The sequence below is a fragment of the Pistacia vera genome, unplaced genomic scaffold, assembly GCF_008641045.1.
Source record: "Pistacia vera cultivar Batoury unplaced genomic scaffold, PisVer_v2 Contig5, whole genome shotgun sequence".
Lineage (NCBI taxonomy): Eukaryota > Viridiplantae > Streptophyta > Magnoliopsida > Sapindales > Anacardiaceae > Pistacia > Pistacia vera.
Window position 1 is genome coordinate 251,895 of NW_022196334.1, and position 143,152 is coordinate 395,046.

The 143,152-nt window shown below is 35.7% G+C and overlaps 3 protein-coding genes and 2 pseudogenes across 5 annotated transcripts; all 5 read right to left on the minus strand.

Annotated features, from left to right (window-relative positions):
• Positions 1-13,389: 13,389 nt before the first annotated feature.
• On the minus strand, positions 13,390-113,757 carry LOC116105466 (probable RNA-dependent RNA polymerase 1). Of its 3 annotated transcripts, none has more exons than XM_031391885.1 (5): positions 113,727-113,757; positions 17,072-17,588; positions 14,955-16,807; positions 14,561-14,747; positions 13,390-14,418 (listed from the first exon to the last, which is right to left on the minus strand). In XM_031391885.1, the coding sequence occupies exons 2-5, from the start codon at positions 17,567-17,569 to the stop codon at positions 13,612-13,614; spliced, it is 3,345 nt and encodes a 1,114-aa protein (XP_031247745.1). In that variant the 5' UTR covers positions 17,570-17,588; positions 113,727-113,757; the 3' UTR covers positions 13,390-13,611. The 3 variants fall into 3 exon arrangements, with proteins under 3 accessions (XP_031247745.1, XP_031247746.1, XP_031247744.1); XM_031391886.1 differs by lacking the exon at positions 113,727-113,757 and adding an exon at positions 18,294-18,354 and having other exon boundaries at positions 14,561-14,711; positions 17,072-17,598; XM_031391884.1 differs by lacking the exon at positions 113,727-113,757 and adding an exon at positions 18,294-18,354 and having other exon boundaries at positions 17,072-17,598.
• On the minus strand, positions 82,486-83,016 carry LOC116105453 (secreted RxLR effector protein 161-like). The gene has a single exon (XM_031391875.1). The coding sequence runs from the start codon at positions 83,014-83,016 to the stop codon at positions 82,486-82,488; it is 531 nt and encodes a 176-aa protein (XP_031247735.1).
• LOC116105454 lies at positions 96,706-100,071 on the minus strand (annotated as a pseudogene).
• On the minus strand, positions 106,816-113,024 carry LOC116105455 (annotated as a pseudogene).
• A 20,310-nt stretch (positions 113,758-134,067) lies between the features above and the next one.
• Positions 134,068-139,392, minus strand: LOC116105456 (probable RNA-dependent RNA polymerase 1). Its single transcript, XM_031391877.1, is given in 6 exon segments — positions 134,068-134,874; positions 135,020-135,170; positions 135,414-137,278; positions 138,900-139,042; positions 139,045-139,179; positions 139,182-139,392. Coding segments are annotated over 6 exon segments (3,312 nt in total).
• Positions 139,393-143,152: the final 3,760 nt, after the last annotated feature.

Here is a 143,152-nt window from a genome sequence, read left to right on the forward strand (position 1 = left end):
TTTTAACATTTGCCCCAATAGTTAAGGGTCCGTATGATTAATTATTTTAACAGTTTTTATAATAGTCTTTTGGAAAAAGTTGAGTTAAATAGTATTCTGAGAAGTTTTTTGTACATTTTTTAATAGCATTTTCTGAAAATATTTATTTTTTTTAACCCCCTCGATTTGTTAATTTAACTAAACACCCCAATAATAAAAGTTTATAAATTGACAAAAACACCCCCACCCACCCACATTTGCTAGATTTTGACCGCCATCGCCAGAAGGTGGCCGGAATCTACCGTAATGGCTCACTATCGACTGGATTTATCAGGTAGTACGCCGATTTGGCAGAACAATGTCAGATCTGCGGCCACAAATCTGGTTGTCAACAATAGCTAAGATATGGTCGTCATCAATACCCAGATGTGCCCAAATCTTTAGCCATAGATCTGACCTTTTCCAAAGCTAGAAAAGGCCAAATCGGCACAGTTTCAGCCAGATCTAGCCTGTGGCAAGCCATTACGGCAGATTCCAACCACCTGTCGATAGTGGTGATTGGAATCTAACAAATGTGGGTGGGTGGGGGTGTTTTTGTCAATTTATAAACTTTTATTGTTAGAGGCATTTAGTTAAATTAACAAACTTAGAGGGTTAAAAATTATCTAAATATTTTGAGTTGAATAAAATATGATTGGATTTTGAGAATATTAAAACAACTACATTTTTTGGTTTTTAGGATAGAATAATGGAATAGGATAGTGGGAAAGTAGTGAAAAAAGGGAGCCTAAAACATTATCCATGTTGAGGTTTTAATCAACTGTGTGTCTATGTCTAAATCAAGTGTTTTAAAATACTTAATTTACCCCACATGGATTTGACAAACTAGCAATGTGATCGAGTTGAGCCGAGCTGAGTATGTAACTAATCGAGCTGAGCCGAGACGAGTATATAGCTAATCGAGCTCGGCTCGACTACTACAGTAGCGAGCTCGACCTCAACTGAGCTTGAGATTTTATGTGTACTCATACCTTATTGGCCTGCCCGTTTTGCCAAGTCTAGCAAAGAGAAACATTTTCTCCACCCTAAGGTTTTAATAAAATGTCTAGAAAGTGTTTTAAAATACTTAATTTACCCCACATGAATTTGACAAACATTTACATAATCAGTTATTGAGATTTTTCTGTTTTAGAACCAAAACACCCCTCATTTTGATATTGTCCCAGTTTTAAAAGCCTAGATTCTGCCCCCATAATGTACATTTATCCTTATCAGCCGTTAAAATTACGGGAGTATATCCCAATACTGCACAACTTGTACTAGTGGACCTAAACCCCAGAGGAGGTAAATACAATTAATTCCTAATGAGCAAGATAATGTTAGTTCTTGCATAACTGCACATAGTCTTAACAGGAAGCTGTTGACACAAGCAATAATACATCACTTCGCCTCCAACTAGCTAGGGCTCTCCCAAGTTAACAAGATTATTTTAACAATGTTTCCACCAAATGGAAGGATTTAATACAGATAATAAGCACAATATTACGCAAAAATATCGTGCGGCTTGCTAACGCTTGTATGTTTATACTACAAAACTAGTAAATTTTCTTACATTTTCACTGCATCAAAAACATCCGCATCTATCGAGTAGATATAATAAATAGCTCGTAATGATTTCATCTCACCACTCGAAGCAATCTATTAGATGAAACTTCAGAACTAGAAGGTTGACTATTGTAACAACTCGGCAATCTGAACAGCATGAAGTGCAGCTCCTTTTGCGAATTTGATCACCGCAGACAAAGATATCCAACCTGTTTCAAATTTCTCCATCAGTATGATAGTTTGCAACTAAAAGTTGAATGTAACTTCAATAAAGAAAGCTATGGCCCTAGACTATTACCCGAGATTCCCATCTTGAGAAACATCACGACGAATCCTGCCAACTGCGATATCATCTTTGTTTGATACCTCCAATGGCGTAGGAAAGTGATTGGATGCCCGTTCATCAATAAGAACTACTCCTGGTGCATTCTTTAGAATTTCCTTAGCTGTGTCCTGGAAATACAACTTAAATAAGTCAAGAATGTTTACTGGTTAAAATAGAAGATTAGGAATTTTACCTTTAATTTAAAAAGATTTTCTATTTTTAATTGAGACACACATAATGAACCTAGTAAGGAACTGCTTGCAAATCAGAATAGCCTGATTTAGAGGTAATCTGGGATGATAAACAAAATTTATCACCCAAAATCATGAGGTTCAGGTCACGTTTAATTGGGACTAACTTTGGGCATAAATGGAGAACTAAAGACTTCTTTGCATGCAACAAATTGTTAATGTTTAGGTTTTACAGAAGGATAGAAGTTCATAATTTTTTGCCATCAGAATATTTAGCAAAAGAAAACCAATAAGAGAAAAAATGAGCCATTACTTAAAAATCAAATATTGAATTCATGTTCTACTCAGAAGGAAAATCAAATTGATGCTGATGTGTCTGCATTTCTCATCAGTAGTGATTTCGGAAAGATAAGCTTGCAATTAAATCAAAACAAGAAATTTGCCATAAAAGTGGGTACAGATAAAATTATATACCATGAAATTAAAAATCTACATTCCTCACTAATCCAAGCAAAAATGTTACATCCATCGTGGGTTCAGTAAATTTGGTTATCTTATGTAACAAAACAAACACTCCTGAAACAAATAAAAGAAAAGAAAAGAACAGAAACTAGAAAAAAAAAAAAATAGTAACATTGAACATCAAATTAACACCAAAATATTAATTCTAAAATATGGCATTCTATTAATATACAATACATAACTTGTAATTATTATCATTTTTCTTTTATAGATAGTCGAGTAACATCATTGAGCCAGTCCATAATAAAACTCCCTGTCATTCATGAATCATGCAGATAGCAAAAGAATTTTTCTGTGTTACCATCCCAGTAACATTATCGAGGCTTGTACCATTAAACCAAGATGCTAATATAATACTAGAGGTTACGTTATCCAGTAACATAACAAAAACATCACTAAACCTTTATTACATAAGCCTATTTTTTCAAGTTGTTATTGTTGGTTTTTTTTTTTTGGTGGATAATCCGACAATCCCTCTACATGAGACCTGTAATGCTAAAAGGAATGATCATATAACTTTCATGCTACAAGTTTGCCACTAAATTTCGTTCCTTTTATTTATTTATTTTTTTTCTTTTCAGATTTGCATGGGTCGGGTTTCTATCACTGATTGTAAGTATGGTGTTCATGTCAAAAATTGCAAGTAAACAAAGCCAACTTGTTTCTTTAAATAACAAAAAGAAATGAACGTTGAGTGAAAACAAAAACAAGAAAAGAAGAGTCACCAGAGAATAAACCCAGAAGCCAAGAAGATGAAGGGTGCTGTAAGTAAGGAGTGAAGAGTAAGTTTATCGTCTTCGTCTCAGCCAACTTGTTTCTTTATATAACAAAAAGAAATGAACTTTGAGTGAAAACCAAAACAAGAAAAAGAAGAAGAAGACTCACCAGAGAAAAAACCCACAAGCCAAGAAAGCTGAAGAGTGCTGTAAGTAAAGAATGAAGAGTAAGTTGATCGTCTTTGTCAATGGCAGGTCAATGTTCTTTGAATAATACTAGACTAATTACCTCTTCCTATAAACTTTCTCTTACAATTCTAACATGATAGTTCGTAATTGATCAGCTTATAATAAGTTTTACATAAGTTTTGCATAAGTCCTACTAATTAATTACAAATTATCATGTTAAGATTATGAAAAAAAATTTATAAAAAAATATCGTTGGTGTAATATTATCGCATCTTTTTATGTGAATACTTATCGCTACTGTACAGTCATATATGTCTCTCTCTAATTCCACAAAGACTCTATCCGTCGCGGCATCATCCATTATAATGCTCCTACTGCTGATGTGTGTTTGCCAACGTTGACATTACTTCCTGATTTTTACTAGAAGATCTTTGTATTGTTTAAATGCAATTTTAGATATAAATCCTTCTTAATTTTTTTCAAAATTAAAAAAAAAATAAAAAATATTCTCATTTTATATTTTATTAAGTTTTTTTTAAATTATAAAACCTTTTTTATATTATTTGACTAAATCAATCAAAATTGATGAGGTGGAGGAAAATGATTGGGTAGGTTGAAGTGAAGAGTATGGTACGGTTAACAGAGAAGTAAAACTCTTGTTTAAGAAAAGAGTAAAAGGAAAGCATAAATGTGTTATGGAAGCATAACCCGAAACTGGAGGATGGTTTTGGAATATGAAACCTCTCATTAATTAATTAATAAGAGTAGTGTTATATCTACAACCTCTTCTTATAAACTATTTCTCATAATTTTAACGTAATAACTTGTTATTGATCAGTTGTAATTTATAAGATGAAACCTATTACGAGCTGATCAATTAAGAATTATTACATCGAAATTATAAGAGAAAGTTTGTGAAAAAATGTTATAAACGTAATATTTTTCAATTAATAAATATATTATTTGTGAGCTACCATTTTAAGAAGTTTTAATCATAGAAATATGCTCTAATCCTAAGGTGTTTTGTCTTTTTTGTAGTGAGCATGAGTCCATTCTGAATATGATCTTATCTCTATATTTCACGAAATTTTAGATTATTATGCTTAAATTCGTATGAAAATAACATTTTTACTAATTTATCTAAATTTAATAAATCTAATATCCAAAATTTGCCGTTAATGTTAAGTGGATAATATTTTTTTGTAGGCTAAACACATGGGGAATAAAGTTTTACTATTTACTACAATATGGATTATGGCTACACACGTTTTGAATCATCAATATTTAAAAAGGCAAAAAGAAAGAGAAATAAATAAAGAATAACTTATGAACCAATCCACATATAAAAATAATAAATAATTTAATATTTGTAAGACTGGATATTACAAATATTATGTGGGGTGTAAATGGTATCAGAGCTTGGAAGACGGGGGGTATAGGAGTTATACCTGTTAACCTGTTGAAAGTTCTTGGTAGCATGAATAATGATTTAAATGATGAAGTCTGTTTGAATAAGACTTGTTTCATTTAGATCATGGTCTCGAGGGAAAACCGGAGATCGGTTTGTTAAATACTGTCATTGATAAGTTAGAGCTTTTGACCCAGAAGCTTGAAAACTTAGACAGGAGAGTGAATTATACGGTGTATCGTATATTTGCTCTAAACGAAGAATTAACCCAGATCGGGAAAGATTGAAAAGGTTAATTCTGTACTTCAAAAGGTCAAAACACTGGAACGTGTTCTAACTATTTACTAAGCCGGTAAAATAGGAGATGTCTCTGGTGTTGAGTGACATCGAACAAGTGGGCCTATTGAAGGATATACTGAACAAGAGGTTAAACGGTTGTGTTAGACCTCTGTAACGGTAACCCAGATTCGAGGAGAGATCTGACTTGGTAGGTGTAAAGCGACTTTTGGATGTTATTCAAAAGGCTTTAGTCAAGGGTGCACAAAGATTTTGTGTTTTATTTGCGGATTTCACCATTGAAGTCTCTGAGTTAGAGCTTCAGAATAAGTGGTTGAAAAAGTTGAGGCGGTAATTCCTTACTGGTACGGCGAATCCCAGCCGGATCCAGATCCTTCACCATATAAAGAGTCGGACTTTGCAACTGAGTTAAGACTGATTCAGATTGACCATGGGTGGTCAGGATGTTTGGATCAGTTCGCGGCTAGTTTGCAGAACAAATATCCCGGATTGCTCCAGGATATGCACAGTTTGTGGCCAAAGAAACCCAAGGTGATGGGAAAAGGCGGAAAAAAACTCTTTATGAAAGGTGTTAAGGAAGAAGACTTTGTTTCTAAAATGGATGGGAAACGGAAGGTGATATTCTGAAAATTTTACCTCGGATGCTGAACGAATCAGCAGGTATTATGAGGAAGAAATGAAGAAGAAACAAAGGAAATGAGACGAAAACTGGAGGATTGAAACTTAATCCAGGTCCTAAAAAGGCGAAGCTCGATGAGCTAATCTCGAAACTCAGGGAATCTGAGTTTAAAGATGATCCCCTTGAAGGAATGTATCCTTTAATTCTTCGAAGGATTTTAAAGGAAATCTCCAAACCCGAATATAAACAAAACTTATCCTACACGGATAAGGTCGGAATTTATGCTCGGGGAGTACCTAGAATGGTGGAGATACCGTCCAGCGGAAGTTTCCTAAAATCGATTGCGTTACGAATGTAACAGGATGCAATCGAAGCATGGGAAATGTTAACTGGGTTCATATCCAAAATAAGAATTTGGACTCAGTGATACTTACAGGTTTTAAAGCACACTGCAGGGAGCGAGGAAGCTTTTGGCGAAGTTAGAAGCTGGTAGGGTCTGTTAGATATTGTAAGGGACTTGAAGAATGCAGAGGCTATCTTTGCACTTTTCAAGGATATGCTCTGTCGAGATTTACTGGGATAACTATTACCAGTAGGAATCCGCAGAGGTAGTTGCCTTGAAGCTTTGACAAAGCTAGGCTTTGTGACATGTGTCTGTTTGAAAATTTCGTGTGAGTTAGGCGATATTTTTATCAGTTGCTGGTGGCACACAGGAAGTCATGAAGAATACTTTCTTGCTAAGCTTCCCCCAGGATGGGATAAGGCAGGAAACGAGGCGTTTAAGCTTCTACTTGAAAAGAATCAGGTTGTGATTCTTGGGAGGAAGAATAGAAGCTGTTAGACAACTCGTGAGGACAAGATGTTTGAACGCCAAGCTGAATAAGGAAGCAAAAAGGCTTGAGTTCAACGAATCTTGTTGTCAAAACTTTGATGGCGTGCCAGGACAATATGGCGTGAGTCTAGGGGTTCGACTAAACATCAAGGTTGGAAAAACCATAAGACGCGGAAAAGGATCGTTCGGTAAAAGGAACTTTAAGCCGAAACGTTTTCGTAATATGGTAAAAAAACCGTTACTAATAAACGGAATCTTCGGATCATGGAAGGGTTATTAGGCGAACAGGGAAAGGTAGACTTAACGCTAAGGACGCGGAGCGTGTAAGTTTTGTGCTACTGACCATCTGGCAAAAACGCAAAAGATGTAATTGTTGCTGGATTTGTGGTGACACAAAATCATTGGCGGATAAATGCCTCTAAGGGAAAGAGAAGGCGCAGTACGATTTTTAGAAGTCAACGTGGAAAGCCAAACTTTTGAATTTGAGCCAGTTTTGGGATACGAAATTGATTTGATGATGGGTTTATGAATTAATTTGGATTACTCTGATGATTCAGATTCTTCAGAGGATGACTCAAAAGATATGACTTTTGAGGAACAATCTTCAAATCTTCAACATGTAGGTATATTCATGCAAAAGACAGTAGTAGTCTAAATGAATATCAGGAATAGCGGTATTGGTGATGAGGATGAGATCCCATTAGAAATGAAGATGAAAACCCTAACTCGGTAATTGTCATCATCTAATTACGAGGATCACTCGGATAACCCTGATAATTGGGTAATTCCGAGGTTAAAACCTAGAGAGGTTTTTTGAGAAATGCTCTAAGTGGATATTTAAAGCTGAAGGCTTGGAAGATGTACACGAGAAACCTGTTCGTGTAGCCTGTCTCAGTCTCGAGAGGGAGAACTGATACTCTCGAATGACGAATGGCTACGGAAGGTTCGAAATCTTGCCAAACAGGCAAATGGCAAGTATAATTATGTACAACTTGGTGTTGTACAGATTCGTGTGCAGGGACTATTCCGTGGAGGAATGAATGTACCTGTTCAGGTTGCCTTACTGGACGAAGATGGTTACGTTTGGTAAAGCTTTAGTTGGCGGTTTTCATGCTAACTTAGCTTTGGGAGAGCTTACGGGACTGTTTAAACCAGGATATATGGTTAGTCTCCAGGTCCAAATCTCAAAAGGATTATGGTTCTTCGAATTCATACTTTAGGACTAGAAGACTTGATGGCTTCTAGTGATGGAATAGCTATTCAGTATAGGTTAATTATCGGTTGATAAAATTCTGTTAATCCTATACGAATGAACTCCAGTGCAGATACTGAGGTTCATGGCGGGACAGGATTTGTAATTCCAATCGACCTACGGTAGTCAATGCTAAGGCTCTACGTGGCCGAAACGATGGGTTTTAGAATATTCCGCACAGCCCAACGTGGTGGAATAAACCCAAATCGGGGAATTCAAATCCAGGAACTTGATAATGAGGTGAGGTTACTCTTCCTAGCCTAGAAACTCGGTGTCTCTAGAGCGGAATAAGGAAATTCAACCTATTACATCAAGGAAAAATATACTGGAAACAGATGATACTGCTAGCGATGTGGAAGTAGCGATAGCAGGAAAATAGTTGGGTATAAATCTGTGCAAATCCCAGTATATGAAGACGAGACTCCAAGCATGAAAATGATGATGAGTCATGAAATGCATTGTCATGCGATAGTTCAAGGGACTTGACAAATGCATACGTGCTAAAATGTGTTTTCCAGAATATGAGGAATATATCTGGATATTCTTGTAGACACAGGAGCAAACAAATGTATTGCAAGGAAGCAATGTTTCCACATGAGCTTTGGAAAAACATTGGAAAAACCTATCCTAATACGGTTGCAGATGGAGGTCAAAGTGATCACGGATGTGGTAGAAAACGTGGTTATACTGTTAAACGAGAAGAAGTTCACTCTAAGGGAAGTCCTAGTAGTGGCTTACTGGGGTAGATTTTATTCTCGGAAATAGCTTTCTGCGAGGTCAGGCAGAGGTTAGACCATTTCTTAGGATAACGACCACATTATCCTAGGAGGTCATAAAATCCCTATTCTTGCTAAGCCTGAAGTTTCGAAAGTGAGAAACGGTTTTAGACGGTGAAACTAAGGCAAGAAGTAGATCACATTGTTTCCAGGTTTTAGAAACAAGGAATTGGTGGTTGAAATCTTCTGATGCAGAAGAAGTGGATAAGGCTTGTAATGTTTTTTCAAAGGTTGTATCCTAGTTATATACAAAACGGATGCACGAGGTATATCGCAGGAGGATGACCCCTCTGGTGCATGCCTTGAGAGCACGGATAAATTCATACATAAGGAAAAAATCTTGAAGGTTGAAAACGAGAGCCAAAGAAAATCTTTAAGGATGAGGAACTGTTAAAATCCTTTAAAAAGGAACTTTCTCCATGCTTTGATGATCAACCATTAAAGTTATGGGAAAGGAACGGTATAGATGCTTCACTTGAATTGAAAAGGAAGGTTGATAAAATAGTGACCAAATCTTTTCCTTAATCTCTTGGCAGAGGAGAAATTCAGAAGCAAATACCGGAATTGCTGGAAAAGCAATTGATACGCGCAAGTAAAAGTCCACACTCTTCGCCAGCATTCATGGTTATGAATAGAGCTGAGCAGTTAAGAGGTAAAGCAGGGGTTATGATTATAGGCAAGTTAAATGAAAAAAACCATTGATGATGCTTATAAGTACCAAACAAATCAGCTGTTTGAATAAGCTAGATTTGGAAAAATCTTCTCCAAATTTGATCTGAAGTCAGGATTTGGCAGATCAGGATGTAGAGTCAAGCATTCTTTGACGGCTTTCACCTGTCCGAAAGGATTGTTTGATGGATGGTTCTACCTTTTGGGCTTAAGCAGGCACCATCAATTTCAGAGGAAAATGGATAAAGTTTTTGGAGAATATCTATTTGTGTAGTCTATATTGAGATGTTCTGGTTTTTAGTAAAACCATGGAAGAACATGTAAATCATCTTAGATGTGTGGCAAAAGGTTCCTTGATAATGGAATGATTCTATCTGAAAGAAAGGTAGAATGGTTTAAGAACAAGGTGAAGTTCTTAGGCGTTGAGATAGGTGAAGGAGGTATTCAACTCCAAGAACATATCTTCAAAGAAGTGCTGGAATTTCCAGATGGTTGGAAGATAACACAGTTACAGCAATTTCTTGGATTAGCCAATTACATGCGCGAGTATGTTCCTAATCTCGCTAATGGGATTAAGGCTTGACGTTAAGGTTAGTGATAAAGTGCCTGGGATTGGACACTTGAAGATACTAATTGTGTTAAGCGGACCAAGGCCTTGACAAAGCAATTAAAACCTTTAAAACTCCGGAAGATGAGGATAAACTCATTATAGAAAGTGATGCATCTCACTTGTATTGGGGAGGTGTGCTAGGCTAAGAATATTGATAATATTGAACGGATTGTTCGATATGCGTCAGGAAAATTCTTCCTGCTGAAATAAACATCCTGGCCATGAGAAGGAAGTTTTAGCAGCGAAAGAATGTATTGACCGATTTCGATTGTTCTAATCAGTTAGGAATTACTTTAAGGACAGATTCTAAATATTTAAAAACTTTTATGAAACTGTCTTTTTAAGGATGACAAAGCTAGACTAATCAGATGGCAGATTGGTTTGCAAATTATAGAATCAAATTTGAATATATTTGGTAAATCTAACTTTGTTGCTGAATTTTTGTCTAGACATTATGCAGAAAAGATTGCAGGATAATGGCGGACAAGAAGGAAAAGGAAATCACTTTCATGCTCCAAGTGTAAGCACAGGGACACTTGAGAAAGATTGTCCTTTGAAGGTTACTTCTACTTCAAAGGTTACTGCTAAAAAGGAAGGAAACTACGGATAAGCAGGTGGCTTCTTCTTCTAAGCAGGTTACTGCAGTGCAGCAGGTTAAAGAAGGGAAGAATCGTGACTATGATTCTGATACTTCAGATAGAAGAAACCCAAAATTTCAAAGATTGCAGGGTGAAACTTCTACGAAGGCAAATATTCTGAAAAGAGGATTACTCTTAGAAGGAAACGACTCGAAAAAGGCAATAGTTTGCTGGTCTTGTAAACAGGAAGGACATGAACGGGTAATTGTCCACTGCCAAAGATCAAAAATCTGAGGAATCATCGTCAGGTGCTACAAGCATGGTGACACACACATCCACAAAAAAAGCGGTTAATTGACGCAGATATTTGTGAGAGGTTAAGCTTTCCAGAAGGATTAAGATAACTTCAGCTAGTCAAACACTCTGGGAGGATCTGGAAACCCAAATTAGAATCGCGATGGCGACAGGACAGGGGAAGTACAGCTGCAGATGTGTTAGAGAGCTAGCAAAAAGGTTAGCATGGCTAGAAGCTGACAAACTGTTTTAGAGGATGAGGGTTCAAGGGAAACTGCTTTACTATTGAAGCAGGAATTCAAAAACTTGAGGTAATAAGGAAATGTCATTTGTTTGACATGTCAAAACTCAAACTCGAGAATTTGAATGAATTAATGTGAAATTGGGAAAAACTGACTTGACGGATGTAGTTCAAGGATTAGCAAGTTTACTAATGGAGTGGAATTGTTCGTTCCATGGAAAATCTTTAGAAAAGGTTTATGTAAGAGATTTTTGACTAAAGGATGGATCGATACAATGCAAATGACGTACAGGAAGCGATGGTGGATGAATATACCAGATGCGGTTAAGCAAACGCTATGTGTATTGAATCGGAAAGGTGACACTTTCACTTGCATGATTACTCCTCATTGCAAGAGAACTATGATGTTCAGCCTGTACAGATATGGGTTTCTTGCAGGAGAACCATGGTATCGAATTATGCTCGATAGTGAGGCAAAAATGGGTTCTTTCGCACTAGAAGAAATTCAGAAGAAAGAAGAGGAAGATGGACCAGGGTACACATTTCCAAAATGTTACTGGTTAAATCCAAACTGGAGGAGCTCGTTAGGGGAAATGCTACTGTCCATATCAGGATGGAATTGTTGTGTAGTTATACCAGACCGGTATGCATTAATCCAGATACTCTCTTTAAAATTTTAAAACAGGCCCAGTTGAAAACGTTTTTAGAAGGGTTCGATTTAGCCCATCTACCGAAGCAGGCCTTAATGGAAGGAACTATTGATTTTCTAAGGTTGGTCTTAGCCCACGACCAGGAAGCCCAAGAAGATGACTCTTTAAAAGATTTTATTGATCTTATCGAAGTAGATAACTTCAAAGATTGATAAAAATCTGGAGGATGGAGATTTGGACAACCGGAAATGTCCAACACATACTACGCTGACGTGTATCCAACAAGCAGAAATAATACATGGACCGTCAAGATTTTGCTGACAGAAAATTGCGTAGAAGATTTAAAAGAAATCTTGACTACTTTATCATATGCAATAAAAATATGTAAAATGTAAAACATTGTGTTAAACATGGGAAATACATGGGACCCATGTCATATTTTCTTTATGTCTTTTATTTTGTTACGTGTTAAATCTTATTTAGATAAAGTCAAGTCACATGTATGTTGTGATTGACATGATGTTTATGTAATATTTATCTTATTTACGGATTCAAAATGTTTTGAAATCCGGACTTCTCTATATAAGGAGAAGCTTTGTACATGTATATTCAGAGAAAGTTAATAATATTTTCAGTTTTGAAAAATTCTCTCGATCTCTTGTTTACTTTTGATTGTATACTCGAGACAAGAAAAAGGATTCATTCAAGATGATCGATATCCAGGTATGAATTAATCGGTAAACTGAATCTATGAATTTTCTCTCCAATTAATTAACTAGGTTGTTTAGTTATTAATTGTAATAATATTTATAAGACTGGATATTACAAATATTATGTGGGTACATTTTAAGACAGTGAAAGGTGGGGTCTTTTGCTCCCTATTTTGGAGTATTATCCCCTTCTTCCTTAAGTTGCTTGAAGGAGTAGGACCCCACAATCATTTTTTATTTTGACCTTATCTTTCTTCTTCTTTTTCTGTATTTATAGCCATGACAATTCTGTAATTAATTATCAAACCAAAAGATTATAGAATGCTTTTAAAACTATGGTTTTATGAAGAAATACATTGCAAATATTAAGTATATTTAAAATAGTAATAAATAATATCTTAATAAGAGTTTATTATTTCAACCCATATTAAGAAAACTCTTTAAAAATATTTATTGCTAAATGCATATGGAATATAATGTTTCTCCTGTAATTATGTATTTTTGTTGTCCTAATTATTGGAAGATAATTTTAAAAAACGTGACAAAACTCTTTCTTGAAATAGTTTTTCAAAAATAATTTTCCAAAATGTTTAATGAATAATATTATCCATTAGAAATAAAGCAATTTTTGCTAATTAAAAGTTGATATTTGCTAATAAGTGTTCAAATACATGCACACTCTTGTGCAAAAATTGAGGCAGGCCAGAATGTTACATACATACATACATACATTTGCAGATCATACAAAATCCTTGAAAGTTTTTTGCAGATGATCAAGAGAGAGTTTTTTGTGTATCCGTTGCACATGTAACAAGTCAATAAAAATAACGCAAATAGCATACACGTGATTCATAATTGGGTGGTAACAAGTGCAAAATGTTCTTTGAAGGTCATGCATTTAAATTTGCAGAAGAATCTTAAGGCAACCTAGCAAACCACAGATTTATTGAATAACAAATAGTAAGATACAAGCAGATTTGAGACACTTACAATATTGACAAACACACAACAATCAACACAATATAAAGTTGACACTCAAACTGAGTAATTGTACAAATAAACATAAGTATTCACATAATGAAGTACTCTTTTCAAGGCATCTCTCTTCAAATGATATCAAGAGACAAACAAGAACTTCATACGAAGAACTAGGCCTGTAATGAAGAATGATGCAAAGCCCTTAAGATTCTTTGCCTATCTTTCTTGATCTCAAGAAGTTTATCATGAACACACCATGGAAAACTAAGGAAATGGTCGCGATTAAGTCCTTCGTTGTATCGACCCCAAAAACTTGGATGATATGTAACATAATACCAAGCTGATGCTTTCATGTATACTTTCTCAGGACCATCAGATTCATTTTCCTTCTTGTTGAACCAATCCCTGGCTTCTTTTATCAATGACTTCACAGCCAACTTGATTCCTTCCAAATCTCTTTTCTTACTAAAAGACTTTTCCATTTTCATTATTTGACCGCTGAGTATTTCACCCTCGGTTGATATCCCAAAATAGTCTATCAGATTTCCCAATCTATAATCATACTCACGTTTGTAATAAAAAGCATCATCAATGTAGTCCTTGAAGCCCTGCACTTCCATGTCAAGATCATAAAACTGCCTCGCCTCATCCGAGGTGAAGGATTTGATAGTACCCATCTTTGGCACAAGATCTTTTACCTCGCGGTAAAGTTTCCCAATCACACTTCGCGATTCATAGGATTCTCTTTCATGCTTTTCCATGAAATCCGGAAAACTTTTAACTTGTAAACGTTGAGGGATTTTAGCAGGCACTCCGGTTTTTGCGAAGTCAACAGCGATGGAGGCTAGCTTTGCAAGCTGAATACATTGCCAACACATTGCCTTGTAAGGACTAATATCTGCAAATGTAACATGGGCATTACAGATTACTCCCAAGTTTTCATTGACCATGTAATCTGCAAAAAACTCCTCCACATTCTGTACCACAATAGTGTCTATGTTAAGGCATAGAAAAAAAAAATATGCTCTAATTAGAATTCAAAAGAAAATGAACTAATGCAATAATCCATAATTCATGTATGTGTTTGAACAATTCTTGGCACGCTAGATTGAGTAATACCTCAATTGTGACTTCATTATCAAGAATCTTAGGTGGTGGTGAAGTATAATCCATAGGTGGATACTGGCGAGGAGGAATGAGATCACGATCCCAACAAACAAAGTAGATATCTCCATCCAAATCACTCCCCGAACATTCATCAGGATGAGGTCTAGTTAACAATGTAAATAATGTCACTGTAAATATGCTTTACAGAGAAATAATGCTTCAGTAAACAAAATATCAGTGCACAAGAAGAATGTAATGTGATCTTCAAGAGAGTGGTGACCAATTTAGAAATTTTCTGAGTTCGATATTAAAATTTCATGCAAGCAAGAAATATATAATATGTAATAAGACAGTCTGTGTTTTGTGCATGTGTGTGTATGCTATGTGGTGTATATGACAAGCTTACCTCTTTCCTTTAGCTGGAAATACTATGCAGTCCACCATGTGGTGCAAGGTCGGAACATCGACAGCTTTTAGAACACGAACATCTCCAGGATGTAGACATGGATTTTTTGCAACGGTTACCATTCCCCTTACAATTCTACTCTGGTTTGATACTCTGCCACTAGAATTGGTTGATAACTCAGTCTGGCGACTTGAACATTTCACAAACACCTGACCATATTCCAAGATTCCTGTCTCATCTAGACACCCCATCATTGTTCGTCCCCTTGGGATAAAGATTCTTGTTTTCATTCTCAAGTCTTTCAACGTTGACAAGCGAAATATTTGTAACATCATTGAAAGAAATGGTTCTTCATGTGGCTTAGAATAATAGTTAAGCATATCTTTCATTACATATGTGATCGCTCCTGAAGACATCAAGTTAAGTACTTCCTGTGCCTTTAATGGATCTGTTAAAATTGTTTCTAGTTGAGAAATCACATATTTCTGCTTCTTCTCAAACACATAATCCTTGACACCGAGAGTCGACAAAAGTATCACCAATTGGCGATTAAGGTAACACGGCTGAAACTTGCTCCATTCCAAAATATCAAGTCTAACATTATCTGATTTGTACTTGGACATACTTGGTCTCATTGATAACTTTATTGATGAAGTTGGATCAACCGCTACGACACCTTTGTACCCGGCATATCGAATCTGAAAGGCAGATGGAACAATTCTGAAGCCACACTTTCCAGCCACCATATGAGCCAATGTAGATGATATTTTCCCAATGCCGTCAGAGAAATTATATTTGACTCCCCCCTTTTCAACTTCTATATCAGGAATTTCTTCAATTTCATTCTTATCAACATTCGTAGCTTCCCTAGAGGAGCTGAATGATTGACCGAGTCTAGCAGAATATTTTGCCACATTCCTTATTGCACTAAAATAACCCAACCTCTCTCTGATTTCACTTGCAGTTAGTCCTGGTCTAGATGCAAACATCCACACAGAATTATCTTTCAGTTGACTATTAGAAAAGGCCAGAAATTCAAACTTTTTATCTCCAATAACAATGCCATTTCTCAGAGTTGACAATATCCTTTGATAAACTCTAGTATGCCTTTCAATATTCGCTAAAGATGCTCGAGGAGATAAATCTGTTGGATGTATTTTTTTAAGATCCTCATTAACAAAAGAAACACGAATAAAGTTCTCACTATCATCAGAATATGTGCGTAACACATTACTGGATAGAACAATCTCTGGACCAAAGAAATATACTTTAGATGGGGTGACTAGAACCCTGTGCATATATACCAATCCATGGCTTAAACTGATGGCAGGTAACATAGGAGGTCTTGCAGCCATGCTGTACTTTTGGTATTCATCTCTAAGCCACTGCCGAGGTTCAAAGCAACATTGTTTTGAATAAATCAGTTTCTCAAGAGCATGCTCTACAAATGCTACATGTCTTCTATACGAATCAACCATCCGAAAGAATTTATCATCTACTGCTGGCCTAGGAATACAACCACATTGAACCAAGGTATTAATCTTAAACAGGATACGAAACGGCAAGTTAAATCCTTGGGGTGGACTTATAATGGGGACATGATCAGAGTGGCAAGAGGCGGTTGAACCTCTCTCCACAATGAGTTTCACTGCGGTTTCTTTGTAGTAAGGGAATTCTTTCTGAAAATCTGAAAGATAACTAGTGGTTGGGAGTTCCAAGCATAAAGCAGTAGATTGACCAATGCATGAGGTTGGAGTAAAATCAATTTCATGAACCCACTGAACATTAGTGTCATCTCTAAAAAAGGTTTGATCAAGCAGATCTTTGGAATATATCTGAGGTACCCCGAATAACTAACAATAGTAACACAGAAAGATGAAAAAGAAGAACATGTTAAGAATTGTCCTCAATTGTCACGCAGATTAAAACATATTATTGCTAGTAATTTTAAGAACTATGACAAGTTTTAACTATAGCCTTAAGTACCAAATTATCCACTAGCAATCGAAATAAAATCTTAAATAATATAAACTATGTAGCAACATTGTACAATAAGAAGCAATTCTATATTGCAGAAATAAAAGAAAATACAATACAAATTAGTTTAAATAGCACACCTGAATGATGATAAACCTCTTGTTTTTTAGATGGCGCAACTCAACTAGCCTAATGCTCTTGTACGGGAGCTGAAGCTTATATTCCACAGAATTATGAGATAGAAAAAAGATAAATTTTCTTAGTCCCAATCCAAACTTGACAAAAACATTTTCTTTAGTCCATAGTGATGAAAACTTTTTGTCTGACAATTGAAAACCAAAGTGCAACTTTGCATCCTTAATCCTATGCTGAATGTGACCTGGTTTTGGTCCCTCGCCCATATCTTGAGCTTTCAAGTAAGAATTCCCATACCAAAGTCGTTCATCAGCCAAGGACTTGATCGTATCTGCAACTTCAGTTGTTGTGAAGTGTACAATTGCATAGCCCCTTAAACCTTCCTGTTGCTGAACTGCGACATCAGTGACAGTCCCTTCACCCAAAATTTTCTCAAGAAATTGTTTTATGGCCTCTGGTTGCTCAGCCGCAGTAAATCCATACAATATGATTGACTTACCCATTCAGTCTAAACAATTTCAACTGTTGTTTCCTAATCAACACCAAATTAGTAACACTTAACAAAATCCCATTTGATGCATGAAAAGTAAAGAAATTTGAAACATATAAGGGCTCAATTAAAAAACTTGAACAAATATTTCATAAATTATAAGTATCGCATATTGAACAATCAGACCTCAAAAATGCCTACCCATTTCAGTTTTAATGGAAGTTGATTGATCCATAGACTCAATAATCTAAAGGAATATATATAACAAACCATAGTACCATACGATGCATTGCTGAAAAGAATCATTCTTTTCATGATTATAAGAACATATATAATCAAGGAGAAATAAGCTTGGCTAATAAAATCTCCAAATCGCATAAAAGAAATTTTTCATTAATTGCCCTAATATCACAAAAAATTGTCATAAATATTCCCTAAGATACAAGCCAATTTGTCTAAAGCTCTGCAGAGATGAACAAAAATTTTGGCACTCAAAGAAATGATAAACAATATCAAAACCTGGTCAGTCTAAACATGGAAAAATGATCAAAATTTAGAATATGTAAAGTTTAGTGTAAGGAGAAAATCAAAATTAGTAAGCAAATAAAAGAGCACATAGTTGAAAATCCTCTATAAAATTCAATTCTAAAATGCATGCAATCTTAAACAAGATACTGCAACAAAGGAAATAAGCAAATAGTTGTAATTAAATAACTAAATAAGAGAAAGAAACTCACAAAGTGTATAGAGAGATAATTGCAGAGATATGAATAAGCAGATGACAGTACGTGCGTAAGAAGAAACCAACAAAATGCAGAAGAAGAAATGAAGGATTTGATTATATTTATAGAGAAGAAGGAAAAGAAAAACTATTGGTAGTCAATTTCTATACTTGCAAACCAAGTCTCTTCATGGCGCCAACAAGTTCCATTCCAGGATTCTATTCTTTCTTTGCAAATAATTTCTCTACTATTGTACCTAAATCTCAACCATAAGCATTGCTTAATTAAAGTACTAAGTACTTATAATTATGATAATTAACATCACATTTGCTGGTGTTGAAAGTATTTATAATTATCAAAAATTGACGTCATTTTTTTCCTATATAAACTAAATCCAGACTCCATTTTTAGCCACATGGTATCAGGGGCGGAGCTAGGGATGCCTTCCTCGGGCTTCAGTCTTATAAAAGAAAATTTAAGTTTTTAAAATTATGTATATATAATTTGTTGAATATTATTATTTTAATTGCATATAAAAAAATTACTCAGAATAAATGATTATTATTCCTTTATTCTCCCAATCTATTTTCATAAAATTCATCATATAACTCTATTTTCTCTTGTTTCTAGACCATTCTTCCTCTATATTTAAATAGATTTTCTTTATTTTCTTTACTTATTAATGCTATATTAACAATCTCATGTTAACATTATTCACACAAATATTTTAGATATTAATTAGTTGAAATTATTAGATAGTTTTATTAAAAGTTTCAAAATCTTATAAACTCAAAGATTATTCATTACATAGTCATGCTCTATATTAAAATATATAAATAAATCTCTTCTGTGAAATCTAAAATGATCGTTTCTCAAAAATAAATATATTTATTAAAAATAGACAGGGTTATTATTAGTTAGGGGACATTTTTATTATAAATTTACATAATATAACACTTTTATCATAAAAGACAATGAAATGACATTTCACTGTTTAAAACTGTTAATTTCAACATAAGTTTTTTGAACGACTAAAATATCCATGTGTAAGTGATTCTATTGTTAAAAAAAAAAAAAAATAGAAATAAAACAATACACACATCACTAAATTATTTGATATCCATGCACATATTGTTTTATTTCTATTATTCTTTCAAAAAAATAAAATCACTAACACAAGGTATTTCAATCATTTAAAAAATTTCAATTAAAATTAGCGACTTTAAACTGTTAAGTATACTCTCCTTATCTTTTCTAATAAAAATGTCAATAACTATAAGTTTCCATAATACACCCAAACTAATTATAAACTAATTCATTATATTTTTAATTGTGGATTAAACTACTTTTTCATTAATAATATTTTATAAAATATATTTTTTTATTATTATTTTTACAGTTGTTTTGTAATAATAAGATCATGAGACTTGAAGCATAAAATTGATAGGGAATTATAAGATGCTTTAATTTCTCTCTTTTGCAAAGCAATGAATATATAACCTATATTACTTTTATTTTGGGAAATTGAAATTCTCTACTTGCTTTTTAAGGACAGATTGAATCTAATTCATGGATGATTCTTTTACCCCATTTTATCCATCATCTTTATTTGTATATGTATTTCATTTGTTAAATTTTATTTTGTAATAATTTTAATGTGTACCTTTAAGGCATGGTTTTAATTAATTAACATTAACAGCTTTAAACGTTTAAGTATCATTTCATTATCTTTTCTAATAGAAATTTCCTATAAGTCTATAACTATAAGTTTTCATAATACCTCCAAACTAGAAATTGGTACTCCTATTAGGATGTTTAATTAGCTCCCCTTCAGCAATTAAGTTAATTAAAATCATTACTAATTCATTATATTTTTATTTGTTGATTAAACTAATTTTTCATTAATAATTTTTCATAAAATATAGGTCTTTCAACAATTTATATTTAATATTCTATTTTAAATTTTTAAATTTTTTTTTTTACTGAAATAATAAAGTTAATATAATTTTGTAATAATAAAAGCATGAGACTTGAACAATAAAATTGATGGAGGAATTATAAGATGCTTTAATTTCTCTCTTTTGCCAAGCAATGAATATATAACCTATATATCTTTTATTTTGGGAAATTGAAATTCTCTACTTGCTTTTTAAGGACAGATTGAATCTAATTCATGGATGATTCTTTTACCCTATTTTATCCGTCATCTTTATATATATATATTTCATTGGTTAACAATAATATATTTCTTTTATTTTGTAATTATTTTAAGGCCCGAGACAATGTATAACCTATATTACTTTTATTTTATATATTTTGTTTTAACAACATTATGTTTGTTCAAAATGATTTTTTCTCTTAATGATTTTAACATGTAATTTTTTTTTTTTTGTTAATTTTTAATGATTTTAACATGTGCCTCCTGTAGAAACAACCTCAATATTTTTTTTTTAAAAGCTTAATTGGTTAAACTAACGTAATCAAGCTGGTATTTTATGTAACCCTTTAATTAAAAATTTTTATTTAATGATATACGCTGTGAAGCTCTTAATTTATTAACATTTCATATAAAAATATCAAACATTATTTAATTATGACTTTTCATTAAAAAAATTAAATAAGTAGAAGTATGGAAAAGAATGTTTGCTTTATAGGCATAATATATTCTCCTTATGAAAAGGGGAAGGAATTCTGAGTAAATAAAAATTGTAAAGCCTTCCTTCCTTAGAATGCAACTTTCTAAAGGAATCTACTCTTTTTCTTATTATTAAAACATTACAAAATCAATTATTTTAACATGAGTAAAAGACATTTACTCACCCAAGGTTTGGCCAATCTTCAAGTCCCCACCCATGGTTTCATAAGTTTCACATTTCCATCCAATTTTAAATTTCAAACATGTAATTTAACAGTTTAAAGGGTATTTAGATCTTTTTATTCAAAAAAAAAAAAAATTACACATCTCAAAATTTTCTCACAACCCAACCCTTCCTCTTTGCCTCTAACTCCACCATTACCACCGGCAGCCAGATCTGGACACTGCGGACAAGAGTGTATAGGCAAAAGCTTGTGTTGGACTTCTGATAGCCCAACAATGCTTATTTCTGCTCTGGAGGACATCAACAACGGCCCCGTGCCTCGGCTCAACTCTGGTTGGTCCCACGTTATAGTCACAACCCAATTCCACAACCCAACTCTTGTTGGTCTTACTTCAAAGTCCTATAGAAGGTTCACTCTATGAGTTGGTCTAATCTATAAGTTGATCCATTCTATGAGCTTGCCTACACTCCACAAGTCGGACTACTCTACAAGCCAAGCCACTTCGCGATCTGGGCTGCTTTGTGAGCCGAATCTCTCTATGGATTGGGCCCAATTGTGAGTCGGACCACTACAGGTTTGGCATTCATAAAACGTTGAGTTCCATGAGGATTCTAACATCCCAAGGACTCCAAGTTCAATCCGAATATTGGCTCTCCACATATTCTTATTCTTGCGAGAGTTTAACACTCAAAGACTCCTAATCTTATGTGATTCCTACACTTATGAATTCCCACACCCATACAAAATCTAACACCTCATGAACCCCAAGTCCTGTAGAGATTCCAATATCCTTGGTGGTTCCAAGTCTACACAAATACTTCCTATTTCGAGTACTCCTAGTTTTGAAAGAACTAGTACTTCTAGCTTCACAAGCAGTAGAACTCCAAGTTCTACAAGAACTTGGACCACCAAGGCTTCCTATAAAAGCAAAGGTATGTCCTCTTGGAAATTCATCATATCCACAATTCAGAATCCAAGCATTTAATACATAGTCTTTCGACTGAATAACACTCTTTTATTCAGTACACACAATTCCCCCACCAACTTTCTCTTTAGCCGCCATCCATTACCGCAAAGCTGAGTTCCGACCACTCTATGACAATAGTTGCACCTTAGCTCCAAAACACAGTAAACCCTCTTTTGCCTTATTACACTGTATTCCGTCACGACCTTGCTGACTTGAGTTTCAGAGTGCATATGATTGACACCACACCGGTGTCTCCTAAAGTGCTTCACGATCACTTTTCGAATCTCTCTATAGGTCCAGAAGATTATCAGTGGCTCAACATCCCTACAATATTTTTGGGTAGATTTTATCATCTACAATTTGGCACCCACCTTGGGGCCCTAACAATCATCTGGCAAAAAAGACAACTAACACCATGATGGGAAGCACAAAAATTCCCTTAGATGACATGTAGCTCAAATCGCCTTGCTCATTGCTCAGGTGCAAGAGAGCGGAGCAAATTTCAAGTGCCAGAAGACGAGAACATTGCCATTCAAGCAGAGAACCGAGCTCTACAGGAGAGAGTCCAACAACTCTCTAGCTTCAAGTCTACTCCACATCAGCATGACACTAGACTCCGCATCCCAATCAACCTAACACAATTTTTTGGGATACCCTAGCATGGAGGATTGTTGAGCCAACCTGACCCTCCCCATCAAAAATCACCAATGGTTTGACAATCATGCCAACGACTTCTTTCGAAGACTTCAACTTCATATTCCAAACCGAAGCGAATGGGACCACTCCGCTCTACATAACGACAATCTTGATCGTCTAAACAACCCCGATTTCTCCATTCAATTAGACTGGACCTACTCCATAGGCAACCTCGATCCCACAGTTCCAGACAACAGGGTCAATTCTACAGGCAACCTCGATCCCACACTTCTTGACGACTAGGCCAATTCACCAGTGGTCTCGCATGATCAGCTCAACTCAAGCAATCATGACAAGCTGAAATCCTTTACAATTTGTGAAGACTAGTGCTGGCCTTTTCTTGACAATGGGAATGCCCCTATGGCAAGCGATGGAAAAAAGGCTCCCAGAGATGAAAGTGATGATCCAGCGGATCCTTGGAATGTCGACTCCACTCATGAAGAGTCTACTGCAAAGCTACGATAATCTCTATTTCTCGACTCGATTGCCCTTATAGAGATGTCAAGGAAGTTTTCCTTCTCCAACATGAAGCCCTACAACAGCACAACAGATGTTGATGACCACATTGCCTCCTACAAGTAGCAGATGTTCACACTTGCAAAATCTAAGAAGTTTGCATGAGCAAAAGCTTCAGATCCAAGCTAACAGACCCTGTTCTTCAGTGATACACTAACATGCCAAACAATTCCATTGCATCCTTTGCACAACTCATGGACACCTTTGTTGAGTAGTTCGCTAGTAGTAAGAAACTAGAGAAACTCTCTAGTGACCTTTATAGAGTTTGTTAGTGACATGGAGCACTCCGGGATTACGTTGGACATTTTAATCGAGAAAAAGTTTCCATCTCATTCTACAACTAGGAGACTGTAGTTGATGCCTTCAAGAAGGGCCTTCTCCCAAACAGCAAGCTATAAAAGGACTCACTAAGTTGAATTGCACAACCACGAAAGACATGCTCTTTAGAGCTTAGGTCAAGATCAGATGGGAGGAAGACAAAGTCCACTATCGTGGATATACATCCTATGAGGATCGAAAGGAAGATTGATGCCCCAAATGGTTCGATCGATGCAATGACACATGACCTGTTGAGACGTATCCCACATCTTCAAGACGTGAACAAGCATGAGATAATAGGCATCCATTTGAAGCCAACCTGCTCACCCATCATCTTTTGCCAACTGAGCTCGTGTGTCCGAGTACAACCTCAACATTGAGCTAGTGGAAGTTGTGGCAATAATTAAGGGAATGAGTAGTAGCATCAAATGGCCTCCCAAGCCTAAGAGCCCCATCGTGAAGTGTAACACAACCAAGTGGTGTGAGTTCCATTGCAACCACGGGCATAATACTACTGATTGTATAGCTCTACTACTTGAAGTTATATAGCTACTCAAGAGGGGTCATCTTCACAATCTCTTAATAGACAAAGGAAAGAACACACTCGTACAACAAGATAATCGAGCTACTTCCTAGCTAGAAGAGCCAGTCCCTAAGAGGACCATAAATGTCATCATTAAGGGATTGAAGATTAGTGAAGCAAGCTATTCCACCACCAAGCAACATGCGAGAACCACGATCAATCCAAAAATGCATATTGTAGTCACCATCAGATGTGCCAACAGATCAGTCGATTAGCTTCATCGATAATGAAGCTACAGGGCTTGCAAATTCCTATCTCGACATCCTCCTCATCTCCATACAGATCGTGAACTACCTCACCAAGAGAGTTCTTGTGGATAACGATTCCTTGTCCAACATTCTGTTTCTATTAATATGTATTGTGTTATTCTATTAATAAAAGGCATTATTTGTATTACATAAATCATATTCTATATGTCCTTAGAGTGGTGGAACCGTGACGAAGGAATCAAGCGATTATAAGTCTTGATTGTGAGATCCCAATGAGCACATATGGTAACCATTCTAGAAAAGTCCATAGCCCCAGTATTATTCTTACCTAGGTCACAGATAATATACTAAGACTATCATAGTGTTGAACAACCCTACCAAAAAGTAGTGACTAATCTCGCATGTCAAAGTTGTTTGGTGACAACTTGGTGTGACGCATAGGTGCTTTTTATTCACGAGTTCACTAGATTGGCACATATAAAGGATTCCATATAGATGGTAACCTCAGTCTCTATGGAATACATCCTTTAACGGATGGTGATGCATGTGATCCTTAGACTTGAGATCACTAGAACGTCATATGTAAATATTGGTGTAGTTTGACGCTAGCTAAACATAATCCTATTTAGGGTTGTTAGTATGGTAGTGATTGGCTACATTGAGAAGTACACTATGATAGGGTGGGTCGACACAGGATTCATCACTCCTATGTATTATTATTATTATTATTATTATTAAATATTAATGTATTATATATATTAATAGAAAATAATAATAATTAAAATAAAATAACAAATAGGCAAATAAAGGAAATTAATGCTATTCCAAATAGGAATAGGATATTCCAATAAAGGAAAAGGGTTAATGCTATTCCAATTAGGAATACGGTTTTTATGTAATGCACTATATAAGTGCACCTTGAAAATAAAAACAAAGGATTTTTATTAAACACACAAGTGAGCAAAAGAAAACCCTAGCCACCCTCTCACTCTCCCAAAAACATGAAAGAGAATTTTTCTCTCAGAAAAATTCTGCACTTTCAATTCTTGAACTAATTAATATTATTCTAGCAAACAAATCAATTGGACTTCCTCCTGTCTTCATGTGGATCACCATTCGTGCATTCCTAACCTTGGAGTGAATGCGATTTAAGTTTTACAAAGAGGAGGAGCCATCAACATAGCTATAAAATAATTTCTAAATTTATTTTATGCAATTTAACTTGTAAATAACGCAAATCAATACAAGGATTTATGGGCATTTAAGGTTTTTAATCAAAAATTTTAATTTTCTGCTACATATAACTCGATTAGAACCCAACACTTCCTTTAGGTCATTAGATTCCCTACCAGGTGGGGAGTCAAAGAGATAAAAGTCAAACAAGGTACATCAGGAGATTGCTACCGGAGTACCTTGAAAGCGAAAACTTCCATTTTGTAACAATTATAGTCAAAGTCGGCGATCAAAATGGATTCATATAGATTCACTCCAACCATGGAAAAGCTCAATGACATACAAATTCATCTGGACTTTTTAGATTGCAAAGCAAAGATCAGGGCTCAATTGCATCGAAACATTCGAGAAAGACTTATCAACTTCCTCAAGCGACATTATGACTACTTCGTGTGGTCTCACACCAACATGACAATGACAATCCCTCAAGGTCATGGTCCATTGACTCCAAGTTGACCTAGACTACCCTTTGGTAAAACAGAAGTGCGACCAGTTCACTCTAGAGCATAATAAAATCATCAACGAGGAAGTACCAAAGCTGATCACCATCGGCTCAATTTGCAAGGTCCATTATCCAGATTGGCTCAGTAACATCGTCGTATGAAAAAAGAACATGAAATGGTGAGTTTGCATCTACTTCACCTACCTCAACAATGCATGTCCAAAGGATTCCTTTCCTTTGCCTCACATTGATATTCTGGTTGACACTACCGTTTGTCACAAGCTACTCAACTTCATGGATGTTGTTAGAGTTAGTTAACTCTATTTGGTATTAGGTTACCCATTTCTAAGTGCAGCGGAATAGATTTAACAATTTGATTATCCGATTTGAACACATCAAACACAAATGCAAAAAATAGAAAACACAACCATATACATGCTTCAACTAAAATCCACTTTTACCCTACATCCATGGGACCTTGTCCAAATCGAAGCTAATCCACTAAGTCAAAACATATTGCAAGATATAGTTCATAGTTGATCAAAGTTACAATAAAAGAACTCCTTGTTCTAGTTATACTAAGCACCACACTCTGAATCTTTAACGTGTTAATGCTCCTTGGATCTTCTTCACACCGGGAACACACTTGAACATAGCTTGAGAACCGCCCAAGCTTCAAACACCGATGCTACACACCAGCATCAGTAAAAGAACCACGTTCCAACAGCCATTAAGACAAGTATGAGGTATGATAAGGGTTTCGCACAAGAGCAATGAACCTTTGAACATTTAAAAGAAAATACTCTAAAGAATTTCAGATTACAAAGAAGAACAAAATGTCAAAAGGTTAGATTCAATAATGCAAGAGAAGATGTTAAAAAGAGAATGGTTTCTTGCTCAACAATTTGTGCCACATCAGCCAAGAAGGGTTGACGCATGTTTCTCCAAATAAGGAAAAGATTCCTTCTTTTGGTTTGGACCACAAACAAATCGGGAAAAAGCAAATCTATTCCCTAGGACCACAAATGGATATTTTGAAACTTGTAAAAGGTCCTAAAAGGCTAGCAAAAAGATAAACAAATATCATTGCTACTTTATCAAAAATGCAACTCGTGCAAGGTTGTAAATATCTGAAACAAGTGTGCACACACAAACTGTTGTGCACACACACTCGATATGAAACAAGCAAAAACATAAGTTTGGCAACCTGTGTGCACACATAACTATTGTGCACACACAAGTCATAAGTTTGACAAAAATATTCTACATTCTCCCCCTTTGTCAAACTTATGAACAAAGAACCAAAGAGGTCAAGAGCAAACATGTCTCAACCAAAGAAACAAACCTGCAAACAAGAATGATACAAAACAGAAAAGAATTGAACAAAAGCAACACAAACACAATGTTAGCCAATAAAAGCAAATCTGAAATCAAAGCTACCAACAACAAAATAACTCCCCCATGGAGAGATAACAACACATCAAGTTTTAGCAATTCAAGAACTCAAAAATAAACTAAATAAAGTGAAGTAAAAAAAAGTTCATCAAAATAACCAATATCAGGTCAACTCTCCCCCATAACTTACTCTCTCTCTTTGTTCATACGTTTGAACGAAGTGATTTGTAGGAGGGAACTAATGAATGCTGAGCTTTCCTCTTGACTATTTTCTTGGGAGGAGCAGTGATGGTGACATGTGAGTCTACAACTTGGACATTGAAAACTAAAGCAGAGGAGGTCTCAACAGCATCATGGGAGGCTTCTTCTCAGACATGAGAGGCAGCATTGTCTTTGGATTGCATAGAGGAAGCATGTTCTTCTTTGGACTGATCATCAGCTTCATGAGCAGCTTTATCTTCATGAACAGCTATAGCAGGAATAGGGGAGGCAAGAGGAGCAGTCTGAACAAGGGAAGCAGAATTTTTCTACGCTTTCTTCATTACATTCTCCATTTTGTCCAATCAGTCATTCAAAGAGAAATGCATCTCTTTCACATATTGGAGAACATTCTCCATTGACATCTCCAGGTCTTACATGGCATCAAACAATGTGGATTGCCAAGTGTTAGCATGAACATGTTCAATTGTTGAAGAAGAGGGGATATTCCCGAAGGCTTGCCTAAAAGACTTCTTATTCACAGTCTTGATTTTCAAAACAGGTTTCACTTCATGAAACTTTGTTTTGTAAGGAACTATAATTCTGTGGATAAGGGATGGGAAAGGTGCAATCTGAAGTGCATGGGAGGATTGTGAAGCCACTCTTATGCTAGTGTAGATAAGGGATCCTAAATCAATTTTCTTTTCTACCCCAATCCCATAGAGAAGTTGAGCCTTGTCTGGCCTAACCGTAGAGTTGTGCATTGAAGAGGACTAATTGGTTAGGGAAATCTTAGACAACAATCGGTAGAGTGGTTTGAGGGAAGTAGGTTGGAGGAAACCACTTCTCGGCCACTTTGCAATAGACCCTGTTTGCAACTAATCAGATATATGCGATGGAAAAATCAAATTTAAAAATAAACCAATCAACTGCTTAATGCCAAAATCTGGGTATAGATTATAATGTTTACAAATCAATTATAATAATCAATATAATAGTAAATCCATACAAATTCAGATTTACTTATGTACATTTAGAGGCTCCTTCAAATGTCTCTGATTTGATTTCGCTTCTCGATTCAATGTAGAATCACACTCACGTCGCTCACATGAAGATAATTCGTAGAACCAAAAAGGGATTTGCTAGATCCACTTGATGGCTTCAAGAATCAAAAGAAAGAATTTTTCTTCTCCACTCAATAAAGAAAAACGTGAGAGAGAGAGGAAGTTGGCTAGGGTTTTTTGTTTTAATTCAATAAATGAATTAAATCTCTTGATATGTTTTAATTAAGTTTCACTTACATAGTGTCACTTAATTAAAATCCTAATCCCAAAAATCCTAATCCCATTAGGAATAGCCATGGATTCTCAAGTTAATCCATCCTTGCAACCAAACACCCCTTTATGGTATTTTAATTTTATATAATAACAATTATTATTAAAATCAGTTAATATATTAAAATATATTAATATTTAATTAATAATAATTCATTTAAATATATGCACTCACATATTTAAATATAATCTCACTAATTTTAATTTTAATATTAAAATTAAATATAGGCAACAACCTCAACAAATTTAATTGCACTGTGAGATTACCAAAATACCCTTTCGTCCTAAAAGATGAAAATACTCCTTTCACAAACTGATTCTTAAATTATCTTCTAAGTGTGTGACCCCCAGGCTCCTTATCATATCGGCAGTGAATAGTGTCGAGATGAACACCAATTGATTGTCTCACTATACACATACCAAGATTGGCCCCTAGCAAGGCATCATGGCCACCCGATAAATTCCGATTCAGCGAAATAGCTACCTATCAACGATATAGTTACCGTGCAATCAAATCTTTTCATCATTCATTATCCCATCAAGGTTGAGGTATAGAAAAAGTGTCAACCTCAGATATCCTTGATATCTTTGTATTCAGTTACTGGACCAATATCTAGAATAATAAATTAGATTAAGCAACAACTCAATCCCATTATGGCCACAGGTTTAGTGTCATTGCCATTTACTAAATTGTGCCTTCTGTACCTGCGAATGATGAATCCTTTGTCGATCCACCATAGTCTTGATAGACTCCTCGATGTAGCCAATCACTACCATTCTGATAGTTCTAAATAGAACTACATTGGGCTAGTGTCAAACTATACTAATCAATGAACAAGATGCTTTGGTGATCTCAAGTCTAAGGATCGCATGCACCACCATTTATTAGAGGATTTATTCTATAGACACTAGGGTTACCATCCATATGGAATCCTTTGGTGGGTTTGTCCAATGAACTTGCCTACAACAAGTACCCATGCGTTGCACCAATTTGTTGGCAAACAACTTTAACAAGTAAGATTAGTTACTGTCTTTTGACAGGTTATTCAACACTATGATAGCCTTACTGTATTATATGTGTCCTTGGTCAAAATAATATTGGGGCTACAGACATTTCTAGAATGGCCACCATATGTGATCATAAGGTTCTCACAATCAAGATTCGAAACACTTGATACCCTTGTCATGGTTCTACCATCCTAAACACATATATCGATACACACTATTATGATTTACACAATATAGAAAAATATGTCTTTTATTAATGAATAAACATTATTACCAAGAGTCAATATTACAATAATTGATTGGATCTGGGGCACCTACTTTAACAATCTCCCACTTGTACTATAGCCAATCATTCATGTATTTAATATTGAATGACCTTAAGTGTTTTTCATGCTTTTGCTATGATAGAGGCTTCGTCAATGGATCGGCGAGATTGTCATCAGTATACACTTTACTAATCTGCACATCTTTCCTCTAAACCATTTCTTTGATGAGATGATAATGCCTGAGTATGTGTTTGGATCGTTAGTGAGACTATGGCTCCTTCGCTTGAGCTAATGCTCCATTGTTGCCATAATAGACTTCTATTGGTTCAACAATAGTGAAGACCACACCAAGTTCAGTGACAAACTTCTTGATCCAAACTACCTCTTTGGCCACATTGGATAATGTGATATACTCAGTTTCCGTTGTAGAATCCACTACAGTGCTTTGCTTAGAGCTTTTCTAGCTCACTACACCCCCATTGAGACAAAATACAAACTCAGATTGCAAGCGATAATCATCTCTGTCCATTTGGAAACTAACATCACTGTATCCTCCTACAGTGAGCTCATTTCCCCTCCATAAACTAAGAACATATCCTTAGTCCTTTTCAGGTACTTAAGGATGTTCTTGATAGCTATCCAATGACGCTCACTTAGATCCGATTGTTATCTACTACAAGTGCTTAATGCATATGAGACATCAATCTGAGTACATAACATGGCATACATAATGGATCCAACAGCTGATGTATATGAGATTCTCTTCATTCTATCTCTCTCATCGTGTGTTTTGGGACACATATCCTTGTAGAGATAGACATCATCTAACATCGGAAGAAATCCCTTCTTGGATTCTTCCATACTGAATCTCTTTAGTACCTTGTTTATGTATGTACTTTGGCTTAGGCCAAGCAACTTACGTGATCTATCACGGGTAGACCTTTATTTCGAGGATGTAGGCTGCTTTTCCTAAGTCCTTCATGGATAAACACTTGGATAACCAAGTCTTTATCGACTGCAAGTTTAGTATATCATTCTCAATCAGAGGTATGTCGTCGACATACAACACCAAGAATGCCACTACGTTCCTACTTACTTTCTTGTAAACACAAAGCTCATCTTCATTCTTGATAAAATCAAATTCTTTTACGGCTTCATCAAAACGAATGATCCATCTCCTTGAAGCTTGCTTGAGTCTATATATGGACCTCTGCAACTTGCATATAATGTCAGCTTGTCCATCAAGAACGAAACCATCGGGTTGTGTCATATACACCTCCTTTTCAAGTTTCCATTCAAGAAAGTTGTTTTGACATCCATTTGGCAAATCTCATAGTCATGATATGTAGCAATCGCAAGCATAATCCGAATGGACTTAATCATGACAACCGGCAAAAAGGTTTCTTTATAGTCAATACCATGAATTTGTTTGAAACCTTTGGCAACTAGTCGTGTCTTATAGGTATGCACCTTGCCATCCATGTCAGCCTTCTTCTTGAACCCCCATTTGCACTCTATGGGTTTTACCCTTTCAAGTGGAGCCATCAGAGACCATACCTAGTTCTGGTACATGGAGTCCATCTCAGATTCCATGGCTTCAAGCTATTTAATGGAATCTGGATCCGATATAACGTCTTCGTAGGTTCAGGCTTCATTTTCTTGATAGACAACTACATCACCATGTTGAGTCACGAGAAAACCATATCTCTTGGGCTCATGACGTACTCTTCCAGACCTATGTAGCTCATGTGCTACTTGAGGTGGTTCACTTTGTTCCATAAAGTGTGGAGTAACCTCTTCACGATATTCATCAACTTCTTATGGCATATCCTTCCGTCCTTCGTCTAATGCATCTTATGGTTCTAGAACTTCATCAAGTTCTACTTTTCTCTAACTAGTATTTTGTAGGAAGAACTCTTTCTCTAAGAAGACACCAATACAAATGACAAAAATTTTGCGCTCTTCTAAGTGGTAGAAATAGTATCCTTTGGTCTCCTTAAGATACCCCACAAATATACATTTGTAAGATTCCGGGCCCAGCTTATTCGAAGTCAATTTCTTGACATAAGCAACACAACCCCAAATCCTTAGATAAGACAAGTTGGGCTTTTGCCCATTCCATAGTTCATATGGAGTCTTATATACAGACTTTGACATGGTTCAGTATATGAGTCGCAGCCTAACGCTAGAATGATGATGGTAGATCACTAAAAGTCATCATGGACATAACCATGTCAAGTAAGGTCCTATTCCTCCTTTTAGACACTCCATTGTGTTGGGGTGTATGCGGAGGGTGAGTTGTGATACTATCCCATACTTCTTCAGGTATTCAGAAAACCCTAAGCTCAAGTATTCACCTACTCGGTCTAACCAAAAAGCTTTAATACATTTGCCCAACATATTCTATACTTCATTCTTAAATTCATTGAATTTATCAAAGGCTTCAGATTTATGTCTTATAAGGTAGACTAACCATATCCACTGAAATCATCAGTAAATGTGATGAAGTGTAAATATCTCCACCCGTGGCTTCAACTATTAGTAAACTGCATGCTGTTGGAGTAGGTGCCTTAGAGCAATCTATTATTGTAAAATTGACTCTGTAATAAATATTTATTTATCAATAAAAGACATATTCTTCTATATCGTGTAAATCATAGTTATATGTAATGATATATGTTCTTCGGATAGTAGAACCGTGACAAAGGCATCAAGTGTTTCAAATCTTGATAGTGAGAACCCTATGATCACATATGGTGGCCATTCTAGAAACGTCCGTAGCCCTAGTATTATTCTGACCAAAGACACAAATAATACGGTAAGGCTATCATAGTGTTGAACGACCCTATCGAAAGGCAGTGACTTATCTCACTTGTCAAAGTTGTTTATCGACAACTTGGTGCAACACATAGGTATTTTCTAGAGGCAAGTTCACTAGATAGACCCACCAGAGGATTCCATATGGATGGTAACCCCAGTGTCTATGGAATAAATCCTCTAACGGATGGTGGTGCATGTGATCCTTAGACTTGAGATCACCGGAGCCTTGTGCACCAATTGGTGTAGTTTGACACTAAGCCAACGTAGTTCTATTCAGAGCTATCAATACGGTAATGATTGGCTACATTGAGAAGTGTATCGAGACTATGGTGGATCGACAAAGGATTCATCACTCCTGGGTAGGAGAGAAGTTATCTCACTAGGTAATTCAGTAAATGACAATGACACTAAATCTATGGCTATAGTGGGATTGAGTTGATGCTCAATCCAATTTAATATTCCTGTTATTGGTCCAATAACTGAATACAAATATGTCGAGGATATCTAAGGTTGACATTATTTCTGTACCTCAGTCTTGATGAGATAACAGCTGATGAAACGATTTGATTACACGGTAACCATACCATTGATAGGCTTCAGTTTCGCTGAATCCGAATCTATTGGGTGGCCATGATGCCTTGCTAGGGGCCAATCTTGGTGTTAATCACGATACTACACACTGCCAATATGATAAGGAGCCTATGGGTTACACACTTAGAAGATAATTTAAGAATCAATTTGTGAGAAGGTTATTTTCGTCTTTCAAGACAAAAAGGTATTTTGGTGATATCACAGTGCAATTAAATTTGCTGAGTTTGTTGCTGTATTTAATTTTAATATTAAAATTAAATTAGTGAGATTATATTTAAATATATCTATGTATATATTTAAATGAATTATTATTATTAATTAAATGTTAATATATTATTATATATTAATTGATTTTAATTATTATAATAATAATTAATTGAATAAAATATCATAAAGGGTGTGTATGGTTGCAAGGGTGAACTAGGGTTGGAGCCTATGGCTATTCCTAAGTGGAATAGGGTTTTAATTGTTGCATTATATAAGTGCAACTTAAAATTAAAACAAACATATAGATTCATCCAATTAAAACCCTAGCCACCCAAAAGGTTCTCTCTCTCTCTCTCACATTTTCTTCTTCAAGTGAAGAAGAAAATTTTTCAATTTTGATTGTTCTTGATTCTTGATGCTGGCAATTGTTCTAGCAAAACAATCGTCAGTTCTGCGGATTATCTTCGTGTGGACTTCCGTGAGTGCGATCCTACATTGGATCAATTAGCAAAGAATCACGTGAACAGTATATGGTGAACAGTAGACAGTGAACAATATTCGTGTTCGAAATTAGATATATTCGGAGGAGCCTCCAAACATCGGTATGAACTAAATCCTTGTATGGATTTTTTTTTAATACATTTTTATTTTACGTTTCAGATTATGCTTGAAAACTTTATAATCTGTACTCGGATCTTGGTTCCTGTAATTGATTGATTCGTTTTAAATATTACGTTTTTTCGCTGCGCAAATCCGGTTACATCACTATGGATGATACCTAATAGTTCAGTAGCCCTTTCACTTTGTCCTGTGAAAGGCAACTTGTTCATCTTGCCTAAAAGGCATGACTCACAAACCTCAAATGACTGGAAGTCAAAAGGGTCCAAAACTTCATCCCTTTGAAGTTTTATTGTATGGGTCTAATTAACATGACCCAATCTACAATGCCAGAGGTATGTTTGGTTTTGATCACTATATTTAGCTTTCTTAGTTCAACATTGAGAATTTCTTTATTATTTAGATCAAGAACATATAATCTATTATATAACCTTGCAATTCCAAATAGAATACTATTCAAACTAAAGAACAACAATCCATTAGAAATCTTAAAATGATATCCTATATTATCCAAAGCAGATAGTGAAATAATATTTCTAGAAATCGAAGGTATGAAATAACAATTATGAAGTTCCAATAATAAGCTCGTAGGCAAAGATAAACAATAAGTCCCTACAGCTAATGCAGCCACATGTGCTCCATTTCCAAGTTGTAGGTCCACTTCTCCCTTGGCAAGCAATCTACTATGTCTTAGTCCCTACATATTAGTACAAATGTTAGTACCACATCCTATGTCAATGACCCAAGATGTTGAAGGAGAAAAGTTAATCTCCATCATGTACATACCTAAAGTCAAAGTGTTTGACTTCTTCTTGTTTGTGAGGAAAACCTTGCAGTGTTTCCTTTAGTGGCTAGGCTTGCCACAATATAAGCAAACAACCTTCCCACCTTTCCCAATGCCACCCTCAGGCTTAAGAGCATCTTGTCCTTTAGGCTTGGGTTTGGGATAGGACTTGTCATTTCCCTTGACCTTGCCCTTGACATTTCCTTTACTGGCAACAACCAATAAAACAGGCTTGGATTTTCATGTCCTACTCAGTAGTCCTAAGCTTGTTCAGAAGCTCTGATAAAGATTTCTGCATCATGTTCATATTGAAATTCATTATGAACAGTGAAAAAGAATTAGGTAGTGACTGCAGAATTAAATCCACTTTTAAGTCTGCATCCACACCAAACCCCAAAGTCTCAAGCCTTTCTATGTACCTAATCATCTTGAGTACATGAGGACTGACTTGGGCTCCTTCAGGCATACAACTCCTAAATAGTGCGCTCGACACCTTATACCTCTCATGACTAGCATTTCCTTGGAAAAACTCCTTGAGGTGCAGAATTATGGCAGCAGTGTCCATATTCTCATGTTGCTTTTGCAGCTCAGGTGTCATTGATGCTAACATAATGCATTGAACATTATCAACATTATCAAGGAACTTTTGATAAGTATCCTTTATTTCCTGAGTGGCATCAAGATCAAGCTCAATTATATAAAGCTTGTCAAGGATATACAATTTCTTTTGGGACTTCAGTATAATCCGAAGATTTCGATACTAGTCCGAGAAATTGGATCCATCCAGCCTATTTTCTTTTTTGATTATCGATCACAAGTTAGTATTGCTCATTTTTGGTGAATCTACAAATTTAGAAAAGTAAAAGTTATTACAATGTTTATTATTATTTAATAAGATCTTTCAATAAAATCGCTCCTACTATTTTCTCAAGCCAGTAGTCCTCACTATTAACTTGAGAAAGCCCGTTGGCTTTCCTAGCAGACTAAGATCCCATCTAGCCCATTTCAAACCTTTGCTTTGGCAAACAAGTAAAAAATGGGTTGATTAGGTAGGCCAACAAACTTAATCCACACCAGTTGATAGCTCCCACTACCAACCTCAAATGCGAAGTAAGCCAAAAAACCAATCACACAATACAATGAACAAAGCCATTGTCCTCAAGTGTGATTCTCAGTATCAATAGAGTGGACACTACATGTTGGCACGTACACACAACAAGTGTACTTCTCTACTATGCCTATGATATGCTTATCAACCTTCGCCTTGGTGAACAAGCAAAACATATCATTTAAGTCAAACCATCACGATTAAGGAAAACTCTAATGACCCTTAACATCCCACTGGTAGAAGTGTACCCTCTGTTTTTGCGAACAAGGTTCCAACGAACAGTGGTTTGATTAAAGTCATGGTGATGAAAGGCATTTTAATTACTGACTTAATATCCTTTATTTGAGGGGTTTTTATTTTATGTCTCACCAATTTATTACCTTTTTAGAATGAAATTGATCAGCATGTTATTAAATATTCAACCTTAGCATGCATTCTAAGCAAAATATAAATATGCCGAAACATGGCCCACTAAAACCGATTTCCTCGAACCTAGAGGAATCGGTAGGTCAACCTAGGGTTTAAAAATAAAACTTGGGTCTTCAAGTTTTTACTCTTCATTTCTCCTCCGTTTCTTCATCACGATTGTTAGAGTCATGAAAGTGACTCTATTTTGATGGTTAAAAGACCCTATGTGTAATTAAATTGAAGTTATATTGAGACAATTGAAGAAATTATGGAATTTTTAATGGAAAATCACATTTTAATTTTTTTCTTACAATTTGTGCATGTTTGGAATGATTTTTGAGATGTTGTGAGTCAATATTAGGTTTTGATTTATTGATTAGGTTTGAATTTGTCTCATTTATTTTGTTCAGGGGGTAAATTGTCATATTTTTGGGGGTTGATTTTTTCAGTTTTCATTCATGCAGTGACTAAACTAAATTTTCCAGATTTTGTATGAAAGAAGGTGAATGGTTCCAAAACGAACCAGCCAGCCCTCCACCCTCTTTCCGGCCACTCTCAACCATTTTTCGTTGAGTTCCAACAATGATTCACCTCCCAAGAGTGCCACTTCACCTTCTCTCATCGTCTCCTTCACGTTTCCATGCTTTCCCAGCGACGCTTCATCTTCCATCATGCAACTCTTCATCTTCCAACCACTTTCCTCCATTTTCTGATGACGATTCATCTACCTAAGAGCTGATCACCTTCCCCAAGGTCTGATCTATCCTTTCCAAGCTTCAGTTGCCGCCAAACTCGTCAGAATCACATTGCTTCCACCATTCCTCTTCAACTTCCCATAGTGTTTTCGCTCCCTTTCTGGCAAGGTCTCAACTCCTCAAATACATTTTGGACTCCCCAGCACCTAATCTATCTTCCCTCATGTTTGCTCGTCATTCCGCCACGAGTCACCATCTGCACCCCATGAGTGACTGAGCTCCCAGTTGCCCATTATGGTCTAGGCGAGACTCGAATCAACACCACGATTCCTCTTCATGACACCTCTCGACTAGTTGGATCGAATCTAGACATTGGACAATTGGTTAATGTTTGTATTCAGTATATTTATTTTCGATTGTTGATTGCAATGCTTTAATATAATTTGGATACATAACTTGTTTGAATTGATATGTCCCCTAGGTTTATATGTCGATATTAAACTGATTGCATAATGAATGTGTTAGAGTCATGAAAGTGACTTTATTTTGTTGATAAAAAGATCTCATATGTAACTGAATTGAAGTATATTGAGACAATTAAGAGAAATTATGAATTTATGTTTAAAAATCATATTTTGAGTTTTTCTTACTAATTTGGCATGTTTGGATTGAAATTTGAGATTGTGTAAGTTGATATTAGGATGTAATTTATTTTCTAGAGTTGATGTCGTCTCATTTATGCCATTCAGGGGTCAAATTGTCATAATCTTGGGGTTGATTTTGTCACTTTCAAACATGTAGGGACCAAAGTGATATTCTGCATTTTGTTCTATAAAAAGAAGATAAAAAGTCGCGTACAGGGGAGGCTGTTCACCCAGTTTTCCGGCGAGCTCCGGCGACCCTTCGTCTCCCTCCGGTGACAATTCATCTTCCCCTACCACCTATCATCTTCATCAGCCGTCAAAGCCACCATGGGAAGTGAAGAGCTGCCGCGACGCTTCATCTTCCACCACCACGACGTTTCATCTTCCCGGCCAGATTTGGCCGTTTTTCAGTGATGTTTCAGCTCTCCAAGAGTCGATCTCTCTTCCCCACGGCCGAATCTAGCATTTCCAAGCTTCAGCCGCTGCGAAAACCGCTGGAATCTGCTACTTTGCCGCCGCACCTCTTCATCTTCCAGCCCAGATCTTGCTCATTTCCGGCGACTTCTCACCTCCCCAGAACCTGATCTGAACTCCCCATCACCAGAGCTTTCCATCGGTACCTTCGGATCCCATTTCCGCCACCGTTTCTAGAAGACCCCCGGAAATTAACGTTTTCCGCGATGCGGCTGTTCGTATTCCGGCTGTCCGTTGGTCATTTTTGGCATGTCTATCACTGTCGGTTACCTCCTCTCCGCCACGATCAGCTCCGCTTCCACTGTTTCAGCACCCTCCGTCATCACCACCAGGAGCGGCTGAGTTTCTCGGTTGTCTGTTACGGTATAGGAGATCGAGATTGACACCATTGATCTCCTCATCAGCTCTCGACTAGTTGGATGAGCCCGATGTGGACATTTGGTTAAGTTTCTTGTATTCAGATTATATTTGTTTCGTTTCAGTTTGTTTGCGATGCTTTATATATTCTGATACTCGACGGTTGTATTGTAATGTCCATTAGAACGTTTATTGATATTAACTTTTCGCATAAAAAAAAATTAAAAAATAAAAGAAAAACTTTTCGCATAATTGAATGTTGGTTTGAGATTATTGAATGTGTGATTATGACTTTAAATGGCTTCGGTACTGGATTGCAATCTCAAGGTTGTTAGGCGTTTAATATCATTTCTACTAGGAACATTGTTGTGTATTATTGAGTTGATGATACAGGTTGATATGTTGTACTTGTGTACGTTGCACCAACTAGTGGTGTTTAAGGGTTTAGCATTTTTCGGTAGTCATGATAGTCTTTAACTAATCGCTATCGTGCTAACACTTGAGGCGGAGCAGAGAGTGTGATGCTAAGTTGCCGGAGGTAGCAAGGAGCTCTGACGGAGGGGTCTGAGTAGTCTTAGCATGAGAGGATCGCTTGATGTAAAAGACTTAGAGAACGTGACAGAGACACGAGGAGAGAATTAGCTGAGAGTGTGAGTCATTTAGTCCAAACGACCCGTACAGAACGCTTTAAATATTGTGTTGTTAGTTAGCAATTTGTTCAATACTTTTTAATTTCTTGCAGTAATTAGTTTCCTTGTTTAATCAATCATTCTATCATTCGGCCAATTTCTCTTTCGTTAACTCAAAAAGAAGCATTGGCCGGGAGGTCACATGTGTACAGGAAGTGTCGTGGTGTGCCAGAAGGCACGTTTATGTCGGGCGTGTTGAGACCGTGGTCTGGTGTAACCGCTTTACACCGCTAACGGCTCGGTATATTGCGAGACGCGGGACCAGGAGCGCAGTGCAGACGAGCCGTTTCTCACAGTTAACAAAATTTGGCACCAGCCCGGGAGCAACGTTAACATGTGTGGGGGGGTGCTCGTTTGTGACGTTTTTATATATTCAGGTTTTATCAAGGATGTAAAGATAAACTAACAAGGGTGGGGTAGGGCGAAGTCAACGTCAGTGTTTCATGGGCCAGTTGAATGACCCATGGAATTGGAACGTGACATTTTAGTCTTGTCCTTTAATCTGTGTGGAGTTGCATGTTGGCTGCAATTCACGATGTCAGTCAATTGAGGTTATGCGATGTTAGTTTAATTTGTAATACGTGTCGTTATTTATTGTTATTGTGTATGGTTCTTTTTTTTGGTTATCATATCAGTTATTTTTCTTATGTGTCCTTGTTTGCTTTTAGATTCTTTTAGTCTTTTCTGTGATTTGTGTTGGTTGTTGTGAACTTGGGTACACTGTGTGTGATATCGTGTAGATAGTCATATCAACCAATTTTAGTACCCTTGGATTTGAAAAGAAAGCACTGTGGATGATAATCTGTATCCCATGCACAACCATCTAGCTTCAGGATTCCTTCATAGGGCAACCGCCTAGGAATGGTGGCATTTATGATATTCTCCTTTGGATATATAGACTCCAGTTGGAGTCTTTAGCCTATCATTTGACATGTTCAATCCATACATAGGCAAGCTTCTAGGCAACCACCTCCCTAGGACAAGTCAGGATGTCTTTTCTATGCCTTTAGACTTTTTAGCTGTTGAGTACACATTTGAGGAACCAACTCCTTACACTTTTGAGAAGCAAGTGCAAGATGCATAGTTTCCAGAGACGGAATGATTTATTCGAACACATTGATAGTGATGGCATGACCATCCTAATTGGATGGAAGCAGGAACAATCTCAGAATGTCTCCCATAATACGCCATATTTGTCTTCCAATCAACAGGGCAATTATTGGACATGTATTGGTCTAACCACCCGCCCACCTAGGATCCCACCTCCCGTCCAACAGCCCACTCTCGAGCCTAGTCCACTGGAATCGGATGGCTCAAATGCTCCAAACCATGCAGAACAAAAAGATGACATGAATGCTAGGTTCAATGACTTAGATCAGCATTATCAGATATTACATTCCCATTCCCACTATAGTAAGCTAGAGACCCAAATTGATCAAATACTGAACGGTTTAAAGAAGAGGATGCCATTTGTCGAGTCAAGTTGTAGATAATCCTAATGTACTCACCAGATGAGGTGTCATAAACAACTAGGCTTGAGAGGGAATTAATGTTGATGTTGGAGAGAAAGAGATCTAGAGGAAACCAAGCCGAGAGGAGTGAAAGAGAACCAACCATAGGTTAGGTGTGTCGAGACTAAAACGAGGAAGTTGGGGAGAAAGAACCATTCCCTGAATTTGACATGCCGATAGAACCTGTCCTCAATCCCTAGAGTCGAATAATGCATCCAACTTTAAGAAAACTACTAGGTGGAAATGGTTGAGTGTTTAGACAAGGGCTGATTGGTATTCCATTTCTTGATGCCATTAAGCCATACCTGCCTATGCCAAGTTCTTAAAAGACTTGTACACATGGAATGGCGTATTAAATTCAAATATGTCTTCTTGGGACCTCGTGATACCCTACTTGTTGCTGAATGGTGAGGGTCATGTAAGGCACCGCCAACGTTTCAACCACCTTGAACTTGATGTTTGCATTTAGTCTGGCTGAAGACTTTAAACTTAGCGCCTTGTGGGAGGCAACCCACCTTTTTAAATATGTTTTTATTGCTTTTATGTTTTTGTTGTTTTTGTCTTTACAGTAATTGCCATGTTTGGAAACTCATTAACTAGTCCAAGGCTACGCTTATGCATGCTCCACAACTCCGTTGGTGACAACCCCACCATTGTTCCTCAGGTTGTCTCTCCACCTTATATGCTGTTTGTTAGATTTCTTGTTTCTCAAATATGTTGGACGATTTTAATGTTATTGATCATATTGCCATTTGAGATCATTTGATGCTAAGTTGGGGAGGATTTTGTAGTTGTGGTCATTGAGGACGATGACATTTTAAGTTGGGAGTGTTGATTGATTTTTATTTTGTGAGTTATGTTGATGATCATATTTTTGGAAGTGTTGTTGATGACGCTTTTGTGGAGATTGTGTCTAAATTTTTGTGGCATGATAGTTTTTTTGAAAATATGTTGAATCTTATTCTTGTAAGTCCAAAAGTGGTTAAGTGAACTAAAGTGAGTTATTTTTAAAAATTTTCATGAATTCATGCATAATTACCATTTTAGAAGCAATTAAAGTGCTAGTTGAAAGGTTTTGTGAGGTTTTTGAAAATTGTTTGTTGCAACATGGTTTTAAACATTGAACTATTGGTTCTGTTTGTGTCTAGGTTGTCCATAATTGTGGTTAGACACCGTTTTGTGTAAATGTCATGTGTTTTAGTGTTTATGCAAGTCTCCCACATACTTTACATGCCCATGGAGCAATTTTCATTTGTATCTTGCGTGTGTTAAAAGTGCTTAAATATGCTTGATGATTTGGTTTTGATTTGTAGCCTAGTTCTCGAGTGAGACGCCCGAGGGGGTTTCAAACCCTAATCCCCTAACCTATCTAGCTTGGGAGCGGTTGGCCTAAAGCTCGTTACATGGTCCCTCTAAACTTAAGAAGTCATTACATAATCATAAGCTTTATAAAAAAAAAAAAAAAGAAATAAAGAAATAAAGAAATAAAGTCTTGACTTGTAGCCTAGTTGGTTCGGGTGAGTAAGTTCGAGGAGTGTTCTACTAGTGCCCTATAGCCATCTGGTTTCAAGTCATTGACCTAAAGCCGGTTACATGGACTTTCTAGAAAGCTTAAGAAGTATAACAATTTAAAAAAAAAAAAAAAGGGTGATGAATGAAAAAGAAATTATATGTCAAAATCTTGTGTGGAAAATGAGCATTATGTTGCATGTACATAAGTTGGGGAGTTTTGCATGACTTTTAACATTGTGATATGAATATGAAATGTGTGTTTGAGAAGCTTGAATGGGATAGGCAAATCTTGAAAGAAACTTTAGTTCTTTATTTAGGATTGGTTTGTTTGCTTGTTGTTTTCAAATTCTTCACTTTACCCTCTTATGAATGTCTTGGTTGTTGATGAATATGGTTGTGTATGATTTTGTGAGAATGTTGAAAGAGTTCCTTTAACTTTACTCGAGGACGAGCAAAGAGTAAGTTGGGGAGTGATGTTGGTTAGAGAATGCTAAATGTTTATTATTGCTTCTAATTGCTCTATTTCAGATTGCAATCTAATATATTTACATTTGGTAGAATGCTTGATTGAAATTCATTTGTTGTGTGATTGGTTGATTGGATTATACACTTTGATGGGTTGTGTTCGTTAGCGTTGTACCAACTAGTGGTATTAATTTGTAGAGCTTCTGGTTAACCAATGATAGTCTTTAGCTAATCGATCTTTATTGAGTCATTAGAGAGACATGATAGATTATACTTAGATATAGTCTTTAACCAATCAATCTATGATTAAATTAGTAGAAAGACAAGGTAGATTATACCTAGATTGCTGAAAGACCTTTTTATGATTTGTCTGGCCTTGTAGGTTAGGTAGTCTAAGAGTTAGAGAAGAGGAATTGTGGGTGTTAGTCTTGGGTCAAACCAAATCCGTAAAGCAATGCCTTTATTATAGAGTTTTAATTGGTCTCTTTAATTACTTGTTATTAATTAGTTTCCTTAGTTGTTTATTAATCAAATTATCAATTTTCCCTTTCATTAACCCAAGTCTGCATTAGGTCATTAGTCTTGCTCCCTGTGGATTCAACTCTGCTTACCGCTAACTACGGTATTTAGGTTTAATTTTGTGGCTCAGATGACTGGTTCGACAAAATTTTGGCACTGTTGCTAGGGAGCAACGTGCTTTTGATCTTATGTGTTTTTGAGTTATGAGTTGTTCTTTTTACTTTAAGTTTTCTACATTTTTTTATTTTCTATTGTTTTTACTTCATTTCATTTTCATATTAGTTTCAATCGAATAGATTCATTCGTGTTTATTTTGTGTTTGTAGGAAGTTTGCAATTCGGGAAACGTTGCAGCGAGTAATGTGAAGTGAAGTGTTGGTGTGAACCGATTGTGAAATTCTTTCATCTTTTTAGTTTGATGTTCTGTCTTATTTTTGGTTAATCATTTGTGTGATTGATTGCATGTTTATAGTATTAGTTGGGTAATTGTTAGTTTTCCTATTGTCTTGGCATATTTGTTTTATTCCTAGGATTTAATTTCTTTTAGGTTGCATTGATAGCTTTAGTTTTGATTAAGCATATTTTTTTGCATGAATTTTTGTTGGGTAAAGTTTTATTAAATTTTAGATTTGTTTCAGTTTCGTTTTGTGTGCTTATTGAATTTGCTTCTTAGTATTTGCATTTAGTTTTTTTTTTTTTTTTTGGTTGAAATTGTTGTTGCAGCTGTTTGTTGAGCCTCTTGTGTGTTTAATTGATGAATGCAAACTAGAAGGTTTTGTAATGAAGAGTTATTGCCTTTGAATCTTGAAATTGTAAAAGGAATCGAAAACAAGCACGTAGGACAGCCAAACAGGATGCACCAACACATGTGCCCTTTAGCCAGCATTTTGCACCCACCACCTACACTTTAGCCTCATGTATCTGTACTCCCAACATCCAGACACAACACTATGAGATCAAAACTAGTGTCATCCAATTGCTGTCAATTTATTATGGGAATTTAAATGAGGAGCCATACAAACACTTAAATGAATTTTTAAAGGTTTGCTCCGTAGTTAGACTTCAAAATGTGAATGAGGATGTCATGTGCTAAGTTTTATTCCCATTCTCACTTAAGGATCGAGCCAAATAGTGGCTCAATTCTTTGGTAGCTAGGTCCATTATCTCTTGGGCCTAAATGCAATAAGGATTCCTCAAAAAGTATTATCCCATTGGTAAAACCAACAGCATAAGACAAGCCATCACTAGTTTCACTCAACTAGATGGTGAGAAATTTTATGAGAATTGGGAACATTTGAAGAAAATGCTTAGGAAGTGTCTGATAAGTACTTGAAAATACACTTATACTTAGTGGTTTATAGGTATCATTTGTGGGAAATTAGGATTAATTCGCATGAATTAACTCAATTGTTTCATAAACGTACTTTTTGGGATTACGGGTATTTTTTTTGTGTTTTCAGGGAATAAGGCTCAAAAATAATATTCAGATGAGAGATGATGTTGGCAAGAGAATTTGTGACAACTGGAAACAAACGGATCGAGAATCGGAGTTGAATTAAAGAAGTTATGGAAGTTGAAGTAAAGATAAGATTCTAGATTATGTTCTAGCTAGAGCATGTCTCAGTATTTTGAACATATATTGAGCTTTAGAACTCAGATTAAGACGATTCTTAGACCGTTCGAAAGCTAATTCAAAGGGCTACATTTTATATACCACTTTTTCAAATTTCATCGTTATCAAGTTCAAAAATCACCATCTCTGAAGAATAGTGGAATGATGCAGGAAGAAGACCTTTAGCTACTGTGCCGCGACACACTCGTTCCAGTAGCTACTATGCTGCAGCATAGTGCCACAGCATAGTCATGACAGCTGGGAACTTTTCCTTCATTTTTGACTAGGAAAATAGGGTTTTAAGAGTCCTAAACTAACTAGAATTAAAAAAAAACAAAACCCTAACCCTTGTGGGATATAAATAGAAGTCTTTTAGCATTATTTTGGGGGAATTCTTTCAGAGAGAACAAAAAATATTGAAGAACTGAAGGAAAAAGGGAGATTAAAGAAGGCTTGGAGAAGAGGAATTGGAGGAGATCATCATCAACTTCATTAATCGAACCAAGTTTCACTAAGTTTTTCTTCTTCTTTGTTATTATTATTTGTTATGAATAATAAAATGATGTTCTCATATTTATTCATGAAGAACTAATTCTTTTGTGATTGAGGGTGATTTCAAAACCCTAGACATGTCTTGTGATTAATAAAATTTGCTCTATTTATCTTTTGATCCCTCTTGGTTATGTGATTATTTATTTGTGAATAGGGTTTAGATAGATTGTCTTAATTGTTTAAGTGCACAATTAAATAGTTAGGATTATTTATTAATGCCAATTTAGGTTGTTTAGTACGAAATCGCTTTACTAACCTAAATAACTAGTGGTAAAGTGTATGCATGCATACATGGGGGGTAATCACTCAAGATAACTAAACCGACCATATGAGTTTAGCCTTGATTAAGTAGGTCTCTCACAACTTAATGCTTTTATTACTTTGAATCTAGAGATCGTATCCTAGGTTATTTAATAAATAGGGAATTGGGTTATGACCGTGTCTAGTCCAACAACTCAGTAAGGAGAGATGGGACTTATCAACATTTGGTATTTTCTAAGCTGATGTGATCAAGAGGGTAGAAAGTTAAATAGAGTTTTTATTATATGCAATCCATGTCTAGTGGTGGCGAATAAACCTTCAATCTCGTTTATCTCATTGATTTCTCTATCGTCATTAATTTCTTGATTTACATTGTTTGCTTTGAGTTCTTTTTAGTTTTTGTTGAGATTTTATAATTCGTGACAAACCCCGTTAGAAGTAGATAATTAATTAAGTTCACAAATCCTCTACGGGAAAGACCCTTACTTACTCTTTGCTACTACACGACTTTACATTAGAATTTAGTGAGGTAAAATTAGGTGTTGCATTTGCACGCATCAGTGTCCCCATCATGCAGTCCTTAGGTGGCAATTAGTTTATAGTTTTTATGATGGACTGACAGAGAGGTATAGGAATATGGTAGATGCCTCTTGTGGGGGAACATTTATGCACAAGGATGAGAATGAGTTATGGCAACTCTTCAAGACCTTAAGTGAAAATTCAATGCACCACATTTCTACATCTAAAATACCTATCTCAGGGCAACCATCCAAGAAGGGTGGCGTGTATGAGGTGTCACGGTTAGATGACATTAGTTCCAAGCTAGAGGTGTTGGCCCACTAGTTTGACAAGTTTGTATCTATGCAAGGGTAGCTCTCTACACAATCATCTTAGAATAGGGTAAACCAGGATGTTTTCACCATGCATTTCAATCTTGACCATCCAATTGAGGAACCTGCCCCCGACTCTTTTGAGGAGCAAGTGTAGGTTGCACAAGGATTCCAGAGACGAAACAATCCGTACTTGAACACGTACAATCCAGAGTGGCGTAACCACCTAATTTTTCATGGAAGCCATAACCACCTCAGAATGCCCCCAATAATATGCCATACAGGAACAATCCTTCCAATCAAGGAGGCAATTATAGGGAGCAACCTTCAAGCCAATCACCCACCTAACCTAGGATCCCACCTCCCGTTCAGTAGCCCACTCCAATGTCTAGTTCACTGGAATCAATGCTGGCTCAAATTCTCCAAACCATGCAAGAACAAAAAGCTAACATGAATGCTAGGTTCCAAAATTTAGAGCAAAATAGCCAACTATTACATTCTCATTCCCAAACCATTAGTAAGTAGAGACCCAGATTGGTCAAATAGCCAAAGCAGTCAATATGAGGGAGCCAGGCCAACTACCTAGTCAAGTTGTTAGTATCCCCAATGGTATATATCATCAAAGTAGGTATCATGAACAAGCTAATGCCGTGATGACCCTAAGAAGCGATTGAGAGTTGGTTAGTCCTGAGAGGGAATTAGATGTCAAGGTTGGAGAGAACTTGAATTTAGATAGCAACCACAGCAACAGGGTTGAGAGAGAACCAACCTTAGACTCAATTGTGCAGAGAACGCATAAGGAGAAAGTTGGGGAGAAAGAACCATCTCCCGCATCTTACATTCCTAGAGCACCATTTCCTTAGTGTTTAAAGTCTCACACTGTACCAAATTCTAAGAAAAATACTAGGATGGAGGAAATGGTTAAGCAATTCAAACAAGTACAATTTAACATCTCATTGTTAGAAGTCATTAAGTTCCTGCCTATGCTAAGTTCCTAAAAGACTTGTGCACACAAAAGAGACGCATTAATCCTCACACACCTAAGATTGTCCATTTACCATAAAATGTAAGTGTGGTTGTTTCAAACTACCTTCCCCAGAAATTAAAGGATTCTAGTGCACCTATTATATCCCGTGCGACAGGTAACATCACTATTGAGAGAGCACTCCTTGACTTAGGGGCAAGTGTGAATTTATTGCCTATTTCGGTATATGAGCAATTCAATCTAGGTGAACTTAAGTCTACTAAAATCATCCTTCAGTTAGCTGATCGTTCAGTTAAGATGCCAGGGGCCTTATTGAAGACGTGTTAGTAAAGGTTGAGGACTTATATTTTCCAGTGGATTTCCTTGTCGTAGACATGGAATATCCCAGTAGTTGTAGCATGCCACCAATTATCTTAAGGAGACTTTTTCTAGCAACTGCTAATGCCTACATTAATTATAGGTTGAGTGAGATGGAGGTGTCATTCTGGAATAGGGAACTTAGGCTTAATGTGTTTCACACTAGCTTAGGACCAGTGCATGAGTATGTTAATGAGTGTTTCATGGTTGAGTACATCGACTATCTAGTGGAGACTCATACTCCATAGTTGTTGCCTGAGGACATTGCTTACACTTGTTTGAACCCATCTATTGAGGATGTAGTAAGTTTGAGTGCTTTATATGAAATTCAGGGTGTTGGTGCGGATTTAGATTGCCTGTCCACTTCAATAGGTAGACCATGTTTGTCTGAGCATTTATCATATTTGTCTAGGATAGCAAAGCTGCAATCAATTGAATCACCACCAGTATCAAAACCTTTTTCTGATTTGCGAGGGTTATGTAATGCACTGCTAACATTTCAACCACCGTAGTCATTTAAGCACCAAGTTTGGCTAAAGACCTTAAACTTAGCGCTTGGCGGAGGCAACCCACCTTTGTAAATACTTCTTTATTGCTTTAATGTTTTTGTTGTTTTTGTCATTGCAAGATTTTCCATACTTGTGTCATGGTTGAGTGCTCATGTGGTCTGGTCATGGAATGGTTCTCAACATGCTCAGCAGCCCTCGTTGGTGACGACCTCGTCATTGTCCCTCAGGTTGTATCTCTCCACCCTATATGTTGTTATTATTGGATATGTTCTCAAATGTGTTAGACTATTTTAATTGTTATTGATTTTATTATCAATTGAGATCATTTCATGTTAAGTTGGGGAGAATGTTTGTTGTTGTGAGTCATATTGGACAATGACATTGGAAGGTGGGGAGAAGTGTTGATTGTTTGTGTATTGAGTTGAAGAATGTGCGTTAATTGATTATGCGTTGAGTTGTACTTAAATTTTTGTGGCATGATTATGTTTTTTAAGGAAATATTTTGAATCTTACTCTTGTAAGTCCAAAAGTAGAAAAAGTGAACTAAAGTGAGCTATTTAAAAAATATATATATATATATATATATATATATGAATTCATGCATAATCACCATTTTAGAAGCAATTGAGGTGCTAGTTAAAAGGTTTTGTGAGGTTTTTGAAAATGGTTTGTTGCAACATGGTTTCAAACATTGAATTATTGTTTCTGTTATGTGTTAGGTTTGTCCATAATTGTGGTTAGACATTGTTTGGTGTGAATGTCATGTGTTTTAGTTTTTGAGCAAGTCCCCCACAATCTTTACATGCCCATGGAGGAAATTTTCATTTATTATCTTGCATGTATTAAAATGTTAATCTTTGTCTTTGGAAGTGCTTAAATGTTGCTTGATGATTTGCTTTTGATTTGTAGCCTAGTTTACTCAAGTAAGTAAGCCGAGGGGTGTTCTACACCCCCTAAAGTTATCTAACTTGAGAGCAGTTGGCCTAAAGCTCATTACATGTGTCCTCTAGAAAGCTTAATAGGTCATTACATAGATAAGGAGTTTTAAATTATAAAAAAAAAAAAAAAAAAAATCTTGACTTGTCGCCTAGTTGGTTCAAGTAAGTAAGTCCGAGGGGTGTTCTACACTTGGTGCCTTATAGTCATCTAGTTTGGGAGTCATTGACCTAAAGCCCATTACACAGACATTCTAGAAACCTTAAGAAATTAAGACAAGACAAGAAAGAATAAGAAAAGAAATCAAGTGATGAATGAAAAAGATATTATATGTTAAAATCTTGTGTAGAATATGAGCATTATATTGCATGTACGTAAGTTGGGGAGTTTTACATGACATTTTGGCATTATGATATGAACATGAGATGTGTGTTTAAGAAGCTTAAATGGAGATAGGTAAATCTTGACAGAAACTTTAGTTCTTTATTTAGGATTGTGTTGTTTACATGTTATGCTCAAATTCTTCAATTTACTTTTTGATGAATGTCTTGGTTGTTGATGAATATGGTTGTCTATGGTTTTGTGAGAATGTCGAAAAAGTTTCTTTCACTTTACTTGAGGACGAGCAAAGAGTGAGTTGGGGAGTGTGTTAGATCATGAAAGTGACTCTATTTTGATGATAAAAAGACCCTATGTGTAATTAAATTGAAGTTATATTGAAACAATTGAAGAAATTATGGATTTTTTAATGGAAAATCACATTTTAATTTTTCCTTACAATTTGTACATGTTTGGAATGATTTTTGAAATGTTGTGAGTCGATATTAGGCTATGATTTCTTGATTAGGTATGAATTTGTCTCATTTATTTTGTTCAGGGGGTAAATTGTCATATTTTTGGGGGTTGATTTTTTCAGTTTTCATTCATGCAGTGACTAAACAAAGTTTTCCAGATTTTGTATAAAAGAAGATGAAAATGTAACGCCCCACTTGAGGTACGTAGCTAATGTTTCTTCTTTTGCTCTTATTTGAGTTGGTTTATTAGTAGTGTTGTTTGGTTGACCTTTGATTGAGTGATATGTTGAATACTTGCCCTGAAATTGGTTGAAAATAGAACAAGTTCAGTGTTTCAAGGCTTCGCTGCAGCGAGCCGCAGCGAAGAGGTGTTGAAACCACGGGGAAGCTGCTGGACAGTTTCGCCGTGACGACAGAAGCTTCTTCGCCGCGGCGACGGGCTGACCAAAATGTTTGTTAAGTTTTAGATATTTTCTTCCCTAAGGGCAATTTGACCATTCTACCCCTAATTAGTAGGAAAAGTGGGGAGTAAAATGTAAGGAATTTTCATGGAGAATATGTTGATATGGGGGTGTGTTTGTAATGAATCAAAGGATATAGATGGAATTCCTAAGGAAGAGTAAGGGCAAAATGGGAAGGCTTGTGCATAAAATGTGTTAAAAGGAATTAAGTTATTGCAAACCCTTCATTCTTCTTCTCCATCGCCACTCTCATTTCTTACTTCGTCTCAATTTCTCCTTCTTTTGTTCAAGGACTTTTAAAGGGCTTTTGGAGTGATTAAGGGTAGAAAATCAATCTAAGGCATCCTAAGGTAAGGATTCTTGCTTTGGATGTGAAGCTTTGTGAGTTTTTATGTATATTTGAATATTGAGGGTTTTTGGTTCATTTGTTTAAAAAGTAGAGAAAGAGTCAAGCAAACCAAGAGAAAGGAAGAGCTAGTGAGATCTCTCCATAACAAGGTAAGTAAATCCCAACCCAAGTTGAGAATTTTCTTGATTAGGGTTTTTAATAGCCATTATGTGTGTATGTTATATACATGTTATATGCTATGTTAATGAGTTTTAAATGGAGATTATTATTGCTTGTGGTTGTTCATGCACTTCAATTGTGAGAAGTGAGATATGGGTTGGAAATGTAGTTTGAGATGGAATTGAAGGATATTGAGAAATCCTTTTTGAAAGTGTTATTCTTTGGCAGGAATTATGGCTATGTGAGGGAGTTTTCCCCCATTTTGGATGGTTAGAGAAAGACATAGAATTATTGTTATAGTAGGGTTTTATTATGCACTTGAGTTGTTTGATGAAATACCTAATAGAGGTTTGAATATGAGTAGTGAACCTTAATTCTTGCAACATTGCATGTTGGCATTTCATAAGTGCATTAGTGGAGATGAACCCTCCATAGGCATTAATTGTGCATTGAGAAGTGACTTAAGAAAGAGTATGAGACTTTGTGTATGCACTTGCTCTAAGAGTAGAGAACTTTGTGGATGCAACTACTCTAAGGGTAGAGAGAATGAGAAGTGCTAGAGTAGAGTGTATGAGAAAAGTATTAGGATTGGGTTGATGCTTTGTGATCATCACCCGACAGTTATGAGAATCGGGTTGATGCTTTGTGATCATCACCCGAATAGTTATTAGAAACGGGTTGATGCTTTGTGATCTCCACCCGATTAGTTATTAGAAATGGGTTGATGTTTTGTGATCATCACCCGAAAGTCATGAGAAACGGGTAGGTGCTTTGTGATCTCCACCCGGTAGTTACGAAAACCAGGTAGGTGCTTCATGATCCCCACTCTGTAGTCACCAACAGCGGGTTGGTGCTGTGTGAACTCCACCCGACAGTCATGAAGAGTGAGATGGTGTTGTGTGAACGCCATCCGGCCGTACCTCCGGTAAGATGAGGCCATGACGTTTAGTAGAGAACAATAGAAAGTGTGAAGAAAGAATTAAGAGAATTACATGCGGGGATAATCAGATAGAGGGTTTACTTACTGAGCATTATTTTGTGCTCAACCAGTTATTTTCCTTTGTGGATGCAGGATCTAGGTGATGATGCAGTCGGAGGGGCGTCGGCAAGCGAGGAGCATTAGCTACACTGTTTCCCCTGTTTTTTGTCTTTGTAAATAGCTTTTTGTAAATGATGCTCTTTGTGTACAAAAGACTTATTACATATAATAAAAAAAAAAGTTTTGGGCCCATTTTCTATTATTATTATGCATGCATTATACTAGTTTACAGTAGTTGTTACAGAATAGTTCCAAAACAAACCAGCCAGGCCTCCACCCTCATTCTAGCCACTCTCAGCCATTTTTCGATGAGTGCCAACGACAATTCACTTCCCAAGAGTGCCGCTTTACCTTCCCTCATCATCTCCTCCACATTTCCACGCTTTTCTGGTGATGCTTCATCTTCCATCGTGCAACTCTTCAACTTCCAGCCACTTTCCTCCATTTTTTGGTGATGATTCATCTACCCAAGAGCCGATCCACCTTCCCCAAGGTTCGATCTATCCTTTCCAAGCTTCAGTTGCCACCAAACTCGTCGAAATCACACCGTTTCCACCACGCCTCTTCAACTTCCCAGAGCATTTTCACTCTTTTTCTAGTCACGTCTCAACCACCCAGATACATTTTTGCACTTCTTAGCACCTGACCTATCTTCGCTCATGTTTGCTTGTCATTCCGCCACGGGTCACTGTCGACACCCTATGAGCGGCTGAGCTCCCAATTGCCCATTACGGTCTAGGTGAGACCCAGATCGACACCACGATTCCTTTTCATGACACCTATTGACTAGTTGGATCGAATCTGGACATTGGACAATTGGTTAATGTTTTGTAATCAGTATATTTGTTTTCGTTTGTTGATTGCGATACTTTAATATAATTTGGATACATAACTTGTTTTAATTGATATGTCCATTGGGTTTATATGTCGATATTAAACTGATTGCATAATGAATGTTGGTTCGAGAATGCTAAATGTTTATTAATGCTTCTAATTGCTCCGTTTCATATTGCAGTCTAGTATATTTACATTTGGTAGAATTTTTCATTGAAATTCATTTGTTGTGTGATTGGTTGATTGGATTATACACATTGATGGATTGTGTTCGTTAGCGTTGTACCAACTAGTGGTATTAATTGTAGAGTTTTGGTTAATCAATGATAGCCTTTAGCCAATCAATCTTTGATTGAGTCATTAGAGAGACAGGATAGATTATACTTAAATATAGTCTTTAACCAATCAATCTGTGATTAAATTAGTAGAGAAACATGATAGATTACACCTAGATTGCTAAAAGACCTTTTTTATGATTTGTTTGGCCTTATAGGTTAGGTAGTTTAAGAGTGAGAGCAGAGGAATTGTGGGTGTCAGTCTTGGGTCGAACAGAATCCATAAAGGCAATGCCTTTATTATAGAGTTTTAATTAGTCTCTTTAATTACTTGTTATTAATTAGTTTCCTCAGTTGTTTTTTAATCAAATTGTCAATTTTCCCTTTTGTTAACCCAAATTTGTATTAGGTCATTAGTCTTGCTCCCTGTGGATTCGACTCTGCTTACCACTAACTACGGTATTTATGTTTAATTTTGTGGCCTTGACAACTAGTTCGACAACGATCATTAAAGAGATTTTACAAAACAAAATCCTATTTTAATTTACATCAATAAAATAGAAACCTCGCATTGCATACGAAGGGAGTGAGATGAGAAGAAGAAATACATGGAGATATTAGAGAGAGGCAGGACACGTAGGTCTTATTTATTTAAAAAAAAAATTACAAACAACCCCAAAAATTAAATAAACAAACCAAGGGTCTAAGGCTCATGTACCGGGCACCATGCATTTTTCAAACAAGAACATTGCATACATTCAAAACAATCAATTTTGAATTAAGTGGGTGAAATTATTAAATTACCCTTTTAAAAATGTGTAGAATAATTATTGGCTTTAAAGGTTCTAAAAAAAACTATAGTTTGTCCCTACGCAAAAAACACAAAATCAACAGAGAAAATTCTTTGCTGCAACAAAGTTCAAATACCTCATGGTCACCACAGCGAAGTTTTATTTCGTCGTGGCAAGATTGAACCTCTAGAAAGCTCCAAAATTCCAGAATGTATCTTGCCGATTTTGTTGCGGCGAAATTTTATTTCTCTGCTGCAAGATTCACTTTCTCACATCTCGCTGCGGCAAAGTGTTATTTCACCACGGTGAATGCTGCAGATCAATGAATCGTACAATCCACATTTTTGCAATTTTTTGCATAACGACATGAATCCAATTCGAATCGAATGCACAAGCATTTGACCAAGACACCAACCAACCAATATAAAATTCAATCAACACATTATTTAATAATTTGATCATACAAATCTTACATTAAACATTGAATTTTACAAATTTAAAAAATCGGTCTATACAATAACATGTTATCAAACAAATCTCATGTTATCAATCAATGTTTAAACATTATGATCTAGTACCCAAGGCCCTGATACCACTGTTTACAACTAATCGGATATACGCAGCAAAAAAATCAGATTTAAAAATAAACCGATCAATTGCTTAATCCCAAAATCTAGGTATAGATTATAATGTTTACAAATCAATTATAATAATCAATATAATAGTAAATCCATACAAGTTCAGATTTACTTACNTGAGCGGCTGAGCTCCCAATTGCCCGTTACGGTTTAGGTGGACCCGGATCAACACCACAATTCCTCTTCATGACACCTCTCGACCAATTGGATTGAATCCAGACATTGGACAATTGGTTAATGTTTTGTATTCAGTATATTTGTTTTCATTTGTTGATTGCGATACTTTAATATAATTTGGATACATAACTTGTTTGAATTGATATGTCCATTGGGTTTATATGTCGATATTAAACTGATTGCATAATGAATGTTGGTTCAAGAATGCTAAATGTTTATTAATGCTAACTTGTTTGAATTGATATGTCCATTGGGTTTATATGTTGAATTCATTAGTTGTGTGATTGGTTGATTGGATTATACACGTTGATGGATTCTGTTCATTAGCGTTGTACCAACTAGTGGTATTAATTTGTAGAGTTTTGGTTAATCGATGATAGCCTTTAGCCAATCAATCTTTGATTGAGTCATTAGAAAGACATGATAGATTATACTTAGATATAGCCTTTAACCAATCAATCTGTGATTAAATTAGTAGAGAAACATGATAGATTATACCTAGATTGCTGAAAGACCTTTTTTATGATTTGTTTGGCCTTATAGGTTAGGTAGTCTAAGAGTGAGAGAAGAGGAATTGTGGGTGTTAGTCTTGGGTCGAACCGAATCCATAAGGGCAATGCCTTTATTATAGAGTTTTAATTAGTCTCTTTAATTACTTGTTATTAATTAGTTTCCTTAGTTGTTTTTTAATCAAATTGTCAATTTTCCCTTTCGTTAACCCAAATTTGTAATAGGTCATTAGTCTTGCTCCCTATGGATTCGACTCTGCTTACCACTAACTACGGTATTTATGTTTAATTTTGTGGCCTTGACAACCAGTTGGACAACGATCTTTACAAAGATTTTACAAAACAAAATCCTTTTTTAATTTACATCAATAAAATAGAAACCTCGCGTTACATATGAGGGGAGTGAGATGAGAAGAAGAAATACATGGAGATATTAGAGAGAGGTAGGACACGTAGGTCTTATTTATTTAAAAAAAATTACAAACAAGGCCAAAAATTAAATAAACAAACCAAAGGTCTAAGGCTCATGTATCGGGCACCATGCAATTTTCAAACAAGAACATTGCATACATTCAAAACAATCAATTTTGAATTAAGTAGGTGAAATTATTAAATTACCCTTTTAAATGTGTAGAATAATTATTGGCTTTAAAGGTTCTAAAAAAAACTGTAGTTTGTCCCTACGCGAAAAGCACAAAATCAACAGAGAAAATTCTTTGCTGCAGCAAAGTTCAAATACCTCATGGTCACCACGGCAAAGTTTTATTTCGCTGCGGCAAGATTGAACCTCCATAAAGCTCCAAAATTCCAGAATATATCTTGCCGATTTTGTTGCGGTGAAGTTTTATTTCACCACGGTGAATGCCGCAAATCAATGAATCGTACAATCCACGTTTTTGCAATTTTTGCATAACGACTTGAATTCAAATCGAATCAAATGCACAAGCATTCGACCAAGACACCAACCAACCAATATAAAATTCAATCAACACATTATTTAATAATTTGATCATACAAATCTTACATTAAACACTGAATTTTGCAAATTTAAAAAATGCATGGGTCTATACAATAACATGTTATCAAACAAATCTCATGTTATCAATCAATGTTTAAACATTATGATCTGGTACCCAAGGCTCTGATTCCACTGTTTACAACTAATCGGATATACGCAGCAAAAAAACCAGATTTAAAAATAAACCGATCAATTGCTTAATCCCAAAATCTAGGTATAGATTATAATGTTTACAAATCAATTATAATAATCAATATAATAGTAAATCCATACAAGTTCAGATTTACTTACTTACATTTGGAGGCTCCTTCAAATGTCTCTGATTTGATTTCGCTTATCGATTCAATGTAGAATCGCACTCATGTCGTGTACACGAAGATAATCCATAAAACCAAAAAGGGATTTGCTAGATCCATTTGATGGCTTCAAAATTGTTTTTAGTTCAGTGTCCACATCATAGATATCCTTTAGAGTTATTGAACCAATTTTTCTATGATGGACTGACACGGACTTGTCAAGCCATGGTTGATAATGCTGCAGGTGGTGCAATGGGAGAAAAAACTACACAAGAGATGAATGAGTTATATGAGATGCTTGAAGTCAACTCGCAATAGAAAAGTGTTAGAGGAAAATCAAGAGGGATGTATGAAGTAAATACTAACACTGAGTTGGCGATAGAGGTTTCAGAGTTAGCCAAGCAGATGAAAACTATGTGCAATATGATGATGGGACAAGGACAAAGTATTGCCAAAGAGGTATGTGCTATTTGTGGTAATATTGGTCATGAAACTAACTCTTGTCCTTCTAGTGGTAATTTTTCAAAGTATTTAGAGCAAGCTAATATGATGAACTCTTACAACCCGAGGCCTAAATATGATCCATTTTCAAATACATACAACCCAGGTTGGAAGAGTTATCCTAATTTTTTACGGAATAACAATCATCAGCAGTCTGGCTCAAATGATCAATCAAGGATATCTTCACTAGAAGAGACATGGAATAACTTCATCAAAGTGTTTCAGCAGAACCAACAGTATTTTGAACAAAGGTTTCAGTAGCAAGAGGTGTCTGTTACAAAGGCAGTACAAGTCCATGTTCTTAGGAAATTACCAAGCCAACCTGAGCAAGCGAAAGCAGTCATAGTGCTTTGAAATGGTAAGGTAATTGAGAACGAAATTAATTCTGAATCTAATAAGCCTTTAATTGATCATGTAGGGGAAGATAAAGCTAAGGAGAAGCAACCAAGTGAATTCATTAAGAATGAGGAGATTAGTCCCATCGTTGCTCCACCAAGGCCTTATGTTCCACCTATTCCTTTTCTGAGCCAATTGAAGAAAAGCAGATGGGATAAGTCATTCTCTAAAATTTATGATATTTTATCTAAATTTAATGTGAATTTACCCTTGCTTGATGTGATAAGGAATATGCCAACTTATGCAAAGTTCTTGAAGGATCTGATTACTCACAAGCGTAAGTTTGAACCTAATGAAAAAGTAATGGTTCCTGAAAAGGTAAGTGTTGTGCTTCAAAGGAATTTGCCACACAAATTGGAAGATCCAGGTCATCAACTTCACCATGGGTGATAAAAAGGAAGAACAAGCAATGCTAGATTTGGGGGCAAGCATTAATCTCATGCCTTACTCCACATATCTGCGATTAGGGTTAGGGGAATTAAAGCCCTCTAAAACTGGCTGACAATTCAATTAAATATCCAAGAGGTATTGTAGAGAATGTCTTGGTTAAAGTTGATAAACTAATAATTCCTATTGATTTTGTAGTGTTAGATATGGAGAAGTCGTCAACTCATGATAGAGATTTGCCCATTTTGCTCAACCACCCATTTATGGCTACAACTAAGACAGTGATTGATGTTCAGAATGGCAAGCTCACTATTACAGTTTTGGATGAAACAGTGGAGTTCTTAGTTTTCAATTCCTTGGCTTTTCCTTCTGATTCCAATGATTGAGCGTAATAGATCGCACATTCCGTCTAGCCTAGACGTTAAATAAAGCGCTTCTTGGGAGGCAACCCAACTTTTTACTTTGAATTTTATGTTAATTTCATTTATGGTTTTATTTTCTTTAGTTTTTAAAGTGTTTTCAGCGTTTCATTCTTTTGTTTTAGGTTATTTCGTTGTATTTTATGGTTTAGTTGTCTTGTAGGAAAAGATCTTCATGCTGTGGCGCAACATATTTATGCCATGACAAAGCAAGAGACATAATGCAATTTGGACAGCAACTTGATGTCGTGGCTTGATGAAAATGGTGTTGTGGCATGACACATGTTTTGATGATGTCTCTAAAAGGGGGTAACTTTCTCTTTCCTTTTCTGTTTTTCCTTTCTAATTGTTATATTGATGACAATGTAGGTTTTAAGTTGGGGGTGGGGGTGGGGGTGGGGCAATTAGTTCCCTGTTCCTAAATTTTCTTATTTTCAGTGAATTTTTTTCTGTAATTTTCCTGAGATTTGTTGTGTTTTTATTTTATTTTTAATTGAGTGTGTTTTAGTTTTTCTAGATTAATTTATATGTCAATGATAATAACATGATTGCAATGACATGAGCATTTAGAATAAGTCAAATTTCACTTAAGTTTAGGAATAATTATGGATGTTGCTTTTGCTAAAGTTTGAGAGTCTCATGAATGTGGTTTGTAAGGTGGGTTAGTTCTAGCATTGAGGGATGTTTTATGTGTGACTATCCTGCGACATTTGTTAGATTCCCAAATTCTAGAACCTATTTGATGACCAATTGAGGCAAAATCCTAGACGACACATGACTTAGGAAATGATTTAGGCCATCTTTGGACCGTTTGTGCCTTTCAAGCCAACCCTATATTTTATTACCTCTTGTCACCGTATTGTGCCAATATTGAATTTATATTAGCCTTGATTTTCTTTCATTTATCCCACAACAACATACCTTTTTAGCCCTCAAACACACTACTCTACCCATGATTTTTAAGAGGATTTAATCTAAATTTAAGCAAAGTGAGAGTGTTTGTGTGTGGCTTAGAGTGTTTTCTCAAAATTTTGAGGCGTACTCAAAAGAATAGGTTGGGGGGTTGTGGTGTATTGTGAATATCAAGGTAACAAGGGGAATGATTGTAATATCCATGCTTCCTAACTATAGTTTCATTCCATGAAAAATGAAAAAAAAAAGGAAGAAAAGAAAAGAAAAAATAAATGAATGAATCAAGGAAGTATGGAAAATGTGTAAATGCAAATGCAGTTCGGAAGAGAGATGTAACAAAGGCTGGGAAATTTAGAGAGAATGTGATATGCTTTGAGCGATGTTGTTGCAAATAAGTAAGACTAATCCTTTTATTTTGTTTTATTCCTTTCCATTCCTTCATAACCCAATACCTTTGCCTAAACATTACAAGCTCAATAAAGTCTTAATGATCTAAAGTTGTGTGATTGTTCCACATTAGTGGAGAGTGGTTTGAAAAGTAGGACTATGGAGTTTGTAGTTATAGAATTTTATTCATATTTCATAATTATTGGGATCAATTTTTTGTCTATAGATGTCGCATATGGAATTATTTCTGGTGTTAGGATTGACAGATTATGGATTGATGAATTTTTGAGAGTTGAGAACAAAGGTGAGATTGATGTTTGGGATGTTCCTAGATTTGAGAAAATGTTTGATTATTCTTTATGTTGTGTGTGTATACGATTTCTAAGACACTTATATGAATTAGTTTGGAAACTTTTGTTTTGTTTTAATTTTATGTGTGAATGTTTGTGTGTTAGTTAGGATTTGTTGGATGTTTATGGGTAACATCGTTGTAAACCCTCACAAGACTATAACTCATCCACTAGGGGGACCTAGGGGTTTAAAGGCTTACTGCATACGCTAAATGTAATTGTGTCGACCTACGGAAGTGGTTTAGTTTAAAGTCGTCATAATAGGTTTAGGCTATTGTCGATCGCTTTGTTTGGTAGAGACTAGCAAGACGCTGGTTGGGGGTTGTGATGAGTGGTGAAATGATATATATATTTCATGATTTTATGGGTAGATTGTAAGGAATTCAGGACGTTAATGGATTATTTTTACGCAAGTTTCTTTATATATTTCTATTTTCAAGAATCATAGGTATGTGCATGAGTTTCAAGTTTTTACATGGAAAAGTGATGATTATATGCTCACACGATGGTTGGAGGCTTTGTACGTGCTAAAGAGAAAGACTGGATCGTCAAGCAAAACAGATAATGTGAAATTACTAGATGGCCGTAGCGCAAAAGGCTGATTTGCGCAAAATGTTTGTGTCGTGGTGTGAAGAAGTTGGCACTGCGGTGTGATAAGGTTTAAAGGTTTGCAGGAGAAGTCAGCGCCACGGCATGGATCACGAGAAAAAGAAAATCTTACCTTTTCCAACTTCGATTTGAACTTGTACTTTCCCAAAAACACCATTGCAAATAAAAAGTATAAATAGGACATTGTATTTTATTTTAGGGAGATTCTCTTTGACCTAAATTGAGAACCACTTTGTAGCAAGAAAGAGAAGGAGATTCTTCCTAGGGTTTTGGATTATTCAAGCCTTTGGGGGAATTGAAGTTTGCTTTCTTTATGTCAATGTGTAACTAAATTCTTCTCTAGGGATCCAATGTAGCCTAGTTGGAAGTCTTTGTGTTAAACATATGTTATTATTATCAATTTAATGGAAACCTTGATTCTTTCATGTTATTAATTTAATCTTTAATTTTCGTTATTGTATAACAACACAAAGTGTGAATAATTAGGTTGTATGTGTTGAGATTAGACATATAGTATGTTTTAGTCTTGAAGAACTCATGTGAATAAATGATTAGTATTTTGTGCATACGCTCTGACAGAGTATTAGTAGTTTCATGATTTCTTGAATAATTAGTGTTAGTGCATACGCCCTGACAGATGCATGCGCCTTTATTCTTGATTTCAAGTATTCTTGTGTTTAACGGGTTTGTAGTTAATAGGCTAGACTATACGCCCTAGCTAGTCTCATGTTAAAAATACTAGGTTAATCCCGAAAACCTTACAGTAATACCTTGATTTAGTGAGTGCGAACCCTAGAGAGTGAATTGATAAACAATAGATAGATGGTTGATAGAGAGCTAGATAGTTATGGTGAAATTGGAGCCTTAGGTTTTGGTCAATTGGGTTTTAGATAATCTTAATAGTTGTTTAATTTTAGTTTTAATCATGTAGAATATTAATTTTTGTCAACCTTATGAGTTGTGTGTGTGCACAACAGTTATGAGTGCACACTAGCTGCCAATCCTTTCATTTGGCTTGTTTCATTTGTTGTGTGTGTGCACATCAGTTCTTAGTGCACACTGTTTGCCAGACTTGTGTCTTGGCTTGTTTCTTTTCAAGTGCTTATGCACAACGATTTGTGCTTACACATTTGCTTCAAATATTTTGCAACCCAACACGAGTTGCACGTATGATAAAGTGAAAAAGATATTGTTTATCTTTGTCTCTTGATATTTAGGACCTTTTACATATGTCATAATATCCTTAAGTGGTCCTAGGGAATAAAGTTGTCTTTCCCTATTTGTTTTGTGGTCCAAACCAAAAAGAATGAATACTTTCTTATTTGGACAAACATTGGTTAGCCTCTTGTTGGCTGATGTGGCACTATATTGTTGAACAAGAAATCCTTCATTATATAATACTCTTTCTTGTGTAAATGAATCTAACTTTTTGATCTTTTATTTCATTCTGACTCTGAATTTCTTATAGTATTCTTTCTTTTAAGGTTCAAGGTTCATTTTCCATTTCGTGCCAAAACCTCACCATATCAAATAGGGGTGTTCAAAAGAACCAGTTGGAACCAGAACCGACGGGTATCCTAGGTTTGGTTCCGGTTCCTACCTAGAACCAATCGTCAATGGGTAGGTTCCGGTTCCAAATTTTTGGAACCGTTACTGTGCGGTTCCGGTTTCGGTTCCTATAGTTAGGAACCGGAACCGGAACCGGAACTAGGAACCAGGAACCGAGACTAATATAAAATAAAATTAAATATTAGGGGGGTTAATAAAAACTTTTGTAGAAAAAGTAATGTGAATATATTTATATTTATATTTCATAACATTTAAAGTAAGTTGGTTTGACTTTTGAGAATCTACCTTTACAAAGTAATGGAATTCGTAATTTGCAATATTATTTTTGTTAACAAGTGCCAGGTGGGGGGGGATTTGTAAGTTTTTAAGGGTTTTTTTACCATTTTTAAAACTTTTGGGGGGTCATGAATTTTACAGGGTACCCAGAACTGGAACCAGAACTAGAACCATTGTTACAGGTTCTGGTTTTAGGTACCTAGGAACCAAAATCGTCGGCTCTGATTCTAGTTCCAAATTTTAAGGAACCGTCAGTTCCGGTTCCTTCAAAAAGTGCAGAGTACCCGGAACCGAACACCCCTAATATCAAACATAGACTTGATGGCTCTTGGAAATTGGTTCCTTTGCTGATGCTAGTGCGTGGCGTTGGTGGTTGAAGCTTGTCGTTTACAAGCTGTTCTCGTGTGTGTTCCCGGTGAGAAGAAGCTCCAAGGAGTTGCTACACGTTAAGGATTCAAAGTGTGGTGCTAAGTGTAAAGTTGAACAAGGAGTTCTTTTTACTATAACTTAGATCAGCTTTGAACTATATCTTGTAATGTGTTTTTAACTTAGTAGATTGCTTTGATCTGGACAAGGTCCCATGGATGTAGGCTAAAAGTGGATTTAGCCTAACCATGTATATGGCTGTGTTCTTTACTTTCTACATTTGTGTTTGATGTGATTAAAAACTGGAAATCTCTTAATCAACTTGGTAATTTTCCCCTGCACTCTAAAATGGGTAATCCAAAACCAAAGTGGTTTAACCAATCCGCAGCAAGTGGTATCAGAGCGAGTTCTGATAAGTTACTTCAGTAGATCCTTACCCATTTTATTTTTTTTCGTTTGCATCTGAGTGATTTGGCTGTTGGACGAAGTCTATTCTGTATTACGTATTTTCTTTAGATCTGCTATTTGTTTGCGTGTACACTTCCATTTGTGTGTTAGCATCTGTCTGATTTTTTTTCGTCATAAGTCTCTTTACTGAACGTGGATCTGCTCATAAACCTCCTCTATTAGAAGGTCTAACTACTATACATGGAGACCTAGGATGTGTGCTTTTCTAAATTCTACAGATGAAAGAGTCTAGTCCACAGTTGTGAATGGTTGGACAACCCCGGTTATTGTTGAAAATGAAGTGTCTGGACCAAAACCTATTGATAGTTAGACTGTTGATGAAATTACTCTCGCTAATTATAACTCTAAAACCCTTCATGCACCTTTTAATACTGTTAATGTGAACCAAATGAAAGTCATAGCTAATTATGAGCTTGCCAAAGATGTTTAGGATAGACTCCAAGTAAAGAATGAGGGAACTAGTACCGTGAAATGAAATACGTTTAAAAGGCTTGTGACTGATTTTTGAGAATTTGAACATGGAAGAGGATGAGACTATAACTTATTTTTATGGTAGAATTTGTGATATTTCTAATGAATGTTTTGCTTTGGGAAGAACATATACTAATGTTGAACTTGTCAAGAAAGTGCTTTGCACTTTGCCCCATATATTTATGTCAAAGGTCACCACCATTGAAGAATGCTGAGATTTGGATGCTATGGACATTGATGAACTCATTGGCTCTCTCCAAACCTATGAGTTGAATCTATAGCGATGGGAAAAACAGAAACCGAGCAAAGGTTTTGCTCTCAAACATGAGGTTGATTCTGATCCTTCCGATGATTGTGATATAAGTTCTTTGGATGATGAAAATTGTGCTTTACTTACAAATAATTTTGCAAAATCTATAAAGAAAAACATGAAAAAAATGTCATAATAGTGGTTTTGGCCAAAAACCTTTTGTGAAAAAGCCTTATGATGATCAAAACCCTAGTACCTATACAAAGAATTATTCAAAAGATAAAGAAAAGAAAAAACGGTATCAAGTGTTTTGAATGCGAGGGTTTCGGGCACATACAATCTGAGTGTACTAACACGCTGAAAAAGAAGAAAGGTAAAGTCATGGCTACCACTTTGAGTGAGAGTGAGCATGAGTGATGATGATTCGGGTGATGATGAGAATGCTTTAGCCTTCACTATGAATCAAGGAGATGGTAAGAGTGAAGTTTCGAACAACACTAAAGATATCTATGCTGTGCAACAAGAAGCATTTGATAAGATGTATGACCAATGGCTAAAGGCTATGAAAAAGTTGCAATCTCTTGGTATTGAAATGCTTCTTTGTTGAAACAAAAGAAAACCTTGTCCGAAAAAATTGTTGTCCTTACTGTTGAACTAATTGAGGCTAAGGCCATCATTGATAAGTTGAATGCAGGTTCTCTTAAGCTTGATGAAGTGCTTGGTCAAGGAAAATCCTTCGGAGATCGGTGTGGTTTGGGCTTCAGTCCTGGTGCTAACATATCAAAAGCTGGTGCTAACATGTTTGTGAAAGCCACCGAAACTCCTGCTGAAGGAACTACTATGAGACAGGCTACAAAGGTATCAAAATTCATTCCTATTTGTCATTTTTGTAACAAGAAAGGTCACATCAGACCCAAATGCTTCAGATTCATTGCTTATTTGAAGAAAGTTTTAAAAACCAAAGTTTTGTTGCTAATGTAAATCATAATACTAACAATGGTTTTTCTTCCAAGAGAGTTTGGAAACCTAAGGTTGATGTGAACTGTTTTGTGTCTCATACTTCTTTGCTTGCATTTCAAAATGATATTTGGTATCTAGACAATGGTTGTTCAAGGCATATGACAGGTGATAAATCTCTCTTGACTAAACTTGAATGGGTTGATAGTGGACATGTCACTTATGGAGAATGGGAAGAAAGGTAAAATTCTTGGCAAAGGATCAATTGTGCTTCCTAATTTTCTAGTTTTGAAAGATGTCTTACTTGTTGATGGTTTGAAAGCTAATTTGATAAGTATTAGTCAAATTTGTGACAAAGATTTTGTGGTTCAATTCTCAAAGAACAAGTGTCAAATCTTGAATGGTAAAGGTGTTTCTCTACTTGAGGGAAAAAGGTCAAATGACAATTGTTACTTGCTTTCTAACCGTGTGTCATGTTTTAGTTCAAAAACATATTCCACTAACTTGTGGCATGAGAAGCTTGGTCACATGAACTTCAAGGACTTGGTAAGACTCTCAAGGAAAGAAGTAGTTAAAGGACTACCGAAACTTGAACTTCCAAAAGGTAATGCGTGTGGACCATGTCAACATGGTAAACAAACCAGGATATCTCATAAAACTTTGTCTAATCTCAATACCTCATGTGTTTTGGAATTGCTCCATATGGATCTAATGGGTCTTATGCAAACCGAGAGTTTAGGAGGTAAGAGGTATGTGTTTGTTTGTGTTGATAATTTTTCAAGGTATGCTTGGGTTGATTTTTTGTGTGAGAAATCTGATTCTTTTAACGCTTTTCTTAAATTGGCTAAAAGATTACTTGTTGAGAAGAGTTCTAAAGCTACAAAGATAGTGAGAACTAGGAGTGACCATGGAGAGGAATTTGAGAATGCTGATTTTGCTAATTTTTGTGAATTGCAGGGCATATTTCACGAATTTTCAGCACCAAAAACACCTCAACAAAATGGTGTTATGGAAGGGAAAAATAGAGTGCTTCAAGAGATGGCTAGGGTAATGCTTAATGTGTTGCCCTTTTTATTTTTGTGTCAGTCTCCATTTTCTAAAACCCTAATAACGTTGAATGTTTCCTCTATTCTTCATGATTTTTTCTCTCAAAAAATTTTCACTAATTTTTTCCTTATTCTCTCACTTGGAATCAAGAAAGAAAGCATTAGAGGATCTGATAAGAAAAGACAAATCTTTGGGAAAGGGAATCTTGACAAAGAAGAAAGTTAGATTACGGAGTCAAATGCCGCCGAAAAACCCTTCTCCTTCAGCAAATGATTCAGTTCTGAAGAGGGAAATCAAGAGAATGAATCAAATCACTCAACCTCCCCGGGTTCATCCTTTGTTTCCAGTGACCACCAAACCTTAGAACACTCATAGAGTCAGTCTGCCCCTGTCTCACCTAAGAAGATGCTTGAAAAATCCTCTTTGGTGTCAGACAGCGCCTCAGAGAACACGCTAATTGCTGCTTTGAAACCACACAAAAAAGGTACATCAAAGGGCAAGCCTTCAAAGTCTTTGACTCTAGCAGAATTAGGAAAAAAGAAAGGAAAAGCCATCATGAAAGAGCCTTCATCTGGTAAAATCTCTCCTTTTGTTTTACCTGTTGCTGAGAATAGATTTAGGAGCCACATTATCAAGAAGACAATTGTGAGCAAAGCGAATGTTAGACTAGAAGACTTTGATGAATTCCATGCTTTGATGAAAGAAATAAATTGGTTAGGAACCGTCACTTGGTTGACTGCTCCTATACAAACTCTTGTATAAGAATTTTATGCCAGTTTTATCTTTGACAATGCTGACTGAAAATCAAACAAACATAATGATAGAGTTTGTGTTAGAGGACATTGAGTCCTGTTTACGAAAAATGTTGTAAGGGATGCTCTTGGTTTGAAGAAGAGCAAAAAGAATTTTGATTTGAAGAGTTTAGACTTAGACAAAATTGTCAAAGTCATCACTGGTGGTTCAATTGCTGTTTGGTCGAGAACTGGTGTTCTTCAGCCTAGTGTGCTTACATTGTTTTACATATTGTTGTTTAAAATCTCACTGACAAATTGGTCCCCTTCAATGCACAATTCGACTATCAGACCTGAACGAGCACAACTCCTTTATAGAATTGCTCAAAGGAAAAATATTGACTTGGCTGAGTTGATTTTCACCAGTATTAGAGTTATAGAGCAATCAACTCACTCTCTACAAATTTTGTGCTTTCTTTCTTTACTTTACAAAATTATTTCCACTTACAAGCCTAAATCCTATGGAGTGGAACCTATTTTGAAGATAAAGACTGTCATCAAGAAGTCTTTTAGAAAGCCTATAGGGAACTTGCCACCATCTTCCTCAACTGATCAAGCAAGGACTAACACTTGACAGTCCAAGCTTTTTGTTGCCATGCAGGACTTGGGAGACTTCAATAAAGTCTATCCTTCAATATGTGAAGGAAATTCACATTTCTCTCTGCTCATGGATGGACAAAATGGAGGCTGGTCTGAAAAAGAAGAAGAAGAATAAAGAGAAGACTATTTTGATTGAACCTGCTGTTCAGAATGTGGTACGTCATGCTCCTCCAATTGATCCTGCTGACGATGCCGGTGCTGTTCCTGAGACTTGATGTGTGTTGAGCGCAACCAAAAATTAAATTACTCTACTCACAACTTGTAATCACAATAAGTACAGGTTGATCCACAGAGACTAGCTAATCAGATTACCCAACTTAATATCACAATGGATTAATGAAATAAAAAATAAGGGGAAATTTTACTTCATAAATTAATTGACACAAGAGTAATTACTACTAATAGGAATTAAGTAAAGAGAATTTAATAAAAAAAATGATTTTGACTAAGGAAATTACCCACGGTTGCAAATTGATCACTGGCTTCTAATATATATTATTCTTTAATTGAATATTTAACCAAAGATTATCAAGCGTTTGGGTCGGGTGATCTAAGATTAATCCTGTAATCTTTGTTTAATTTTCAAGATTCCCTCATTTGGCTATCAAGTAATAAAAGATTACGTAATCTTTTATTGCAAATAGTGTTTACTGTTGATAATATTGGGGAAAATCAGATTACCTTCCCAAGGAGTGTTAATATAAGATTGCTGAGGTAATCTTAATTTTGACCCGATTTTGCCCTTAATCTTTTATCATTTCGGACACATTTGCCTTCTTATGTCTACCAAATAACGATTACCCAAACCCCCTACATTTGAGAATTTAGCTAAAACACCCCTGCCACAAAAAAGTTTAAAAGTTAACAAAATACCCCCAACCACCTAAGACCACCGCCGGCAACTAGCCACCACCGCTGGCCGCCAGCGAAAGTCGTCATATCGGCACAAGACCGACAGGATCTTGCCAGTCGTGTGGCAATAAGGACGTTTTCGGCCATGGATTTGTGATCCATGGTCGGAAACGACTAGATCTAGACGTTTCACGGCCAAAGATGTGGATGTGAAACACCATAGATCTGGTCGTGAAAAGGCCAGATCTTTGGTTGCGAAATGGTCATCGTTTCATGACCAAAGATCTGGCTTTTTCACGGCTAGATCTGTGGCCGTTTCACAGCCATATCTTTGGCCGTGAAACAGCCATATTCATGACTAGATCTAGCCATGAAACGGCCATATTCATGGCCAGATCTAGCCGGATTAGGCCTTATCGGTGCATGACTAGCCAGATCCGGCCGGTCGTGTGCCATTATGGATGCTGCCATTGGTGGTTGCTGGGTGCCGACGGTGGCTTGGGGTTAGGGGTGTTCAAAAGAACCGGTTAGAACCGAAACTGGCGGGTACCCGGGGTTTGGTTCCTGTTCCTACCCAGAACCGACCATCAACAAGTAGGTTTCGGTTCCAAATTTTTGGAACCGTTATTGTGCGGTTTCGGTTCCTATAGTTAGGAACCAGAACCAGGAACCAAGACTAATATAAAATAAAATTAAAGATTAGGGAGGTTAATAAAAATTTTTGTAGAAAAAGTAATGTGAATATATTTATATTTATATTTCATAACATTTAAAGTTGGTTTGATTTTTGAGAATCTACCTTTACAAAGTAATGGAGTTTGTAATTTTGAATTTATAATTTGTAATTTTATTTTTGTTAACAAGTGCCAGGTGAGGGGGTATTTGTAAGTTTTTAAGGGTTTTTTTGCCATTTTAAAAACTTTTGGGGGATCAATGTAATTTTATAAGGTACCCAGAACTAGAACCGGAACCGTTGTTACAAGTTTTGGTTCTGGGTATCTAGGAACCGGAACCATCGGTTCCGATTCTGGTTCTAAATTTCAAGGAACCATCGGTTCAGGTTTTAGTTTCGGTTCCGGTTCCTTCAAAAAATGTAAGGTACCCAGAACCGAACACAGGGGTGAGTGGGGGTGATTTTGCTACAAATTAAAGTTGTATAAGGTTGGGGTGTTTTAGTAAAATTTCAAATATAGGGGGGTTAAAAGAAATAATTTAGAAGTAAAAATAATATTATATTATTATTTAAAAATGAGAGCAATTTAGTAATCTGTATAACATACCCACTCATTTAGCCTTCCAACCAAACATATTATTATAGCATATCCACCAATTTATTCCAACCGACCAAACACATTTCTCTAAAGATTCCGTAATAATCTATCTTTCCAGTAATACAACATTCCTTAGTAATATAACATTCCCTGAACCAAACGCACCCTAAGTTCATTAATCTAAGCTCAGTACACAAATTAATTCTTATCAATAAACCACTTGGTATTATGCAATCCTTATCAATTTACTAATAGCATTACAAATTAGGAAATAGTTAAAGATGAATAACAATCGAACAAGCGTTAGATTATTTAATTCATTCCATGTTTCTTTAAACAATCGACAAAAGCTTGGATCACAATTTTTCTGCTTAATTACTACTCTAACTTAATATTATAACAATTACGGATTACAAATTCAGTTTAGCAATCAATCACACAATCAATCAATTAACAGACCTCTTTAATCAAGTAAATCATGCAACCATAATAAATAAAACTAAGAAACACAAATATACGAATAGAAGAATAACTAAGATTAAGAACAAAGTCTCACAATTATGCTAACCGGATTGGTGTTTCCTTGAATCGAACTAAAGAATTTAGCCTGACATGACGAGATGAAAGGCACAAAGAAAAGGAAAAATAAAATTGCGTTCTGTCTCCAACCTCTCAAACCCTAGTAGCCTAAAAGTTCTATTTTATATCCCAAAGAAACATATAAAAACTTCCCTTTAAAAGCCAACTCCTAAAATTAAGGCAAATAACCAAACCCTTTTAGGAAGACGCTTCCTTCTCTCTCTTCAAACCTACCCTTAATTTGTGTAAGTGAAATTCCAGCTCATACACATGAATTTCCAGCAGACTTTTATTGAAATCCCTCTTGAATTGGGACCAAGTCTCTATACCAACCATACAAAAATAATCCAAATCCGCTAAGGATTAAAGCTTCTAGGCAAAAGTTGTAACTTCCAGGCCAATTTTGGATAGGACAACGAGCTTCATGGACTTTGGCCCCCTCATAACAGGATGTGTAATTCAATTTTGGCTTTTGAATTGTCTCATTTGAGTTCAGAGACTCCAGCTATTCCTTTTTAAAGCTCTAGTGGTCGAACAGAAATCCTACTTCAATTAGGATTCAATTTTAGTTTTCAGCTCTGACTTTACACCAACAATTGGAGGCCCAAACGAAGTCGTCTCTAGACGTGCACCCCAACTTGGAAAGCTTAAGATGTCTACTTTAACTTCATAGCTGGTCCAAAAACCATACTATAACTCTAAGTCCATCAAAAATCTGCAAACAACCCAAAACATCCAAAAGTAAAAATGTTGGAAACTTCTTATTTTAAGTATATTTTACTAACTCTTAACCACAAATGCCTTATACATAAAAATCATCACAAATAGGCACCATAAGATATTAAACATGCCAAATAAACTAAATTCAAGGATAATAAAAATATAAAATTATAAGTCTATCAAGACTCAAGTTGAAGAAGAACAGGTTGTTGATGAGGAAGAAAGAAAAGAAAAAGTTGTTGATGACGATGAACAAGAACCTTTTGAAGGTGTAGCTGCTCAAACAGATTCTCCTATATGCACTAACCTATTGCAATGCCAGAAGTTCAAGTGGAGGACTCACATGTTACCATCACTGCCCCTCCACAACGCAGAACCAAAAGGAAGGCTGGTCTCTCTTCTCTACCCTTCCGAAAGTCATCAAGACTTATGAACAAAGAGGGGGAGCAAGAAGCATGGGGGAGTTTATAGTTTATTTATGTTTTTGCTATGTTTTTGGATAAACTTATAATCTTTTGTTATCTCTCCTTAGGGGAGTTTGTTACTTTGTTTGCTACTTTTTTTTTTTTTTTTAACTCCTTAGTTATCTTACTTTGATGTTTTTATTTGTTTTATTTACTAACCATGTGTTTACATTTGTGTTGTTTTGGTTATTTTGTTTTCATGTTTGTGTGTGCCAATCTGCAGGTCTTAAATGGTTGATTTAAACAGGTTTGCACTTGATCTCTTTTATTATGTTCTTTGTTCATAAGTTTCACAAAGGGGGAGAATGTGGAATAATCATTTTTGTCAAACTTATGAGTTGTGTGTGTGCACAACAGTTATGAGTGGACACTGGCTGACAATCCTTTTATTTGGCTTGTTTCATATGTTGTGTGTGTGCACATCAGTTCTTAGTGCACACTATTTGCTAGACTTGTGTCTTGGCTTGTTTCGTTTTGAGTGTGTGTGCACAACAGTCTATGCTTACATTCTCACTTCAGATATTTTGCAACCCAACATGAGTTGCATATCTAATTAAGTGAAAAAGATATTGTTTATCTTTGTCTCTTAATATTTAGGACCTTTTAATTTACATGTGCCATAATATCCTTAAGTGGTCATAGGGAATAAAGTTATCTTTCCTGATTTGTTTTGTGGTCCAAACCAAAAAGAAGGAATACTTTCCTTAGTTGGACAAACATTGGTCAGCCCCTTGTTGGCTGATGTGGCACTATATTGCTGAGCAAAAAATCCTTCCTTATATAATACTCTTTCTTGCGCAAATGAATCTAACCTTTTAATCTTTTATTTCATTCTTACTCTAAATTTCTGAGAGTATTCTTTCTCTTAAGGTTCAAGGTTCATTTTTCATTTTGTGCCAAAATCTCACCATATCAAACATAGATTTAATGGGTCTTGGAACGTGGTTCCTTTGCTAATGCTAGTGCGTGGTGTCAGTACTAGAAGCTTGTGGTTTACAAGCTATTTTCTGGTGTGTTCCCGGTGAGAAGAAGCTCCAATGAGTTGCTACACTTTAAGGATTCAGAGTGTGGTGCTAAGTGTAAAGTTGAACAGGGAGTTCTTTTCACTGTAACTTAGATCAGCTTTGAACTATATCTTGTAATGTTTTTTTAACTTAGTGGATTGCTTCAATCTGGACAAGGTCCCATGGGTGCAGGCTAAAAGTGGATTTAGCCGAACGACGTATATGGCTGTGTTCTTTACTTTCTGCACTTGTGTTTGATGTGGTTAAAAACTTGAAATCTCTTAATCAACTTGGTAATTTTCCGCTACACTTTAAAATGGGTAATCCAAAACCAAAGTGGTTTAACCAATCCCCAACATGTTGGTTTGGTAACACCTTAATTAGATTCTTATAATGAGGAGATCCGTGAGACTCTTGCTGTTGGAATTTGACCATCATCTAATTATTTTATGACAATAAAAATAACCTAACTTTTCATGCCATTATTATGTTTTTTAGGGCATGGATCCCTTATAAAATATACTTGTATGACTGAGTTTACTTAAGTCCCAAAAACAACTAATATATTAATGATTCATTGAATAGGAAATATGATAAAAAGAAAAAGAAAAAGAAAAAATTGATAAAAAAGCATAGTTACAATTATATAGTATGTGTTTAGTTAAAAAAAAAAAAAAGTGCGTATTGAAATGGCATCTTCTTTTTTAAGGAGAAGGGAAAAAAAAAAACTCTCTAGTAATCTAATTGAGCATTTAGTACCTATGTAATAATATCAACTAATTAATCACTACAACATCTATTGGAATAATTTATAATTAAAATGTTATTTCTATTCTTATGTTGTAGAATGACATGGAAGTTAGAGTGACGACCACATGCATCCAACTTCCTGTCATGCGTGCACATGCCGAGAGTGTGAATCTTCAATTTGAGAAGCCCCTTGATGATGTAATATCGTGAATTTTAAAGTGCAATTTTGCTTGAGTTAATTTTCTACTAATACTAACTATCTATCGGACCTTTTTTCTTTCGCCTATATATCCTATCTTGTCTATTTTCATCAGTAACTTGGAGACATAATGGACACAACTTACAGTTAGACCTGGGCATTTGGGACCGGGTCCAAAAAGGCGGTCTTAGCAGGCCTGATCCCAAAACCGGATCAAGCTTAAGGAGGAGGGGGCCCTCCCCCACCCTCTATCTACACTATAAATATCCCCTAAATTTCTCATTTTTTCCACACCACTCAATCTCTCATTCTTTCAATCTCTCTACTCCAAATCTCTAATCAAATTCTCATTCAATTTATATTTATATTTATAATTTATTCATATTATTATTTGTTTATTTACATTATTCAATTTTTTCTATTTTTCAACATCATCTCTTATTCATATTATTATTTAATTTTTTTCTTTTTAATTATTTATTATTTTATAATAAATTCATAATGGATTCTCGATATGATGCATTCGGAGGATCATCCCCAAATAAGTTTTACGTTCCATCCACCAAAGAAATGGAAGGGTTCAATCCATTTTCACCATTTCCCCCAAAGGTAGCAACTGCAATTCAACCACATTTGGCTGGGATGAGGTGCAGCCAAGCATAAGTGAGTTGCGACTCAACGAGCATGGGCATAGCCAAACCCCCCTGATCATCAAAGAGGGTCGTGTCCAATGTATGTCGACACTTCACCAAATCAAAACGGCCAAAGACAAATGAGGAGGGGGAAGAATCGTGTGGGGTATGTAATTTCTATGGATCCATTATTGGCACTGAGAAGGGGACTTCGACGATGCAACAAAACTTAGAGAAGAAACACCCCCAAATAATGCAACTGTATGGTACATCTTCAACTGGATAAGGTAGGCAAATTCAAACTCAACTTAATTTTAATCCACAATCATCAACTCTCTCAACATGGCAATACAATGCACATGTTGCATGAGAGGAAATAGCAAGATTCATATTACTACGGACTCTCCCATTTGTTTACCTGAAAATCCTTATTTTATTTACATGATTAAAACTGCATTTTGTCCAGCATATACCCCTGTTAGTAGAAGTACAAGTAGAAGAGATATACTAAAACTTTATAACAAAATAAATAATGAACTTATAAACGAATTTTAAAATTTTAGGAATATATCTATTGCACTTACATCAGACATATGGGCTTGTAAATCAAAAACAGATTTTTTAATTGTCACAATACATTTCTTAGATCATAATTGGGGTTTACAACAAAAATTGATGGGTTTTAAACCATTATATGAAAAACATAGTGCTGACACTATTTATTTTACAATTCTTGAAGTTTTGCAAGAATATCTATTAACTGATAGAGTTGTAGCGCTAATGCTTGATAATATAGCTACTAACACTACGGCAATCTCTTTATTTGAAAAAAGATTGGATCCGCGTGGTGAAGGCAAATTTTTTTACCAGAGATGTGCTTGCCACATGATTCTTAAAGCAGGTTTATATGCTATACATTCGAAGATGGGGAGGGTGCGTACGGCTATCGGATTTATTGTCGGCGGTAGTAATAAAAGATGGCAAGAGTACATCAAATATTGTAGGCAAGAGTACATCAAATATTGTAGGCAAGAGGACCCACCGGTTCGACCTTTGAAGTTATGTACATACATGCCTATCCATTGGAACACCACCTACTTGATGTTGGAAAAAGCTTGCTAACCGCAAGACAAATTACAGATTCCGTCAACCAGAAGAACTATCAAGAGGAAGTTGTCAACTACGATGATTGGGCCGTTTGTGAACTTTTTTATTCATTTCTTAAAAACTTTTATGATTCTACTAATACATTAAGTGGTATTTATTATCTGACTACTAATTTAGCATTAGATATTTTACTTCAAATTTCTAAAACTTTTGCTAAATATAGATATAATGACGTTTTAATGGAAATTGTTTCAAAGATGAAAGAGAAATACGAGAAATATTGGTTAGATATAATGACGTTTTAATGTATTAGTACTTGTTTGTTAGACTTCCTCATCCACTCTTGCAGGCATATAGAGCATATTCATGTGCATAACATTTAGCATCATTGGTTCTAAGAAATCATCTTGTGATGTTGGCGGATGGACTTTATCATATCTTTTGGTGGTTAACTTTTTTAAGGAAAATAAAGTTGCACATTACATTTGTCTGCCTGTAACTTATTTTTTGCTAATTCATTTAGGTTCATATGTTTAGTTCCTTTAGTTTTGTGAATAAGAAGTTGTAAGATTTGGCCACTGCCACCTTTTTCTCCGCCTCTCTCTCTCTCTCTCTTCTCTTTTCTCTTTCTCTTTTTCCTTTCCTCTTTGTAGGTATTAAAATCTACCCAAAGATATCATAAGGATGTCGAGCCATCAACAATCTTCTAGACCTATAGAGAGACACGAAAAGTGAACGTAAAGCACTTTGGAGGACACCGGTGTGGTGTTGACAGTAGGAACCTCGACACTCAGGTTAGTACGGTTGAGACAGAATAGAGCATAATAAGGCAAAAAAGGGTTAACCGTGTTTCGAAGCTAAGGCACGACTATCATCATAGAGTGGTCAAAACTTGTCGCTGTGGCGATGGACGACGGCTAAATAGAAAGTTGGCAGGGAAGTTGTGTGTACTGAATAAGAGTGTGTTAGTCAGTCGAAAGGTTGTGTATTGAATGCTCGGATTCTAAATTGTGGATTGAATGAATTTTCAAGATGACAAACCTCTGCTTTTATAGGAAGCCTTGGTGGTCCAAGTCCTTATAGATTTCGGAGTTCTAATGCTTGTAAAGCTAGGAGTACTAGTTCCTACAAATTTAGGAGTACTTGAAATAGGAAGTATTTGTGTAGACTTGGAACCTAGGGATATTCGAATCCATATAGGACTTGGGGTCTATGAGGTGTTAGATTATGTATGGGTGTGAGAATTCACTAAATGTAGGAATTCGCATAAGACTATGAGTCTTTGAGCCTTAAACTCTCGCAAGAATAGGAATCTATAGAGATTCCTATTCTCGCAAGAATAGCCTTAAATTTGCATGGAACTCAGAGTCCTTGGGGATGTTAGAATCCTTGTCCTTGAGGAACTCGAAGTTTGATGAGCATAAAACCTTTTAGTGGTCCAACTCATAATTAGGCCCAATCCATAGAGAGATTCGACTTGTAGTGCGGCCTAGATCGCAAAGTGGCTTGGCTCGTAGAGTAGCCTGGCTCATTGAATAGGTTGGCTTATAGATTAGACCAACTCGTAAAGTGAACCTTCTATGAGATGGACTTTGAAGTAAGACCAACAAGAGTTGGGTCATTGCACTAGGCCCTGACTATAACATGGGACCAACCAGAGTTGGGCTCAGGCACAAGGTCATTGTTGATGTCCTCCAAAGTGAGCATAAGCATTGTTGGGCTGTTAGAAGTCCAACACAAATTTTCACCTATACAATTTGTCCCTCACTCTTTAAGTTAAAGAGCTCTTAGCTTAGAGAGTAGCTCAAGTCAAATGTGAGTACGAACTGAATGAATCAGTGCTAGCTGCTTGATTGATCACATAGACCGTTTGAAACGTTGTCCTGCCACTATGTACGATGATTTGATATGTCGGTCTATGCTTCCCATTCGATATGTCGGTGTTCCACTTGTGGAACCATCTAAGAGTAAAGGGCATGAGGAGAGCGAGGAAAGCTTGTCCTCGACATCTACCAGTTATGCTAAGCAATGCTCCAATAATCGTCTTAGGCGAGGTGTTGGTAACCCTCCTATACGAGGCTCTTTTACTCAGGCGGAGTTGATTCGTATTAAGGAGCAATACACGATCTCCATTTCTCTCAGCGAAATAGAGAATTGTTTTGCTTAGTAGCCTTCACCCGGACATGTTGTAATCTCGGAGTTGATACAGAAATGTGGAGTGCCCATTCCACTTCACTTGGTCATATGAGAGGTGCTTGATTACTTTGGGATAGTTCCGTTCCAACTAAGCCCGAACTCGTACCATCAAGCCATTGGAATGTACATCACATTCCAAGAGAACGAACTAGCCGATCTCTCAATTCCTAAGCTCGCCTATGTATGATCCCTAAAGCAAGGTAGGAAAAATTCATGTACTATCTCTCCAAACACACACCAAAGAGCTCCAGAGGGACAATCGGCGCCCCAAGCAACGTTAAGGACTAGGAGTCTAAGTACTTTTTTAGAACCTAGAGTTTGCTCATTTAAGGATGCGAGTAGGTGTCTTTTCATTTTTCATTGACTGTTGTTTTCCTGCTTTGATGTTTAAACACTTTTCTTATTGTGCTATTAATTATGTGTTGAAACAATGTTTGCTGGTGAACCAATCTCACATACAGACATTTGGCAGACTCCCTAAAGATCCTTGAAACGCGAAAGAACTCATCACAACTGAAAAGCTGAGGAGGTACAGTCTCCTCAGTAAGAACGTAAGTCTTTAAACTTCTCCTGCTACTGCGAGCTCAAGTAAGTCTTCTTCTTTACTTGTGATTAGTTCACTAATTGTTTCTTCTTGGTACTGATCACTTGGTTGTATGTGCAGGAATGATGCTAAAGCCTAAGAAACAATCATTGAACTAATTGCGATTAATTCGATGATTGTTTCTTCTTCGCTGATTGTTTCTTCTTGAGCAGCCTGCTCTCTTGCAATGAGTCGTAGACATGCAGGCTTAGGTATTTGTTCCTTGCTTTCTTTCTTTCATTTTGTTATCTTCAGTTGCTAATTGTTACTTTGTATTTGGTGTAGACATTTTTTCCCATGGCCCTTTTCTTCCAAGGGGCATACTTCTTCTTGGGATAGAACAAATTGGAGAAGGCAGAGGAGGAGATCAAGAATTTAAAGAATGAGTTGGCTATGACTAAGGTTCCATCCGAGGTGGAGAGGAATAGTTTATTCCATCGCCTAAATGAGAAGGACAAGCATATTACTTCTCTCTCCAAATACGTGTATAATCACAAGGTGAAGCTATGTCAGTCGTAAGGAGCGATAGGCAAACTTGAGCTGAAGTTGTAATTGCTCAATGATAAGTTGAGGATCTGCGAGTTGCATGTAGAGCATGTCACTTCTTCCAAGGAAAATTTTGGAAGACGTAAAGAAGTCCCTTGAAAAGAAAAACAAGGCTTTGTAGGAGGCAAGGCAGAGGGCAGCGTCCTTAGAGGGTGACCTTTGAGAGGCAACGCAGAAGATAACGACCTTAGAGGAAGAACTGCAAAATGCTACTAAAGCAACCGAGGACAAGCCAGCCCATATGGCTTTTAATGCCCTGAAGTTTGTTCGAATTGAGTATCCCAAGTTGGACTATTGTTCCTGCCAGAAAAGTATAAAACAGAACTTGACTCCTAGTGGGAAACTTGGAAGAGTTGCGACCTAGAGAGGAGCAAGTGGCGGCTCTTGCTAGTCAAGTCGAGCGGACAACAATGGAATTAGAGGCTACTGCAGAGCCAACAATTAAGGAGGCAATTGTTGAGCCAAGGAACGAGAAGGAAGTTGATTTAGGCGCTGAGTTGATCCCGAAATAGATGGAGAATTAGGGCGTGATGCTCTTAACTTGACTACTATTTTTCTTTTCTGTACATGTATATATTCTTGAACTCTTAAGGCTTTGGTCGCTTGTAATTTTTGACTTGTACTTATAATATTTTTAGCCTCGATGGCTTTTTCATATATTGAATTTATCATCTCATGGACTATGGTGATCTTGTACTGTTGTGGATGTTACGGCTATCTTGTGCTTGAAGCTTGTAAGCTCTTTGTCTAATGACTTTGGTGACCTTGTAAGGGCCTTCTCAGGTGGGGTCAAGTTTGCCAGTGCTCGCTTCCCTGGTGTTTTGGAAGACTTGTCGTAGCACCTAGTCACAGACTTTGAAGACTTTTGTTTCGATGTTCCTGTTGTAATGTTGAGCGACTTTCTACTGATAGGATGTTATTAATAGAAGGGCTCAATCTCGAAGCTCGTCGATGGTGTCAAGGTTGTGGTGGATTTGTTGTTGATTGGAATCTTCATCTTGCCACCTATACCTCGTTGTTGGTACTTCAATTTTAGTGGAATTATGACTTTGAAGTCGTATGTCAGCAAGAAGGCAGTTCACATTCATGAGGTGATTCGATATGACCATAATACTCCTGGCAATTCGTTTGCCCACGTTCCCTTAGCATTCTTTAGTCGTTTCTTCAAAGTGTCAATGATCGTCTTATTGGAAGACTGGGCCTATCTGTTTGCCTGAGGGTAGAGTGGTGTTGAAAAACTTAGCTTGATGCCCAAATCTTTGTAAAAGTCTTGGAACTTAAAGCTAATGAACTATGAGCCATTGTCGGTGACGATCTCTTTAGGTACTCCGAATTGACATATGATGTTTTTGCAGATGAAACTCTTCACTTCACTATCTCAAACTTGGGAGATTGCTTTAGCCTCAATCCACTTTGTGAAATACTCGGTATCTGCGAGCATGTAGACCTATCGTCTTGGAGCAGTCGGTAGCTTCCCAACTATATATATCCCCCACTTCATAAAGGGCCATGAACAGATGATGGAGTTAAGTTGCTCTGGCAGAAGATGTGAGACTTATGCGAACCATTGATAGTTGTTGCATCATTGCATATAATCTATAGAGTCTGATCACATGGTAACCCAATAATATCCCACTGTAAGAGCTTGATGAGCAAGGCTACTACCTCCAACATGGTTGCCACATTCACTTTCATTTAGCTCAGCTAGAACATATTTGGCTTCTTTCAGAGTGATGCACCAGACATAAGGGCCAAAGAAGGACCTCTTTGGTAGTTGACCATCATGGATGGTGAACCTAGTGCTCTGAGTTGATGTGTTTCGTTCTTGTCTGCTGGAAACTTGTCATCCATCAGGTAGTGAAGTACAGAGTCACCATGAGTCGACTGCGTCAATGGCAAACATTTATAATGATGGTTTCTTCCACACCACTAGCCATTAGAGGTAGAGGAGAGGGATCATCTATGGCCTCGTTGTCTAGAAGGCTAAGCCAAGGTTTGCTAATGCATAAGTGTGGTCGTTCTCTGCTTGAGGTACTTGTGTGATAGAAAACTCTTTGAAGGATGACTGGAGCTCCTTGACATGAGTGAGGTAAGCCGTCATCTTAGAGTCTCAAGCTTGATAAGTTCCTTGGAGTTGATTGACCATGAGCTGGGAGTTAGAGCGAACTTTTGTCTCCTAGACTCCTGAGTCCTTAGCAAGTGAGAGGCTGATGAACAATTTTATAACCTCGCAAGTGCACAAATCACTATCATAGTCTAGTGTGCAAAAGCAAAGGTCGATCCCACAAAGTTTTGTAAGCAATTTACTAATCCTAATAACTATGCTTTAATTAAATGTAATAACTAGAATTAATAATAAAGAATTTAGGAAATTCACTTGAAGAGAAACAACTGATTTGTTGGGGATTGGTTAAACCACTTTGGTTTTGCATTACCCATTTTAAAGTGCGGCGGAAAATTACCAAGTTGATTAAGAGATTTCTAGTTTTTAACCACATCAAACAGAAGTGCAGATCGTAAAGAACACAACCATATACATGGTTCGGCTAAATCCACTTTTAGCCTACATCCATGGGACCTTATCCAGATTGAAGCAATCCACTAAGTTAAAAACACATTACAAGATATAGTTCAAAGTTGATCTAAGTTACAGTAAAAAGAACTCCCTATTCAACTTCACACTTAGCACCACACTCTAAATCCTTAATGTGTAGCAACTCCTTGGAGCTTCTTCTCACCGTGAACACACCCAAGAACAGCTTGTAAACCATAAGCTTCAAGCACCGACGCCACACACTAGCATCAGCAAAGGAACCACGTTCCAAGAGCCATCAAGTCTATGTTTGATATGGTGAGGTTTCGGCACAAAAATGGAAAATGAACTGTTATAACTACACACACTAAATCAACCAAAAACAATAGCAAATCACACAGCACAAATCCAACAGAATGCACACACACAACACACCAAGATTTACCATGGTTCACTTGCTCAGTGTGAGCAAGCTACATCCACGTTGAGCTCGAGAACCTAGTGAGCTCGCTGCACTATATTGATCAAGATTACAGTGCACACTTCTTCTCAAGATTAAACCCTTTCCTAATCCTTTCAGAACCCGTAACACCTTAGAGACATAGATCTAGTATCCCAAATACACTGTGAACCCTAGCACCCTCAAGTGGCCTACAAACTAGCCACTCAACTTCCAGTTACAAGATTCAAGATCACAAACAAAACCCAAACCCTAACAGATACAGTTTCGTTTGACAGAGAGAGAAAAACACAAATCGGTTCAATCACGCGATTTGGACTATTTGTCTGCTTTTATACCGTTGACTATCAGACTGCTTTCCCACCGTTGGATCCTCAGCCAGCCAACGAACATGATTGATCTTTACTTGGCTTAAAACGACGTCGCTCCACTTAATGATGAAACGTCACCGTATAAAGCTATCACACTAACAATCTCCACCTTGATGGATTTATTCGTGACTGTAGTGCAGCTCACTCTTCTTTGGATTCTTCATTACTCTGGTCACTCTAGTCTATTGTATGAATAAAAAGTTCAAGCAGTGCTTGAACTTGGTAGGAGTGACTGTCTTGGTGCCCATGTCTGCCAGATTTTCTTCAGTTGATACCTTTAATAGTGTTATCTCTTCTCTTGAGATCAGGTCTCTAACAAAGTAATAGCGCACATCTATGTGCTTGGTTCGTTCATGATACACTGGATTCTTGCTCAAGTGAATTGCGCTCTGACTATTAGAAAAAATTACAGGCCTCTAATTTGTCAATTTCGCTTCACTGAGAATTCCTTTAAAATAGATAGCTTCTTTGAATATGTCAGCCACAGCCACATATTCAGCCTCTATTGTGGATAATGCAACTATCGGTTGTAACTGAGATTTCCAGCTGATGTAGTTTCCACCTAAAGTGAAGTAGTACACAGTGGTTGATTTTCTGGTGTCCTTGTCACCTGCAAAATCAGCATCTACAAAACCAACCAACTCAAGTGAAGTAGTCCTTTTACAGTAATACAACCCAGCATTTAATGTAGCATTTACGTATTTAAGAACCCATTTTAAGGCAATCCAGTGTTCCATACCAGGGTTTGACATATACCTACTGAGTAAGGATATTGCAAAGGCTAAGTCAGGCCTAGTGCTAATCATGGCATACATTAGGGATCCTATCACATTTGCATATGGTATATGTTCCATCCTAATCTGTTTAGATTCAGTACTAGGGCATTGTGACTTACTCAATGTGAAATGACTGGCCAGTGGCATAGTAACAGGTTTTGCACCTGCCATTCCAAATTTTTCTACTAATTTGTGCAAATATGAACATGGTGCACTCTCAGCTCAAATTTATTCCTATTTCTGTCAATTTGCATGCCTAGGATCTTCTTTGCATCCCTAAATCTTTCATTTTGAACTCAGCACTAAGTTTTTTCTTCAATACACAAATCAAGGACCTAGACTTGCTAATTATTAACATGTCATCCACATACAATAGTAAGTACGCAGAAAGATTACCATTTAGGGCAAAGTAGAAGCAATTATCGTATTTACTCCTAATGAAACCTATACTCAGAATGAATGTGTCAAATATTTGATACCATTGCCTAGGGGATTGTTTTAGGCCGTACAAAGACTTAAGAAGAAGGCAGATATGGTTAGGGTCTTTGGATCTATGAACCCTATAGGCTGGCTCATGTAGATCTCTTCCTCAAGATCCCCTGAAGGAAAGCAGTGGCTATATCTAGTTGTTCAAGTTCTAAATCAAGGTGAGCTACTATGGAAAGCATTAACCTAATCGTTTTATACTTGACTATTAGGGAAAAGACTTCATTGAAGTCTATTCCCCTCTCTTTGGGTAAAGCCCTTGGCTAATAATGTAGCCTTATACCTGAGGGGTTCTCTGGTTGATATGCCATCCTTCAATTTGAACAACCATTTGCATTGCATTACCTTCTGTTCTTTTGGCTTTGGTACTAGAACCCAGGTTTTGTTTACCTTCAGAGACTTCATCTCAGCTTCCATGGCAGCCCTCCATTTGTCCCTTTCCTTAGAGTTTACTGCTTCATCATATGTTTCTGGTTCGATTCTCAGCAATTCAGTACCTACAAGAAGGGCAGTATAAATGAGGTCAGCATATGAAAACCTTGTGGGAATTCTTACTTGTCTCCTAGCCCTATCTCTTGCAAGTTGGTAGTCTTGCAAGTTTTCAGGCTGAGTTTCAGTATCTTCGGCTGTTTCTATCTCATCCTCTTGTTCTAGATTAGAATGTCCAATTTCTCCTCCATGTTTAGGAACAGCTTCAGTTTTCTGGATAGTTTCAGTTTCTTGCAATGGTTGGGGTTGGGCAGGAAGCTCCACCTAAATTTTTGTAGTCTCAGGCTGACTAGAACTGTCCTTTGAACTTGAGGTAGGAGCTACATCAGGATTAGTACCTTTACAGGGAAAAACACCCTCATTTAAAATCACATCTCTGCTTACTACAATTTTAACTCTAGGGAACTACTTGTCCCACAGCCTGTACCCTTTTGTTCCTTCTTGGTATCCTAAGAAGACACACTTTGTAGACCTTGGTTCAAGCTTTCCTCCAACAGTATGTGCATATGCAGTACAACCAAATACTCTTAAGTGTCTCAAATCAGGTCTTCTTCTTGTCCACATCACTTCTGGGCAGTGGAAGGGCTTCTGTTTATCAGGTAGGTTAAGGTGGTTAGGGATTCTCCCCAAAAGGAGGTGGGGAGTTTGGAGGTGACAAGCATGCATCTCACTTTATCCAGGAGGGTTCTGTTCATTCTCTCAACCACCCCATTCTATTGAGGGGTGTATTTCACAGTCTTATTCCTCAAGATCCCTTGATCACTACAGAATTTATCAAACTCTTGGTTGCAGAACTCTAACCCATTATCAATTTTGAGAACTTTAACCCTCTTATTCATCTGATTTTCAACTAAGAGTTTCCACTCCTTAAACCTTTCTAAGGCTTGATCCGTAGTCTTTAATAGGTAAACCCAAACCTTTCAATTGTAATCATCTACTAAAGACTTAAAGTAACTATTTCCCCCAAAGGTCTTAACCCTCCCAGGTCCCCACAGGTCAGAATGAATGTATTCAAGTTAACTAGTGGCTTGGTGTACTCCCTTTTGGAAACTGTTTCTATGTTGTTTTCCTAATATGCAATTTTCACAAAACTCTAGTGAAGAGACCTTATTATTTCCAAACTGACCTTGACTGTTTAGGATATCCATTCCTCTTTGACTCATGTGACCTAATCTAAGATGCCACTTTTCTGCATTTGACAGGTTGGTAGACTTAAGCACAAAGTTAAAACAATTTAAACAGAGTATGTAAAGCCCATTCTTTTTCTCTCCTTTTAGGATTAGGTTTCTATTTTTGTATATATTCAGGCATCCATTCTCTGCCTTATAGCTATAGCCTGATTCATCTAGGGTACCTAGAGATATTAGGTTTCTTTTCAGTTCTAGGATGTACCTAACTCTTGTGAGTTTAACCAGTTTACCAGTGTTAAGACTTAGAGTTATGGAGCCAATTCCTCTAACCCTACATGCATTATTGTTCCCCATATAAACAGTTTCTGAATCAGTGACTTCAAATTCCTGGAACCAGTTTCTGTTTGGGCTCATATGGAAAGAGCACCCTAAGTCCAACACCCACTCATTAGCTTTGTCAGACATTGACATTGTAAGCACCTCAGGTTCATCTACCAGGTTTTTGGTGGTGGCTAGGTTGTTCTCTGTGTTCCCTTGTTTTTGCTTTTTGATCCATTCAAAACAATTCTTTTTAATGTGACCAGCCTTATTACAGAAAAAACATTTTCTAGTTTCTTTATTCTTATTATTACCCTTCCATTTTTTCTTATTTTTATTCCCCTGATGCATAGGATTACTCTTCCCAGTCTGACTAGACTCTACCTTGGTTTTAACAAACAGGTTTGATCCATTTATTTTCTGGACTTTCAATTCTAACTCTCTAGCCTTAAGACCTACAACTATTACATCTAGGTTTGGTACAGTACCAGAGTACTGTAATACATTTTTGACTACCTGGTAGTCTTCTGGCAGTGAGTTCAAAAGGATCATTGCAAGGCTAGTATTCCTTAATTCTTCATCTGTTCCGTTTAGGATCAGAGTCATTTTTAGGAATTCATCTAAATTATCTTCTATACTCCTAGAACTATCCATTTTGTATGAAAATAAAGTGCCCTTCAGAAAAGCTAAATTTGGGGCAGACTGTATAGCATACAAGGTGTTGAGTTTACCCCATAATTCCAATGGTGATTCGATCCCATCTACCTTTCTGAGAACACTGTCGGACAGATTCAAGACTATCAGGTTGTAAGCCTCTTCATTGATCTCCTCCTTTTTTTTCAGTTTTTCCTCTGGCCACTTCTTGATGTCATCTTCCAGTGCGATTGCCACCTTATTGTGGGATAGCAGTGCCCTTATCTGTTTCTTCCAACTCCCAAAGTCAATCTTCCCATCATATTGGGAGATTTCCATTCGGGTGGAGGTGTTTGACATGGTGAGTGTTTAGATTTTGGTTGAAAAGGTTGCAGATTCAAGAATTTTGACTCGTTCTTGAATTTCAAGAAACCAAGAAAAGAAACCCTAGATTTCTACTATATATGAAATCTAAGCCCGTTCGACTTGGAACCTATGCTACGAACCCTCAATTTTGATTTGAAACCCAAAATTGAGAAATCCCCAATTTTGGTTGAAAAACCCTAAAAAATTTGAGAAACCCTAAAATTTCAGATCAAAAAATTAGACTCTGATTTCTTCTCTCTCAATCCTCTTTCCTACACTCTGATACCACTGTTATAACTACGCACACTAAATCAACCAAAAATAACAGCAAATCACACAGCACAAATCCAACAGAATACACAGACACAACACACCAAGATTTACCGTGGTTCACTTGCTTAGTGTGAGCAAGCTACGTCCACGTTGAGCTCGAGAACCCAACGAGCTCGCTGCACTACATTGATCAAGATTACAGTACACACTTCTTCTCAAGATTAAACCCTTTCCCAATCCTTTCAGAACCCGTAACACCCTAGAAACACAAATCTAGTATCCCAAATACACTATCAATCCTAGCACCTTCAAGTGGCCTGCAAACCAGCCACTCAACTTCCAGTTACAAGATTCAAGATCAAAAACAAAACCCAAACCCTAACAGATACAGTTTTGTTTGACAGAGAAGAGAAAAACACAAATTGGTTCAATCGCACGATTTAGACTGTTTGTCTGCTTTTATACCGTTGACTATCAGACTGCTTTCCCACCGTTGGATCCTCAGCTAGCCAACGAATAGGATTGATCTTTACTTGGCTTAAAACGACGTTGCTCCACTTAATGATGAAATGTCATCGTATAAAGCCATCACACTAACATGAACCTTGAACCTTAAGAGAAAGAATACTCTAAGAAATTCAAATTAAGAATGAAATAAAAGATCAAAATGTTAGATTTATTTACTCAAGAAAGAGTATTATATAATGAAGGATTTCTTGCTCAACAATATAATGTCACATCAGCCAACAAGAGGTTGACCAATGTTTGTCCAAATAAGGAAAGTATTCATTCTTTTTTGTTTGGACCACAAAACAAATCGGGAAAGATAACTTATTCCTTAAGACCACTTAAGGATATTATGACACATTTAAAAGGTCCTAAATATCAAGAGACAAAGATAAACAATATCTTTTTCACTTTATTAGACATGCAACTCATGTTGGGTTGCAAAATATTTGAAGCAAGAGTGTAAGCACAGACCATTGTGCACACACACTCGAAACAAAATAAGCCAAGACGCAAGTCTAGCAAACAGTGTGTACTAAGAACTGATGTGCACACACACAACATATGAAACAAGCCAAATAAAAGGATTGATAGCTAGTGTGCACAACACAACTCATAAGTTTTACAAAAATGAATATTCTACGCAAACAACTTCCAGCAAGAGAGAAGAATATAAATTAAATAAATGCGCCAGTGTAACACATGGTCCCTTAACTTATACTAGCTACTTGACTTGTTACATGCACAGCTTTTCTTTTGGATACGGGTTGACTTCTGCTCTTCTCTAATCTCGGATGCTTCTTGGCTATATTTCAAGTGTCCAGATTTATGGAATGATCATGAATTAGCAGTACTATTTAATTAATTAATTAAGCATAATATTAAAGCATACGACATGTAGTAAATTACAATTCATTTTTATTGTATATACACGCCAACGGCATCATGGCATCGGCGTATTGCAACTGCACCAACCCTCAAGTACCCGCATCAGGTTTGGCATAGGTGCATATAGGCTAAATTTTTATGTAGTATTGACATAGGTAAATTTTCCTATAGTGGTATAAGAATCGTGTGTCTACATATATATAGAGTAATTCTCTAGTCATGAAGTCCTAAGACCATACTGAAACATCATTGAATTCATCAGTAATGAGCTGAATTGATCCAATAGTATCTAAGTACGGTCATGATAAAACTAATGTTACGATGTCCTGACTTGTTGCATTTCATGGTATTTGGATCGTCTTTAGGCAATTCTTCTGGGCTTAATTCATGTTAATTGTTAATTTTTTTTTTTTTGGGTTAAGAAAAAGATTATTGAACCTTTTATGTTGCAATTCATCTTCTAGAGAGTAATACTGCTAATAAACACAAATTTACAAGTGCTGATGACTGCTGCACGATCATGACAATAATAAGTTCTAAATGATGTTGGTTACCCAAAAAAAATTCTAAATGATGTTACAATTGCAAGAAAACTAGACGTGAAATCTTTGTTGTCTTCTGCACATCCAACAAACACGATTCGCCTTGTAGCTAGATTGCGGTTGTGCAGTTGAACCAAATACCGTTAATACCATGCAAGATTTAATAGAAACCATTAAGCAGACGTACAAATCCCGGTGACCTGATTCTGAAATGCCCGAATTTCAAGTCTTCTTCAACGATCAATGCTACAAAGATTTCAACACTCTCTTTACGTCTCTCCCCCAAGAAACACGATACTTTGTAGCTGGAGTTCCAGGCTCTTTCCACAAACGGTTGTTTAGAGAATCTTTTCTCCATGTAGTGCATGTCTCTCATGCGCTTCATTGGCTGTCGCCTGTCGAAGGCGCCAGAAGAGTTGCTAGGCAGGAGTTCTGGTGCGTGGAACAAAGGCAAGATTCACTATGCCTTTGCTCCGAAAGAAGTTTTGAATGCGTATGCAAATCAATTTGCTGGAGATTTGGAGAGCTTTTTGAATGCTAGAGCTAAAGAAATTGTGCCTGGAGGCATCATAGTTATCAGCAATCCAAGTATCCCAGATGAAATGCCTTTCTATCGCAAAATGGTTTGATGTATGATTGTATGGGTTCCATATTCAACGATATGGTAAAAGAGGTAAGTTCAATTTTAATGGATTCACTTGTTTTTCTTTCTAAATACTTGACGAGATTGTTAGAAATTTTCTTGATTGTGGGTTAACATTAATTATAATTTTTTTTAATCAAAACCAGTAAATATATAATCCAAATGAGATATCTTGAAGGACTTTTTGTGATCGTTTCAAGATTGTCCAATACATTTCATTATAATAATCTGAGTAAACGATTAGTATGGGCTTGAGCCTTTAATGGGAGGACCCAATAAACTAATATTAAATTGGTTAGGTCTCCTTTCTAAGCGCTAATTGAATTACTAAACCTCATTCAATAGTTGTTATTTGGTGCGTGTGTTATTGGAAAGACAGATGTTGTAAAATCCCCTCACAGATTCTAAGCAAACACCAACACAATCAAGCAATCAAAGCAGAATAAAATCATATCCAACACAGTATTTACCGTGGTTCACTTGTTCAAGATTGAACAAGCTATGTCCACGTTGAGCTGCAGAATATGGATGCTCGCTAAACTTACTATTATTATCAAGAAAGATTACAAGCACTCAATCACTCTTCCCTCACAAGATTTCCTATCAAGAACTAACCAGGCTTCGAACTAATACTGATAAATCTACAACCCAAAAACAGAGAAATCAACACCAGATTCTCAACTCCACAAAGAAACGCAACTCTAATAGATAGGTTATCAGTAGATTTACACACACACAAAGCCCTAATCTTGAACCCTAACCAAGCAATTTTGGGGAAGATTTCAATCGAGAGAGAGACTGTCGCGAATGGAAAAACTTCAGCTTTTATAGGTTTGACCAATCTTCGGTTTTCAGCCGTCAGATCTATAACAAACCAATGGTCCAGATGCAGAGTACACTTAAGCCAATACGACAGCGTATAAGGCTTCACACATAACAATCTCCACCTTGAAGCCTTATCCCTTACTCAGACAGCAACATACAGGTGCAGCAAGCAATTCTCATACTCCTTCTTAGCTCTTTTGAGTTTAGTTGATATGAAGAAGGTTCAAGCAGTGCTTGAACTTTGCAGCAGTCACAACTTTAGTTCCCATATCATATGGGTTTTCTTCAGTTGGAATTTTCAGTAGCCTCGGACTTCCTTTTGAGATTTGATCTCGGACAAAATGGTACTTGCTTTCCACATGTTTCATCCTCTTATGATATACGGGGTTCTTACTTAGATGAATGGCACTTTGACTGTCAGAGTACACAGTCACAAGGCCATCCATCAGGTTTGCCTCTTTCAAGATCCCCTGTAGCCATATTGCCTCCTTGAATGCATCAGTCACTACCACATACTCAGCTTCTATTGTGGACAGTGCCACCAAGGGTTAAAGTTGGGATTTCCAGCTGATGCAGTTTCCTCCTAAGGTAAAATAGTAAGTTGTGGTAGACTTCCTTGAATCTCGATCTCTTGCAAAATCAGAGTCCACATACCGAACAAGATCAAGTGTAGGGGTTCTTTTGCAAAAATCTAATCCAACATGCATTGTAGTGTTAATGTATCTTAATAACCATTTTAAAGCAACCTAGTGTTCTATTCTTGGATTTGACATAAACCTACTTAATAGAGATATGGCAAAGGAAAGATCAGGCCTAGTGCTTATCATGGAATACATAACAGATCCTATGACACTAGAATAGGGTATATTTTCCATTTTAATCCTGTCTGCATCAGTTTTGGGTGACTGCATTTTGCCTAGTGTAAAATGTCCTACTAAAGGTAAGTTAACAGCTTTAGCACCAGTCATTCCAAACCTAGATATCAGTTTCTGCAAATATGGCAATTGATGAAGCTTCAATCTATTAGACTTTCTATTCCTATCAATCATCATCCCTAAGATATTTTTTGCTGACCCTAGGTCTTTCATATCAAACTCAGTGCTCAATTTTGCTTTTAGTTCTTCTATGTGAGATTTAGACTTGCTTATTAACAACATGTCATCTACGTACAATAGTAAATATATTGGCATGTTACTAGTACAGGAAAAATAAATGCAGTTATCATATGCACTCCTAATGAACCCAATTCTCACTATAAATGAGTCAAACCTCTTATACCATTGTCTAGAGGATTGTTTGAGTCCATACAAGGACTTATGCAGTAAATAAGCATGATCAGGCATGTTTCTATCCCTAACCCCATTGATTGACTCATATTTATTTTCTCTTCCAATTCACCATGCAAAAACGCAGTTTTAACATCCAACTATTCCAATTCTAGGTCATAATCAATCACTATAGCTAGCATTAGCCTAATTGTTTTAAATTTAACCACAGGAGAGAAAATTTCTATAAAATCAATACCTGCCCTTTGTATGAAGCCCTTTGCCACCAATCTGGCTTTGTATCTTGGAGGATCTAAGCTTGTTAGGCCTTCTTTTAGTTTGTAGAGCCATTTGCAATCTATTAGTTTCTGGTCAAGAGGTTTTGGGACCAGAGTCCAAGTTTTGTTCTATTTTAAGGACATCATCTCCTTCTTCATGGCTTCCAGCCATTTTTTACTATCTTTTGAGCTCATGGCTTCTTGGTATGTCTCTAGTTTAGACCTTAATGTCTCTACCCCAACAACTAGGGTAGTGTAAATCAAATTAGCATAACTGTATCTGTTTGGGGGTCTTATCTCTCTTCTGACCTTGTCTCTTGGTAACTAGTATTCTGACAAGTTTTCATTCTGGTCTTCATCATTGTTTTTAGGCTGATCATCTTCTTCATATTGGTCACCAGTGTTTGACAGTGTGGGACTTTGTGGTTGAGTAGCTTCAGATTATTCAAACTGTTCTGTCAAAATTGGTGGCTCCACCTCAAACTGAGATCTCTCTGTTTGATCAGGCAATTCAAGATCTGTTCTTGGGCAACCTGCATTGTCAGTAGAAGTTTTGCAAGGAAACATGGTCTCATTAAAGACTACATCCTAACTAATTATGACTCTAATTCCTGGTACATCCCTTTCCCACAATCTGTAACCTTTGGTCCCTTCCTAGTACCCTAGGAAGACACATTTAAGGGACCTAGGTTCTAACTTACCTTCTCTAGTGTGTGCATATGCTGCACAGCCAAAGACCCTTAGATGGATGAGATTTGGTCTCCTCCTTGACCATTTCTCTTCAGGACACTTAAAACCTATTGAATTAGATGGGCTCCTATAGGCTGTTGTGGTTAGAGCTTCTCCCCAGAAGGTTTTGGGTAGTCCAACAGTGAAAATAAGACTCCTAACCCTTTCTAGGAGAGTCCTATTCATCCTCTCTGCGACCTCATTCTGATGTGGAGTTGCCCTGGCTGTTCTATGCCTTAGCAGCCCCTGATTTAGGCAGTAAGTATTCAACTCTAAGTTACAGAAATCCAACCCATTATCAGTCCTAAGAGTTTTGACTTTTCTATCTACTGTGTTTCAACCAGGGTTTTCCAACCTTTGAACTTGGTTAAAGCCACATCTTTAGACTTGAGAAGGTATACTCATACCTTCCTACTGTAATCGTCCACAATGGAGAGGAAGCATATGTTTCATCCATGTGACTTTACCTTTTTAGGACCCCAAAGATCTGCATGTACATAATCTAGACAGTTTGCAACAAGGTGAGTTCCTTTGTGGAAACTCATCCTGTGATGTTTCCCAAGAATACAGGTTTCACAAAAATTTAAAGCAGTCACAATGTCATTACCAAAATAACCCTGTTGTTTTAATGCATTCATACCATTCTGGCCTATATGGCCTAACCTCAAGTGCCATCTTTCTGCAGCAGATATGTTAGTAGAAAGTAAAACAGAATTAGAAACCTCAGGATAGTATTGCCCACACAGGATATAAAGCCCATTTTTCTTAACCCCTTTTATCAACACATTCCCATTCTTGTAGACTTCCATACAGCCATTTTGTGCTTTATAAGAACAGCCTGATTCATCTAAGGTTCCCAAGGAAATTAGGTTACGTTTTAGTTCAGGTATATACCTAACCCTAGTGAGCAATACTAGCTTACCATTATTCAGCCTAATGGTTATATCCCTTATTCCTTGAACCTCACAGGAGTGATTATTCCCCATAAAAACAGTTTCTTGTTCCCCAGTTTTAAGCCTTTGAAACCAGTCTTTGTTTGGGCTCATGTGAAAGGTGCAGCCAGTGTCTAGCACCCACTCATTGCTTCTAGATGTATTAGAAATTGTGAGGGCTTCAGATATTTCTAAGTTGCTACTAAAGCTAGCTAGGTTTGTTTCTGTGCTGGCCTATTTGTTCTTTTTAATCCATTGATAGCAGTTTCTCTTAAGATGCCTTGTTTTGTTACAGAAAAAACACTTCCTAGATTCCCCCTTAGGTCTCCCATTACCTTTACTATTCTTTTTGTTTTTAGGGCCTACATTTCTCTAATGGTTCTTACCAGTCTCTTTACCAGGTTATCCAACTTCAAATTTCCCTTTCATAAACAAATTGCTACCATTACGCTTTTGAATCTTTAATTCTAATTCCCTAGATTTTAGCCCAAAGACAACTAGGTCCACACTGGGTACTGTTCCACTATACTGAAGGGCATTCTTTACCACTAAGTATTCCTCTCGTAGGGAATTTAACATGATCATGGCTAAGCTGGAATCTCCTAGTTCTTGGTCAGTACCTTTTAGGGTTAGGGTCATTTTTAGGAATTCATCCAAGTTCTCATCTAGGGATTTAGCTAAGTCCATTTTATAAGAAAATAATGCGCCTTTCAAGAAACCTAAGTTAGGAGCAGATTTAAGAGCATATAGAGACTCGAGTTTACCCTAGAGTGGAATCGGAGATTCCAAGCCATCCACCTCTCGAAGCACGGTGTCTGACAAGTTCATGATGATCAAGTTGTACGCTTCTTCATCCACCTCTGCCTTCTTCTTTTTCTTTTCTTCCAGCCATTTGGATTCATCTTTCTCCAGTGCGATTCCAACCTTGTTGTGGGATAGCAAGGCCTTCATTTTCTTTTTCCAGGTGTTGAAATCTATTTTCCCTTCATATTGGGAAATCTCCATGTGCATGATACTCATAATTTTTTGAGTTCGAAAAACCAAACCCTAAGAAACTAAGATTGTGTTTAGTTGACTTGATTTACTGAGGATTTTGGAGGGATTTGACAGTGTTTAGAGCTTTAGGACTATCACGGTACTAATTAATCGAAAAGCCCTAAAATATTTCGAAACCCTAAATTGAATTCCCAAATCAAGAAACCCTAGAGTTTCAATTCGTTTTGAGAAACCCTAAACACGGCTCTGATACCACTGTTGTAAAATCCCCTCACAGATTCTAAGCAAACACCAACACTATCAAGCAATCAAAGCAGAATAAAATCATATCCAACACAGTATTTACTGTGGTTCACTTTCAAGATTGAACAAGCTACGTCCACGTTGAGCTCCAGAATATGGATGCTCGCTGCACTTACTATTATTATCAAGAAAGATTACAAGCACTCAATTATTCTTCCCTCACAAGATTTCCTATCAAGAACTAACCAGGCTTCGAACTAATACTGATAAATCTACAACCCAAAAACAGAGAAATCAACACTAGATTCTCAACTCCACAAAGAAACGCAACTTTAATGGACAGGTTATCAGCAAATTTACACACACACACAAAGCCCTAATCTTGAACCCTAACCAAGCAATTTTGGGGAAGATTTCAATCGAGAGAGAGACTGTCGCGAATGGAAAAACTTCAGCTTTTACAGGTTTGACCAGTCTTCGGTTTTCAGCCTTCAGATTTGTAACAAACCAACGGTCCAGATGCAGAGTACACTTAAGCCAATACGACAGCGTATAAGGCTTCACACATAATAGAAGACCTACGCTTTCCGTCGCTTCTATAAAAACTGCCGCTTCTTTTGTAAAGGAATTCAAGAATAAAAAATTATGACACAAACAAGTTTGTTTATAACCTTAAATTATTGATTATGCATACTATAATCTATGTGTTGATCTTTTGACATATTGTTGATTATAACTGGATTTTATTCTTATTGATTGATTAAATGTTGATAGAATTCATGTTTAATTTTCTTACAGAGATAGCTAGAACTTAAAAGACTCAACAATCTCTCCTTAAATGAGATCTAACACAAATAAAAAAGATTAACCTAAGTAGTGATGAGCATGGGTAGCGGGTAGAACCGGAACCGGCAGGCAGAACCGTAATCTACCCGAAACCAACATTGTACGGGTAGAACCGGAATCTACCCGGAATTGACATTGTACAAGTAGGTTTTGATTCCAATTTTTTGGAACCGTTAATGTGTGAGTCCGATTTCGGTTCCTATATGTGTAGGAATCGAAACCGGAACTGGAACTAGAACCTGTGATGGCTACCCCAGTGAGTAACCGCCCCAGTACCCTGAATGAAACCTATCTTGGAACCGAGTTCGGGTACCCGAGTAGCAACTTGTATTGGAACCTGGATTTAAATGAAATATCAGTAAAGAATTGGGGATCTTTGTAATTTTACATATAAAAAATTTAAAATGGCCAAATGGGATTAAATGTTATATAAAAAATTATAGTGTAACAAAAACAATAACCTAATCAAATATATATACAATTAATTATACATATATACTTCACCATATAAAAAAACTTTAATATATTATAATAACCTAATCAAATTAANTGAGTAGTAGTGGCTATTACAGTCCCTTATGCAAATGTTGTGGGGTCACTGATGTATGCCATGATTAGTACTAGGCCAGACCTAGCCTTTGCCATTTCCATGTTAAGCAGGTATATGTCCAATCCTGGTATGGAACATTGGACTGCTCTAAAATAGATGCTAAAGTATATAAACAATACTGTTTGTGTTGGGCTTGAATACTGTAAAAGAAATACTGCACTTGATCTGGTTGGTTTTGTAGATGCTGATTTTGCAGGTGATAAGGATTCCAGAAAATCAACAACTGCATATTACTTCACACTGGATGGAAATTGTATAAGCTGGAAATCACAGTTGCAGCCTATCGTAGCACTATCTTCAACAGAATCAGAGTACATTATAGTAACTGATGCAGTTAAAGAAGCCTTATGGCTGAAAGGTATTCTGACAGAAGTAAAACTAATTGGTGGAAAGGTTACAGTGTACTCAGACAGTCAGAGTGTGATCCACCTAAGCAAAAATCCAGTGTATCACGAAAGAACAAAACACGTGGATGTCCGTTATTACTTCGTGAGGGACCAAGTTGCAAATGGAGTCATTGAACTGAAGAAGGTACCCACAGAAGAAAATCCAGCAGATATGGGCACCAAAATTATCACTCCAGCTAAGTTCAAGCACTTCTTGAACTTGCTGTTTATCAAGTAATCTTGAGTTATAAATAGCTATGATAGAATGGGACAGTGCAAGTTGCACAAAGAGTCTGTTTCCAGTGCTTCCAAGGTGGAGATTGTTAAATATGGAAGCCTGAAACAGCGTCGTTTAAGTAACATTAATACGGCGTCGTTTTAGGCATATTAACGTGGACGAATTCAGACCACAGGATGCACTCCAGATCTAACGGCCAGGATCAATCACGAAGTCAAACCATATATAAGTGCATGTTCATTCAGTTTTGGCAGAGTGATATACAGTCGTTAGGGTTCTCTGTGTCGGCTCTTTCTTTGTGTTAGGGTTGAGATTCTTCATACCAGATTGTGAGATTAAATCAGTTGAGTGATTAGGGGTTTTAATCATTCAAGTGAGAGTGTTGTTCTCTCGGGTTAGGGATATTCAGAGAGTATCTTATAAGGCTGGTTGCTGTTGTAATCGGGTAGATCTGGTGAGTGTTGAATCTGTGTAATCTTGACTGTTTCTGGAAATCGAAGTGCAGCGAGCTCATACCGTTCTTGAGCTCAACGTGGATGTAGCTTATCCATAAAAGGATAAGTGAACCATAGTAAATCGTGGCTTGTCTGTGTGTTTGATTTTGTGGTGTTTTCTTGTTTCTTGGTGTGATTGTTTTGTGTTGATAGATCAGTATTAAGTTTTCGGCTATAACACTTCCCGAACATTCATTTGTATGAGGTCTAGGAATGTAAATCAGTTTTGAATGTCAGTTAAATGCAAAATTTCTGAGCAGTTCATTAATTTGACTCGTTACTCTATTATTAATAAACAGCAGAAAGACACATAGTATTACCATTCAAAAAAATATTACCATTCAAAAAAATAAATCGTGCCAAATTTGAACGTTGCAATATGAAGTACAGAAAGTAAATCCTAAGTTTCCCAAATGAAGGCATTTGTAAATTTGAACGTTACAAAAATTGATTCAAGTGTGTGTCAAATTCCACATGGCATAGCTTGTAAGACTTGACAGAGTGATACAATGAGAAGGGATACCAACCGTTTCAAAGTTTAATCTATTATAAACATGTTAAGTTGTTTTATCGACAATTAGGTATTTTTACAACAGACCAATTACCCACATACATAAAACCTTGCAAATTTTGTGACATGCTCCACAAGGTGATAGTTTAGATATTCAAAAGTGTCATGTAACACCATCAAGTGGAAAACTAGAAAGTCTTCAGTCAACAAACACATAAAATGGAAGTAGATTTTCATGTAAAGTTATCCACAAGGTTGACTGAAGATACTTTCATTTTTGTTTAGTTGACAATGGGCATACGATCAGGATGCACCAGTTGTTTAACAAGGATATCTATATAACTATTTGAAAAAAATTCCAGATACACACCACAACATTCTAAACCATGAAGTTGAAAGTTATACCTCTTTCCTTTCTGTGGGAATACTACACAATCCACCATATAGTACAAAGCTGGCACATTCACCGCCCTTAAAACACGAACATCGCCTGGGTGCAAGCAAGGGTTTTTTGCAACAACGAACCTCTCCCTCAATAACATAATACTGCTGAGATGCAGCTTTAGAGAATTGCACAAACACCTGCCCATAATCTAAGGTTCTGGTTTCGTCCAGACATCCCATCATAGATCTTCCATTTTGAACAAATATCCTTGTTTTAGTCCGCAACTCCAGCAACTTTGATGCCCGGAATATTTGTAGCATCATAGAAAGGAAGGGTTCAGCATCTGGCTTATAACCGCACAAGAACATTTCCTTGAGAATGTTAGTATTTTCTCCAGGCGACATCAACTCCAGAGCCTCCTGTGCTCGTAGCGGATCTGTTAATATAGCATTCAGTTGATCTACAGCTTCTCTTTGTTTCTTCTCAAAAACTTTATCATGAACACCGAGGGTAGAGAAAAGAGTAATCAGCTGACGATTCAGAAAACAAGGCTGATATTTGCTCCATGCCAAAACATCCAGTTTCATGATGTCTGAATGATACTTGCACATACTTCTCCTCAATGATAATTTTTTTGTTGAAGTTGGGTCAACGGCCACCACGCCTTTGTATCCACCAAATCGAATCTGAAAGGCAGATGGAGGACGATCTTCAATACCACATTTTTGGGCCACTGTCCTTGCAAACTCAACAGAAATTTTCCCAATACCATCGGAAAATACATATTTAGTTCCACCTGTTATAACCTCTACATCAGGAATGACCTGAATGACATCCTCACGAACACTAAGAGTTTCAGTTGATGAACCAAAGGATTGACCAAGTCTGGCAGCATACTTCGCCACATTCCTTATTTGACGAAAATTTCCCATCCACTCCCTTATATGTGCAGCAGTGACCCCATCTGTAGAAGCAAACATCCAAGCAGAGTTTTCTCGCAATTGACTAGATGAAAAAGCAAGAAATTCAAATTTCTTATCACCAATAACTACACCATTTTGTAGGGTTGAGAGGATCCTTGTGTAAATTCCAGTTCTCCTATGCTCATTTGCAGAAGATGAACGTGGAGCTACAGCTATTGAATGGATTTTATCTAAATCCTCATCAATGAAAGAAATACGAAGAAAATTGTCTATATAATCTCTGTAGTGACGAAGTACACGATTCGAGACATTAACCTCTGGACCACAAAAATAAACTTTACAAGGTGTTACTTGGATTCTGTGTACATATACCCAACTGCCATCCAAAGTTATAGCAGGTGATCTTGGCCTATTCCTGGTTGTGAGGTATTTTTGGTACTGTTCAGTGAGCCACCTTGAAGGTTCATAGCAACATTCTTTTATTTGATAAAGTTTATCAAGAGCATGTTCTATACAGGCCTTGTTGATTCTACTTGGGTCAACCAACCGATAAAAATCAGAATCCAGTGCTAGTCCGGCGAGAGACCCATTTTGAACCAACAAATTGATCTTAAACAAGATCTCATGTGGCAAGTAAATTCCAAAGGGAGGGCCAACGATTGGAACCAAACTCCGATTGCAAGAATACGCAGAACCTATTTCCAAATCAAACCAGCCATCACTTTCTTTATATAGCAATGAATTATCGTCAATGATCAAAATTAGAAAAGCAACCTGAATCAGAAGATACTTTGCTCTTTGATGGCATGGACGATGGAGTTCTATCTGCCAAATATTTTCGTAAGAGAGCTCAAGCCTGTATTCTACTCGTTGATAAGACAGATAAAAATTTAATTTTCGCATTCCGATACCAAAATTCACATAAACATCCACCCCTCTCCAGAGAACAGCAAATGTTTCATTTGAGATCTGACAGCCAAAATGCAGCATTATTTTTTCCATGCTATGCATAAAGGTTCTCGGTTTCGGCACAATATCATGCTCCATTTGCTGAGCATTGAGATATGAACTCCCATACCATAGGCGTTGTCTAGCCAAAGAGATGATAGATTCAGCACTTCTATTGGTTGTGAATTGGACAATAGCATACGCTCTTGGACCACCACCTTTTGCTTTCCTAACTTTAATAGCATAAACAGTTCCTTCACCTGTAAGTGACTCCAGGTATGTCTTTACTGCTTCTGCAGTAACACTACATGGGAATCCATATACCTGAATTGTTTTACCCATAAATGAAGTACACATAATATAAAGCACCAAAACTCAGGAAAAATAACGAACAAAAAAAATGAAAGAAATAAAAGATGGTTGAATTTATCTTTCTCATAGTCACTGCGACTTAGGCATACCGTGTGTAGGAATTCTGAAACAAACCAAATTTATATATAAGTTTGAATAATACTTTGGTTATTAACATATTTTACTAATTAGTGTACTAACTTAAAGCATAATACGGGTACCATATGCATAGTACGGGTACTATATGTGATTTTAACCTACGTATGGTACCCGTATTATGTGTGATTTTAACAAAGGTTAGTACACTGGTTAGTAAAATCTGTTAGTACCCATAACATTACTCTATAAGTTTTGCATCCAAAACCCCAATTTCCCAAATTAATATCGGTAAACACTATTTCTGAGTAAAGAAGGAATCTTGCAGGGGTACAGGAGCAACCCCTGCAATGTGTATTTGCAACATGTTAACACCTTAAATCCCACTATCCCCAATCAAGTCCTCTCAATGTAAAATAAGTATTCAAAAACAAGAAGGAAAATTGTTGACCTTAACATTCTCAAGGAGGTAATAAGATCCATAGGTCAAACTTTCAGTTACTTATTTGGGGAAGCACCAATTAAAAATAAGATCTAAAATCTAGTCATATTTTAACTTCAATCATTCCACAGAAAAAGAAACTTATGAAAAATCACAGAAGGTAGTCTTGTGTGTGTGTGCGTGTGTGTGTATAAACATGACCAGCAATCTTATATGAATTCATTTTCTACTCAGAAGGAAAATCAAATTGATGCTGATGTGCCTGCATTTCTCATCAGTAGTGATTTTGAAAAGATAAGCTTGCGATTAAATCAAAACAAGAAATTTACCATAAAAGTGGGCACAGATAAAATTATATACCATAAAATTAAAACATCTACATTCTTCACTAATCCAAGCAAAAATGTTACATCCATCATGGGTTCAATAAATGTGGAAATTTTATGTAACAAAACAAACACTCCTGAAACAAATAAAAGAAAAGAACAGAAACTAGAAAAAAATTTAAAATAGTAACATTGAACATCAAATTAACAACAAAATATTAATTCTAAAATATGGCATTATGTTAATATACAATACATACTTGTAATTATTATCATTTTTCTTTTATAGATAGTCGAGTAACATCATCGAGCCACTCTATAATAACACTCCCCCTCATTCATGAATCATGCATACAACAAAAGAATTTTTCTGTTTTGCCATCCTGGTAACATTATCGAGACTTGTATTGGAGATTACTGGGGTTAAGTCATCTTATATTACTTGATTACCATGTTTGGTTGTCAAGTAATATAAAATGCTAGTAATTTTCAAATATCAATAGCAGTTATTATTGGTAATATTTAAGGTAATCTGATTACCTCTGTTTTCTTAGATATTCTAAGATTATCAGGGTTATCTTTTTTTTGTTACAATTCTATCCCTTATAAATAAAATTTTATGACAATAATGCCCTTATTTTTAAATTTATTTACATGAATATGGCTTTTACTATTTTACCCCCAAATAATTAACTTTTTGGACAAAATTACCCTTGAATTCAAAACAAATTACAGCCTACCCAAGCCACCACCCCCAGCCACCTGCTGTCGCCTGCCGTTGGTAACAACCGTCGTCATCGCAATGGTGCACGGAAGGCCGAAAATGGTAGTCGTGCACCGATATGGCTAGATCTGGCCGTTGACAGCCATATCTAATCTAGCCGTTAATGGCCAAATCCATCATCGATCTGGTCGTTAACAGCCAGATCCGTTGATCTGGCCGCTGTCAAGTCTGGCCATTTCCGGCTAGATCTCTGGTCGGAAATGGACTCCGTGCCATACGGGGCACGGAGTCCATTTCTTGCCTTCTGTGCGCTGTTAGGTTGCCGGCTACCACCGGCCTTCGGTGGTTGTTGGTGGTTGACAGTGGCTGGGTTGGTGGGGGTGTTTTGTTGATTTTCCAAACCTTTATTATAGGGTTGCTTTTGCTAAGTTTTTAAATGTAAGGGGTTATAATAATCCAAATAATAATAATATTAAAAAATAATATAATAATAATATTTAATTAGAAGACAATTCAAAAATTTTAATAACATACCCACCAATTTATTCCTCTCAACCAAACATATTAATATAACATACCCACAAATTAACCAAACACATTTTTCTAAAGATTCCCAGTAATCTTCAAGGTAATCTATCTTTCCAGTAATCCAACATTTCCTGAACCAAACGCCCCCTAGAAGTTACGTTACCTAGTAACATAACAAAAACTTCACTAATCCTTTATTACATAAGCCTATCTTTTCCTTTTGTCTCTCTCTCTCTCTTTTTTTTTTTTTTTTTTTTTTGATAATCCGAAAATCCCTTTATATAGGCGTTTGGTTCAAGGAATGTTGGATTACTAGGAATGTTGGATTACTGGAATCTTATATTACCTCGAAGATTACTGGGAATCTTTAAGAAAATGTATTTGGTTAGTTGGTGGGTATGTTAAATTAATATGTTTGGTTAGGGGAAATAAATTGGTGGGTATGTTATTTAAATTACTAAATTGTCCCCTTTTTAAATATTAATAAAATATTATTTTTATTATTAATTTTTGAATAATTTCTTTTAACCCCCAATATTTCAGATTTAGCTAAAACACCTCGCTTATATAAAACTTTAATTTATGACAAAATCACCCCCCATCCCCTGCTACCGCCACCGCAAAACATTGCCGAAAGTCTCCGAAAGTCACCGTGAGTAGCTCATCGTGACCACGAGGCTTCGAATGGCTGTTTCTGGCCAAAAATGGCCATATCAGGCTAGATCTGGTCGGAAATGGCCAAATCTATTCTAGCCATTTCCAACTAGATCTATTCTAGCCATTTTTGGCCAGATCTCGCCCAGATCTAGCCGCTAATTGCCAGGGATCTGGCTGTTAACAGCCAGATTTGGCCTGATATGACCATTTTCGGCCATCAATATGGCTGAAAACGGCCATATCAAAGCCTCCCGGAGCCTCCCACCAAATCTCGGTCCCTTTTAGGGACTCCGACGACTTTCTGGTGGTGGCTAGGTGGCAGTGGTGGTCTATAATTTGTTTTAAATATAAGGGTATTATTGTCCAAAAATTTAAAAACAAAGGTAAAATTGAAATGATATATTAATGTAAATTTATTTTAAAATAAGGGCATTATTGTCCAAAATTTTTATTAACAAGGGATAGAATTGTAACAAAAATAAGATTACCTTGGTAATCTTACAATACCTAAGAAAATGTAGGTAATCAGATTACCTCCAATATTACCAACAGTAACAACTATTGGTAATACAAGATTACCGGAATCTTATATTACTTGATAACTAAACATAGTAATAAAGTAATATAAGATGATATAACCTTAGTAATCTTCTATTACCTCAAACCGAACGCTCCAAAAGGAACGATCAAATAACTTTCATGTTACAAGTTTGCCACTAAATTTAATTCCCTTTTTCCTTTTTCTTTTTAGATTTACATGGTCTCCACTGTAAGTATGGTGTTCATGTCATAAATTGCAAGTAAACAGAGCCAACTTGTTTCTTCAAATAGCAAAAAGGAATGATCTTTGAGTGATAACAAAAGCATAAAAAAGAAGAAGAAGAAGACTCACCAAAGAAAAAACCCAAAAGCCAAGAAGATGAAGAGTGCTGTAAGCAAAGAGTGAAGAGTAAGTTGATCGTCTTCGTCACAGCCAACTTGTTTCTTTAAATAACAAAAAGAAATGAACTTTGAGTGAAAACAAAAACAAGAAAAGGAAAAGGAGAAGAAGAAGAAGAAGATTTACCAGAGAAAAAACCCAGAAGCCAAGAAGATGAAGAGTGCTATAAGTAAAGAGTGAAGAGTAAGTTGACCGTCTTCGTCAAAGCCAACTTGTTTCTTTAAATAACAAAAAGAAATGAACTTTGAGTGAAAACAAAAACAAGAAGACGACTCGCCAGAGAAAAAAACCCAGAAGCCAAGAAAGCTGAAGAGTGCTGTAAGTAAAGAATGAAGAGTCAGTTGATCGTCTTCGTCAATGGCAGGTCAATGTTCTTTTATGTGAATATTGCCGCTACTGTGCAGTACTGTATGTCTCTTTCTCTTTAATTCCACAAAGATTCTTTGCTTCGCGGGGTCATCCATTACAATACTCCTGCTGATGTGTGTTTGCCAATGCTGATAATACGTCTTGTTGTTTACTAGAAGATTAGTTTTTTTTTTTTTTTTTTTTTTTTTTTTTTAAAATATCAGTTGGACCGGCGGGTGCTATAGTGCACCCGTCCAACTGTGAGTGTAACTGGGCAAAACTTATATTACCGGTTTTTAGCCTCACCTGGACCGGCTCACCGATTAGGTCTTGATTGAATTGGTTCAACCGGTTGGTCGGGCTGGGTTTTAAAACATTGGTTTAAATGCAATTTTAGATATAAAATCCTTCTCGATTTTATTCAAAATTCAAAAAAATAAAAACTATTTTCATATTATATTTTATAAATTTTTTCTTAAATTATAAAACCTTTTTTATATTATTTAACTAAATCAATCGAAAGTGCAAGAGGTGGAGAAAAATGATTGGGTAGGTTGAAGTGAAGAGTATGGAAGGGTTAACAGAGAAGTAAAACTCTTGCTTAAGAAAAAAGTAAAAGGAAAGCAAAAATGTGTTGTGGAGTATAAGGTGAAGTAACTACGTAATGAAACCATAACCCGGAATTGGAGGATGGTTTTGGAATATGGAACCTCGATCTCTGTAATAAATTAATAAGAATAATAATACACTCATAATCCCTTCTCACAAATTTTCTCTCATAATCTCGACGTGGCAGCTCACTATTGGCCAATCGCAATTTATCAAGTGGAATGCTTTACGAGCTGACCAATTGTGAATTACTACATCAAGATTGTGAGAAAATATTATAAACGTAGCATTTTTTAATTAATAAATGTATTATTTGTGAGCTACATCGAGGTGTTTTGTCTTTTTTGTAGTAAGCATTCATCCATTTTGAAAATATGATTTTATCCACATTTTGTATGAACCCTTAGGTTAATATGTTTAAATTTGTGAGAAAATAACGTTTTTACTAATTCATTTAAATTCAATCAACCTAATATTCAAAAGCTGTCGACAATATTAAGTGGATAATATTTTTTTTTGGAGGCTAAACACATGGGGATTAATGTTTTACTATTTACTACAATATGGCTACACACGTTTTGAATCATCAATATTTGAAAAGGGCAAAAGAAAAAGAAATAAATAAAGAATAAATTTATGAACCGATCTTTATTTTATAACCTCAATCATGGTGATAAAATCCACATATAAAAATAAATAAATAATTAAAATAAAAAGGTGAAAATGTTGTCCGTACATAATAAGACAATGAAAGGTGGGGTCTTTTGCTCCCCATTTTGAGTAGGACCCCCACAAACATATTTTATGTTGACCTTATCTTTGTTCTTTTTCTATCATTGTTTTAAAACTCAGATAGAGGGCAACCCGTTTTGTTGCTCGAGTTCAACCGGTTGGATTAGTGATATCAACAATAATTTAATTTTCAAAAAATTATTATTAATCCTTTAAATTTTGGTATATTATATAAATATCCCTAAAAATTTCAAATTAGTCCCTAAAATTTGTATTTATTTCAAAAATACTCCAAACAATTACCAATTGATCCCTAAACTTTTGATATATCTCTAAAACACCCCTAAAAATAACAAATTAGTCCCTATAAATTTAAAATATTACACCCCCTAACCCTAAACCAGACTGGAGAAGCTGTCGGGTCCCAATCGAACCGGTCCGACTGGCCGGTTTGGTCCGAGTTTTAATATAGAGTTTTCTATTAATTTAATTTAACATTGTTAAGGAAGATAACATTGCAAATATTAAGTATGTATAAAAATATTTGTAGTGATAAATAATATCTTTATAAGAGTTATCAATTTATTTATGGATTCTATTATTTTAACCCACGTTAAGAAAACTCTTTAAAATATTTATTGCTAAATGCATATTTAATATAATGTTTCTTCTATAATTATGTATTTTTGTTGTTCTAATTATTGGAAGATATTTTTAAAATATGTGACAAAACTTTTTCTTGAAATAGTTTTTCAAAAATAATTTTCCAAAATGTTTAATGAATAATATTATCCATTAGAAATAAAGTAATTTTCGCTAATTAAAAGTTGATATTTGCTAATAAGAGTTCAAATACAAGCACACTCTTGTGCAAAAATAGAGGCAGGCCAGAATGTTACATACATACCTACATTTGTAGATCATACAAAATCCTTGAAACAAGAGAGAAAGTTTTTTGTGTATCCGTTGTACAGACAACAAGTCAATAAAAGTATCGCAAATAGCATACACGTGATTCATAATTGGGTGGTAACAAGTGCAACGGATTCACCAAAATGTTCTTCTTTGAAGAAGGCCATTTATTTAAATTTGCAGCAAAATTTTAAGGCAACCCAACAAACCACAGATTTATTGAATAACAAATAGTAAGATACAACAAGTTTTGAGACACTTACAATACTGACAAACACACAACAATCAATACAATATAAAGTTGACACTCAAACTGAATAATTGTACAAATAAACATATATATTCACATAATGAAGTACTTTTGTCAAGGCATCTCTCTTCAAATGATATCAAGCAACAAACAAGAACTTCATATGAAGAACTAGGCCTGTAATGAAAAATGATGCAAAGCCCTTAAGATTCTCTGCTTGTCTCTCTTGATCTCAAGAAGTTTATCATGAACACACCATGGAAAACTAAGGAAATGCTCGCAATTTAGTCCTTCGTTGTATGGACCCCAAAAACTTGGATGATATGTAACATAATACCAAGCTGATGCTTTGATGAATACTTTCTCAGGACCATCAGATTCATTTTCCTTCTTGTTGAACCATTCCCTGGCTTCCTTTATCAATGACTTCACAGCCAATTTGATTCGTTCCAAATCCCATTTCTTACTAAAATATTTTTCCATTATCATTAATTGACCACTGAGTATTTCACCCTTGGTTAATATCTCGAAATAGTCTATTATATTTCCCAATCTATAATCATACCACGTTTGTAATAAAAAGCACCATTAATGTAGTCCTTGAAGCCCTCCACTTCCATCTCAAGGTCATAAAACTGCCTCACCTCATCCAAGGTGAAGGATTTGATAGTACCCATATTTAGCACAAGATCTTTTACCTCACGATAAAGTTTCCCAATCACACTTCATGATTCATAGGATTCTCTTTCGTGCTTTTCCATCTAATCTGGAAAACTTCTAACTTGTAAACGTTAAGGGATTTTAGCAGGTACTTCGGTTTTTGAGAAGTCAACAGCAATGGAGGCTAGCTTTGCAAGCTGAATACATTGCCAACATATTGCCTTGTAAGGACTAATATCTGCAAATGCAACATGGGAATTACAGATTATTCCCAAGTTTTCATTGACCATGTAATCTGCAAAATACTCCTCCATATTCTGTACCACAATAGTGTCTATGTTAAGGCATAGAAAAAAATATATGCACTCATTAGAATTCAAAAGAAAATGAACTAATGCAATAAGCCATAATTCATGTATGTGTTTGAACAATTCTTGGCAGGCTAGATTGAGAAATACCTCAATTGTAACTTCATTATCAAGAATCTTAGGTGGTAGTAAAGCATAATCTATAGGTGGATACTGGCAAGGAGGAATGAGATCACAATCCTAACAAACAAAGTAGATATCTCCATCCTAATCACTCCTCTAACATTCATCGGGATGAGATGTAGTTAACAATGTAAATAACGTCACTGTAAATATGCTTTATAGAGAAATTATGCTTAAGAAAACAAAATATCAGTGCACAAGAAGAATGTAACGTGATCTTTAAAAGGGTGGTGACCAATTTAGAAATTTTTTGAGTTCGATATTAAAATTACATGCAAGCAAGAAATATATAATATGTAATAAGACAATCAATGTTTTGTGCATGTGTAAGTATGTTATGTGGTGTATATGACAAGCTTACATCTTTCTTTTTGCTGGAAATACTATGCAATCCACCATGTGGTGCAAGGTTGGAACATCGACAGTCTTTAGAACACGAACATCTCCAAGATGTAGACATGGATTTTTTGCAACGGTTACCATTCCCCTTGCAATTCTACTTTGGTTTGATACTCTGCCACTAAACAAAGCTAAGGAATTGGTCGATAACTCAGTCTGGCGACTTGAACATTGCACAAACACCTAACCATATTCCAAGATTCCTATCTCATCTAGACAACCCATCATTGCTCATCCCCATGAGATAAAGATTCTTTTTTTCGTTTTCAAGTCTTTCAATATTGATGAGCAAAATATTTGTAACATCATTGAAAGAAATTGTTCTTCATGTGGCTTAGAATAATAGTCAAGCATATCTTTCAGTACATATGTGATTGCTCCTGAAGACATCAAGGTAAGTGTTTCCTGTGCCGTTAATGGATCTGTTAAAATTGTATCCAGTTGAGAAATCACATATTTCTGCTTCTTCTCAAACACATAATCCCTGACACTGAGAGTCGACAAAAGTATCACCAATTGGTGATTAAGATAACACGGCTGATACTTGCTCCATTCCAAAATATCAAGACTAACATTATCTGATTTGTATTTGGACATACTTGGTCTCATTGATAACTTTATTGTTGAAGTTGGATCAACCGCTATGACACCTTTGTACTCGCCATATCAAATTTGAAAGACGGATGGAACAATTTTGAAGCCACACTTTCCAGCCACCATATGAGCCAATGTAGCTGATATTTTCCCAATGCTGTCAAAGAAAACATATTTGACTCCCCCCCTTTCATCTTCTATATCAGGAATTTCTTCAATTTCATTCTTATCAACATCCACAACTTCCCTAAAGGAGTTGAATGATTGACCAAGTCTAGCAGAATATTTCGCCACATTCCTTTTCGAGCTAAAATCGCCCAACCTCTCTCTGATTTCACTTGCAGTTAGCCTTAGTCTAGATGCAAACATCCACACAAAATTATCTTTTAGTTGACTATTAGAAAAGGCCATAAATTCAAATTTTTTATCTCCAATAACAATGCCATTTCTCAAATTTGACAATATCCTTTGATAAACTCTAGTATGCCTTTCAATATTCGCTAAAGATGCTCGAGGAGATACATCCGTTGGATGTATTTTTACAAGATCCTCATTAATAAAAGAAACACGAATAAAGTTCTCACCATCATCATAATATGTGCATAACACATTACTGGATGAACAATCTTTGGACCAAAGAAACATAATTTAGATGGGGTGACTAGAACCCTGTGCATATATACCAATCCGTGACTTAAACTTATGGCAAGCAACATAGGAGGTCTTGCAGCCATGCTGTACTTTTGGTATTGTTCTTTATGCCACTGCCAAGTTCAAAGCAACATCGTTTTGAATAAAACAATGTCTTAAGAGCATGTTCTACAAATGCTACATTTCTTCAATGCGGTTCAACCATCTGAAAAAAATTTATCATCTATTGTTGGCCTAGGAATACAACCATGTTGAACCAAGGTATTAATCTTAAACAAGATACAAAATGGAAAGTTAAATCCTTCGGGTGGACTTACAATTGGGACATGATCAGAGCAGCAAGAGGAAGTTGAACCTCTGTCCATAACAAGTTTCCCTGCAGTTTCTTTATAGTAAGCGAAATCTTTCTGAAAATTCGAAAGATAACCAGTGGTTGGGAGTTCCAAACATAAAGCAGTAGATTGGCCAATGCATGAGGATGGAGTAAAATCAACTTCATGTAATAGCTTCTTTCTACTCAAATACTCATAAAGCATGTACATAATAAAATACATATAAAATAACATAAAAAGGTTGGGCCCAAATTTTTCTTTTATTAAATATATACATCCTGTAAATACAAAAGTTGTGTCATGTACAAAACATCAAAACAGGGTAGACAGTGTAGCCATTTCCCTCCGCTTGCCGACGCCCATCCGACCGTGTCCTCACCTGGATCCTGCAAAACATGAAAAACAACGGGGTGAGCACAACTAATGCTCATTAAGTAAATCCTCTACACATCTATCCCCGTAACTATTTCTCTTTGATTCTTTCCTTACAGTTCTCATTTATTCTCTCTTTATACTTCTCACTACTTTCTCTTTCTCATAACTTTTTTTTTTTTTTTTACTAACTCTTTTTAGTAGTCACGGCCTCATCTTACCGGAGGCATGGCCGGGACTCTCTCCCACTCTACGTGACTTCTACTCATTTTAGCCGATTGGACTCGGTTATGCATGGATTCGGAACCCTTGGCCATGTGAGTGTATAATCTCTCTCTCGGGTACTCGGGCATAGCCCTCATCCGCATGCACTCTCACGGGCTACACCACTTTTTTTTTTTCTCTCTCTTGCTCATGCCGCTCTCTCAATGCGGCATACATGCGGGAAACTCTACCCATTACTCACGGGTTCCCCATCGCATAACCTACTCTATTCTCTTTTCTCTTCGTTCTCTACTGCTCATACTCTCTTTCTCTCTCTTTACTCTTAAAGTAGCTTATACTTACATTCTCTACTAAGTCTCAAGCTACTTCTTAAGTGCATAAGAAAAATGTGTAAGGACAACTCATGCTCACTAATGCACTTATGAAATGCCAAATGCAAGATTTCCTCAAAACAGTCATTCTGCACAGTCTGCACTAAAAAGGGCATAACTTGCGTTATACATATTGGATTGCTACGATTTTGGTCTCGTTTTAAAGCTTAAACACAGGGCTACAACTTTGATGTTTTGGTCTCAGCCCAGTTCAATCCGTAAGATTCCCAAAAATTACTTAGAAAGTCACGGCAGTGACAGGGCAGATTTCACCTAGGCATTTCATCAAGCAACTCATGTGCATAAAAACACTCTACTAAAATTACTACTATACTTCATTCTCCAGCCATCCAAAATGGGGGAAAACTCCCTCAAATACTCATAATCCCTGTCAAGAAAAGCACTTCCAAAAAGGTTTACACAACATCCCTCAAACTTCATCTCAAACTCCATTTCCCATCACACATCAAAAACACTTCTCAAATTTAATCATACCCAACTACTAAGACTAAGCACACATCTCATCTCAATTTTCAGTAGGTATAACATATACATACATAGTTAAAATGAATTTCTACTCAAAACTTATTCAAAACTTAACTTGGTTGGATTTACTTACCTTGTGAGGGAAAAAGCTTCTCTAACACTTTTCCTTTCCTTTAGTAGCTTGATTTCTCTCTACAACTTTAAACAAAAATAATATAAGCTTTAACCAAAACATACTAAAACTCTCATCTAAAGCAAGAATCCTTACCTTAGGATGCTTTAGATTAAAAATCTACTCAAAATCTACTCAAAAAGTCCTTGGAAATCTTGAAAGATTGGATGGAAAATTGAGAGAAGTTAGAGAATGGTTATGGCGGTGGAAAATGGATGAACAAAAGGTTTCTCTACACTTTAACTCTTTTTAACTCATATTATAAACATCATTTCCCATTTTGCCCTTGCTCTTCCTTGGAAATTCCATTCATATCCTTTGATTCTTTGCAAAAACACCCTTATTACCAACACATTCTCTACTTAATTTCCTTACATTTTACTCCCCACTTTTTCTACTGATTAGGGGTAGAATGGTCATTATGCCCCAAAAGAAGAATTCTCTAGAAAACTCAAGAAACTTTTCAAATGGCTCGTCGCCGCGACGAAGAACTTTCCGTCGCCCTAGCGAAACAGGGTAGAACCTACCCGTGGGTGTAGCACCTCATCACCGCGGCGAAGATTCTCCTTCGCCCCGGCGAAGATTGGATTTCCAAAATTCACCAAATCTCAACCAATTTCAAAGCAAATACTTAACCACTACAACATACAAACTCAATTGAAACTGAATCAATGAACTTTTAAGTAATACAATAAATCTTAAATACGTACCTCAAGCGGGGCGTTACACTTCATGAATCCACTGAACATCAGTGTCATCTTTAAAAAAGGTTTGATCAGGCACATCTTTGGAATATATCCAAGGAACACCGAATAACTAACAGTAGCAACATAGAAAGATGAAAAAGAAGAACATGTTAAGAATTGTCATCAGTTGTCACCCAGATTAAAATGTATTATTGCTGGTAATTTTAAGAACGAGAACAAGTTTTAACTATAGCCTTTAGTACCAAATCATCCATTGGCGATCCAAATAAAATCTTAAATAATGCAAACTATGTAGCAGCAAAGTATAATAGCAAAATAAAATCTTAAATAATGCAAACTATGTAACAACAAAGTACAATAAGAAGCAATTCTATATTGTAGAAATAAAAAGAATACAATACAAATTAGTTTAAACAGCACACCTGAATGATGATAAACCTATTGTCTTGTAGACGACAAAACTCAACTAGCCTAATGCTCTCGTATGGGAGCTGAAGCTTATATTCCACAGAATTATGAGATAGAAAAAAGATAAAATTCCTTAGTCCCAATCCAAACTTGACAAAAACATTTTCCTGAGTCCATAGTGATGAAAACTTTCTGTTTGATAATTGAAAACCAAAGTGCAACTTTACATCGTTAATCCTATGCTGAACATGACTTGGTTTTGGTCCCTCGCCCATATTTTGAGCTTTAAAGTAAGAATTCCCATACCAAAGTCGTTCGTCAGCCAAGGACTTGATCGTATCTGCAGCTTCAGTTGTTGTGAAGTGTACAATTGCATAGCCCCTTAAACCTTCCTGTTGCTGAATTGCCATATCAGTGACAATCCCTTCACCCAAAATTTTCTCAAGAAATTGTTTTATGGCCTCTGGTTGCTCAGCCGCAGCAAATCCATACAATATGATTGACTTACCCATTGAGTCTAGACAATTTCAACTATTGTTTCCTAATCAACACCAAATTAGTAACACTTAATAAAATCCCATTTGATGCATAAAAAGTAAAGAAATTTGAAACACATAACAAATATTTCTTAAATTATAAGCATCACATATTGAACAATCAGACCTAAAAAATGCCTACCCATTTCAGTTTTAATGGAAGTTGATTGATCCACAAACTCAATAATCTGAATGAATATATATAACAAACCATAGTACCATACGATACGTTGATGAAAAGAATCCTTCTTTTCTTGATTATAAGAATAAATATAATCAAGGGGAAATAAGCTTGGCTGATAAAATCTCCAAATTGCATAAAAGAAATTTTTCATTAATTGCCCTAATATCACAAGAAAATTGTCATAATTTTCCCTAGGATACAAGCCAATTTGTCTAAAGCTCTGTAGAGGTGAACAAAATTTTTGGCACTCAAAGAAATGATAAACAATATTAACACCTGGCTAGTCTAAACATGGAAAAATGATCAAAATTTTGAATATGTAAAGTTTAGTGTAAGGAGAAAATCAAAATCAATGAGCAAACAAAAGAGCACACAGTTGAAAATCTTCCATAAAATTCAACTCTAAAATGCATGCAATCTTAAACAAGAGACTGCAACAAAGGAAATAAGTGAATGGTTGTAATTAAATAACTAAATAAGAGAAAGAAACTCACAAAGTGTACAGAGAGATAATTGCAGAGATATGAATAAGTAAATGGAATTACGTACGTAAGAAGAAATAAGCAAAACGCAGGAGAAGAAATGAAGGATTTGACTATATTTATAGACAAGAAGAAAAAGAAAGACTATTGGTAGTCAATATCTATACTTGCAAACCAAGTCTTTTCATGGTGCCTACAAGTTCCATTCTAGGATTCTATACTTTCCATGCAAATAATTTCTCTGCAACTATACCTAGAATCTCAAGCATAAGCATTACTTAATTATAGTACTAAGTACTTATAATCTGATAATTAACATCACATTTGCTGGTGTTAAAAGTATTTATAATTATCAAAAATTGACGTCATTTTTTCCTATATAAGTCTTAATATAAACTAAATCCAGACTCCATTTTTAATGACATTGTTGAGATTGTGGAGCCAAATTCAAGGACCTGAGTTTTCCTAATTTGTGTTTAAGTATAATTAGTTTTTTTTTTTTTTTTTTTTTTTTTTTTTTTTTTTTTTTTTTTTTTTTAAAGAATACAATTGGAAATAGGGTTACAATTGTATTAGGAATTAAAATATAATTCCTATTAGGATATGGGATTTGAGTCTTATTAGGAATTGTGTCCCATGTATTACTTATAAAAAGGGGTTAAGTCCTAGAGTTAGACAACACAAATTGAATAGAAGGCAAAGCCACAATTAGAGTGAGAGCCACCAAATAGAGTTTAGTGAGTGAGCCAATTTGTGAGGCTTGAGAGATTCTTGTAATTTTTCTTCTTCTTCATAGTGAAATTCCATAACGGCAAAGTGGACGTAGCTCTCATACGGAGAATGAACCACTATAAATCTTGTGTTTGTGTGTGTGGTTATTTTGTATCCTTTGTTCGCATTACTTTTTGCTTTCAGGGAGTTAGGATTTACTAGTATTCAATTAAATTCCTCCAACAACTGGTATCAGAGCAAGGTTTGAGGAAGAAAGTGATGGTTGGATAAGAAGGAGGATATGTACCTGGGATCAACAAGTTTGATGGAACAAATTACACATTCTGGAAGATGCAAATTGAAGATCATCTGTGTGGCAAAAAATTACATCTACTCTCTTAGGAGAAAAACTCGAAAAGATGTCAGATGAAGATTAGGTACTCCTTGACAGACAAGTATTAGGAGTCATTCGATTGACATTGACCAAGAATGTGGCAAGTAACATGGCGAAGGAGACAATCACAACAGGGTTGATGAAGATCTTGTCCAATATGAATGAGAAGCCTTCTGCAAATAACAAGACACATCTTATGAAAAAATTATTTAATCTTAAGATGAGAGAAGGTGTTTTAGTGACAGAGCATATGAATGATTTTAATACAATTATTATTATTGTCATCTGTAAAAATTGATTTTGATGAAGAAGTTCGTGCCCTAATTCTTATGGCTTTCCTAACAAATAGTTGCGAGCCCTTGCGAGTTGTAATTAGTAATTCAATAGGTAGTGCGAAATTAAAACTCATTGATGTCAGGTATAAAATTCTTGCTAAGGAGGTTCGTAGGAAAGATTTGGTTGAGATAACATCGAACGCTTTGAATGTTGAAACAAGAGGTAGGCTACGATAGAAATTCAAACCGAGGCAGAGAAAGATCAAAATCAAGGAACAAAAGAAGCAAGTCCAGGTTTGGAAAAAAAGTTGAGAGCTAGAATTGTGGCAACAAAGGCCACATATAGAAGAATTGCAAAGCACCAAAGAAAGAGGAGAACAACGATAATGACACCACCAATGCCGTAACTGAGGAGGTACAAGATGTTTTACATTTATCTGTTAATAGTTTTATTTACTCTTGGGTTTTAGATTCAGGAGCTTCATTTCATACCACTGTACACTGTGAAATTCTAGAAAATTATGTGGCTAGAAATCATGGAAAGGTATACCTAGCAGATGGAGAACCTTTGGATATTATAGGTATGGGTGATGTTAGATTGAAGATGGCAAACAGATCTGTGTGGAAAATCCAGAAAGTAAGGCATGTACCAAAATTGATGCGCAATCTAATATCAGTTGGGCAACTTGACGATGAAGGGCATAGTGTGTCTTTTTTGGGTGGTGCATGGGAAGTTACTAAAAGAGCCATGGTGGTTGCTTTGTGGAAATAAAATTTGAACTTTTTACATGACTTCTAGTTGTAGTCGCAAATGCTAGTATTATCTCGAGTTTGTCGCATTATAGACTTGGGCATATGAGCATGAAAGGAATGAAGGAGCTTCAATCAAAGGGAACCAAAGGCAAAGAAGTTGGAGTTGGTTCATACAGACGTGTAGGGACCTGCTCCTGTGTCATCCCTTGGAGGCTCAAAGTATTATGTGACATTCATTGATGACGCGAGCAGAAAGGTATGGGTTTATTTTTTGAAAAATAAATTTGGTGTTTTTGATACTTTTAAAAAGTAGAGAGCCATGGTTAAAAATGAGACAAACCTAAGGGTGAAGTGCTTGCAATCTGATAATGGGGGAGAGTACATTAATCAAGGGTTCAAAGAATATTGTGCCAATAATGGGATCAAGATGGAGAAGACCATTCTTACAACTCCTCAACAGAATGGTGTCGCCGAAAGGATGAACAGGATCCTAAATGAGCATGCAAGAAGCATGAGATTGCATGCTGGGCTACCATAGACATTTTGGGCTGACGTAATTAATATTGTAACCTACTTGCTCAACAGAAGACCATCTGCACCACTAAATTGCAAGATCCCAGAAGAAGTTTGGAGCGGCAAAGAGATAAATTATTGTTTCTTAAGAGTGTTTGGTTGTTTAGCATATGTTCACATTGACTCTACTCTTAGAAGTAAGCTTAATGCTAAATCTAACAAATGTTTTTTCATTGGTTATGGTGACGCTGAGTTTGGTTATCGTTTTTGGGATGACCAAAATCGCAAGATTATAAGGAGCAGAGACGTCATATTCAATGAAGAAGTGATGTACAAGGATACACTCAACATGAAGTTAGAAAATCCAAGCACTGAAGTGAAGAAGCAAGAGGTAGTTCCTTTGAAAGACTTCCCAATGAATGTCATGCAAGACAATGATCAGGAATATCAAGATAATATAGCTTAAGAAGTTGAACCACAAACGCCTGTGTTCGAAACTAGAAGATCTTTTAGGACTATAAGACCACCACAGAGGTACTCCCTTTCTTTGCATTATATTTTACTAACTGATAGTTGTGAACCAGAGTGTTACGAGGAAGCAATGCAAGTTGATGACTCAATCAAGTGTAAGCTAGCTATGAAGGATGAGATGGACTCATTATTAACAAATCAAACCTGGCAGTTAACAGAGCTACCATAAGGGAAGAAGGCATTGCAAAACAAGTGGGTTTATTGGGTGAAAGATGAACATGATGGCAACAAACGATATAAAGCAAGACTGGTCGTGAAAGGATTTCAGTAGAAAGAAGACATTGACTACACTAAAATTTTTTCTCCAGTTGTCAAGTTGACTAAAATAAGAACTATACTTGGGTTAGTGGTGAAAGAAGACCTTTATCTTGAGCACTTAGATGTAACGACGGCGTTTCTTCATGGAGAACTGGATGAAGAAATTTATATGCAGTAGCCACAGGGTTTTAAAGTACAAGGAAATGAGAGATTGGTATGCAAACTTCAAAAGAGCCTATATGGGCTAAAACAGACACCTAGACAGTGGTACAAGAAGTTTGATGGGTTTATGTGTGGTAACAGTTTCCTCATATGCCAAGCAGACCATTGCTGTTATTTCAAGAAACTTGGTAATTCCTATATCATCCTATTACTATATGTAGATGACATGTTGATTGTAGGGGCTTGTAAACAGGAAATAGACAAACTAAAAAGGCAATTGTCAAAGGAGTTTGCTATGAAGGATTTGAGAGCTGCAAAACAAATCCTTGGTATGAGGATTACTAGAGACAGAGCCAAAGGTTTCTTGAAGCTGTCACAAGAATAATATGTGAAGAAAGTACTCAGTAGGTTGGAGCAAAGCCAATAAGTACCCATTTGGCTAATCATTTTAAACTATCCAAAGACCAGTACCTACAACAGAACATGAGAGAGACTATATGGCCAAGGTACCTTATACATCAACAATTGGCAGTCTTATATATGCCATGGTGTGTACAAGGCCAAACATAGCACATGCAGTGGGAGTTGTGAGTAGGTACATGAGCAATCTGGGAAAGCAAATTAGGAAGTAGTGAAGTGGATTCTCAGATATTTGAAAGGTACTACATATTCAACATTATGCTTTAGGAAGTCCGACTTAGAGCTACAAGGTTATGTGGACGTTGATATGGCTAGTGACATTAATAATCGCAAGAGTACCACATGTTATGTCTTTTTTTCAAAGTTACAGAAGATTGTTGCTCTTTCTACTACAAAGGCAAAGTATGTTGCAATGATAGAAGCTAGTGAGGAGCTAATATGGTTACAACAGTTCTTAGAAAAATTGGGTCAAAATTATGAGAAGAGCGCTTTGTATTGTGATAGTCAAAGTGCAATTCACCTGGCAAAGAACCTAATCTACCATGCTAGGACAAAACACATAGAAGTTCGTTACCATTTCAGATACTCAGTTTTGGAAAAAGGAGTTATAGCTCTCGAGAAGTTTCAAAGGAGTAAAAATCCAGTTGATATGTTTACGAAGGTGGTTACACTTGAGAAACTGAAGTTATGTACAACTTCAGTTGTACTTCTCCCTTGAAGAATGAGAAGTTGATGTCGCTACTGATGGAAGTGAAGAATCGAAGACATTTTGAATTAGTCTCCAAGTGGAAGATTGTTGAGATTGTGGAGCCAAATTCAACCCAAATTAGAGTTGGATTAGGACATGGGTTTTCCTCATTTGTGTTTAAGTATAATTGTTTTTTTTTTTTTTTTTCTTTTATCAAAATAATGTTTGTTGCGTAGTTTTATGTTTTGCCAACAGTTAATCACAAATTTAAGATGGTTCAGGATTTAGTACAGAGAGTTTAGTTGATGCATGCCTGAGATACAACATTTTTTCNTTAAGTTTTTAAAATTATGTGCATATAATTTGTTGAATATTATTATTTTAATTGCATATAAAAAAAATTACTCATAATAAATAACTATTATTCTTTAATTCTCCCAATCTATTTTTATAAAATTCATCATATAAATCCATTTTCTCTTATTTCTAGATCACTCTTCCTCAATATTTCACTATATTTTATTTATTTTCTTTACTTATTAATTCTATCTCATATTAACATTATTCAGACAGATGTTTTAGTTATTAATTAGTTGATATTAATAGATAGTTTTATTAAAAGTTTCAAAATCTTATAAACTCAAAGATTTCATTAATTACGTACTACATAGTCATGTTCTATATTAAAATATATAAATAAATCTCTTGTGTGAAATCTAAAATGATAGTTTCTCAAAAATTAAGATATTTATTAAAAGTAGTTAGGGTTATTATCAGTGAGAGGACATTTTTATTAGAAACTTACAGTATATATCACTTTTTATTATAAAAGACAATGAGAGGACACTTAACGGTTTAAAACAATTAATTTCAACAGAATTTTTTTGAATGACTAAAATATCTACGTGTAAGTGATTTTATTGTTTAAAAAAAAAAATAGAAATAAAACAATATACACGTCACAAAAATATTTGATATCCATGCATATATTGTTTTATTTCTATTATTCTTTCCAAACAACAAAATCATTAACACTCTATAGGGTGTGTTTGTTTTAGTATTTTGGATAGTACTTTTAATATTTTTAGAGTTGGGTGGGAATAACGAGGTAGGATTTGAAAATTAACAAATACACCCCTAGGTTTGTTAAATAACTAAACACCTATGTAATAAAATCATTAAAAATTACAAAAACATCCCCACCCACCCATTAAATTCCGGCAGCCGGCCACCACTGCTTAAGGGCGGTCGGAGTCGCCATATCGACGTACGACTAGCTAGATCTGGTAGATCGTGCACCGAGATGGTCTTTTCTAGCCAGATCCACCGTGGATCTAGCTGAAGAAGGCTAAACACCCCCCAAAATAATAGTTTATAAATTAACGAAAACACTCCCACCCACCCACCCAGTCGACTTCCGACGGCCGACCACCACCGTCGTGCCCGTCAGTCACCGAAATGGCACACGGCCGGCTGGATTTGGCTGGTTGTGCACCAATCTTGCTTTTTTTGGTCTGATCCACTATGGATCTGGCCAGAAAAGGCCAAATCTACAACCAAATTTCTGGCCATCGTCAATGTCCAAATAGATCTGGCCGTAGATCTGGCTGGAAAAGGCAAGATTAATGCACGACCGGCCAAATCTAGCTAGTTGTGTGTCGTTCCAATGCCAACGACCAACAATGGCAGCAGCGACGACTGGCGACGCTGGTGGCTGCTGGCAGATGATAGTGGCTTGGGTGGGTGAGGGAGTTTTTGTTAATTTATAAGCGTTTATTGTGAAAGGTAACTGTTAAATGTTTTGAGTTGAATAAAATAAGATTGGATTTTGAATTGAATACTCAATATTAAAACAAACACGTTTTTCACTGGATTAGATAAGATAGTAGAATAGAATATAGTATGAGAAGTGTACCAAACACGACCTACTGTTTTTCTTATAATTAAAATTTAAAACATTATAAAATCAATTATTTGAACTTTTTCCCCAATAGTTAGGGTCCGTTTAATTCACTATTTTGACAGTTTTTAGAATAGTCTTTTGGAAAAAGTTGAGTTGAATAGTATTCTAAGAAGTTTTTTGTACATTTTTTAATAGCATTTTCTAAAAATATTTTTTGTTAATTTAACTAAACACCCCTAACAATAAAAGTTTATAAATTGAAAAAAACACCCCCACCCACTCACATTTGCCAGATTTCAACCACCACTGCCCGAAGGTGGCCGGAATCTACCGTAATAACGCACTATCAATTGGATTTGACTGGTAATACGCTGATTTGACCTTTCTCAGCCAGATCTATGACCACATATATGGTCGTCATTGACAGCCAAACAATAGCTAAGATATGGTCGTCGTCAATAGCCAGATGTGACTAGATCTTTGGCCATAGATCTAACATTTTTTGAGCTGGAAAAGGTCAAATCGGTGCACTTTTGGCTAGATCCAGCCTATAGTGCTCCATTACGGCAGATTCCAACCACCTTCAACAGTGGCGGCCAGAATCTAGCAAATGTGGGTGGGTGGGGGTGTTTTTGTTAATTTATAAACTTTTATTGTTGGGGGCGTTTAGTTAAATTAACAAACCTAATCTAAATATTTTTAGTTGAATAGAATAGGATTGAATTTTGAGAATATTAAAACAACTACATTTTTTGGTTGTTAGGGTAGAATAATGGAATAGGATATGGGAAAGTAGTGAAAAAACGGAGCCTACAGAGGTTTTAATCAACCATGTGTCTATGTCTAAATCAAGTGTTTTAAAATACTTAATTTACCCCACAAGAATTTGACAAACTAGCAATGTAATTGAGTGGAGCCGAGTTGAGTATGTAGCTAATCGAGCTGAGTCAAGCCGAGTATCTAGCTAATTGAGCTCGGCTCAACTGCTACAGTAGTGAGCTCAACCTCGACTGAGCTTGAGATTTTCTGTGTACTCATACTTGTCTAGCCTGCCAGTTTTGCCAAGTCTAGCAAAGAGAAATATTTTCTCCACCCTAAGGTTTTAATAAAATGTCTAGAAAGTGTTTTAAAATACTTAATTTACCCCACATGAATTTGACAAACGTTTACATAATCAGTTATTGAGATTTTTCTGTTTTAGAACCAAAACACCCCTCATTTTGATATTGTCCCAGTTTCAAAAGCCTAGATTCTGCCCCCATAATGTACATTTATCCTTATCAGCCGTTAAAATTACGGGAGTTTATCCCAATACTGCACAACTTGCACTAGTGGACCTAAACCCCAGAGGGGGTAAATGCAATTAATTCCTAATGAGCAAGATGATGTTAGTTCTTGCATAACTGCACATAGTCTTAACAGGAAGCTGTTGACACAAGCAATGATACATCACTTCGCCTCCAACTAGCTAGAGCTCTCCCAAGTTAACAAGATTATTTTAACAATGTTTCCACCAAATGGAAGGATTTAATACAGATAATAAGCACAATATTATGCAAAAATATCGTGCGGCTTGCTAAGGCTTGTATGTTTATACTACAAAACTGGTAAATTTTCTTACAATTTCACTGCATCAAAAACATCCGCATCTATCGACTAGATATAATAAATAGCTCATAATGATTTCATCACCACTCAAAGTGTTATGCCTAAAAAGTCACGCTGATGTCAGCTCAACAAGTGTCTAAAAGACAAATTGTACTTCTTGTCAAGCCAATACCGCCTCAAAGATATCTTATACCAATCCTATCTCATTTTAAGAGAAGAGCAGATGAGAGTCTTCCATGTGTCAAGGTAACTTGCAAAACACTCATTATATTGACCTCAAAGGTGTATAAATTAGCACTTCTCTTCATGAAAAGGGAGGCTGGACATATGAGAGCTAGACATAGATTTGAGATTCATTATTTCTCTCTATAAGCAAAGTATTTCTTCATCTTTGTATACCTTATGGACAATATCATAGATATAGTCAGAGAACAATAAAATAATAATGGATGTAAGATTTGCTTTAAGTATCCGAATCACTATAAAAACCTCTCTTATCAGTCTATTATTTATGTTTTCTGCAACATATATAATTTCAACACCATATTCAAATCTTATGGATTCATCACATGTAATTTCTAAGACTTTCTTAGCATTTTGCACGTACGAGTTCGTTGGTGTTTAAAATCAAGCATCAACACGAAGCAGTCTATTCGATGAAACTTCAGAACTAGAAGGTTGACTATAGTAACAACTCGGCAATCTGAACAGCATTAAGTGCAGCTCCTTTGCGAATTTGATCACCGCAGACAAAGATATCCAACCTGTTTCAAATTTCTCCATCAGTATGATGGTTTGCTACTAAAAGTTGAATGTAACTTCCATAAAGAAAGCTATGGCCCTAGACTATTACCCGAGATTCCCATCTTGAGAAACATCACGACGAATCCTGCCAACTGCGACATCATCTTTGTTTGATACCTCCAATGGCATAGGAAAGTGATTGGATGCCCGTTCATCAATAACAACTACTCCTGGTGCATTCTTTAGAATTTCCTTAGCGGTGTCCTGGAAATACAACTTAAATAAGTCAATAATGTTTACTGGTTAAAATAGAAGATTAAGAATTTTGTCTTTAATTTAAAAAGATTATCTATTTTTAATTGAGACACACATAATGAACCTAGTGAGGAACTGCTTGCAAATCATAATAGCCTGTTTTAGAGGGTTAATCTGGGATGATAAACAAAATTTATCACCCCAAAATTATGAGGTTCAGGTCACGTTTAATTGGGACTAACTTTAGGCATAAATGGAGAACTAAATGTAAGACTTACGTTACATGAGTAACGTAAATAACGTGATTTTCATCAGTTTAAAGTTGATGGTCCACATCCTTTGTTCAGTTTTCAAACGCTTCAGTTTTCAAACGTTTGGGATTTATGGCAGCCATTAAAAGCTTGATGGAAGCTTGGTTATGAATATATTATTTTGGTCCCTAAGCTCAAGAACACGAATATACAGAAAAATACACCATCAATAGAGTGTCTTGAGAGCTTAGAAGATCCAAAATACTGCTCGTGAGTTTGTTTCAATGGCTGGAGGTAATTCTTGATTCCTGGTTTATAGTTTAAGAATATTATATTCTTTGTATTTCCGTCTAGATTACAGATAAAATATCTTACACTAAAGACTTCTTTGCATGCAACAAATTGTTAATGTTTAGGTTTTACCAAAGGACAGAAGTTCATAGTTTTATGCCATCAGAATATTTAGCAAAAGAAAACCAATAAGAGAAAAAATGAGCCATTACTTAAAAATCAAATATTGAATTCGTGTTCTACTCAGAAGGAAAATCAAATTGATGCTGATGTGTCTGCATTCATCAGTAGTGATTTCGAAAAGATAAGCTTGCAATTAAATCAAAACAAGAAATTTACCATAAAAGTGGGCACAGATAAAATTATATACCATGAAATTAAAAATCTACATTCCTCACTAATCCAAGCAAAAATGTTACATCCATCGTGGGTTCAGTAAATTTGGTTATCTTATGTAACAAAACAAACACTCCTGAAACAAATAAAAGAAAAGAACAGAACAGAAACTAGAAAAAAATAAAATAGTAACATTGAACATCAAATTAACACCAAAATATTAATTCTAAATTATGGCATTCTATTAATATACAATACATAACTTGTAATTATTATCATTTTTCTTTTATAGATAGTCGAGTAACATCATTGAGCCAGTCCATAATAAAACTCCCTATCATTCATGAATCATGCAGATAGCAAAATAATTTTTCTGTGTTACCATCCCAGTAACATTATCGAGGCTTGTACCATTAAACCAAGATGCTAATATAATACTAGAGGTCACGTTATCCAGTAACATAACAAAAACACCACTAAACCTTTATTACATAAGCCTATTTTTTCAAGTTGTTGTTGTTGGGTGTTTTTTTTTTTTTTTTTAGCTACAAGTTTGCCACTAAATTTCGTTCCTTTTCTTTTTTCTTTTTTTCTTTTCAGATTTGCATGGGTCGGGTTTCTAATCACTGACTGAAAGTATGGTGTTCATGTCATAAATTGCAAGTAAACAAAGCCAACTTGTTTCTTTAAATAACAAAAAGAAATGAACTTTGAGTGAAAACAAAAACAAGAAAAGAAGAGTCACCAGGGAATAAACCCAGAAGCCAAGAAGATGAAGAGTGCTGTAAGTAAGGAGTAAAGAGTAAGTTTATTGTCTTCGTCTCAGCCAACTTGTTTCTTTAAATAACAAAAAGAAATGAACTTTGAGTGAAAACCAAAAGAAGAAGAAGAAGAAGAAGACTCACCAGAGAAAAAACCCACAAGCCAAGAAAGCTGAAGAGTGCTGTACGTAAAGAACGAAGAGTAAGTTGATCGTCTTCGTCAATGGCAGGTCAATGTTCTTTGAATAATACTACACTAACGATCTCCTTTCACAAACTTTCTCTTACAACTCTGATATGACAGTCTGTAATTGATCAGTTTATAATAGGTCTTATATGGGTCCCACATAAGTCTCACTAATTAATTACGAGCAAAACCAATTACGAGTTATCTTATCAAGATTATGAGAGAAAGTTTATGAGAAAATATTGTTGGTGTAGTATTACTCATGTGCTTTTGATGTAAATATTTGTCGCTACTGTATAATAATGGAGGTCTCTTTTTAATTCCACAAAGATTCTCTGCATCGTGGGATCATCCATTATAATACTCATACTGTTGATGTGTGTTTGCCAACATTGACATTGCGTCCTGATTTTTACTAGAAGATATTTGTATTGTTTAAATGTAATTTTAGATATAAATCCTTCTCGATTTTATTCAAAATTTAAAAAAAATAAAAAATATTCTCATTTTTTATTTTATTAATTTTTTTCTTAAATTATAAAACCTTTTTTTTATATTATTTGACTAAATCAATCAAAATTGATGAGGTGGAGAAAAATGATTGGTAGGTTGAAGTGAAGAGGATGGTAGGGTTAACAGAGAAGTAAAACTCTTGTTTAAGAAAAGAGTAAAAGGAAAGCATAAATGTGTTGTGGAATATGTTATGCCTGAAAAAGTAGGGCTGACGCAAGACCCAATCAGCATAAAAAGTCAGAGCTTAGGTAGGTTCGCAACCAGTCAGAGGTAGCCACGTCACACAATGACACGAACGGCATGCTCCTGTCAGAGCAGTTGGTACGTGTTAGACCAGCCAGGACCTGGAGTGATTCCACGTGTCTAATCCCTACACCAAATCGCGTAAATCGCTCTAGAAGGTGGGCAATGGGACATAAAGAAGGATTTGCACGGATAATCCCACCAACTCACAGATTTAATAATCATAATTTTAACCTATCCCACTATAAATTAAGAGCTCCTCTCTCATTTGGGGGATTAGCTAATCCTTCTAAAGAAAAATAGGACTCTCTCTCTCATGTAATCATTTGTAAGTCAGTCCGCTGAATGCGACCTGACCACTATTATTAATATAAAATCAGTGGACGTAGGATTTACTTCCTTGAGCATCCGAACCACTTTAAACACTGTTCTCCATTGCTTTAACTCTCACTCTCTCATCCACGTGTGTCTTCTAGGCTAACTCAGCATTTCACACGTGCATTTGGTTGGTGTCAAAATCACGCATCAACAGAATATAAGTTGAAGTAACTACGTAATGTAAGCATAACCCTACACTGGAGGATGGTTTTGGAATATAGAACCTCTCATTGATTAATTAATAAGAGTAATGTTATACCTATAACCTCTTCTTACAAACTATTTCTCATAATTCCAATGTAATAATTTGCTTTTGATCAGTCGCAATTTATAAGGTGAACCTATTACAAGTTGATCAATTGTGAATTGCTACATCAAAGTTATAAGAGAAAGTTTGTAAAAAAATGTTGTAAATATAGCATTTTCCAATTAGTAAATGTATTCTTTGTGAGCTACCATTTTAGAAAGTTATAATCATAGAAATATGCTCTAATCCTAAGGTGTTTTGTCTTTTTTGTAGTGAGCATGAGTCCATTTTGAAAATATGATCTTATCTCTATATTTCACGAAATTTTAGGTTATTGTTTAAATTTGTAAGAAAATAATATTTTTACTAATTTATCCAAATTTAATAAATCTAATATCCAAAATTTGTCGTTAATGTTAAGTGGATAATATTTTTTTGGAGGCTAAACACATGGGGAATAAGGTTTTACTATTTACTACAATATGGATTATGGCTACACACGTTTTGAATCATCAATATTTAAAAGGGCAAAAAGAAAGAGAAATAAATAAAGAATAACTTATGAACCAATCCACATATAAAAATAAATAAATAATTAAAATAAAAAGATCAAAAATGTTGTTTGTACATTATAAGACAGTGAAAGGTGGGGTCTTTTGCTCCCGAGTAATACTACGTTTACATTATTCTTTTACACCATATTTATTACATCATGATGTGATATATGCCACAATTACACAAATTTTTAATTATTTTGAATTTTTAATATTATAATAGAATTTATGTGGTTGTGACATATGCCACATTATGATGTAATGAAAATGGTGTAAAAAAGTGGTGTAAATGTAGCATTACTCTTTGCTCCCTATTTTGGAGCAGTAATACTACGTTTACATCAGTTTCTCACATCACTCTCTCACATCAACAAATTGCCACGTAATTTCCCCAAATTATAAAATAAAATAAAAAAAAAAAACTCAAAATTTCAGTTCCCCCTAAATCTAATCTCTCTCCCAAAACAAAATTAAAACGTCAAACTCTCTTTTTCCCCTAAATCTATTGTCTTCCACCACTGCTCGCTGCCATCATTCGTGACTCCTCGTCTTCCACCACCGTGGGCTGCAAGGATTTGTAGATATATGGCCAAGACCCACTGTTACGGCTTGGAAAATAATTGCTTATTATGCAGCATTTGAGGCTGCCCTTCAGCTTCTTCTGCCTGGAAAAAGGGTTGAGGGCCCAATATCTCCTGCTGGGAACCAACCTGTTTACAAGGTTTCTGTTACTTCATATCTTCTTCTCCAGAATGCCTTAATATATAGTAGTTCGCTGATAATTTTGGTGGACTGTTAGGATTTAACTTCATTAACTCAAAATCTAAGAAATTTTTTCTACTTAATCATGTTGCTTGCAAGTGGAACCCAGCAAGTGGATATATCATAAATGATGCCAATTTTATTGGCTGTTCTATTAGAAAACTTGTTAGTTTCAAATGCTAAACACCCTTGTTTGGTGCTTGCTATCAGACTCAGTTTTAGTTCTTCATAATTTTTTTATTAAATGATGGTGAAGCCCCTAACATGGTATCAAGACTTGGAATTCTTTTTGCACTCATATATGTAGCTTGATTAATAATTGAAATATCAGAGGCCATTTCTTTAATTTGTGTCTCTTATCCTTAATGTTGATTTGTATTGTTTTTATAAGAGTAAGTGTATTAGACTAAGTTTTGGTTCTTCATCTGTTCTTTTTCAATGATTTTGAACACCATAATATGGTATCTGCACTAGGGAATTCTTCTTGCGCTCATTTGAGTAGCTTAATTACAAACTGAAAAGTCAGAGGTCATCTCTTTAACTTGGGTGTGTTATCCTTAATGTTGATTTGTTTTTTGTTTATAATAGTAAAGTGCAGCAGCAGTTTCCTTTAATCTTTTACTGTTGAGACATTTTCTTTTCTTGTTGCGCACATTTACTTGCTTATACAGCAAGCTCTTTTGGCACCATGTAATATACATTTGTATCATGTTGTACTAAAAGAGTTTATGAAGTGGTAATTATATTACTCCTGACAGTGATTTGTAAATTTCAGGCAAGAGCTCTTATTTCAAAACTGACTGAGGAAAAAAATAATGCAATTCAACAAAATAACAAGCTTCGTCAGGAACTGGTGAGGGATTGGCATTTGATTTCATCTTTGCAGTTTAGACTTATTACTTTTACTCTCGCCTGCATTTTCTTGTTTTTGTGGTTATCTATTCATCTCCTAAGTTGTAAGTAGATTTTAAAAACCTTCAGATGGAGAAGTATGCTTTTATATGTGTTCTTTTGATGGCTTATTACGCAATTGAACATATATTTGTACATTTGAGTTTGCATCAGCAAAACCATGAAGATAGGTGAAATAATGGTGTGCTATGTGATGAGTTAAGTATTACTGTTTTGTAAATTTTGAGGATGATATCCTCATGAATGAAAATCTGTCAATTTGTCAATTTGTCAATAGAAAATTGAGTTTGGCATACCAGGAGCACATTTGAGTTTGAAGATGGCAAAGTCTGATGCCTTGTGTGCTACCCATTGTTATAGAAATGATAAATTTGAAGCACAGGGGCCATGTTTCTGAATTTTTTTCTTGATTTTCTTTTGTTTTCAGTCCGTATATTCTGTTGCTTCTCACTGTAGCTGAATTTTTGAAAATGCAACTCTCTTGATTTCTCTATTTCTTTAATATATATATATTTTTTTTGGTTCTTGGTTGTAGCTCAAAATCCAATTGGTTGAAATTGTTGTTGAGATGCTTTAATATAGGTTTTATTGTTTACATTAAAAGTTTTTGTGTGTGCAAACTTCTTAATTGAGCATGCCACCACCATGCAATAGTGTTCACTCTACTTCCATAGAGGGCAGCAATAACATTCTGACTCCACGAGCTGTTCGTACGAAAGGTCGACCACCATTCAAAAGAAAGCAATCAAAGGTCGAGCAGATTGTACGTAAATTTAAAGGGAAGAAATTGCTTAATCAAGTGAGTGTCACATCTAATTTTATAACGTTTAAAATATGTTGATAAATGTTATGTATCTATAAATTTAATTTGATTGCAGGCTCGGAGTTCCCAAGAATCAAAAGAATCAACTGAAGCTGGTGCATATGTGAGTAATGTCACCCACGTGAAGCAGGAGTCTCTGTATTAAGTCAGGTATGAATCCTTTAGGTTGAACTGTGTTTTAGGCTATAATATTAATGTTGTTGTCTTTTCATTGCCCAGGGTTACAGTGAACTGTCTGTCACTTACAGGCCATCACCTGCAGATGCAAATTATTGATTGAAGTATGGTCTCGCAATATACAGTTGGTGGTACTTCACTTTACTTCTATCACACTCTCTTTATTCTTTCAAATTGCATATGAAGTATGGTTTAGCAATATGCAGTTGGTGTGGTTAGGGGTGGTCACTTTAAGCATGATTTTTTAATTGTTCTTTTACTTTAAGTGGTATTGTTTTTAGCTTTTCTTTTTGGTGTGGTTGGGGCTAGAAAGGGTACAAGCAGGTATAGGGGTTGAGGGTTGCTATGAGTTGGGCTAATCCTTGTTGGGAGGCTGACTTTTTTTTTCTGCTGCAGTGGGTGATGTGTCCCATGGCTACTGGCAGCAGAGTTTAGAATGAAAACCAATTCTTTGTACTATAGGAAAAAGAGTACTTTGGGAAGGCGGCTGATAATGAAGAGGCTAGTGGGCATTATAACCTTGGAGTAATGTACCTTAAAGGGATTGGAGTGAAGAGAGATGTGAAGTTAGCATGCAAATACTTTTTAGTGGTTGCCAATGCAGCTCACCAGAAGGCATTTTACCAGTTGGCAAAAATGTTTCACACAGGCGTGGGGCTTAAGTAGAATCTACAAATGGTAAATTTAGTGCTATTAGGGACCATTTGTACCTTTGTAGTTAATGCTATTATGGTAAATTTAGTGCTATTATGGTTCTCATCTCAACATGACTATGTAGTTAATGTTGTTGTATTTAATTTGATTACAAGATGGCTAATTTCTAACTAAGGAGTACATTGTAAAAGTAGATTTAACTCAAATGAAATGTGCATCCAGCAAACTATAGAATGGTAAAAGGTACTTCTAACTCAAATGAAATGTGTTAAGGAGTACAATTGTAAAAGTACTTTGTACATTGTAAAAGTAGATTTAACTCAGATGAAATGTGTATCCAACAAACTTTACAATTGTAAAAGGTACTTCTAACTCAAATCAAAAGTGTTAAGGAGTACAATTGTAAAAGTACTTTTAACTCATATGAAATGTGTATCCAGCAAACTATACACTGCTGAAGCTGCAAAAAAAAAAAAAAAATCAGTTTTCAAATGCTGAACAACATTGCCCAAGTTGCAAAAATGCAAACAATTGAGCTGCAACTCCAGAAAAAACACTCCCGGAAACTGCAAGTCTAGAACAGCCGGGAACATCCAAGCAGCCTCCCTAGAATAAGCTTCACTCCCAGCAAACAAGAAACTGCAAAACCTTTAGAACTATCCATGGAACAGCAGAAAAATGCAGCAATTAAGCTGTAGCTCCACAGCTAGCACCTTCCCAAAATTCTCCTCTAGAAACACCACACAGGCACAAAAGAAAGCAGCTTTCTATTGCAGTGACTTCAACATGCCCACACTTCACGGGTAGCCAACCAAACACTGCAATCACTGCATAGCACTCCTGGAAACTCAAAAAAAATGCCCAAGCTTCATAATCAACAAAAAAGAACTGTACAAACTGCAAAGTTCTTCCAGAAACAGCAAAAAAACATAAATTGCACAAACTACACAAGCTGTAGAAAACTCCTAAACATTGTACAAACTGCAAGTGCAAAGACACACAAACTCCTAACAGTCCTACCAAAAATCAAAATTCAGCTTTGATCTGCATTTAATTAGGAAATCTGTTCAAATCTAGTCTGATTCAAAAAATAAATTAGAAACATAAAAAAAAAATAGTTCACTCCAAAATTAAATTAACTTCTACCTATGATGGAAAATGGAGAAGAAACACTAGACCATAGTCAACTAAAGAAACTAAATTACAAAATAGAATCTAACACTAGTGTAATTTTCTTTTGCAGCTTTCTTACAAAATATTTTTGTCAATTCAAATATATTTCCATACAGACCAAACAAAAGTGTATAGTTCTTTATACCTAAACAAGGAGAACAAGGAATAACGAAAGTGAAAAATTTAGGAAGAAAAAATTAAAGCGAGAAATTGTAACACTCTCTAATTATAGTAAGTTAAAAATATGAGAGCCTTTAAGCCAATACCTATGCCAAAAAATATGCGAAGCCATAGCACACACCAATCTAAATTGGTATGAATCTTTCTATTTTTTTTTTTTTTTTTCAATTCAGTTCCTAATTTGTACCATGGAAGACATCAATAAACTGGAATCAAGGTAAGAGGACATAACAAGCCACACATTCCAGACAAGTTGCCATGTATCAAGAATTTCAGAGGACCACATTAACCTAAAGGCTATTAATTTTTTTTGAAACAAGCCCTATAGAGAGAGAGAGAATTATGTCTAAATCAAACAAATAAATGTATCACATGCATGATTAAGGTTAAAAAACAATACATAAGCTTAAACATGAAAGAAGATTCTTATACTTCAAGGAGGAATGGCCAAATCTCTGCTCTAATACTTGGATCAACACCCTGCATTGCAGAATGAAGAATGAATACTCACAACAATATGAGAGAGAGAATGATAAAACAAAGTGGTCACAATTGAAAATTATATGGAATGAATAAGTTGACATATAAGTTTGATCAAATTTTTAATAACATACCCCAGTACGGACTTACACCACCTTCAATAAGTCTTCCATTGGTGTAAATAAGCTCTTCCATTGTTTGGCAAGAAGCGCATGTTTTCTTCTCCTACAGGACAATGGTGATTTAAGAGTACCCTTGAAAAAAGAAGAAACAAAACAAATAAATATCTTCATAAAAGGGAATGGAAAATAACAATTATAATTGGAAAAACAATGCAGAACAAAAAATGGAAGTGTCAAAGGGCAATGCACATATGCACAATAGACTAGTGAAATTTTGGAGAACTTCACAACAGAAAGGAAATAGAAGATAAAAGCACAAGCTTCTTTCCATATACATTGAGATGTGCAAACAAAACAAAAGCAAACGGGAAAAGGCAACACTCTTAACTTATCAACACTAACACTTACACTTTAAATTGGTCATCCCTGCAATTATTCAGATATGACTCAATCCATTTGTAAAATAAAAATGACAAGGTGCCACCATTTGTTTGGCTGAAGAGACACAAGATAAGACATGGAATAATAATATTTCAAGACAAAAATCAAACCGTCAGAAACACCAAATTGAATCTTGCATGTATTGGTCTCTTTTTTTGGGGTGGTTATTTGCCTCTACCCCGGCCTCCTGGACACAGGAACTCCAACTGTTAACCCTTAAATAACTTTTGCAGGACAAACAAATTGACTCCATTATTAATAAATGACAAACCCCCCAAGAGTGGCTCTTAGGATCGACATGCAACAAAAACACAAATCACGAGTGTTAGTAGAGTTAATTGAAATGCTACCTTCTGTCAGTAGAGTGAAGGGTGTTTGGGATGGTGGATGGCGACGACCTGGTGCGACTATGGTGGCGGCTACGATGGCGGCTGAGATTGGAGAATGTGGTGGCTAGCGTTTTCAAAATTGAAAAAAAATTTGGGGAGAATTTTTTTGGGTCCCTATTTTAGGGAAATTGAAATTGATTTGATTTGTTTGAGGGAAAGTGGAGATTTCAAATTTTAGGGTATTTTGAAAAAAAAAAATTTAAGTTTTAGGGGGAAGTGATGTGGCAAGGTGGCAGATGAGATGACAGTGTCACGTCATCTGCCACATCATGATGTGAGAGAGTGATGTGAGAAACTGATGTAAACGTAATATTACTGATTTTGGAGTATTATCCCCTTCTTCCTTAAGTTGCTTGAAGGAGTAGGACCCCACAATCATTTTTTATTTTGACCTTATCTTTCTACTTCTTTTTCTGTATTTATAGCCATGACAATTTTGTAATTAATTATCAAACCAAAAGATTATAGAATGCTTTTTAAACTATAGTTTAATGAAGAAATACATTGCAAATATTAAGTATGTTTAAAACAGTAATAAATAATATCTTAATAAGAGTTTATTATTTCAACCCACATTAAGAAAACTCTTTAAAATATTTATTGCTAAATGCACGTGGAATATAATGTTTCTTCTGTAATTATGTATTTTTGTTGTCCTAATTATTGGAAGATATTTGTAAAATATGTGACAAAACTCTTTCTTGAAATAGTTTTTCAAAAATAATTTTCCAAAATGTTTAATGAACAATATTATCCATTAGAAATAAAGCAATTTTTGCTAATTAAAAGTTGATATTTGCTAATAAGTGTTCAAATACATGCACACTCTTGTGCAAAAATTGAGGCAGGCCAGAATGTTACATACGTACATACATTTGCAGATCATGCAAAATCCTTGAATCAAGAGAGAAAGTTTTTTGTATCCGTTGCACATATAATAAGTCAATAAAAATAGCGCAAATAGCATACACGTGATTCATAGTTGGGTGGTAACAAGTGCAAAATGTTCTTCTTAAGGTCGTGTATTTAAATTTGCAGAAGAATCCTATGGCAACCTAGCAAACCACAGATTTATTGAATAACAAATAGTAAGATACAACAAGATTTGAGACACTTACAATATTGACAAACACACAACATAAAGTTGACACTCAAAATGAATAATTGTACAAATAAACATATATATTCACATAAGGAAGTACTCTTGTCAAGGCATCTCTCTTCAAATGATATCAAGAGACAAACAAGAACTTCATATGAAGAACTAGGCCTGTAATGAAGAATGATGCAAAGCCCCTAAGATTCTTTGCCTGTCTTTCTTGATCTCAAGAAGTTTATCATGAACACACCATGGAAAAGTAAGGAAATGCTCGCGATTAAGTCCTTCGTTGTATTGACCCCAAAAACTCGGATGATATGTAACATAATACCAAGCTGATGCTTTCATGTATACTTTCTCAAGACCATCATATTCATTTTCCTTCTTGTTGAACCAATCCCTGGCTTCTTTTATCAATGACTTCATAGCCAATTTGATTCCTTCCAAATATCTTTTCTTACTAAAAGACTTTTCCATTTTCATTACTTGACCGCTAAGTATTTCACCCTCGGTTGATATCCCAAAATAGTCCATCAAATTTCCCAATCTATAATCATACTCACGTTTGTAATAAAAAGCATCATCAATGTAGTCCTTGAAGCCCTGGAGTTCCATGTCAAGATCATAGAATTGCCTCGCCTCATCCAAGGTGAAGGATTTGATAGTACCCATCTTTGGCACAGGATCTTTTACCTCGTGGTAAAGTTTCCCAATCACACTTCGTGATTCATAGGATTCTCTTTCATGCTTTTCCATGTAATCCGGAAAACTTCTAACTTGCAAACGTTGAGGGATTTTAGCAGGTACTCTGGTTTTTGAGAAGTCAACAGCAATGGAGGCTAGCTTTGCAAGCTGAATACATTGCCAACACATTTCCTTGTAAGGACTAATATCTGCAAATGCAACATGGGTATTACAGATTATTTCCAAGTTTTCATTGACCATGTAATCTGCAAAATACTCCTCCACATTCTGAACCACAATAGTGTCTATGTTAAGGCATAGAAAAAAAAAAACATATATGCTAATTAGAATTCAAAAGAAAATGAACTAATGCAATAAGCCATAATTCATGTATGTGTTTGAACAATTGTTGGCATGCTAGATTGAGTAATACCTCCACTGTAACTTCATTATCAAGAATCTTAGGTGGTGGTGAAGTATAATCCATAGGTGGATATTGGCGAGGAGGAATGAGATCACGATCCCAACAAACAAAGTAGATATCTCCATCCAAATCACTCCCCGAACATTCATCAGGATGAGGTCTAGTTAACAATGTAAACAATGTTACTGTAAATATGCTTTAAAGAGAAATTATGCTTAAGTAAACAAAATATCAGTGCACAAGAAGAATGTAATGTGATCTTCAAGAGGGTGGCGACCAATTTAGAAATTTTTTGAGTTCGATATTAAAATTTCATGCAAGCAAGAGATATATAATATGTAATAAGACAGTCTGTGTTTTGTGCATGTGTGTGTATGCTATGTGGAGTATATGATAGGCTTACCTCTTTCCTTTAGCTGGAAATACTATGTAATCCACCATGTGGTGCAAGGCTGGAACATTAACAACATTTAGAACACGAACATCTCCAGGATGTAGACATGGATTTTTCGCAACGGTTACCTTTCCCTTTACAATTTTGCTTGGATTTGATACTCTGCCACTTAACAAAGCTGAGGAATTGGTCGATAACTCAGTCTGGCGACTTGAACATTGCATGAACACCTGACCATATTCCAAGATTCTTGTCTCATCTAGACACCCCATCATTGCTCGTCCCCTTGGGATAAAGATTCTTGTTTTCGTTCTCAAGTCTTTCAACGTTGACAAACGAAATATTTGTAACATCATTGAAAGAAATGGTTCTTCATATGGCTTAGAATAATAGTTAAGCATATCTTTCATTACATATGTGATCGCTCCTGAAGACATCAAGTTAAGTGTTTCCTGTGCCTTTAATGGATTTGTTAAAATTGTTTCCAGTTGAGAAATCACATATTTCTGCTTCTTCTCAAACATATAATCCTTGACACCTAGAGTCGACAAAAGTATCACTAATTGGCGATTAAGGTAACATGGCTGAAACTTGCTCCATTCCAAAATATCAAGACTAACATTATCCGATTTGTATTTGGACATACTTGGTCTCATTGATAACTTTATTGATGAAGTTGGATCAACTGCTACGACACCTTTGTACCCAGCATATCGAATCTGAAAGGCAGATGGAATAGTTCTGAAGCCACACTTTCCAGCTACCATATGAGCCAATGTAGCTGATATTTTCCCAATGCCGTCAGAGAAATTATATTTGACTCCCCCCTTTTCAGCTTCTATATCAAGAATTTCTTCAATTTCATTCTTATCAACATTCACAGCTTCCCTGGAGGAGCTGAATGATTGACCGAGTCTAGCAGAATATTTTGCCACATTCCTTATCGCGCTAAAATCACCCAACCTCTCTCTGATTTCACTTGCAGTTAGCCCTGGTCTAGATGCAAACATCCACACAGAATTATCTTTTAGTTGACTATTAGAAAATGCCAGAAATTCAAACTTTTTATCTCCAATAACAATGACATTTCTCAAAGTTGACAATATCCTTTGATAAACTCTAGTATGCCTTTCAATATTCGCCGAAGATGCTCGAGGAGATAAATCTGTTGGATGTGTTTTTTTAAGATCCTCATTAACAAAAGAAACACGAATAAAGTTCTCACCATCATCAGAATATGTGCGTAACATGTTACTAGATAGAACAATCTCTGGACCAAAGAAATATACTTTAGATGGGGTGACTAGAGCCCTGTGCATATATACCAATCCATGACTTAAACTGATGGCAGGCAACATAGGAGGTCTTACAGCCTTGCTGTACTTTTGGTATTCTTCTCTAAGCCACTGTCGAGGTTCAAAGCAACATTGTCTTGAATAAATCAGTTTCTCAAGAGCATGTTCTACAAATGCTACATTTCTTCTATTCGAATCAACCATTCGAAAGAATTTATCATCTACTGCTAGCCTAGGAATACAACCAAATTGAACTAAGGTATTAATCTTAAACAAGATATGAAACGGAAAGTTAAATCCTGGGGGTGGACTTATAATGGGGACATGATCAGAGTGGCAAGAGGCGGTTGAACCTCTCTCCACAATGAGTTTCACTGCGGTTTCTTTGTAGTAAGGGAATTCTTTCTGAAAATCTGAAAGATAACTAGTGGTTGGGAGTTCCAAGCATAAAGCAGTAGATTGACCAATGCATGAGGTTGGAGTAAAATCAATTTCATGAACCCACTGAACATTAGTGTCATCTCTAAAAAAGGTTTGATCAGGCAGATCTTTGGAATATATTTGAGGTACACCGAATAACTAACAATAGTAACACAGAAAGATGAAAAAGAAGAACATGTTAAGAATTGTCCTCAGTTGTCACGCAGATTAAAACGCATTATTACTAGTAATTTTAAGAACTAGAACAAGTTTTAACTATAGCCTTAAGTACCAAATTATCCACTAGCGATCGAAATAAAATCTTAAATAATATAAACTATGTAGCAAATAGTACAATAAGAAGCAATTCTATATTGTAGAAATAAAAGAAAATACAATACAAATTAGTTTAAACAGCACACCTTAATGATGATAAACCTCTTGTTTTATCCGAATCAACCATCCGAAAGAATTTATCATTTACTGCTGGCCTAGGAATACAACCAAATTGAACTAAGGTATTAATCTTAAACAAGATACGAAACGGAAAGTTAAATCCTGGGGGTGGACTTATAATGGGGACATGATCAGAGTGGCAAGAGGCGGTTGAACCTCTCTCCACAATGAGTTTCACTGCGGTTTCTTTGTAGTAAGGGAATTCTTTCTGAAAATCTGAAAGATAACTAGTGGTTGGGAGTTCCAAGCATAAAGCAGTAGATTGACCAATGCATGAGGTTGGAGTAAAATCAATTTCATGAACCCACTGAACATTAGTGTCATCTCTAAAAAAGGTTTGATCAGGCAGATCTTTGGAATATATTTGAGGTACACCGAATAACTAACAATAGTAACACAGAAAGATGAAAAAGAAGAACATGTTAAGAATTGTCCTCAGTTGTCACGCAGATTAAAACGCATTATTACTAGTAATTTTAAGAACTAGAACAAGTTTTAACTATAGCCTTAAGTACCAAATTATCCACTAGCGATCGAAATAAAATCTTAAATAATATAAACTATGTAGCAAATAGTACAATAAGAAGCAATTCTATATTGTAGAAATAAAAGAAAATACAATACAAATTAGTTTAAACAGCACACCTTAATGATGATAAACCTCTTGTTTTATCCGAATCAACCATCCGAAAGAATTTATCATTTACTGCTGGCCTAGGAATACAACCAAATTGAACTAAGGTATTAATCTTAAACAAGATACGAAACGGAAAGTTAAATCCTGGGGGTGGACTTATAATGGGGACATGATCAGAGTGGCAAGAGGCGGTTGAACCTCTCTCCACAATGAGTTTCACTGCGGTTTCTTTGTAGTAAGGGAATTCTTTCTGAAAATCTGAAAGATAACTAGTGGTTGGGAGTTCCAAGCATAAAGCAGTAGATTGACCAATGCATGAGGTTGGAGTAAAATCAATTTCATGAACCCACTGAACATTAGTGTCATCTCTAAAAAAGGTTTGATCAGGCAGATCTTTGGAATATATTTGAGGTACACCGAATAACTAACAATAGTAACACAGAAAGATGAAAAAGAAGAACATGTTAAGAATTGTCCTCAGTTGTCATACAGATTAAAACGCATTATTACTAGTAATTTTAAGAACTAGAACAAGTTTTAACTATAGCCTTAAGTACCAAATTATCCACTAGCGATCGAAATAAAATCTTAAATAATATAAACTATGTAGCAAATAGTACAATAAGAAGCAATTCTATATTGTAGAAATAAAAGAAAATACAATACAAATTAGTTTAAACAGCACACCTGAATGATGATAAACCTCTTGTTTTTCAGATGGTGCAACTCAACTAGCCTAATCATCTTGTACGAGAGCTGAAGCTTATATTCCACAGAATTATGAGATAGAAAAAAGATAAATTTTCTTAGTACCAATCCAAACTTGACAGAACATTTTCTTGAGTCCATAGTGATGAAAAGTTTTTGTCTGACAATTGAAAACCAAAGTGCAACTTTACATCCTTAATCCTATGCTGAATGTGACTTGGTTTTGGTCGCTCGCCCATATCTTGAGGTTTCAAGAATTCCCATACCAAAATCGTTCGTCAGCCAAGGACTTGATCGTATCTGCAGCTTCAGTTGTTGTGAAGTGTACAATTGCATAGCCCCTTAAACCTTCCTGTTGCTGAATTGGCACATCAGTGACAATCCCTTCACCCAAAATTTTCTCAAGAAATTGTTTTATGGCCTCTGGTTGCTCAGCCGCAGCAAATCCATACAATATGATTGACTTACCCATTGAGTCTAGACAATTTCAACTATTGTTTCCTAATCAACATCAAATTAGTAACACTTAACAAAATCCCATTTGATGCATGAAAAGTAAAGAAATTTGAAACACACCAGGGCTCAATTAATAAACTTGAACAAATATTTCTTAAATTATAAGTATCACATATTGAACAATCAGGCCTCAAAAATGCCTACCCATTTCAATTTTAATGGAAGTTGATTGATCCACAGACTCAATAATCTAAAGCAATATATATAACAAACCATAGTACCATACGATGCATTGCTGAAAAGAATCCTTCTTTTCATGATTATAAGAACATATATAATCAAGGAGAAATAAGCTTGGCTAATAAAATCTCCAAATGGCATAAAAGAAATTTTTCATTAATTGCCCTAATATCACAAAAAATTGTCATAAATATTCCCTAAGATACAAGCCAATTTGTCTAAAGCTCTGCAGAGATGAACAAAATTTTTGGCACTCAAACAAATGATAAACAATATCAAAACCTGGCCAGTCTAAACATGGAAAAATGATCAAAATTTAGAATATGTAAAGTTTAGTGTAAGAAGAAAATCAAAATTAGTAAGCAAATAAAAGAGCACAAAGTTGAAAATCCTCTATAAAATTCAATTCTAAAATGCATGCAATCTTAAACAAGAGACTACAACAAAGGAAATAAGCAAATGGTTGTAATTAAATAACTAAATAAGAGAAAGAAACTCACAAAGTGTATAGAGAGATAATGGTAGAGATATGAATAAGCAGATGGCAATACGTGCGTAAGAAGAAACCAACAAAATGCAGAAGAAGAAATGAAGGATTTGATTATATTTATAGCGAAGAAGGAAAAGAAAAACTATTGGTAGTCAATTTCTATACTTGCAAACCAAGTCTCTTCATGGCGCCAACAAGTTCCATTCCAGGATTCTATACTTTCCCTACAAATAATTTCTCTACTACTTTACCTAAATCTCAACCATAAGCATTGCTTAATTAAAATACTAAATACTTATAATTATTATAATTAACATCACATTTGCTAGTGTTGAAAGTATTTATAATTATCAAAAATTGACATCAATTTTTTACTATATAAACTAAATCCAAACTCCATTTTTAGCCACATGGTATCAGGGGCGGAGCTAGGATGCCTTCCCTGGGCTCCAGTCTTATAAAAGAAAATTTAAGTTTTTAAAATTATGTATATATAATTTGTTGAATATTATTATTTTAATTGCATATAAAAAAATTACTCAGAATAAATGATTATTATTCCTTAATTCTCCCAATCTATTTTTATAAATTTCATCATATAACTCTATTTTCTCTTGTTTCTAGACCATTCTTCCTCTATATTTAAATATATTTTATTTATTTTCTTTACTTATTAATGCTATATTAACAATCTCATATTAACATTATTCGCACAAATATTTTAGTTATCAATTAGTTGAAATTATTAGATAGTTTTATTAAAGTTTCAAAATCTTATAAACTCAAAGATTATTCATTACATAGTCATGCCCTATATTAAAATATGTAAATAAATCTCTTGTGTGAAATCTAAAATGATAGTTTCTCAAAAATAAAGATATTTATTAAAAGTAGACAGGGTTATTATTAGTTAAGGGACATTTTTATTATAAATTTACATAATAGAACACTTTTATCATAAAAGACAATGAAATGACATTTCACGGTTTAAAACTGTTAATTTCAACATAAGTTTTTTGAATGACTAAAATATCCATGTGTAAGTGATTCTATTGTTAAAAAAAAGAAAAAAAGAAAAAGAAATAAAACACTATACACATCACTAAATTATTTGATATCCATGCACATATTGTTTTATTTCTATTATTCTTTCAAAACAATAAAATCACTAACACAAGGTATTTCAATCATTTAAAAAATTTCAATTAAAATTAACGACTTTAAACTGTTAAGTATACTCTCCTTATCATTTCTAATAAAAATGTCAATGACTATAAGTTTCCATAATACACCCAAACTAGTTATAAACTAATTCATTATATTTTTAATTGTGGATTAAACTAATTTTTCATTAATAATATTTTATAAAATATATTTTTTTATTATTATTTTTACAGTTGTTTTACATGCTTTTTCTGAAATAGTAAAGTTAATATAATTTTGTAATAATAAGATCATGAGACTTGAAGCATAAAATTGATGGGGAATTATAAGATGCTTTAATTTCTCTCTTATGCAAAGCAATGAATATATAACCTATATTACTTTTATTTTGGGAAATTGAAATTCTCTACTTGCTTTTCAAGGGCAGATTGAATCTAATTCATGGATGATTCTTTTACCCCATTTTATCCATCATCTTTATTTGTATATGTATTTCATTTGTTAAATTTTATTTTGTAATAATTTTAATGTGTACCTTTAAGGCATGGTTTTAATTAATTAACATTAACAGCTTTAAACGTTTAAGTATCATTTCATTATCTTTTCTAATAGAAATTTCCTATAAGTCTATAACTATAAGTTTTCATAATACCTCCAAACTAGAAATTGGTACTCCTATTAGGATGTTTAATTAGCTCCCCTTCAGCAATTAAGTTAATTAAAATCATTACTAATTCATTATATTTTTATTTGTTGATTAAACTAATTTTTCATTAATAATTTTTCATAAAATATAGGTCTTTCAACAATTTATATTTAATATTCTATTTTAAATTTTTAAATTTTTTTTTTTACTGAAATAATAAAGTTAATATAATTTTGTAATAATAAAAGCATGAGACTTGAACAATAAAATTGATGGAGGAATTATAAGATGCTTTAATTTCTCTCTTTTGCCAAGCAATGAATATATAACCTATATATCTTTTATTTTGGGAAATTGAAATTCTCTACTTGCTTTTTAAGGACAGATTGAATCTAATTCATGGATGATTCTTTTACCCTATTTTATCCGTCATCTTTATATATATATATATCATTTGTTAACAATAATATATTTCTTTTATTTTGTAATTATTTTAAGGCATGAGACAATATATACCCTATATTACTTTTATTTTATATATTTTGTTTTAATAACATTATGTTTGTTCAAAATGATTTTTCTCTTAATGATTTTAACATGTAATTTTTTTTTTTTTTGGTTAATTTTTAATGATTTTAACATGTGCCTCCTGTAAGAACAACCTCAATATTTATTTTTAAAGCTTAATTGGTTAAACTAACGTAATCAAGCTGGTATTTTATGTAACCCTTTAATTAAAATTTTTTATTTAATGATATACGCTGTGAAGCTCTTAATTTATTAACATGTCATATAAAAATATCAAACATTATTTAATTATGAATTTTCATTAAAAAAAAATTAAATAAGTAGAAGTATGGAAAATAATGTTTGCTTTATAGGCATAATATATTCTCCTTATGAAAAGGGGAAGGAATTCTGAATAAATAAAAATTGTAAAGCCTTCCTTCTTTAGAATGCAACTTTGTAAAGGAATCTACTCTTTTTCTTATTATTAAAACATTATAAAATCAATTATTTTAACATGAGTAAAAGACATTTACTCACCCAAGGTTTGGCCAATCTTCAAGTCCCCACCCATGGTTTCATAAGTTGCACATTTCCATCCAATTTTAAATTTCAAACATGTGATTTAACAGTTTAAAGGGTATTTAGATCTTTTTATTCAAAAAAATAGTAAACCCTAATCTCCCTAAACAACCCATACACTTCCCCCCCCCCCCCCACCCCCCCCCC

Bases quoted from the DNA above. Each gene is read 5' to 3' on its own strand.
- LOC116105466 (XM_031391885.1), bottom strand. From the start codon at position 17,569: ATGGGTAAGTCAATCATATTGTATGGATTTACTGCGGCTGAGCAACCA. The intron at 14,748-14,954 runs GTAAGCTTGTCA...TTCTCTGTAAAG, and splicing joins TTTCCAGCTAAAGGAAAGAG to CATATTTACAGTGACATTAT. The intron at 14,419-14,560 runs GTATTACTCAAT...ATTGTGGTACAG, and splicing joins ATAATGAAGTCACAATTGAG to AATGTGGAGGAGTTTTTTGC.
- LOC116105453 (XM_031391875.1), bottom strand. From the start codon at position 83,016: ATGGCAGGTGCAAAACCTGTTACTATGCCACTGGCCAGTCATTTCACA.